A 144,179-nucleotide genomic window follows, 5' to 3' on the forward strand; every position below is an offset into this window, starting at 1 on the left:
AGTTGTCAAGTTTGTTGTTTGATCTATTCTTGAAGTGAATTTGGTTTCACACTAATATTTTTATGCCATGAGTGTCCTCTCTGTCTCTAGGTACAACAGTTGTTGAGTAACTCTCCAACAGTTACAGGTAACATGGATTGCAAGAGAGTTGCAACAAAGGGTAGTATTGAATGTATTACTGGGGATGTAGTTGAGCAGGTGTCAATGAATTTTCTAGTTTATGAAAATAGTCAGTTGTTCATTGAGAAGGGCATGAAGTTAACATGGTAGGAAATCAAGGATATCTTTGCAGGAGAATTAAAGGAATATCTAGAAGATTGGCAGGTGTATGTTAATATCCACCAGTCAGGCTTACATAAGGTTGCATGTAGGTACCCGACCTTCCCATGTGTGGACATCATCCACTGGATTGTCTCACACATAGATCCTGAGACTATGAAATTGAGCAGTGCAAGTGGAACACAACTTGCTACCTTCAGGACGAAGAATTATCATTAGATGTATCACTTACCTCAACTGGTGAACTGCGGGGATGAACTTTTCTATGCCACCCACATCTACGTGAACACCACGGATATTATAAAGTGTTGGGTGAAAGATCCATTGAAGTTCATATCAAAACCCAATCATGTTTACAAGACAAAGTCACTTAGGAAGGCCTATTAGTTCTTGATCATCTTTGCATGCAGATTGTATGGCCAAGAGAGCACGAAGGCCTTTCCGCATAATTGGGTGGTTGTGTTGGACTAGTTGCTGAATGATGGAAAACATTCAATTGGTTGGATCTGTTGGCTCGTCATTTGAAACTCCATGTAACTAATGCCTAGAATCCACCCAAGGATGAGCAAGAAAGATTCTACATGTCCACATATTTACATGATGCAATATGTGCCCAGCATCAGTTTCCTGGCATGGGTTGGATATGGACAACACAAGAGGATGACGCCAATATTTATTGTTGGTTGCTTTCCAAGTGTAGCTTCTGAGGAGTTATGGTGAGGCTAGTTGACCATTTCATCAACCCGATGCATAAGTTGATCTTTGAGCAGGATCCACTTTGCATGTCCCAAGAAGCGATGGAGGTAATACTTAGCATCGCAGATTGGTATGTCTCACCCGATGGCATCTTCATTATGATGTTTAGCAGAGAGAAGCCTCCACATGTTCTACCAAGGTATGCTATGGACAAGTTGGTCATGCAAGAGGTCGCATAACACATCTCCAGAGGGTTATGAACATGGCCGCATAAGAGGAAGAAGGCACCATGGCCTGCTCTTCCCTTGTGTATTGGATTGTACGAGATTACGAGCTTGAAGTACACAGAAGTCAAAGCCAAGGAGATAATGAAGTTTGAGAATGGCACCAAAGATTACAATCTGTATGATCCCCACGAGATTTGCAAGAACCACTATGCGAGGGTGTATTATCCATGGATCCACGGGGCATGCCATTGGGCAGAGGAGGATCCTTGGAGGTATTGTTACAACCACTCCAAGCACAACGAACTAGTTAGTATAGCCAAAGAATGGAAAGCTTCTATGCAAGCAGCAACACCACATGAATTGACAAAAAGAACAATAATAAGAAGAAAACTGGCACAGGACAAGGTTAAGAGGAAGATTGTCGAGAACCCAAAGGCTGAGAAAAACTACAAGTTCAAAGAATATCCTCTCATTGATAAAGAAGCTTTGGAAGTGGAGGCAAAGAGGAAACAACACATAAAGAGAGAATAATGAAGGAAGAGAGAAAAGAAAAGGTTGGAGGAAGCAAAAGGGAAGTTGCGGGAAACAAAGAATAAGTTCGAAGAAGAACAAGAGCTAAGGAGGAGAGAGAGGGAAGAGAAGAAGAAACAGGAAGAGGAAGAAGGGAAAGGCGCGATGATAGAGAAAACTACACCCATACAGGTTGAGGAATCAGAACAACCAAAAAATGAAGAAGGGGGTGATAAGAAGTAGAATCAGGAGCTTGCTTAGTAGATTGGGAAAATGGTTGAAGAAATAGACATGGAGTTGGGACAGGAGCCATAGGACCAAGATACCGACCTCATGCCGAGAGCATCTGAGGCAGACCCTCAGTCTCCACCACCTCCAGTATCAGAACCAATCCCGAGAGAGCAAGGAGAGGTTGTTCTCGTTGATGATGATCTGATGATGGATGTGTGTAATCCGTCATTTGATGAGTTGCAACAGAAGATTGTACAGGCACAGAGAAATATTTTATGAGATGATCACGCGTCACTGCATTTATGAAGGAAAGGGTGATAGTGCCAAATGTCATAAAGCATCCAGTCATGATGGTCGATGCCACTATGGCTTATGCAGAAGCCACAAGCTCAAATGTCAAGTTCTTGTTAGGAGAGAATGAATAGATGGCTAAGAACTTGCAAGCAAATACACAGAAAGCAGAAAAATCCACAGGATTCGCAATGGCAGAAATGAGGAAAAGATATTTGTTGAAGTATCAACTCTTAAGGCCACCATGCGGAAACTTTATGACATATTTGTCACCATGCATAAGGTGGTTGTACATCTATTTGGTTTCCAGCGACAGAGTAGAGAGATTTTCCAAACTCTCAGAGACATACACATTCTTATCACCGCTGTGCAAGAATGGACAATGAGATACAAGGGAGCCTCGCTTCACTTGCCCAAGATGATGAAGCTACAGGAAAAGCTAGACAAAGCAAATATCTGGATGCATATCTAGAACTATGAGTAGCTCACCCCATTTGTCAATAGCATACAAGCTTCATATGCATGGTTGTTTAAGAGTTTGGATGTCATCGCGAGAACACAAAGGATCTCGTCAATCAGTTCCCTCACTATAGCCAAGGAGAAGAACCAAGTCCAACTAGAGATGGACAGGTACATGGGGTAGCTAAGGCGAGAGGCCACCAGTGATGAATTGGAGATGAGCGCAAAAAACATGAAGAAGTACGTTGGTGGTCTTTCGTAGTCAAGACCATGTTTCACATGCTTCAGGATGAGTTAGACAAGGGTTCCAAGACCATACACCCACAAGCTATGGAGGCAAGAGTCTTCTATTAGAAGGAGACTATAAAGTAGTATGGGGACACCATAGCACAATAGCAAGCTTGGTATTAGTAAGTCATCGAGAGTCATCAAGTGGATGCTTCCGATTTGGCCTTTCCCCAAACTTATGAGTCATAGCGTTTTTCCTTTTTAAGATGTCTCTAGCCTATTTTGTCTCACATGGGTACATGTGGAAAATGTATATTATTTGTAAATATGTTGTAAGTGAAATTCTAATTGTAATTAGTGGAATGTGAACAATCACTATATATTGTAAAGATTTATTTGTATAGAAGTTGAAGAATCATGAGGGTAGTTAAAGATTCAAAAGGCAATGTCAAGGGTCACCCCACCCTTTGTTATAAATACAACCTCATAACTCATAGAACATGATTTTGGGAGCCAAGCTTCTGGCTAGGCTTAGGCTTAGAGAAGGCCTGGAAGAATTGTGACGAGCCTTGGCTTCTCCATAGTGTAGAGTGAGTATAATTCTTTGGAGGAGCAGGTGTTCCTGACTGTAATGTTACACTATTGGGGCTAGTGGTTGTCAATGGTTTATGTATGGATGGAACTTTCACTTATAATAATATAACTGAGCTAGCACGTTTTCATGCATACGTTGTTATTGTAGTTGGACTATTATGTTTGCTTTAGTAATGTTTGTTATTTAACTTACGAATTTTATTATGAACTACTTTGTATGCAATTGTATGAATCTGGTGGAAGGTGTTTTGTTGGATTAACCCATCACTTTGGTTTGTGGACTAATTTTCTTTCCTACTTGTGATGTCATTCCTCTTGTGTGCTCCTTTCAACTTGCATACTATTACATGCTTCTAAGGGAGACACCTCCTTTTCCCCTCTGTGTGTTAGAACCCCCATGCATCTCACGTGACTCACTGCAAGGTCGCACACTTGCTTCTGACCAAAGTCATCATACTTATCTCTACACGCTATGGCGATCAAGGCACTACATTACCACCCACTACTGGGACTCCTATTCCAAACAGTCTCAAGTCTAGTTGGGACTTCTTACCTGGGAGATCCCATTGAATGTTGGCGGGTCCAACATCATCAAGATTTTTGGTGCTAGAAGGAGGGCCAAATGACAATATGAGCCCTCAAAGTTTGTTCTGAATATTTGCACATCATTCATGACTTACATCACAATCTCAACCTCAACCAATTTTTTTGACGCTCATGATTTCGAAGTGTCAAAGGATGTTATAGATGCCTTGTCATGGCTTAAATATGATGGTGAAAGCGGAACAATACTGTTAATTCACAGGGTTTCCTTTCAGGCTTTCTCAGATAGGAATGAAGTCCCCTCGAACGACATTGTCTGTGGGTTGTTCGCTTACACATTCGAAGGGCACTTTAAGCAGTGGTGTCTCACATTGCATGCAACCTCTATATATTCTTTGAATCACATGATCAGAGACTTAGACTGTGCTTTGTTTCGTTTTGATCGTAAATCACTCAATCGAAAAATTCTAAATTTGCCAAAATCACCTGATGAATCTGTTGCACACTTCTATGAACACTTTTTTCATCTTGGTTTTGAATTACTAGAAGATGAAGTTGAATGGGAATTTCTCACTGAAATATTTTAGTATCTTCTTCACATCTTGAAGAATCCACACGAATTAGAATATTTCTATCCCCTCCCAGCATAACTTGATGTTAGAGCTTATAAATCTGGGATGGGAAAGGTTGTTGTCACAAGTGACTCTCAGTCCTCTTCTCATCCAAGAACTCTAGCTTCGTAGGAAAAGGTGGGAGAAGTTGCGAATCCACTTTTTGAATTGTCACCTCCTCCCACCCCACCTGCTCTGGATTTCTGTGCATATTTGGGCTGCAAGCCTAATGATTGTCATGTGGTCTCATCTACTCGACCTTCGTCCAATGGTTCATTTGTTCCTCTAGCTTTTGGTGTGATGTCTTCATCCATTTTGGACTCCACATGTGATGTTCACCAGGATTAAGTTATCAACGGAGTTGGTGTTAGTCAGCCAACCTGTGCTATCATTTTTTATGAGCATGTGTGTGGGAATCTAAAGAATAAGTCACGGTGAAGCATGAACTCCTTCTGTCTGCGCCTTGTCCACTTTATTCTGACATATTATTTGATTCTGCCATTTCTGATTTTTCTTGTGAAAATTTATCTCCAAATGTTTCCACTTCTAATCATTCACAGAACACGTAGGATGCCTGTCTACCATTTGATTGCGGAGAGGACAAATCTTTCTTCCCAAATCCACTTGACCTCTCATCTTTCATTTCTGGAAATTCAGAGAGTGATTTTTTTTTCTCATCAACCCCTCTCTATTATTCATTATATCATGGGGATGCTAATGTCCATCTTGAATTTTAGGATCGTGGCCATTGTTATCTTTTCACTCATTCATCTGATCACAATTCTGATTCACATGTTGTTGATCTTTCTAAGGGACCAGTCTTTGATGATTCATCTTCTGATGAAGTGGAAACCCCTCAAGTTGTCGAGGCACTTCAGCTCGAGCTGATGGCTATGTCAGGTTCTCATAGCCTTGAGGTCAGTTCCACTTCCAATGAGAAATATTTTGAATTACCCCAAGCTCCTCATCACTCTCTTGTTTACATTGAAAATCAATCTAGTTTATAATTTTCTCATCCTCCACTCAAATCACATGATCATATTACTCTTGCATTAGAGGAGTGATACATAATGAGCACTATTGCAAAACGAAATTTTCTTCTTTCTTCATGTTTTCGTGTTTGTCACGTTCTAAAGAACGCACATCCTTATCATCCACGCATAATGTGTCCCAACACCATGATACATCTGCAGGGTGCCTTTCATGTGATTTCAATATTTTCTTTTATGTAGACGCATTCTGACTTTGAACGTTTTGATTTTCATTTCTTTATCTTTCTTGCTTGTTGGTATGCTTGAATATATTTTTTGTTAACCATGCCATCCCTTACATGGGTCAACCAAAGCATCGGTGGCTGCATTGGAAATATCACTTCACATGAGTAATCCGATGCTCTAATTAGCTTAGGAGTAGGAGTAGTGTTTTCTTTCTGTTTTATTTTCTTAGTCTATTTTTCTTCTTTCCTTTGCTTGTTTGTTTTTTTTTGCACCTGTAGGATTAGTTTCCCCATGAAACCATGTTTGGATTCTTGAGACAAGCAAGGTGAAATACAAGAGGACTTGTACAAGTATCAACATTTGTTTATCTATCTATTCCCTCTCCTTATGAAGATTGTGTGTTTCTTTTAGTCAATGATACCCTCATGGAAAATATATTCCTTTCAGAGCGAGTCTTGGTGAAATCACAACGCTTGCACTTTTAAATAGTACCACCTACTCTAATTGATTTTATATATTTGACTAACCCTTGTCAGTTTAGTCAAGTAGAGTAAGGTGAGGGGGGAACCTTAAAAATTATTTCATAGGCATATATAAACATCCTTCTCTGAAGGGACAACCTCTTCTTCTCTCAATAAGTCGGAATCCCTATTACGCCTCATGAAATAAATAAGTGCCTATGCACAGTTCTTTGAAAAATGAAAAAAATACAATAAAGGAAAAAGAAGAAAAAGGCTTCATGTGCACAGAGGTGATGCAAGTAACTCTGTTGGGATACTTTCCAAGCTCTTTGGAAGCAGAGCAATGCTTGTGTTCCTGAAGTGACTCCGTCGGGGTACTGTGCAAGCCTACTAGTAGCGGAGCAACACCAAAGATGAAACTAAAACTCTGACAATCTATATTACTTGTGTATCAATATACCTCTCATCCCCAATCAAAACAACTCAGTTGAATTGGCTTGGTATGTGATATACTATTAAAGAGAATAGTAGGAACTACATATTTAACTCAAGCTATTGAAGAAGCCATGATGATTAAAGAATTGGAAAATACTTCTGGAAGAGTTAGACTTGCTTTACACGAGACAAGGTCCATGCAGAGAGCTGGAGTTCTACCAGTGTGTCGCCAATTTTGTAGCGGCTGCAACCACCCTCCAAAATTTTGCGTATGCTTTGTTTTGGAGCCTCCCTCCTAAAATCACAACAACTCATCTTACGTTGACCCAGGTACTTGTGCTTTGATTGGGCTTATCTTCTGCTTACGGCTTGTGGTTTCTAACTTTACTTTCTGTCTAACCCACATACCAATCTCTTCACTTGGTTTCAACCTAGTTTCAGGCTTGCCTTAATGAACTACGCAATCCTTGAGGGCGACCAACCTTGCTCTCGGAAATTGTGCAGTCCAACACAACAGTGAGCCTTCAACTCCAAAACTGTTCAGAGCCAACTAACAACTTGCCTTCAGATGGGGAATTACATAGAGCATGAGACGTAGCCAGAGCCACTCAACCCAGAAATTGCGTAGAGCATGACAGACAGCTAGAGCCACTCAGCTCAGAAATTGTGCAGAAGATTTTCCTCGGCAGCTGACTGATGCATGAGCTAGCGAGTTGTCCAGTTTCCCCGAGAACTGTGCAATCTCTCTGTACATGCATGGTGGTTTTTTAACGAAAAAGAAAAAATCAAAAAGAGAAAAATCATCCCTAAATAATAGGGACCTATTTTTAGCAGTCAAAGGTGGCACTTGAGTTATTTTTGGAAACTACTGCCAAGTGTAGCTTTTTCCTAGATTTTTGGCCTTCACATCATAAACCCTAAATTGACTAAGTCTGTTTAATGGACACCACCAGAGCTCATTTTCACATTCAATCTTGGAGTTATGGAATCCCCGAGGAGATCTAGGAACCTTCGGCACAATTGTCACAATTTTTCTGGGTAGGTCTTGCTTTTCTAGTCTTTTGCTGCTTTTTTTGTCACTTTTGTTTGTTTGGCTTGTGAGAGTGTTGTACCCATTTTATTGAATGACCATTAGCATTTTGATTTGTTTTATTTTGTAGAAGTGTTGTTTTAAGTTTTTCATTGCCTTTCCAAACTGTCGCATGCATTACCCAATTTTTTCACAAACAATCGTCATTGTGGCGACTACCGCCACATACTTCATTATTCATCAGTTTGATTGATATTTCACCAATATATATGCACCCACTTTGAATTCCACTTTCAGATTTTCACCCACCTTCACTTCCACTTTCAAATGTACCCATTTTCATGTTTCCATTGGGTAGACCTGGTCTTCCTTGTCCTGGATCTAGCTCTTCCTAGGCATGCACTGTGCATTTTTGGATCTCAAGGCTCTTCCTTGGCTCCAAGAATTGCATACAGGCTACCAAGGCCTAGATCAACTACGCACTATGCAGTTCGAGGAGCCAGTATTGAGCCTTGGTCATTGGGATTACGCAATGCACAATCCTGCCATCCTAAGCTAGACCGAACTATGCATTGCATAGTTTCATTCAGTAACACCCCCCCACTAGTAGCTGGGAATGCACAATGCGTAGAACCAGCTGGCAATCAGTTGCCTCTGAGAGCTAGTATTGTGCAATTCTTCCTAGCAGTTGCCCAAATTTTTCTTTGATCTATTCTTGAAGTGATTTTGGTTTCATGCTAATATTTGCATGCCATGAGTGTCGTCTCTATCTCCAGGTACAACAGTTGTTCAGAAACTCTCTAATGTTTATAGGTAATGTGGCTTTCGAAAGAGCTGCATCAAAGTATACTGTTGAAATTAGGACTGGGGATGTTGTTGCATAGGCGTTAATGGATTTTCTAGTTTATGCAGACAATCAGTTGTTCATTGAGAAGGGCATGAAGTTAACATGGCAGGAAATCAAGGAAATCTTTGAAGGGGAATTCAAGGAATATCTAGAAGATCGATAGGTGTATGTCAATATCCATCGATCAGGCTTACATAAGGTTGCATGCAAGTACCCCACCTTCCCATGTGCGAGCATAATCCACTAGTTTGTCTCAAAGACATATCCCAAGACTATGACATTGAGAAGTTCCAATGGAACACAACTTGCTACCTTCAGGGTGGAGAATTATCATCAAATGTATCATTTACCTCAATCGGTGAACCACATGGATGAACTTTTCTATGCCACCCACAACTATGTGAACACTAGGGATATTATAAAGTGTTTATTGAAAGAGCCCTCGAAGTTCAGATAAACACCCAATCATGTTAACAAGATGAAGTCACAAAGGAAGGACTACCAGTTCTTGATCATCTTTGTGTGCAGATTGTATGGTCAAGAGAGCACGGAGACCTTTTCACAGAATTGGGTGGTTGTGTTGGAACAGTTGGTGAATGATAGAAAACCATTCAACTAGTCGAATCTTTTGGCTCATCAATTGAAATTCCATGTGACTAATGCTTGGAATCCATCCAAGGATGAGCAAGAGAGATTCTACATGTCCTCATATTTACTTGATGAAATCTATGCCCAACATCAGTTTCCTGGCATGGGTTGGATACAGACCCCACAGGAGCATGTCGTCAATATTGATTGCAAGTTTATTTCCGAGTGTAGCTACCAAGGATTTATGACAAGGCTAGTTGACCATTTCACCACCCCAATGTACAAGTTGATCTTTGAGCAGGATCCACCTTGCATGTCCTAAGAAGCGATGGAGGCAATACTTAACATTGCATATTGGTATGCCTCACTAGGTGGCACCTTCATCAAGATGTTTGTTGGAGAGAAGCCTACACATATTCTACCAAGGTATGCCACATACAAGTTGGTCATGTAAGAGGTTGCATATCACATCTCCACAGGTTTATCAACAGGGCTGCATAGGAGGAAGAATGCACCATGTCCTAGTCTTCCTTTGTGGATTGGATTGTATGAAATTAGGAGCTTGAAGGATGCGGATGTCAAATCCAAGGAGATAGCAAAGTTTGAGTTCGACACCAGAGATTACAATCTGTATTATCCCCATGAGATTTTCAAGAACCACTATGTGAGGGTGTATTATCCATGGATCCATGGGGCATGTCATTGGGCAGAGGAGGACCCTTGGAGGTATTGTTACAACCACTCCAAGCTCAATGAACTAGTCAGTATAGCCACAGAATGGAAATTTTCTCTATAGGCAGAAACACCACACGAATCAACAACAACAACAACAATAAGCAGTAAACCGACACAAGAAAAGGGTAAGAGGAATATTTCTGAGAACCCAGAGGTTGAGAAAAGATACAAGTTCAAAGAAGATCCTCTCATTAAGAAATCAGCTTTGGCAGCGGAGGCAAAGAGGCAACAACGCATAAAGAGAACAAAACAAAGGAAGAGAGAAAATAAAAGGTTGGAGGAAGCAGAAAGGAAGTTGCAGGAAATGGAGAAGAAGTTGAAAGAAGAATAGGAGCTAAGAAGGAGAGAGAGGGAAGAGAAGAAGAAATAGGAAAAAGAAGAAGGGAAAGCCATGATGACAGAGAAAAATGTGCCCACACAGGTTGAGGAGTTAGAATAGCCAGCAGATGAAGAAGAGGGTGAGAATATGCAGGATCAGGAGCTTGCTTGGCAGATCAAGAAAATGGTTGAAGCAATGGACATGGAGTTGGGATAGGAGCCACAGGACCAAGATACTAACCTCATGCCGAGAGCATCCGAGGTCGCCCCTCAGTCTCCACCACCTCCAGTATCAAAACCAATCCCGAGCAAGAAAGGAGAGGCTTTTCTCCTTGATGATGATCTAGTGATGGATGTGTATAGTCTGTCATTTGATGAGTTCCAGAAGAAGATTGTAAAGGCACAGAGAAATCATTACCTATATGATCACGTGTCACCTGCATTTATGAAGGAATGGGTGATAGTGCTAGATGTCAGAAAGCATCTACTCGCCATGGTTGATGCCACTATGGCTTATGCAGGAGGCAAGATCAAATGTAAGGTTCTTGTTAGTAGAGAATGAACATATGGATAAGAACTTGCAAGATTTGCAATGACAAAAATGAGGAAAGCGATACTTGCAAAAGTATCAACTCTTGAGGCCACCATGTAGAAACTCTATGACGGATTTATCACCGTGCATAAGGCGGTTGTCATTCTATTTGGTTTCCAGCTGCGGAGCAGAAAGATTGTCCAAACTCTCAGAGACATACACACTATTATCGACCATGTGCAAGAATGGAAAATGAGATACAAAGGAGCTTCACTTCACTTTCCCAAGATGATGAAGTTGCAGGCAGAGCTAGACAAAGCAAAGATCTGAATGTAGATCCAGAACTATGAGCAACTCGCCCAGTTTGTCAGTAGCATATAGGATTCATATACATAGTTGTTCAAGATTTTGGATGTCATGTTGATAACGCACAGGATCCCATCAATTAGTTTCCTCACTATAGCCAAGGAGAAGAACCAAGTCCAACTAGAGATCTACAGGTACATGGAGTAGCTAAGGTGAGAGGCCACCAATGATGACTTCTAGATGGGTGCAAAAAACATGTAGAAGTACATTAGTGGCCTTGTCATTGTCAAGACCATGTTGCGCATGCTTTAGGATGAGTTGGAAAAGGGTTCCAAGACCATATACCCACAACCTATGGAGGAAAGAGTCTGTTATTAGAAGGACACTATCAAGCAGTATGCGGACACCATAGCACAATACTAAGCTTGGTACCAGTGCGTCACTGAGAGTCATCAAGTGGATGTTTCCAAATTAGTCTTTCCCCAAAATTCTGAGTCATAGTGTTTTGTCTTGTTAGGCTATCTCTAGCCCTTTTTCTCTAACATGGGTAAATGTGGAAAATGTATATTATTTGTAAATATGTTGCAAGTGAAATTCCAAGTGTCATTAGTGGAATGTGAATAGTTGCTATGTAATGTAATGAGTTATTTTTAAAGAAGTTGAAGAGTCATGAGGGTAGTCAAAGAGTCAAAGGGGAATGTCAAGGGTCACCCCACCCTTTTTTAATAAATTCTTGGCTTAAGGGAGCGTGACCCAGGTTTAGAGTTGTTCGTGCCAACCAACAAAACTCTAATTGTTGGCCCTTTTGGCAACAAGCTGCATAGCGCAGGCTGGAGTCTCACTCGAAGAAGTATTGGGGGATGCTAGAACCAGGTTTCCGCATCCAGGGACATGTGATAAATGATTCTTAGGCTCTGAGAGTTCAGATCTGCCTTCATGCAGATCGATATCCTACTAGGGCTCATCACTATAACTAAGTGAACATGGCTTTCAGATCTTTGTGAAGGTCTATGATCAATGTTTGTAGACCTTAAATAGATGATTTATCTATTTTCGTGCATCAATAAACAACCCTAGATCTGAGTTCACACAGATCTATCCAATTCATCAGAAACCATAACATAAATAGCTTTTAACTTCGCGAAAGTAGATAACTACTCATATCATGCATCATTAAGATAGATTTAGTGATTTCGCGCAACATTCATTCATTATTTCATAAAACCATATCATTAAGCAACAGAATATAACATAAACAGATTCGACAGAAATGCACAGTAATTCTTCAAAATCAGTGTTTTATTGATCTTCTATGTTCATATTACATACTCTTCTACCCTTCACACTTAGTTGCAAGGGTCTGTGCACTCAGCTACTAACTTACCAAGGCCTCCTGTGCACTCAGCTGTAGGATCCTTCCCCTTTGTACTATGTTGATCACAACATGATCCTCATTTGACTCTACACGGACTGACCCCTCCGCCACTGTGCTACTTCCCTATGTCAGGCTCACTTGTGCTCTGCTTGCTTTCCTAATGCCCGTTTGGATCCTGTTAGCCTGGATCTGCAGCTCACACTGATCCTTTTGGATGCTCCCCAACATCTACATATATTGTTTCTCAAACTACTGCAACACTTTAGTTGGTGTGTCTCCCACCTTGTCCCCAATATCATCGAGATCACCTTCCATCAACACCATTGGGTCAAGATGTTTCTGCCTATCATACTTGTGCTTTTTTTGTTGTCTAGCAATCTTCTCCTAACCACGTCGCTTCAAGGTGAATAGAGTGCTCTACTTCTCACCCCCTCCTCCTTCCTGTGTGAACAACTCTTGCTCGTCTATGTGCTTGGAAGCAGACTTTTCACCTTCATCTGTTTCTTGGCGATCTTTTTCAACCTGCTCTTTGGTAGCGCACTCTTTCTCCATTCGTTCCTTCTTCACAGCTGCCTTAACAACTTCCTTCTTCTTCTTCTTAGCCAAGGTGTGTACGACCTTTTGAGTTGCATCCTTTCGCTTCTGCATAACAGAGCTCTCTATGCCTTTTCTTGTTCCCACATCAAGCGTCGTGTGTTCGCGCCACTCTACTAGCCAATACCCCACAATTTCTTGCACATCCATCTCAGATACCAAATAAGGAAATTGATGCCATGTGTGTTATGGGTCCTTCCATGATCTGATTGACACACTGTGGAAATCGGCCTTGAACTCCACATAGGTCGTCAATTATTCAAATAAGGTTATGGACAACCTTGGGCTCTGATTAATCACCATTCGAAGGTCCATCTCCATCACGATCCAGAAAATATTCAACTCCTTGACTCGTGTATCCTTTATAGACCACAAGGAGGAGAACTGCGATGCCTTGGGTAAATATTCCTTGTGCGGGGGAAACTGACTGTCCTCCAGCAACCTCTAGCAACTAACACGATAGACAATAAAACTAAAGTATAATTAAATGGCTTAATTTCTTCTTGGGCTTCTCGGTAGTTCGCTAGGAACTTCTGGCTTAGATACTTTGCCCAATTGTATTGGACACCCTTAGTGCACTGTGTTGCAAGTGACAGTACTGGCACTGGAACATCATTTGCGTGGCACTTCCTCATGATTTTGGCCATAATAATCTAGGCAACGAACTGTATTGCCTGGTCTTGAATTGAGAGGATAGAGTATCCGTGCTACTTTTTAATAAGGTCATACTCTTTCTTCATTTTATCTGCCAAGTCCTTTTCCCCAGTTTTCCCTCCAAACTCCTTGGAAGGGTCCACTCCTTTGTAAGGCAACTTTGTTATCCTATGGATCAACATGTTTGTAATCAGGATGGGCTCCCCAAGCCATAGACACCCATCGTGCACCAGCATGAGGAGCTGGTGCACACACACTATGTTAATAGTTGAGCGATGATAATGCGGCATCTAGATCATGAGCAACAGCCCCGCTTGCTCAACATTGCAGACCCACTTCATGGGCTCCAACTGCATAACCCCCGTTTCTTCATAATATATCTTTGTCATATATTTTTTGGTTTCTAAATGCTGGAACCTCTCATGATTTGCAGGATCCCAGTCCTCCATTTTCAGTACTGGAATGCGCGCTAACCTAGGACCTTCAAATTCGACCTGCTCAAGTAGCAGGGGTGTCGAAACTGTGAATTTCCCAGAATCAGGATCCTTGGTTACTTTGGTTCTTCCCTTTCTAGGAGGGATATACTCAGGAAGCCTTGAGATAGGCTCGATCTCTTTGGCATCTACCTCTTTGACACCTTGGTATTCGCCCTCTACTAAATCCACCACTTGCTTCGGCTATTTGTCTTTTTTCTCCTTTTGTTGCAGCTTCGGATTCTTCCTCAATGACATTCTCACCAGCATCAGCTTCTTCTACTTCACCTTTGCATTTTATTTCTTCTCTTTTGAAGTTAGTTGCTTCTCTTTTGCGGCTAGTTACTTTGGCCTCAGCAACCTCGACATGGTAGGCACATAGGTTGTAGCTTCCATACTTGATATTTCAGGGCTCATCACGTTGGAAACAATGGCTTCAGAACTCATAGCTTCGATGGGGTTGGTGGAAGTCATTTGTTGAAGAATGACCTTCTGGTTCCATGTAGGTAAGGTAACAAATGCTGGGCTTGCCACAAAATCCTCCCAGAATTGACGACTCATAAACTTCAGATAGAAAATCACCCAGACAAGTCTCAGAATGCAAAGTGTTCTTCGGTGGTCCAACATGCAAGATTTATAGGTATTTTTGAATTCAAATCCGACCATTCCCCCCAAATTATGATAATAAATGCCTCTTTGGTGGCATAGCTTCAAGGATTTTTGCCATAAATAATGCCTACCTGCTCCTATTAACTGATTTTTGGCCATCAAATCATGAATAGTAAACTCAATGACTACTTTTGGACCCATCTGCATGACACCATCCTCCATGGTGCAGATCATCGAACACAGCTTCACTTGTCGCACCCTTGTCATCTGTCGTGCAACCTTTCTACCATGTTCTTTACCTCGTGGGGCAGCGTAGTTTATAGTCCCACAATCTCTTACAATTGCCTGTATTACTGAGACTGTCCTGCTACCATATATTCATCGCGCAGGGGCAAGATCACCTATGTACAGCTTCAGCCTACTTTCGTTCACTTTTCCAGGGAATGGTTCCCCATTCAACTTCACAAGCTGAAATGCACCACCATCTGTGATATCCTTAATAACATACAGCCCCAACCAGTGCATTTGAAATTTTCTTGGAAGCTTTGTGAACTTGTTGTTATATAACAACACGAAATCATCCACCTTGAATGTGCGTAGCTTAATTTGTTGATCATGCCATGCTTTCTCACATTCCTTTTGCACTTGCTGGTGAAATCTTGCAAGGAAGCGGTCTTCTTCTAAATCCATGATCTGTGCGAGTCGTTCTTCCGAGGTCTCACAGTCCTCCATCTCAGTCAAGGCTGCAATTCGTAAGCTTGGCACAATATATTCCATTGGCATTACCGCTTTAACTCCATAGACCAATCTGAATGATGTCTGTCTTGTCAACTTCTTGCAGGTCTTCCTATAAGCCCATAGTACAATAGGTTGTTGGAAATAATACTGAGAGGGGGGTGAATCAGTATTATCAGATCAATAATTTAATTTTCCAAACAGATTTGTATACGCTACTTCAGCTAAGTGAACTAGCGTGTATACACGACTGTACTTAAGGCAACTAGCGTATATGTAGAGAACTATTGATTTACCCAATTTATCATGCAGTGAACTTTACCCAGTATATCAGAGATTTATTACACCGTGCGGTAAAAACAGAATAAAGCATCACACATAAGCAACACACATGAACACCAAGATATAAGGTGGAAACCCAATGTGGGTGAAAACCACCTGCTGCTGTTGTCTCTGTCTTCTTTTAATAATAAGAAAATCTATTTACAATTTTGTACTGGTGCAGACTTATACCAGTATGCAGGCTTCTACCTACAAAAGGTTACAACCTTCTCTCATTCTCCAGCTTCTCCTAGAAGAGAGATACAACCCCCTAACTGTTGTACTAGCCGATATGTTTACTAGTACATAGGTTGCGACCCATAGTAGGCTATGACCTTCTTTCTCCCTCCAAGGACCATGTTTCATAAATTTTTAGTCTGGATCCATCAACAACATCATTACTATAATTCAATCATCAAATACATCCGCATCAACCAATCACTTTCTGAACCAACCACAACCGAATCAATCAATCACTTTGACAACTCATTAGCGTGATCATTCAGGATAATGTCACCATAATACAGTAACCAGAACCCAAACTAGAACCCAGAACACTACAACAGAAAACTGAAACAACTGAAACATATTTTATAAGCGATACGCCACTTCCATGTGTCGAACCTGTGTGTATATGTGCTTTTCTCAAATCCAACCAACGTATACATCTGCAAATATTAATTCATAATTCTGCAGCTATTCAAGACTTCAGTTATACCCAGATCATAATATTTACAGAACAACACATGCGTCAGTATACAGATCTAGAATAAACATGATCAAACCATATGAAGATAATTCATTCAAGCCTTAAGATCTTGATCCATCATCAGATCTTATCCTCCATCAACCGCTAAGGTTCATCCCTGGTTCATATCAAGCACAACACCATATGCCAATAACCTGCATACTAGATCTCACACTTCATCAGATATTCGATACTTGCACAATTTGGCGTAATGAGCTTCTCCTCCTTTTATAGTTTTAGGCCTTTCTCAATACCATGGACCAAAACCACATAGGACCAATACCTTGGACCAAATACCTAGGGTCAATACCTCGGACCAGATACCTTGGACCAATACCATGGATCAAAATACCACGGACCAAATACTTTGGGGCAAAAACTTAGTTTTCCAAGGTATATGCACTTTTCATTCTGTGAAAGTGTGTGTATACGTATACGCTACTTATGGTCAGTGAACCTGTGTGTATACACACCTTGGTCAAGGTGAACCTACGTATACCTCTCTTTCTTCATTCTGTGTAGATTGATCTGTAATTCTTTGCTATTAACCTGTTGTATTGTGATCTTTCATCTGAGTGAGTTTCCATCAAGGAAAATACATGTATCATAATGCCAACAATCTCCCCCTTTGGACTTGATGGAAACAACAACACCAAGTCACTCTCCCCCTTTGACATCAAGGGAAAAGTCTCATGCTCCCCTTTTGACATACATTATGCTAGTCATGCTCCTCCTGAGTACATGTTAAATTCTATGATATGCTGAAGTGTACTGATTGAGCTCCCATGATTGAGTCCATGCTCCCCCTGAGCACAAGAAAAGTATGCAAGCATGACTCTATACATACATCACCAATGACATTCCTATCACCAATGACTCATACATACATCCATCTCCCAACCAAGTGGCGATATACCAAATTTGACTCATCCACCCAAGCAAGTGGGGATATACCAATTGTTTATACGTGAAAAAAACAAAAAATATTACATCATCCATTCCATGCATACTGGGGTTACAAATTAGGTCTTTCCATGACCTTTACATTAAATGATATACATGACATTTATAATAAGGACAACCGATCTAAACAAGACCATGATAGTCATCAACAAATATCATACACAATATATGATCTGCACTGTTAGCAACATCAGGATCAACAACCTGTATATTTCCATCATCAAAAGAGTCACATGAATCAAAAAAATTATGCGGATATGTACCAAGATCTTCTAAGATAATGCCAACAATGCATTATTAGAAGCATATGCTCCCCCTGAACCTATTCTATATGTTCACTATTAGATCTTATTATTGCATATATCAGTAAGAAATATCAAGGCATCATCATCAATCAGATATATATCAATTTATCAACAACTTATGAGGACGAACATATTTCCACATGTTATCATTAGATTGTATCCATCATCAAACAGAGCAAATAATTGACAGAACCATATCAGACCCCTTTTTCTGAGTCTGGCCCACTGCTTTTCCTCAAACCAACATATACGCGATTGTGCCCATAGAAACCCACGTATGTACGTGACTATGCTTTATGAAACTCGCATATAACAACCTTTCTCTGAAAAATAGGATTTCACGGTAGGATGATGCAGAAACTACTCCCAACTTTTGTCTAAGATATTAAATGTCTCTCTGGGCAGTGGATTAGTGAATATATCAGTGACTTGTTCTTTGGAGGGAACATACTCCAATTTGACCTTTTGTTCAAGCACTTGTTCACATAGAAAATGATATTTGATGGGTATGTGCTTGGTCTTGGAGTGCATGACTAGATTATTTGAAATAATGATGGCACTTGTATTATCACATAGAATGGAGATGGGTGGAGTACATGTGATCTAAATGTCTTGCAAGGTTTGCATCATCCAAAGTAGTTGTGTGCAACAAGATGCAGTAGCCACATATTCTACATCAGCTGTAGATAATGCAATTGAACTTTGTTTCTTGCTAAACCAAGACACTAACCTAGAACCCATATAGAATGCACCACTGCTAGTGCTTTTTCTGTCATCAACACTTCTTGCCCAATCTGCCTCTGTATGTTCATGAAGAGTAAGATCTATATCTCTAGGATACCATAAACCAAAGTTCTGTGTTCCTTGAAGATATTTGAAAATCCTTTTGACTACCTAAAGGTGTGATTCCTTTGGATTTGCTTGGAATCTTCCAACTATTCCTACTGCATGCATGATGTCAGGTCGGGTACCTGTTAGATAAAGCAGACTGCCAATCATGGATCTATAAGTTGGTTGGTGTACTTCTGTTGATTCATCATTTGAGATGAGACTGCATCCTATTACCATTGGGGTGCATACTGGTTTAGAATCTTCCATGCTGTACTTTTTCAAGATCTATTTGAGATATTTGGTTTGTGAAAGATAAATACCATCTTTATTTTGTTGCACTTGTAGACCAAGAAAATAGTTAAGCTCACCAAGCAAGGACATTTCAAATTCTTGCTGCATTACTGAAGCAAAATTCTGACTCATGGATTCTTCATTGCTACCAAAAATGATGTCATCAACATAAGCAACAATTATTAGCAATTTATCAATGTCAATTTTTGTATATAGATTGCTATCTGCTGACCCCTTTGAAAAACCCTGTTGGTGGAGATATTTGTCAAGATGGTAATACTAGGCCCTTGGAGCCTGTTTTAGACCATAGAGAGCCTTTTTGAGTCTGCATACAAGTTTTGAACCATTTCCAAGAATGAATCCTTTTGGTTGTTCAATATAGACTTCTTCTTCTAAGTCTCCGTTAAGGAAGGCAGATTTTACATCCATTTGGTATACTTTGAATTTCTGAAAACTAGAAAGAGTAAGAAACATCCTTATGGCTTCAAGTTTAGCAACATGTGAAAAAGTTTCTTCAAAATCTATACCTTCTTGTTGAGCATATCCCTTACAAACAAGTCTGGCCTTGTTTCTAATAACTTCTCCATTTTCATTCAACTTGTTTTTGAATATCCATTTAATATATATGATATTCCTATCATGAGGTCTAGGAACTAATTCCCAAGTATTATTCTTTTCAATTTTCTCAAGTTCTTCATTCATGGACTTGACCCAACATTCATCTTTGCATGCTTCATTTACATTGTGAGGTTTGGTGGAGGATAGTAATGCTAGATAGCTTGAGGTTTTTATAATAGTTCTTCTTGTTTGTACACCTGCCTCTTTTTCCCCTAAAATTTGAGTTTCTGGATGATTTTTCTGAACATACCTGGACGGAGTCTTTTCTTCTACCATTATCTCTTCTTCTGGTACTTCATTGGTTTCTTCTTTAGAATTAGTGTGATTTGATGTGGGAAAATAATCCCCATCTTCTTCATTGTCATAATCTTCGGTTTTTATCTGTTTTGGATTTTTGCATGCTTCATCAACCACAACATCAATACTTTCAATAATTTTCCCAAGTCTTTTATTATAACATTTATATCCTTTACTTCGGGAAGAGTAACCAAGAAGAATACCTTCATCTGCTCTGGGTTCAAACTTACCAAGTTTTTCATCAATCCTTTTGATGTAACATTTGCTTCCAAAAACTTTAAAGTATTTTACAGTAGGAGTCTTACCATACCAAAGTTCATGTGGAGTTTGAGCACTGTTTACCCAAACATTTTCTTGGTTGAGAATAGTGACGACGGTGAATGCAGCTTCACCCCAAAAGGTTGCAGGAATTCCAAACTCATCTAGCATGGCTCGAGCCATTTGTTGAATAGTTATATTCATTCTTTCTACCACTCCATTTTGTTGAGGAGTCCTTGCGGTGGAGAATTGCCTTTTTATTCCATGTTGTTCACAAAAGTCAAAGAATTCATCGAAGGTAAATTCCCCTCCTTGATCAGACCTGAGGCATTTGATTTTGCAATCTGATTCATTTTCAACCAAAGTTTTGAAGGATTTGAACTTTTCAAATGCTTCATATTTATGCTTTAGAAGACCTATCCAACACATTCTGGAAAAATCATCAATGAACAATATAAATTATTCTTCTCTACGAGATGACTTTTTCCTTGATGGTCCACATAAATCAGTATGAACAAGTTCAAGAGGCTTACTAGTTGACCCTTCTTTTTGAATGAAGTGAGATATGGTTTTCTTACCAAAATGACATGGTTTGCATATTGTATTTTCAGGAATGCTGATATCTGGAAGATCACGAACAACTTGAAATCTGCATGCTTTTCTTATTTGAGAAAATCTTAGATGTCCCAATCTTTTGTGCCATAGCCAGTTTTCATCATTTTTGCTTAGATAGCATTGTTGTTGTCCTCCCTTGAGTGTGTATAAGTTGTTTGGAGTTCTTGTACCTTTGATCACGGTTTCTCCTATATCAAGCTCATGAAAAACACATCCGTTTGATTGAAACACCACTTCATTTCCTTGATCACACATTTGACTGACACTCAATAGGTTATGATTTAGACCATCTACATACATAACATTCCTAGCTTTAACCTTTTCTTTCAAGAAAACAGAGCCTTTACCTTTTATGACAGCAAGAGTGTCGTTTCGAAATGAGACATTCTTTTCCTTTTCTAAGGCTTTATATGAGTGAAATTTTTCTTTGTCACTTGTCATGTGTTTTGAGCATCCACTGTCAATGTACCACTGATTTTCTTGTCCTTCTGCATACAAGGCTATACCACATCTTTCTGTTTGCGGTTCTTTCTCTCTCCATATTTTGGGATTTAATGGAGTTTTCTCCTTTTGAGATATTTGTTGAAATTTACTCCTACATTCAGATCCTTCATGGCCAAAGTTGTTACAGATTGAGCATTCTATTTCATTTTCAAGAAGAGGAAAGTTATTATAGGAACTTTTCTTGATCCCTATCACATTCCTTTGATTTCGTGCTTCTCTAGTCATGATGGTTTTGTAAGCAACACATTGAGCAGCTTTGTGTCCAAAATTATGACATGAGAAACATTGACCATTAAAGAAGTTCCTGCGATTATCAAATCTATTGACCTGGTGAGTGCAGTTTCGGGTCATCCTTGAAGCAAATTGAGTATGATTTACCTGAGTTTGGTTGTGGCTTATGTTCGTTTTTGAAGCAAATTGAGTCTGATTTACCTGGTGATCTGTTTTATACCTTTGTTGATGATTGTCATACTATTCACTGTTCTTTGATGCATCAAGATAGATTTTAGTGGAGGTTGTCGTCTTTTGTGATTGAGATGCTTCTTCAGTATATCCAAGACCTGCCTTTATCAGAGGAGAACGTTTCACTTTGAAAATTTCATTTAAGGTTTCTGATCCTTTAGCAAATCTAAGATTGAAAGATTTTGTTTTCTCAAGATCCTTTCTTAGACCCACAATTTCACATTCTAGTTTTCATTATGTTTTTCTCTTTTCAACAAGTTGGTATGTCAAGGTATCTATAATCATGTTCTTTTCTTCTAAACAGATTTTGAGTTTAGATATTTCTTCATGAAGGTCATCTTCTTCTAAAGCATCCCAAAAATTATCATCTTCATAAGCCATTAGAAGTCTATAGTCATTACTATTTTCATCTTCATCACTATTTGATAAACCATCGCTATCTTCATGAGTATAGTAACTCTTTTTACTTACACTTTGTTTTCTATTCCATTTTGTAGATTCCTTCCCTTTATCATATTTATCTTTATGAGGACATTTGGCAGCATAATGACCGACTCTACCACAGGCAAAACATTTGAAAGGTAGTTTACCTCTAAATCTTCCGGAACCCCGTTGAAGCTTCTTGACAAAGTTTACTTCATCTTCTTCTTCTGAAATATGTCCTGATTCATTGAGTTCTTCCTTTCCTTTTGCTGAAGCTTTAAATGCGGCTTCTCTCATATCTGATGGGCCTCCTTTTCTCATCTCAAAGGCAGTTAATATTTCGTGAAGCTGTGTCATAGTGATAGTTTGTAGATCCTGTTTTTCTTCTATGGCAGATACTTTTGATTCAAATTTAGTAGACAAGGATCTTAAAACTTTCTCAACTAAGGTAACTTCCTTTATCTCTTCACCCAGATTCTTCATGCAATTAACAACCTCATCTATACGTAAGAAGTAACTAGCTATAATTTCATCATTGTGCATCTTAAGAGTTTCATATTGAATTCTGAGAGTTTGTAGTTTAGCATGTTTTACCTGAGAGTCTCCTTCGTAGCTTAGAACGATTTTGTCCCATATTTCTTTGGCTGATTTGAGCTGCATAACTTTGAAAAAATATGATTGTGATAGACTTCCCAATAATGTTTTGACAACCCTGGCATTGGTTTCATATTGCTTTTTACTTGTCGTATTTGTAGGAATTGCTGATGGAAATGTATATCCTCCTTTCACGATTTCCCAGACATCTATTCCAAGTGATTGTAGATAGGTTGTGGTTCTTATCTTCCAATAAGCAAAGTTTCTCCCATCAAAGATTGGCAGTCTGATGGATCCCACGCTTTCTTGATTACTCATGATGATGGATCTCCTTCAAGCGATCAAGCTTCTTTTGAAGGACCTGCTCTAATACTAATTGTTGGAAATAATACTGAGGGGGGGTGAATTAGTATTATCGGATCAATAATTTAATTTTCCAAACATATTTGTATTCGTTATTTCATCTAAGTGAACTAGCGTGTATAAGTGACTGTACTTAAGGCAACCAGTGTATATGTAGAGAAATATTGATTTACCTAATTTATCATGCAGTGAACTTTACCCAGTATATCAGAGATTTATTATACAGTGCAGTAAAAATGAAATAAAGCATCACACATAAGCAACGCACATGAATACCAACATATAAGGTGGAAACCCAATGTGTGTGAAAACCACCTGCTGCTATTGTCTCTGTCTTATTTTAATAATAAGAAAATCTATTAACAATTTTGTACTGGTGTAGACTTATACTAGTACGCAGCCTTCTACCTGTAGAAGGTTACAACCTTCTCTTGTTCTCCAGCTTCTCCTGGAAGGGAGCTACAACCCCCTAACTCTTGTACTAGCCGATATGTTTACTAGTACGTAGGTTGAGACCTACAATAGGCTACGAACTTCTTTATTCCTCCAAGGACCACGTTTCATAAATTTTCAGACTAGATCCATCAACAACATCATTACTGTAATTCAATCATCAAATACATCTACATCAACCAATCACTTTTTGAACCAACCACAACTGAATCAATCAATCACTTTGACAACCCATCAATCTGATCATTCAGAATACTGTCACCAGAATACAGTAACCAGAACCCAAACTAGAACCCAGAACTTTGCAACAACAAACTGAAACAACTAAAACATATTTTATAAGGGATACACTACTTCTATGTGTCGAACTTGCGTGTATACGCACTTTTCTCAAAGTCAACCAATGTATACATCTACACATATTAATTCATAATTCTGCAGCTATTCAAGACTTCAGTTATACCCAGATCATAATATTTACAGAACAACACATGCGTCAGTATACAGATCTAGAATAAACATGATCAAACCATATGAAGATAATTCATTTCAAGCCTTAAGATCTCGATCCATCATTAGATCTTATTCTCCATCAACCGCTAAGGTTCATCCCTGGTTCAAATCAAGCACAACACCATAAGCCAATAACTTGCATACTAGATCTCACACTTCATTAGATATTCGATACTTACACACTTTGGCCTAATGATCTTCTCCTCCTTTTATAGTTTTAGGCCTTTCTCAATACCATGGACCAAAACCACTTAGGACCAATACCTTGGACCAAATACCTAGGTTCGATACCTCGGACCAGATACCTTGGACTAATACCATGGATAAAAATACTATGGAACAGATACTTTGGGCCAAAAACTTAGTTTTCCAAGGTATACGTGCTTTTCCTTATGTGAAAGTGTGTGTGTATGTATACGATACTTGTGGTCAATGAACCTGCGTGTATACACACCTTGGTCAAGGTGAACCTACATATACCTCTCTTTCTTCATTTTGTGTAGACTGATCTGTAATTCTTTGTTGTTAACCTACTGTATTGTGATCTTTCATCTGAGTGAGTTGCCATCAAGGACAATACTTGTATCATAATGCCAACATAGGTATGCACATGTCCCAGTCATTCCTCTACGCGTTGCGTACTTTTGTCAATGCATGCTGCAAAATTTTATTAAAAGCTTCGACCATGCCATTCACCTGTGGCTAATAAGGTGTGCTATTTTGATGATATACCTGAAATTATTCCAACATTGCACTGATCGTTTCATTCAAGAAATGCGTACCCCTATCACTCATTAATATCTTCAAGAAGCCAAACCTTGTGAAGACATACTCGAATAGAAATTTAGCAGCAGTGGTTGCTATAAAATCCTTCACTGGCTATGCTTCCACTCACGGGGTTAAATACTCAGCCGCAGTAATGATATACCGCACGCCCATCTTCTTTCCTGGTGGTTGTATTGGACCTATAAATTCAATGGCCCATTTCTTAGATACATGCAATGGAATTTGGGGATTTAAAGGAAATTCATCCCTTCACAAAGGTTGTCCCGTTCTTTAGCAAGCATCGCATGCCTTGCAGTATGCCTTAGAATCCTTGTGTAATGTTGGCCACCATAACCCAACACGTAAAATCTTCTGCGCGGTCACTTTCCTTGCATCGTGACCTCCTGCCACACCTCCATGAGGTTCAGCTAAGATACTAGCACGTTCAAAATCTGGAACATACCTACACAATATCTTATCCACCCCCATCTTATATAAATGACCTGCAATTACCAAAAATTCTGCAGCGCGAACTACTAACTCCTTTTGTTGAGTGGAATAACCTTCACGAGTTGTTCCCATTGTTAAGAAATGTATAATATCGGAAAAATGATCGTTTGCAACGCACACCACAAAGCGTTGCGCGTCTGGTAGTCCTTCCTCCAAAATATTTGGTTCCTCCCCTGTTTCAATCCTTGATAAATGGTTGGGGCCTACAATCAGCCTTTCAAACTTCAAAATCACCTCGAAGTCATACTCCTGGAACAATAGCAACCATCGACATATATTCCCCCTAACACAAGCTTATTAACCAGGTACTTCAGCGCGGAGTGGTCTGTATACATTTTAAAATGTCCACTTAACAAATAATGTCTAAACTTCTGCAGCACATAGACCATCGCCATCGCTTCATGCTTTGTGGTGGAGTAATTCTTCTTAGCTTTGGATAACTTTCCACTCGAGAAAGATATCGGATGATCAATCTCTCCCTCCCCTGCCTATGTTAATACTGCTCCCAGTGCAATACATGAGGCATCAACATGCACATGAAATTCCTTTTTCCAGTTTGGAAAAACCAAAATAGGTGCGGTCACCATTTTTTCCTTCAAGACATCTAAGTTGTGATGTCAATATTCATCCTAGCAAAACATCGCATCCTTCTTTAACAATTTCTCCATTAGCGCGGTTATCTGGGCCTACTTCGTAATAAAATTTCTATAGTACCCAGTGTGTCCCAATGTCGTGTGCAATTGTTTCACATTCCTAGGAGGTTCCAAATTCACAATTATGGTTATCTTTGCAGGGTCTACCATCAATCCGTGCTTACATACAACGTGGCCGAGCAAAATCCCAAAAGGCACATAGAATATACACTATTTTAAGTTCAACGCGATTTGATATCTTTGACATGTATCCAACATTAGGTGCAGACATACAACATGTCGCTTTACCAACCCAAACACAGTCCAATCATCAAAATATACTTCCAGGAACTTAAGAATAAACTCTTTGAACGTTGTGATCACTACCCGGGAAACGATTGTAGGTGTGTTCTTCAATCCGAATGGCATAACTGTATATTGGAAGCACCCCCACATGGTCACGAAGGTTGTTTTTCTTCTATCCTTCGACATGATCTTTATTTGATGATAACCCAAAAATCCATCAGTGAAGAAATATGCCTCCTGTCCTCCAACATTTTCTAATACTTCGTCAGTAAATGGTGTCGGAAACGGGTCATGCACACATACATCATTCAACTTCTATAGATCTATGCATATCTGGATCTCGTTTTTCTGTTTCTTTTCTTGGACCATCATTGGGATTACCCAATCGGATTCTTCTACATGCTCAATAACACCAGCTTCCAACGTATTATCCAGTTCTAAGCGCGCCTTCTCCTTATACTTTGGATTCAATCGATAAGGTCGTTTCTTAATAGGCTTCGTATCTGGTTTCAAAGTAATCTTCATAACGCCTAAATATCTGACAATCCCTTTCAAATATGAAAACTTCGTGTGGAATAAATCCTGGTACTCACGCAATAGCTCAGCTACTTTATCAACCGAATCTTCGTCCCAATAGTCTCCAATCTTTGCAAAATTAGGTTCTTCTTCAGGTCTGATGTTTATCTGTTGAGTTTTCTAAGGCTATGATATATCCGGGTTCGCCATCTTTGGTCCTTTGACTTCGTTCTATCCTTCAGTTTTAGGAATGGTAATATTTCACGGATCATCTTCTTCATCAGCACTCACATTATATCATTCCAGTGTGTGGCACAGTTGTGTACTCCAATCTGGTTGAGTCCATTCGACTGGTTCCTTCAGTGTTCTAAATATAGTTGCTTTAATTTCTTGTAGTGCCTCATCAATGCTTTCAAAGCCATCTTCAAAGCTGAAGGTTAATAAAAAATCTCCGTTAAAACGTCCCATTCAACCGTTCCATGGTGAAGCTCCGTCTCCAAATACCAGTTCATTGGGATTGTATCTAGTGTATGACATAATATATGCACCCACTCTCGTTGTGGTTATGTTCCCCAAACCTTAGTTCATCATTCTAAATGATCGTGCAGATCATCTTTCCCTCTGTATTTTTCCATGTATAATTTTGTAGAATTTTTCCTACAAATTAGCTAGCTTTGATACCATTTAGAACTTTTTCTACAAATCAGCTAGCTTTGATACCATGTAGAAATTTCCCACCTGTAGATCACCTGGTGATGCAATGTACTAAAGCAAAACACTTGATCTACTTCTACAAACAATTTAGTGGAAGCTTAATCAAACATGAGCAACATTAATAAGAACACATATAGCTGATAAGAAGGAATCAATCACACATAACACAGAATATATCACTGGGGAAAGCACCAACATAAAACCCCAACATTGTATTATCAATCAAGTGGAAATCCTCAAACAACATACAAAAAGAATCAGCTCAAAAGCTATCCTACTCTCTCTGTACTCTGATGATCTTCAATCAGAAGATGAAAATCATGGACTACCTAGGCCTCGTTATATAGGCTGTAAGTTGGCCTGATCATACCTACTGTCACCTCAGGTCCAACTACATAGTAATAGAAGAAAATAGATTCCTTCCTCATGCAAGGAATACTTGTTAGAAATATCCTAGCATCTGATAGTACACTGTCCCACATCTGATCTCAACTGGGTCTCTGACAGAACTGACATGCAATAGTTATCCATGAGTGAATCCTTAGTTATCTAAAATAATAGTTGTCACATGCATGCAAGCATTAACAAACTATATTTTATTATTTTAACAACTTGTTAAAATAATCTAGCTCGACTTGACTAGTTAGAACTAAGTCAACTAATTATCTCATTATAGAACTCATACTTATTCCCTCAATCAGTGGAGGAAATTAAGGATAAATTCCTCAATCAGTGGGACAACTCATGTGCATGCTCACAAAGACTTCAAATTCGAATTTCCTTAACTAATTAAGTCAATTGAATTAATTAATTAATATTTCCAACTGCTGTTAAGACCAATATTAATTTTACTTCCTATAGATAGACTAGGGACTGCTATAAATAGGAAGGGACCCAGAAATGCTATTTTTAGAACTTTATATTTTTAGCAGTTTCACCTCTCACCCAATGTGGCCAATGACCTCACTAGCCAAACTGCTATTTTTAGACATGCTATTTTTAGCAGGTCTATTTTTAGTACATTCTAAATTTAACATTTCTTGTTGCACATTTTTCAACACTCCCTCTCAAAAATAAAGGCTTCCTCTCGAACCCGATCCTGTAACTCTGGAATGTTCTGCATGCAACACATCTACTCGGTCCACTTGCTCCAACAACACTTGGAACAAAAACAATCCCAACTGACCACTCTATTGGGCTAGGAACATACTCTGACGCTGAAGCTCTACCTGCTGCTAACAAGTGCTCCCTCTCTAACATTTGTGCTACTGCAACTTCTCCATGCATCTCGCACCATTTCACACCTCTCTGTGCCACCTAGTACTGTGCAAAACAATTGTGCCTGCACTGTCGCTCTCTCTGCCGCTCCATCCGCATCTATCTCTACCTAATCAGTCAGTTCCTGCTACTCCACATCGGGGCTCCTGTAGCAAGGTCTCATCCAAGAGGTTGGGTACCTCAAGGATCCTGCCCCTCCTCCTTGGGACGACCACTCTATATCGCCCCACCTCCTACTTGGAGGTATGGCTGCATGTGATCCCTCAGCCCACCTGGCTCGAAGTTTCCCCCTACTGGAGGTCTCTGCATGAATAGATGTCTCTACTCGATCTCCACTCAGCTTCTCCTGTTGTGGCTACTCCACAAACTTTTAAAGTTGCTGCACCAATCTTGGCTCCTCCACAATTGTCTGAGACTTCTTCTGGCTTTGCATGTTGAGAGGTAATTTACTCTCTCTCTCAACCACCAAGTATTTAACCTTTGCCTTGCTCCTCGAGGCTTTTCATGCATCTTGTACCTCAAGCACATACAGGTTCTTGGCTAGCACACCAATCTATTTCCACTTTCCTACCATCACAAAATTTTCTAGAAAAAGAGTTGATTTTAAATCAACAATATCTCCCTCATCCGAACTCCGATTCAACCAATTTTTTTTTTTTTTTGGGGTATTTTTCCACAAGGAATCCAAATCTGCTATTTATTTCTAAAAATTTTGTACAAAAATTTTCAGATCTTCTCTGCAAACTCTCGGCCCAAAACTCAAAACTTTGAAATCTCCTCTAGTATATTGTTTTTCCTTGATCACCTGTGCTCCGATACCATGTAGAATTTTGTAGAATTTTTCCTACAAATTAGCTAGCTTTGATACCATGTAGAAATTTTTCTACAAATCTGCTAGCTTTGATACCATGTAGAAATTTCCCACCTGTAAATCACCTGGTAATGCAATGTACTAAAGCAAAACACTTGATCTACTTCTACAAACAATTTAGCGGAAGCTTAATCAAACATGAGAAACATCAATAAGAACACATATAACTGATAAGAAGGAATCAATCACACATAACACAGAATATATCACTGGGGAAAGCACCAGCATAAAACCCCAACACTGTATTATCAATCAAGTGGAAATTCTCAAACAACATACAAAAAGAATCAACTCAAAAGCTATCCTGCTCTCTTTGTACTCTGATGATCTTCAATCAGAAGGTGAAAATCATGGACTACCTAGGCCTCATTATATAGGATGTAAGTTGGCCTGATCATACATGTTGTCACCTTAGGTCCAACTACATAGTCATAGAAGAAAATAGATTCCTTCCTCATGCAAGGAATACTAGTAGAAATATCCTAGCATCTGATAGTACATTGTCCCACATCTGATCTCAACTGGGTCTCTAACAGAACTGACATGCAACAGTTATCCATAAGTGAATCCTCAGTTATCTAAAATAATAGTTGTCACATGCATGCAAGCATTAACAAACTATATTTTATTATTTTAACAACTTGTTAAAATAATCTAACTGGACTTGACTAGTTAGAACTAAGTCAATTGATTGTCTCATTATAGAACTCATACTTATTCCCTCAATCAGTGGAGGAAATTAAGGATAAATTCCTCAATCAGTGGGACAACTCATATGCATGCTCACAAAGACTTCAAATTCGAATTTCCTTAACTAATTAACTCAACTGAATTAGTTAATTAACATTTCCAACTGCCATTAAGACTAAAATTAATTTTACTTCCTATAGATAGACTAGGGACTACTATAAATAGGAAGGGACCAAGAAATGCTATTTTTAGAACTTTCTATTTTTAGCAGTTTTACCTCTCACCCAATGTGGCCAATGACCTCACTGGCCAAACTGCTATTTTTAGACATGCTATTTTTAGCAAGTCTATTTTTAGCACATTCTAAATTTAACATTTCTTGTTGCACATTTTTTAACAGGTATTAGCATACCCAAACCTTAACTTCATCATTCTTATGTATTCTCTCCATCTGTAACAAACCTCCTTAGCCTACCCTGGAATTTAGCTCCTAAGCTCCCATTCTGTAAAGTTTCTTTTTTTTTTCTATATTTAATCGTTAAGATGCAATACTGGCAAGGGGTATCTTTAGCCTGCCCTTATATCATCATTAGTAATTCTATAATGGACTCCATAATCATTATCAATTTAATTATAGAGTGGTTCTAGTATGGTCTTTTAACCCTATTGTCAAGGCTTATGTGTCTGATTTCTAATAAACATGATTTAATAGATGAAGATAGAACTAACCATAGCATGCAACCTATACTAATTTCCTTACCTACATTAATGATCTTAATTAAACTCTACTATCATGATCATCCATCATGATTATAGGTCTTGCTTCCATCATGCATAACGAATTGGTTAATTAGATACAAATCTTAGATCAGGCATTATACAGGTAACCTATCTCATACAATTATAAATATTACAACTATTTACCGAGTTATGATGCAATACTAGAGATATTTTTCATTATAGGCACACTAGGTACCGTCAGCAACCTGGTGATATTCAAGTCAATTTCACTAGATATCTTACAGACCCATATATGCATAACTAAAATATGTACCATCAATTCCTTATATCGCATGCAGGAGAAACTAATTTCATTATGCACGACATAGACCATGGTGGACCTTTGATAATACTATGGAAGACATATAATTGTTCCACGTGCATGAACATCTGCAAAACACTAAGGCATGCTACTCTTTCTTACCAGTGTAAAGATAATCTTAATAACTTCGATATGCATATGAGAGAACATGACAATTACGTGCATTATTAAATCCATCATTTATGTAAAATAGGAAATTAAGCAATCCATATATATGAATTGTAGGATTTAACATCCTAATAAATCCATTAGTACACAAACACATGTAATTCATTCAAACATTCTCATGGCGAGGAAACTTAGGCAATCATCTCATAGAAAAACTAGAACAATAAGAGAGACTTAATAAAATATTCTCATAAACAAACTGGAACTATAAGAGAGGGAGAGAGTAAGAATCATCATACAAACATCCCACGCATCTGAAACCAACTAAAGCCTCACTTGGAGGGAGGAGTACCACCACCCAACCATGAATCACCTCTGATTCCCCATGAGATGAAGATCTTTCTAAGGATCAACTATCCTCAATTGATCAATTGATCAACTGTCCTTAATACAATAGTACTTCACCAATATTTTTTGTGATGGCGGGCCTAGATCAGAATTTGAGGGACTTGTATAAATTTGATGGCTCTCATCCAACTAGATGGCTAGCACAAATGGAGAAATATTTGGATCACGTCTATGATAATGAGACTCAGCTTATGGTGGGAAGCATGTACTTGGACAATGAAAGACGACAATGGTGGCAAGAGCATCAACATTCCAATGGAAGGATTATTGTATGAACATGCATATGGCTTGTGGAGTGTTCTCCTTCCTTAAGGAGTGAATGTATGGTGTTGCCCTACCTTAAGGGTTTGATATTAATAAAGAAACATTTCTATCTATTTTTATCTTGTTATTCTTGGGTTATTTCTATTATCATAATGTCTTTGGGTTATATCTATAACAAGTGGTATCAGAGCTACAACAAGTGGTATCAGAGTTATAACAAGTGGTATCAGAGCTATAACAAGAATGTTATATACCTAGGGGGGATAATATGGGGTACCAAGGGAGGTACCCAAGGTAATAATGGGATGGGCTATAGTAATAAATAAGGTGGTTAACCCATATCATGTAAGGGACCACAAGTAGTTAATAATAATGTAATGGGCCCATAGTATTAGTTTGATGGTATGAGGGAACCATGGTAATGATCCATGGTATTGTATGTATGAGGCTTATATAGAGGCTAGAGACTCCACATGGAGAAATAGTCAGGGATTATTGTATGAACATGCATATGGCTTGTGGAGTGTTCTCCTTCCTTAAGGAGTGAATGTATGGTGTTGCCCTACCTTAAGGGTTTGATCAATAAAGTGAATCATTTCTATCTATATTCAGATCTTGTTATTTCTTGGGTTTATTTCTATTTCTCATATATTTTCATATCAGATCTACAACAAATGGTATCAGAGCTACAACAAGTGGTATCAGAGCACTTTCTTGGGCACAAAAGTGGAGATTTTTTTTTTTGCAGGATTTCGGGGGCGGCGGGTTTGCAGATCAGATCTGTATGTTTTGGTGCAAGATCTACAAAATATAATTGCAAATATATATTCTTTGTGAAAAAATAGCCGATTTCAAAAAAACATCGGTTGAATCGGAGTCTGGATGAAGGAGATATCGCTGATCTAAAAATTAGTGGGGTTGCAGACAATTTTTCATGAGAGCGAGTTTGCGGCGCAGATCTGGACGTCTTGGTGCATGATCTACAAAATATAATTGTATATTTGGAATCTTTGTGAAAAAATACTTAATTTCAAAAAAAAAATCAGTCGAATTGGAGTCCGGATGAGGGAGATATCGCTGATTTAAAATCAGCTCTTTTTTGTAGAAATATTGGTGACGGCGGGAGAGTTGCAATGCAGATTTGAAATTTCATTGCATAGATCAAAATTTCTATCGCATGGGCAGATGCAGAATGGTTGTTCCATTTCCAAAAACAGGTCATAATAGGGATTCTAAGCAATATTGACTAAACTGTGACAATTTCCAATTTTCGCCAAGTAAGTGAATTTTTTTCAAAACTCTCTTCATGGCTTCTAGCAAGGTTCTATATTTTACAGGAAAAGTTGATGGTCCTACTATTGAAGAATTCATACAAAGATACAAGTCCACACATGGGACATATTGGAAGCTTCCAATGGTGCTTAATATGAGAGATGAGGCTCAAAAGTGACCAAACTTTCAGATGCAGAATTTGAAAAAATCTTTTTGGACAAATGGTCTCGGGCTAGAAAAAAGGAGAATGAGACACATAAGGGGTTAATTGCTACAGGTGTCTCCTTACTGTAGGTTCATGGATTGATTCAGAAAGAGAATATCATTGTTTCTATAAATCCTAGTTGCAAGCATAATTTCATCCATGTTAATTTGGTAAAAAAATTGCAAGTTCTTGCAAAAAACATTAAAAACACACAGGTGGAGGATGAGGATGTTCAAGTGTATAAGGATTTGAAGATTTCTATGGATAAGTATGTGTTGCATGGTGATTTTTATACTTCAGAGATGGATAATATGGATGTTGTTTTGGGATATCCTTGGATGGAATTTGTGGGTACTACCAATATTAATGTGAAGAAGAAATTCCTGAAGCTCTGGTATAAAAAGAAGAAAATTACATTACAGGATATTTCCATCAATAAACAAGTAGATTCCATGGAGGTTGACGCAGAAGATGTTCCAGGGACTGACATATCAGATGATGAGCAGTTGATGGTCGACAATCAAACACAAACAGAGGCTGAAGCCGAAAATGTAACAGGTGCTGACACATATGATGAGGGTTCAGTGGTTGAAGTCATATTGGAAAAGAAGACACCACAACGGGCACCACAGCAGGGTGAATTAAAGAAAAAGACATCGTGGGTTAAAACTTCAACATATCATCACCCACATCACCCCACAAGACAACCATCAAGATGGAAACCAAGTAGTCACAAGAACAACAACCCCCGTATGACGGATAGCGAGGAGAGAAGATCCACCTACTACACATCAACACAGAAGAGCTGCCATGGTCAACTTCCATCTCAAGCGAGCGAGGCATCAGCGAGATCGAGGGTTCACCTTTCTCTTGGATGGCTAGATGCACGTGCATGGTATCAGTGGACTACTCTTTTGAGTAGATCTTATTATTTGTGTTCTTCCCATGTTTCAGGGACGAAACATGCTTAGGGGGGTGGAATGTTATATGCCTAGGGGGGATAATATGGGGTACCAAGGGAGGTACCCAAGGTAATAATGTAATAATGGGATGGGCCATAGTAATAAATAAGGTGGTTAACTCATATCATGTAAGGGACCACAAGTAGTTAATAATAATGTAATGGGCCCATGGTATTAGTTTGATGGTATGAGGGAACCATGGTAATGATCCATGGTATTGTATGTATGAGGCCTATATAGAGGCTAGAGACTCCACATGGAGAAATAGTCAAGGATTATTGTATGAACATGCATATGGCTTGTGGAGTGTTCTCCTTCCTTAAGGAGTGAATGTATGGTGTTGCCCTACCTTAAGGGTTTGATCAATAAAGCGAATCATTTCTATCTATATTCAGATCTTGTTATTTCTTGGGTTTATTTCTATTTCTCATATATTTTCATATCAGATCTACAATAGTACCACCACCCAACCATGAATCACCTCTGATTCCCCCTGAGATGAAGATCTTTTTAAGGATCAACTGTCCTCAATTGATCAATGCATTGGGTATTTGATACCCTCTTTCATGCTTTAGTTACCATTAGCAGCTTCTCGCTTTTATGGATTTTTCCATTTTCCTAGATCTTTTCCGAAAAACCTCGTCTTTATCTACCACGATGCTTTTCATCATAAAATCTTGCCTTTATCTCCCACAAAGCTTTTTTGTTCGATGGATCTTTATCTCCCACCCATTTGATGGATCTGGGATCCATCCAAGCTTATCTAGAATCACATATAGAAGCTTTATCGTGAAAGATTCATCTCTATCCCATTCCTCATGGGATTTGGCAAGGATCTCCTCTCTCTTGGTGCTCCACCCTCCAAGTGATTTATTTTATTAATTTATTTAATAACACATTTGCTTTTAATATTACCTATCACCTAGCTTTGTTCATTTTAGGTTTAGAATAGTTTAACCCACAAAGGAGGATATCAAACCTAGCTTTCCTTAGCTTAGGTTTACAAACATTTAACACACAAGGGAGGATATCACAACTAGTTTTAACTTAGATTAGGTTTAAAATAATTTATTACACAAGAGAGGGGTGTTACATACTCCCCCCCTTAAATTTTATGCCATCCTTGGTGTATCAATGCATCATGTCCTCGTTCACAGGTAGTTGGTTTCCGAATCAATAGCTCTCATGGCTCTGCTATCTGCGGAAATTTTCTTGATGTACATCAGTCACAAGGAGTGCTCCCATTACCTATCCTTCTATAGCTACATCAGTCTCAAGGAGTGATCTCCTTTCATAGCTACCTGTAACATTTTTTCAAACCACTTGTGAGAATTTATAGATGAAAAAGTTTAACTATGATAAATATCATGATCTGTTACTTAATATTATTAAAGCAACTATTTCTTATCATTTATTTTATCTGAAGAATGCATGTTCTCTGCTTGCATTCTTTCAAGCCTTTGTGTTCTTGTTGAACACCTTCTTCTTGCAGTCTCTCTGCATATAATACATCAGTTAACATATTTTCCAGATTAATATGCTTGCAGTGTCATAATAGATTAGTTCACATAACAATATATATTCATTATATATATATTCATCATAATTGTATGTATGCGAAACTGCGATTAACCACATTTACTTATACCAAACTTACTTTCCTTATTTTGGGTAACCTCCAGGTTTTTATACCTGACTAGACATCTATCCAATGACTCTGTGCATACCTGCTCATAAGGTATGTTATACACACCAATACACATTTCATTTTTCAACCTTGTAGCATATGTAGTCATATGGTCCCATATGTATTGTTGTACATAGTCCATCTATGGTACAACCTATAATACCATCCTCATGGTATCACCTGCATGACATAAACTTTATCCACATATTTTTCCACCATGTTAGTATCATACCAACATTCCTTTATCTTTAACTGTGTTCAATTTTCAAGGAATTTTTATGATCATGGTTCATCTATGTAATTAAGAAAGTTTTATGTCAAGTGTAAATCAATTCTAGATATCAGTTACATAATATTATATTCATGCATATTTTCATCTTAATCATACCTTCTACTTAATGTTCTAAAGCAGACTATTAACTCATAACTTTTGAAGTTTAATATTCATCATATCATTAATTCATCTCGTATGTTTTACTATTGCCCTTTTTATGCCTCAACAACCTATTGGCCATGCATAATTCAGTGTAGTTATACATGAAAGTTTTTACTACTTTCAATCCTACACTCCTTTTAGTTGTAAGTGTTTATGATCTCAGGGTATTTACATGTTATCTCATCCTTAACATTAAATCACCCTTTACCAAAATATGAGTTATCTATTTTATGAATTCTTGTTTGAATTACACAACATTTCCTTATGTTGTCCAGACACCTTATCAATGCAATCCAATAAGAGATCCTCTCAAAATTGCTTGGTACAAATTATGATATCAATCTATTTAAATAGATTGTTAAATATCATTTAATTGACCTAGTGTTCCATACCATTTGTGCTACTTCATCAATTACTATGGTTTGTACTCAAGGATACTTATAGGTTCCATTATGCATATCCATCGAAGATGCATATGTCCTGGAAATATGTTTAAGTTAAGTTTCCCCTTAACCATGCTTTCTTCCAACTGAAGAACGAATCATATTGTAAGCAGATGCATTCATCACAGGATTAATTTGAACAACAATTTGTACAAGTTATTAAACATAATCATGAGTTATTCATGCATACTTTGCTTATTATTATTTTTTGGCACATAACAGCCCATGCATGTATGCTAGAAAAATATAACTTTAATATAGTTCAAGCAACTTAAATCCCCTGCATGGAGGAAAAAGCCACATTTCTACATGCTATGCATATTTGTAAGCATTGCTTAGCAGCATAAGATTGATTCTACAAGTCACAAACCATCAATCCTTACTCAACACAATTATTTCCAACATCTTTATGATTGTTGAGCAATGACTTTTACTTTCTTTCAACATGTAAGAGACCATAAGGTTGACTAACGAATCCAGAATTAATACCAGAATTCAACCCAACAACATAACCTAGAATTGTAGGTAGAAAATTGCCTCTGCTCATGTAAACAAAAATCAATACACATAAGGATTTAACTCTGCTACGCAATTCCAAATGAGCAGTTATTTTCTTAAGCTCATGCAACTACTTTTTCCATGTAAGATTTCCAAGTCTTGCCAAAAAAAAGTTTTCACATCTATGTTGCACGTACCTCAACAATTCTAATTTTCCATATATAATTAAACAATTAATGAATTCATTCATCATGCTTTATGCATAATTTTCCCTTACTCACAACGCAAACATTTTTAGAACAAATTCTTCATGTTTTACATGCTTGACCATACCTTGGTTAATGTTTTAACACCAAGGCCTTCTCTTTCAGATTGCACTCGCTTACTTCATAATTTTTTGTTTCTCTTTATTTCAACTTGATCTCGTGCTTCAAAAATTGAGATGTTCACGAACTTTCTTGTCACAGGCATGATCGCCTTCCTCACCCATCCACACATCCTCATATTGTAGAACATTGTAGCAGATAATCCACTGCAACAAGAAATCTCTTCAGAATGGTGATGGAAATTTGCATCGATGTAAGGTCATTCACATGCAACTCTGTAGAGAGGCACTATCATCTCGTGAAGATCAGAGACTTCTTTTGTATCATCACAAACACAAATATGTGAAGTGATTCAGATTGTCCAAAGATCGATGCTCTCTGCTGCACTGAAACAGTCTAATCAAATTTGCATTTTCTGAATCAACAAACAATTTTCAAATTACACATGCAATTATGAAAATCAGAGAAGGGAAATTACCTCCTAATTAATAACAGTTTCTGATGTTCTCTCTTTCTTGATGACCTACTGCTCTTGATGAACCTTTTGTTTGTTGTTTATCATGGCACTGTCACTTCCACAGTTTTCTTGGTCTGAGTGCGAGTCAATAAACATTTGTCGTGGAGTTCATTTAGTTGTGGAAACTATTGTAGAGATTCCAACGATATCAATCTATTGTGAGAGATCTCAAGCTCAAAATATCACTGGAAATATTTAAGGTAGAAGGGGTGCGATGGTATTTAACAGGGCCTCAACACCTTGAGAGCCACGAACTTTTGAAATCAATATCTCTTAACCAACTTTATAACTAACTTTCTCATCTTGGGGTCCAAGACCCTGAAATCAAATCAATCAATATAGGGGAAGGAGGTAGGGCTTCCATTGATGTGGCAGAAGCAGCAGAAGAGATCTTGAATTCCATGGAAACTGCCTTGGGAACCTCAGCTCCCCCTCCCTTGAAACGAAATACGACAGGACTGCATACACGCCATTGTTTTGAAAACGTGAAAAGGGTTGCAACTAATCCCAGAAACAATGACACAAGCATTGTCATTGCCAGAGGAAAAATCCATTTCCTCTCCATTTTTACCAACCATAAATGCATGTGCACCAGGTGCTTTATTCTCTTCTCCATTCCTTTTTTCGCTCAAATAGTCAATCAGGTACTTTCAGTTAGATTAGAACATGGAAATTGAATCAATTACTGCTAAAATTGAAACACAATAATGGTGGCTAACGACAACCTAACTACTTCTTGAACCCAACAATAGTGTAGTCGTTACAACAACCTTTTTCCTAATTTGATGACTCAAAATCCTGCAGCTTTTGCCATCACATCCTTACTCAACACTTTCCATTCGACGGACAATCGACAGAATGAAAACATGTCCAACTTCGGCTTTTCCTCAATCGTTCAGGGAAACAATATTATTGGCTTTGTTTCCAATCTTGCATGCCTCCGACTATGACATGGCACCCGAAAGGCAGCAAAAAAAACAATAATCTTATCCCATTACCCATACTCACATAAAGGGACACGTTGTTGTAACGTTCCTACCTTCGTAAGCCAAAAATTTGGCTTTCCTTACGAGATAAGGTAGACGTGAAATGCAGTATTTAAAAGGGAAACATCAATCTAAAGATTTTCTGGTGATGTTTCTAAAAGCTATGACCAAAGACAAGCTTTGAAGGTGTGTAATTTTTAGAAACAACGCAACCTTTTGTTAATTTCACAGATTGCTATTACTAGAAGGCTGCGGCTTTTTATAACAAAACCACCATCCCCACCCCATTAATATCACTGTGTGATCCCAATACGCCATAACCTCATAGGCATACATCCTTATCAATTCATTGAATGATACTTTATGCCATTTTGCAGATGATATTACCCACACCCTTGTTCCTTCATGCCTGTGGTAATGCAAACAGAATAGGAAACAACGTTTATCAAAAATATTACAAATAAGTTGTTTTAACAGGTATTTATTGTCCTTCTTTGCGTGAACTATCACTTGGATGGTTTCAATGGTTTGACTCGTCATAACAGATATGCCCGTCAAAGTTTTTATACAACTCCCATACTCAACATGTAATTGAGTGTCGAGGAAGTCCAAGAGAAGTGGGACTAAACCGGGGATCAAGTCACAGTGGTTGACGTTTGGACGGTGTTCTGATAAGAAAACCCTATGCACTTGTGAATCTCTCTGGACACCTGTTGACGTGTTATGCAAAAACATGCTTCTTCCATTGACTCCACCCACGACTGGCGATATGTATTTGGAGTGCTGGCTTGGTTTATGGCTTGGCTTAGTCGTTGTTTGGGACGCGTTGATATCTATCAATGTTCCAAGGAACCCCTTCAAGAACAGGAGTTTGAAGAGCAATGCTTTGGCTCTAATCGCTGATGTAGCCGGCGCAATATATTCATTGTCAAAAATAAGTTTGTTTTGAGCAGTCCATATGAATAGGTTTTTAGCTTCGTACTTTTGATGTGACTAGTGAGATTTTTACTACTTGAATTTTATCTTCACCTACTGAAGCATAACTTACTCAAATACTAACTACCTGACTTGTGGCTGTGGTGTGAAGATTGGCCCAAGGGAAATATTTATTTATATATAATTGCACTTAATTACCACAATAATCCTATTTACATGCTACATTTCACGCACAGTAAATAAATGCTCTTCTTCCCTTGGCGGTTTAAGTGTGAGCGCTCTCTCAATGCGCATGCGTTGTAATTGATCTCATTTGTATTTGATCTTGGTCTATCTCAGATATGGTTGTTTCTTGGTAATTTGACATTTGCAGAATATTACTCTCTTACATCAAGATAGGCCATACAGATAGACCATACGTGATGAAGCGGTGGTTGGTACAGAGTTTTGGTTAGCTTTAGGGTTAACAATGCACACACATATAATTACAGGTAGCCGTGTCCTTAAAACAATTCCCAAGAACATGGGTGCATTCTCTTAAGTTCCAAAGTGAAAGCAGAGATCGATTCAAATTCCAAAAAAAATACGCGGTCCCAACAGAAAAATATCAACCCTCAACCAATACAGATTGAGACTGGTCATATTCACATGGATGCACTTGTAGGCAGATATTGTAAATTGTTTTTTTTTTCCTATATCGATAAACTTACGATTCAAACCAATTTTGTATAGTTAAAACATCATCTGATTCAACAAGGCCTTAGGAAACAAACCCGTCGTAGCTTCATTTTCCCATTTTCTTTCTTTCGTTCAATTAGTGTTTGATTAGTATAGTGTTTAAGGGTTTCCTTTAAAATACTCTCGCCATTTCATAGACCCAAAGTGGACCATTATAATCAAACCCTTTAGCAGTCAACATATATATATATATCTATCTATCTATATATATATATGTATATGTATATATATATATATGTATATGTATATGTGTATATATATATATATATATATATATATATATATATATTGTTTCAACATCCCTTACGCATTCGTATTTATGACAGACATAAATATTTCATGCAACCAGAACTGTGCATATGGCTTTAACATTAATATTTAGATTAAATCTTAAGGAGTTCAGATTTAACACTTATACCAGAACCGCTTTGCAAAGTTTGTGGTAATGAGGCCAAATTTAGGCTTAGATTTTTCCATACCTTATGGAGGCGTATTGGTCCATAGGCCACAAGGTTTGAACTTGATTGCTCTAATACCATTTGTTACAAACCTTGTTAGCCTACCCTGGAATTTAGCTGCTAAGCTCCCATTCTGTAAAGTTTCTTTATTTTTTCTATATTTAATCGTTAAGATGCAATACTACCAAGGGTATCTTTAGCCTGCCCTTAGACCATCATTAGTAATTCTATAACGGACTCCACAATCATTATCAATTTAATAATAGAGTGGTTCTGGTATCGTCTTTTAACCTTATTGTCAAGGCTTATGTGTGAGATTTCTAGTAAACATGATTTAGTAGATGAAGATGGAACTAACCATAACATGCAACCTATAATAATTTCCTTACCTACATCAATGATATTAATTAAACTCTACTATCATGTTCATCGATCATTATTATAGGTCTTGTTTCCATCATGCATAAAGAATTGGTTAATTAAATACAAATCTTAGATCAGGCATTATACAAGTAACCTATCTCATACACTTATAAATATTACAATTATTTACCGAATTATGATGCAATACTAGAGATATTTTTCATTATAGACACACTAGGTACCGTCAGCAACCTGGTGATATTCAAGTCAATTTCACTAGATATCTTACAGACCCATATATGCATAACTAAAAGATGTACCATCAATTCCTTATACCGCATGTAGGAGCAACTAATTTCATTATGCACGACATAGACCATGGTGAACCTTTGATAATACTATGGAAGACATTCCTCCATAATTGTTCCACATGCATGAACATCTGCAAAACACTAAAGCATGCTACTCTTTCTTACCACTGTAAAGATAATCTTAATAACTTCGATATGCATATGAGAGCACACGATAGTTACATGCATTATTAAATCCATCATTTTTGTAAAAGAGGAAATTAAGCAATCCATATATCTGAATTGTAGGATTTAACATCCTAATAAATCTATTAGTACACAAACACATGTAATTCATTCAAACATTCTCATGGTGAGGAAACTTAGGCAATCATCTCATAGAAAAACTGGAACAATAACAGAGACTTAATAAAATCTTCTCATAAACAAACTGGAACTATAAGAGAGAGAGAGAGTAAGAATCATCATACAAACATCCCACGCATTTGACACCAACTAAAACCTCACTTGGAGGGAGGAGCACCACCACCCAACCATGAATCACCTCTGATTCCCCCCGAGCCGAAGATCTTGCCAAGGATCAACTGTCCTCAATTGATCAATGCACTAGGTATTTAATACCCTCTTTCATGATTTAGTTACCATTAGCAGCATCCCACTTTTATGGATTTTTCCATTTGCCTAGGTCTTTTCCAGAAAATCTCGTCTTTATCTCCCACAAATATTTTATGTTCGATGGATCTTTATCTCCCATCCATTTGATGGATCTACAATCCATCCATGCTTATCTAGAATCACATCTAGAAGCTTTATCATGAAAGATTCATCTCTATCCCATTCCTCATGGGATTTGGCAAGCATCTCCTCTCTCTTGGTGCTCCACCCTCCAAGTGATTTATTTTATTAATTTATTTAATAAAACTTTTACTTTTCATATTACATATCGCCTAGCTTTCCTCAGCTTAGGTTTAGAATAGTTTAACCCACAAAGGAGGGTATTAAACCTAGCTTTCCTCATCTTAGGTTTACAAACATTTAACACACAAGGGAGGATATCACACCTAGCTTTAACTTAGATTAGGTTTACAATAATTTAGTACACAAGGGAGGGGTGTTACACCATCCAACAAAGCTTTCCTTGTGCGTACCCCACCAATGAGCAGGTGTAGCGTGCAGTGCCAATTCTAGTGCCTGGAATAGATGTTCTTTCGGTACTTCCCTTTCAAATTCATCTAGAAATAGTTTCACATCATCCAAACCATCGTAATGGAGAATATTCCTTACCTCAGGTACTTGGTCATCATGTTGTAGCAGAGCGTAGATAATTCATGCAGCCTATTATGCTAATTCTCAAGCTCTTCATCTGAATATGAGGCGCAAGAGATATCCCTGTCCCATGTAATTTGTCCATTGGCTGTAGGGTTTATTCAATCCTCATCGCGCGTTGTTATCTTGTATATCTAGTCTAGATCATCATCACTTTCTATATAATCATGTAGAGGTTTAGGATAATGCGTTTCTTCAGCAGGGTCTAATGGCACTACTACCGTGAGCGACTTCTTCTCAAAGGACATATTTCGCTTCTTCAAGTTGATTACTTCGTTCATATCAATAGCCCAGTTAATTCTTAACACTACAGGGTATGGGTTACTATCATCCATTATCTCAATGACTTCAAAGTCATCCAACGCACTCGCACCCTCAATGTCCACCATTACACCATATATGCGTCCCATTGGAATAATATTCTGTTGATTTTCCATATGCAACTGAACAGGAGACCACTGCAGCGCAGGTCGCTCCATCATTTCCCATGTCTGCTTAGGCAATACATTTGCATCAAATCCTAGATCCAATATTACTTGGTCCATTTCATAGTCACCTATCTGCTCGGTTAGCCTCATATCGTACCCCATTTGGGCCTTATGCTTACTAATCTTCCTTACTATGCATTGTTCAATAGGAGTATTTTCCTTATTGGTGCATTTGTCTATTAAGTATTGCAATCCTTTGACGACTTTTTGATCACGCAATAACTTCATACAAGTCTTCAGAAAGGTAGCTAGTATTGAAGGATCGACTTCTAGCAATGCATTAGCCTCCAACATTTTCTCCTAATTTCTTGATGTGGAGGCCTCAACGAAGCTCTTCTTTGCTTCCAAGAAAGTTTATTTAGCACAATTCAGATCAAATTCAACTTCCTTCTCAGCAGCCTTGTGTACCCATCCGTCTTCCTCAGGCTGCTTACCTTTATCTGCGTCAGTCGTCATACCACTTCTCAACAAAATATTGATGCTATGATCCTCTTCGTCGGGCTCATCCCTCATCACATGAATGTTCTTCGTAGGCTGCTAGGGCTATGCCTTCTTTTCTTGCATCTTTTCCATAAGGACCCGACATTCCTTTATGACATGGTCAAACTGTCAACAATACTGACATGAGGGATGTGTGGGGTTCGTACAATCTCGTGTGAAGTGCTCTGCTTCGCCACAGCTATATAATATTTCCTACCCATGCCCTCATCCTGTTCCAGTGCCTCTTCCTCATCCTTGGCCTTGGAATCCTCCGCGCGCTGCTCCCTTGCCTTGATCCTAAGGTCGGTTTTCTGCCTACATCATGTAGGTAGGTTTCCTATCCATCATCAGCTCATAACTTCTAAACTGGCATTCATTGTGCGCTACTAACTTACAGAAATTGCAAATAACTCCTAAGGGGTTTGTACAAACTTCAGCAATAGATGGTAGTTATCAGTAGCATGATGTCTCGTAACCTAACAAATAGCGCACTAGAGCACAGCTCTTGCATTCGTCCCAACATTAGTCTATGGTTTCAAGGGTACATGCCCTCCCCTATAATATAATTCTTAAAGACCGGGCAATGATCCTTATCATGTCCATGGCTCTTACATTGTAGACACTATATCTCAGCGCAAACCTCTCGCTGAGCTTCCCTTCCTTTCTTCAGGCTTTGCAACTCCAAGTGCATAACTTCCAGCTGTGAATGAATATGTTGCACTCCAAGGTTTGTATCCTGAATAGGTGATGCATCTAGCCTCATCGTGATCTCCAAGGCTTCTGCTTGTGTTGCTATTTTCTGTTGTGATAGAGGTATTCTTAAATGTGGCAAGAGCGATGCTATAAACTAGTCGCGATGTTGGGTATCTGAGATTTGCATATTAGCCTACCTGATCAGGAATTTCAACCTCTAATCAAAGTCCCAAGGTGTCTCATCGACCTTTTGTCAGATTTCCTTAAATTCAATTATTGACTGCACCTCTGACTTAGGCTTACTGAACTCCTTGTTCAAAGCTAGCTGGGTATTTGCCAATGACGCGTTGGGGTTATCAGTGCAATACTTGATATACCATGTTAATGTGTGATCTTGTAAGGTTGTAACCAACTACGCTTTCTTAATATTATCGTCTGTGATCTGTTGTGCTATCCACATAGCATCCATGATAAACGAAAACTATTTGGGATCTTCGGTCTCCGTGCCTTTAAAAATCGACATCTTCATCGTGTTTTCCATGTTGAATGGTGGGGGTGGAGGCAGAGGCGTAGGTGAGGGTGTATGAGGCGAAGGTGGAGGTGTAGGTGAGGGTGTATGAGGTGGAGGTGGAGTGGATGGATGAGATATCCTCAGAATACCCTGATTTATTAACTGAACAACAATCCGCGGTGTAGTCAGAACCATCCCTTCGTCATCACTTGAAGGGGGTTCAATGAGTGAACTATATTATGGGCTAGATCCTCCATTTCTTCTAAAGAATCTCCCACTTTGCATAGCCCCAAACATCAAGGTAACAACATAACCCTATTTTCACATAACAACATTTTAATCCAAGTCTTCAGTGAGTTCAAATACTTACCTCATAGTCCTTTAAAGACCCTTTTCTCCACTTCGCTATAGTTGATGTTCCTATCAATTGTGAAATAAGTCACAAAACTGGCCAACATGATATCAACCCAGTGATCCAAATCCCGTGTGATATTGCTTCCAGATGCTTCCAGACGTCACACTAGTTCAAGATTCCACACTATAGGGCCTTCGAGCTTCCACATCCTTTTACTATCATCTAATTTAGACAACCACTCGTATAGTTCTCCAAGGAAGAAATAGAAGAACACTTAGTCTCGTCTATGTATAAAAATCTCTGCAACCACTACTCCTTGGATAATTTAGGGCTCTTGTTCTCCTGAGCCGCAAACACGTGCGATTTTAGATTAATCCGCTTATCAGTCTCTTTCTTCGTAGGAAACCATTTATCACACATCTCTCAAATAGATCCCGATCCCAGCAACAAAACCATTTGTTGGCTTAAGGGGACCTGACCCAAGTTCATATTTGTTCGCGCTAACCAACAAAACCAATAATTGATGGCCCTTTCGGAAACAAACTGCATAACGCATGTTGTAGTCTCACTCGAAGCAGTATTGGGGGATGTTAGAACCAGGTTTCCACATCGAGGGACATGTGATAAACGACTCTTAGGATCTGACAGTTCAGATTTTCCTTCGCACAAATCAGTATCCTTCTAGGGCTCATCACTATAACTAAGCTAACATGGCTGTCAGACCTTTACGAAGGTCTACAATCAGTCTTTGCAATCCTTAAACAGATTATTTATCTATTTTTGCACATCAATAAACAACCCTATATTTGATTTCACGCAGATCTATCCAATTCATTAGAAAACATAACAGAAATAGCTTTTAATTTCATGAGAATAGATAACTACTCATATCATGCATCATTAAAATAGATTCAGTGATTTCACGCAACATTCATTCATTATTTCATAAAACCATATCATTAAGCGACATAATATAACATAAAAAGATTCGATAGAAATGAAAATATTTCTTCAAAATCAGTCTTGATTGATCTTCAATGTTCAAATTACAGACTCTTCTACCCTGCACACTCAACCGCAGGGGTCTGTGCACTCAATTACGGACCTACCAAGGCCTCTTGTGCACTCAACTACAGGAGCCTTCCCCTTCTCGCCTAAATACAGGAAGCAAAGCCTTCCTGCCTTAGAACTCCCCCAAAAGAGTTCCTATCTTGACTTAACTTACATCTCTGCCATTAAGTTACCTCTAAGACTCACTATGACTCAAATATATAGACTTTTTCAATACAATACCATGGTCTGCGGACCGTGGGTGAGTCTCAAAACTGACTTAGCTATCTATCCAAACATGGGGCTAAGGCCCCTTTGACTTCTATCTATCTGCGCACTCTGCACCCACATTTTATGGAGACTTTACACTTTTACAAAAACTTATACAAAGTTTGGGTTAACTAACCCCAAAACCAACCCTAGCGACCCTATCTCAACATGAATAGAACCTCATAAATCATAGAACAGGGTTTTGGGAGCCAAGATTTTGGCTAGGCTTAGGCTTAGAGAAGGCTTGGGAATATTTTGATGAGCCTTGGTTTCTCCACATCATAGAGTGAGTATACTTCTTTGGAGGAGAAGGTGTTCTTGACTGTAACGTTCCACTATTGGGGCTAGTGGTTATCAATGGTGTATGTATGGATGGAACTTACAGTTATAATAATATACCTGAGCTAACACATTTTCATGCATACGTTGTTATTGTAGTTGGACTATTATGGTTGCTTTAGCAATGTATGTTATTTAACTTACGCATTTGCTTATGAACTACTTTGTATGTAATTGTATGGATCTGGTTGAAGGCATATTGTTGGATTAACCCGTGACTTTGGTTTGTGGACTATTCTACTTTCCATCTTATGATGTCATTCCGCTCGTGTGTTCCTTTCAGGATGCGTACTATTATAGGCTTCTAAGGGACACACTTCCTCTTCCCCTTTGTGTTAGAATCCCCAAGCATCTCACTTGACTCACTGTAAATTCACACACTTGATTCTAACCAAAGTCATCATACTTATCTCTGTGTGCTACTGTGATCAAGGCACTACATTACCATCCACTGTTGGGACTCCTACTCCAAATAGTCTTAAGTCTAGTTGGGACTTCTTACAAGGGAGATCCCCTTGAATGTGGGAAGGTCTAACATTGGCAACATTACCTAACGTTATTTGTGTGCTTTTAATATTTTTAAAATGTCAGGTACTATTGAGATAAAGTTCTTCAACATCTTCTTCTTAATCAGAGACATGGATCCACCTATGAAGAAAAGGTCATGCAAGGAAATTGCAAAGGGTAGTGAAGAAGGGGCAGTGGAAAGTCATGTTATCTCAACTCCCATATATGTAGACACATTTTTTTATGTGGAAAAATCAATACCAATGACATTGGTTGGGATCTATCAAGCATTTTTATGCAAAGAGGTCCCTCAAGATGAAGAGGACATTGAAGTGTATCGTAATGTAAAGAGCTCTTGGCTCCATAAAGTAGCAAAAAAATTTGTCATTTTACCATGTGTTGAAACCATTGAATGGATAATCAAGTGTATAGGCACAAATGATATGACTGTTTGGGATCACCCTGGTTTAGACATAACAACTTACAACTACCCTTGCATCACTGAATATTTTAAGCTACCATCCTGCAAGGTGTCACTTACAACTAAATGGATTTGTAATTTTCCTCTTCCCAGTAAGGATATCCTTATGACTTGGTGGTAAGAACCTATTAAGTTCCGGTTCCGATCTGATGGGGTATATAAAACCAAGTTATTGAGAAAATAATATGAGATGGTGGAAACAATGTGTTACATATTGTATGGTAGGAAAGATGCAAAATTATTTGAGGATAATTGGGTTCCAATGATGTACACTTGCACACAAGAAGGGAAAACATTTTTATGCGTAGGAATTCTAGTAGCATCCATTTCGGAAAATGTAAAACGAGCATAGAAGGCACCAGAGGGACAACAACTCAAATTGTATATGGATTCTTATATAATGGATGTCGTATGTGCCAGATGTCATTTTAAGCCATTATGATGGAGGTGGAGCTTTTCTCCAGACATACCACCTGTCCACATCTACTGCAGGAATCTATGGGACATAGGCTATAGGGGATATACCATGAAATTGCTGAAAACTTTATCTCAGCCCTATATCATATAATATTTGATATACAATCTCCATGTATGTCAGATAGAGTAAGGGAAACATTGCAAGACATCACATTTTCTATGTATATGAGGGTATTCATAGCATGTAATCATCCTCATCATCTTCCAATGTTTGTTACTGATAAAATAGTCTTACAGGAAGTTGTGTAGAAAACAACAACATGGTTTACATGAATGCTAGCTCACGCAAATAAGTCACCGTAGATTTCCTTTCCCATATATAAGGGGATATATTGTGTTAAAATTTTAAAACGGAAGAGGTAAAAGGAAAAGATCTAGAATGCTTTAAGTTCAGTGAGTTAAGCTTTCATAGATATGATGCCAGGGGTATCGCCACAAAGTACTATAAACAATTAAAATACAATCGACCTTATGCACCAAACATTGAGGCAAAATAAGAAAAGGCAAAGAACTTTTATAATGCTACACACACTATAGAGGCACTTGAAAAGGAGTTGGTACTTCTTAGCCCACAAATGTTGTTGAGACTACAAACTGGAAATCCTTCAATGAAAAAAATATGAAAGAGAAGAAAGTTGCCCATAAGAGAGAAAGGGAGGAAGTGAAAAAGAAAGAAATATTGAAAAGTTGAAGGCTAAGCAAGAAGCTAAAAAACAAGAGGAAAAAAATAAGAAACAAGAAGAATAAAATAGAAAAAGAGAATAGGATATACGAAAACATGAAGAAGAAAACAAGAGGCCAGAGGAAATTAGAAAAGGGAAATAGGAGGAGGAAAGAAGACAAGAAGAAGCAACAAAGAATCTTGAAGATGAAAGGCTTGCAAAAGAGCTAGTGCATAAGAAAATGCAGGAAGAACTTAGAAAAAGGAGAAAACTAAAAAAGAAGCAGAAGTGATATTTCCTCCCATGAATGTTGAACCTCCCATGCCACTTGGTCAAGTACATCTACTACTTAGGGAGATGGATATCTTAGCTGAAGAGGAAGATTGAGCACTATACCTTTCAAGTTTCATATTCAATCACAGATAAAAAAAGGTTATACAGGAAACAAGGAGGTACCCAACCTGAGAACTAGACACACCAATATTGGTAATTGTTGAAAAGGATATAGTTTTGGATACTACAATCGATACTATAGCGATATCCTTCAAGGGACCCACATTCACTGCTTCAACAAAGAAGAATATTAAACATCTGTTGAACAAGGTGAAGGAATTAGAAAAGAAGTTAGCCAATTCCCAACAAGAAAATGAAAGACTCCATATAGAAGATCAAGCTTTGACAACCACAAGTTCTCATGAAGAGGATTTCTATACAATTGCATTACAAGAGATAAGGCTTTTGGTAGACGTAATGAAACAACTATATAAGTAAATGATTATTCTTCAAAAGGAAACTTCCTTGTTAACAAATGTCCATAATGAGCTCAAGGAGAAAGGTACATTACTAAAGGAGGCATCAACGATGATAGATCTCATGTACTAATGGGGCACAAAGTACCCTGATGCATCGACTAACTTACCTTGATGCAATCCCATGAAAAGTTGGGGAGATATGTGGCTAGAACATTGAATGTTTACTGATAGCTTCATAATGCATTGGAATCCCTTGTTAGTTATCACAAAATACCCTCTATCAAAGCACAAGGAATGGTAGGATTGGAGAAAGAAATCTAGCAAGAAATTCAAGAATTGATGGATGCAAGAAAACATGTTGTCGCTAAAAATTACTTGAAACCTACAAAAGAAGCCATTGCAAAACATGTGGTAGAACCAATGTAGTTACTGTTGGGTTGTGTTATATTCTTTCCATGTAGTTAATAGGGGGTTTTAAGGGCACCCGTAACCCCACTTTATGGGGTCTGGGGCAGCGCCCCGAAAAATTTTGGTTTTGGACTATATGTTAGGTTGGGCGGACCCACCTATGGTTTTGTGCATGATTTTCGCACATGTTTTTTGGACGCGATGGTTTTCGGTCCATGGTATTGGACACGATGGTTTTTGGTCCATGGTATTGGATGCTTCGGCATGTATAAATATGTATTGTAACATTGAAAGGAACATAATGAAAAATCAAGCTGGTAGTCCCGGTTTTGGGATCCAGGGAAAAATCTCTGTGCATATGTGTTTTATGGGTTATGCTCTCGTATTGTTTATTTTCTTTGTTTAAGAATTCGTATGCAGGTAATTTCTGTACAGGGTTAAAACCTACATTTGGTATCAGAGTTGTTTTGGCTTCAAGGGGACGCCTTTGTTGCTAAGGGGTTTCGCTTGGGCCTGTGGTAGACCCTGTTCAGTGGGAGATCTGTGAGATCGATTCTGGTGGTGAAAGAAGATGGCGAGCAGTGGAAAGATAGAGATTGAGAAGTTCAATGGTCAGAATTTTGAGTTGTGGAAACTCAAGATGGAGGATCTGTTGGTGGATAAAGATCAGTGGATCGCGGTAGATCTGGGTACTAAACCATCGGGAGTAACAGATGAAGAATGGAAGAAGTTGAATCGGAAGGCAAAGAGCACAATACGATTGTGTGTCTCGGATTCAATATTGTTGAATGTATCAGGGGAAGCTACGACAAAGGCTTTGTGGGTCAAGTTAGGGACTTTGTACCAATCTAAGTCTCTGGTGAATAAACTGTTCCCGCGGAAAAAGCTTTATAACCTGAGGATGAAAGATGGAGACTCGGTGACAGAGCATCTGAATGCGTTTAATACTGTGGTAAGTCAGTTATTATCTATTGATATTAAAATTTCAGATGAAGATAAGTGCATCAGTCTGTTGTGTTCTCTACCAGATTCGTGGGATAGTCTGGTTATTGCAATAGGTAGCAATGCAACTGCTTTGCAGTTTGATGAAATAGTCTCAGCCTTGCTGACGGAGGAGATGAGACGGAAAAATATGGATAACCAGAATGGTGATGCCTTGTCTGTACGACGACGGTCCCAGAACAGAAACAAAAATAAGTCATCGAGTGGGAGATCTAAATCTAGAGGGAGATCTAAATCTCCAGGAAAACCTACAAAGGTGGTGTGTTGGAAATGCGGAAAGGAAGGGCACTTCAGAAGGGATTGTAAATCTAAAGCTCCTGATAAAGGAAAGGGATCTGATGATGCTCCTTCTGCAGAGGCGAAAACCACCTCAGATGAAGGTGGGGATGTGTACTTGGCTTCTTCAAGTACACATGTAGATCATGAGGCATGGTTGATTGACTCAGGTGCATCCTTTCACTTCACTCCCCATAGAGAGTGGTTCTGCGAGTATGAGAAATAAGATGGCGGTGATATCTTCTTAGGAGATGATAGGAAGGCTAGAATCATTGGTCGGGGAAAAGTAAAGTTGAAGTTGCAAGGTGGAAGGGTTAGAACACTTCCGGGTGTTCTACATATTCCTGCATTGGCCAAAAATCTGATTTCTGTAAGCAAGTTGGATGGTGTAGGTGTAAAGACGGTGTTCGAGAAAGATACCTGCAAGATGGTTCGAGGAACACTGATATTAATGCGGGGAGTTCGGATTGGAACTCTGTACAAGCTGCAAGGTAGCACTATTGTTGATGGGTGCAATAGTTCTATGGTTCCTGAAAATGGAGTAGAGAATCTAGTGGTCTCTGGAGAGAAGACCATGTTGTGGCATCAAAGGCTTGGACATATTGGAGAGAAGGGCCTTCGAATACTTCATGGTAAAGGTATGGTAGAAGGTATGAATAATAGCTCTCTGGATTTTGATTTCTGTGAAAATTGTGTATATGGGAAGCAGAATCGGGTGAGTTTCCCCTCTGGTGGTAAGAGGACGAAACAGATATTAGAGCTTGTACACAGTGATGTGTTTGGACCTGTGAAGGTTCCATCACTGGGTAAGTCTGTGTACTATGTATCATTCATAGATGACTTCTCAAGGAATACATGGATATATTTTCTTAAGAAGAAATCTGAATTCTTTGACAGGTTTAAAGAATTTAAGGCTTTGGTGGAAAATCAGACAGAGAAGAAGATAAAGGTGCTGAGGACAGATAATGGTGGAGAATTTTGCAGCAAGGAATTTGAAGAATTTTGTAAGAAGTGTGGTATAGCATGGCAGAAGACTACTCGATATACACCTCAGCAAAATGGAGTCGCAGAAAGAATGAACAAGACGTTGATGGAAAGGGCAAGAAGCATGCTTAGTGGTGTTGGGTTAGGACAGGAATTCTGGGCAGAGGCGGTGGATACTGCATGTTACCTGATCAACAGATCACCTTCATCAGTGTTGGAGGATAAGACTCCACAAGAAGTATGGACTGGTAAGAAACCCTCTCTTTCACATCTAAGGGTATTTGGATGTGATGCATATGTACATGTTCCAAAGGAGAAACGAACCAAGTTGGATAGTAAATCTGAAAAGTGCATCTTTATTGGGTATAAGGATGGTTTAAAGGGTTATAAGCTTTGGAACCCAGTCACACGGAAGGTTGTGTACAACTGAGATGTGTTGTTCAGAGAGGTAAAAGATGTTATTCAACATGAATTCCAACCAAAGGAACCTGAGAAGCTAGAGTTTGAGCCAAAGGAGGAAGAATCAGACTCTGCAGCAGAGGAGGAATCAGAAGATGAAGAGACACAAACTCCGGCTATGAGAAGATCAGTTCGAGAAAGAAGGCAGCCAGAAAGGTATAGTCCATCTGCTTTCAGTTCAAATTTTGCTTTGTCTGTTACTGATAATGATCCCAGAACTGTGAAGGAAGCAGTGGATTCAGAGGATGGAAAACTCTGGAAAGAGGCCGTGGTCGATGAAATGGCATCTTTGCACAAAAATGAGGCTTGGGATCTGGTGGAGTTGCCGGCTGGAAGGAAACCCATTGGCAGCAAATGGGTGTTCAAGAAGAAAAAAAATGCAGAAGGAAAGGTGGAGAAATACAAAGCCCGGTTGGTAGCAAAAGGTTATTCCCAGGTGCTGGGAATTGATTTTGGTGATATTTTTTCTCCTGTTGCCAAGGTAACTTCTATTAGATTACTTTTATCTGTTGCTGCTGCTTTTGATTTTGAGGTAGAATAGATGGATGTGAAGACAACATTTCTTCACGGGGATTTGGAAGAGGAAATCTACATGAAGCAACCTGAAGGCTTTGCGGTGAAGGGTAAGAAGGAACTGGTATGCAAGTTAAAGAAGTCCCTGTATGGGTTAAAACAGTCACCAAGGATGTGGTATCAGAAATTTGATACATTTATACAAAGACTTGGCTTCACCAGAAGAAAAGAAGATCATTGTGTGTATTTTAAATTAATTGGTGATCGTATTATTTATCTGGTCTTGTATGTGGATGATATGTTGCTGGTTGGAAATGACAAAGAAATTATCCAGGATTTGAAGACCCAATTGTCCTCCAAATTCGACATGAAAGATCTTGGTGCTGCAAACTATATTTTGGGCATGGAAATTAAAAGAGATCGGTCAAAGAGGAAGCTCTGGTTAAACCAGAGGAAGTATGTCGAGACAATACTCCAGAGGTTTAATATGCAGGATAGTAAACCGGTGAAGGTTCTTATTCCTGTAGGTGTGAGGTTATCTGTTGAACAGTGTCCCAAGACACAAGAAGAGGAAGAGGACATGTCCCGTGTTCCATATGCAAGTGCAGTGGGTAGCCTGATGTATGCAATGGTCTGTACTAGACCAGACATTGCACATGCAGTGGGAGTATTGAGCAGGTTTATGTCAAAACCTGGGAAGGAGCACTGGACAACAGTGAAGCGGGTTTTCAGGTATTTGCGTGGCACTAGTGATTATGGTTTGTGCTACCAAGGAAGACCAGGATTGGACAGAGTGTTGGATATTCATGGCTTTGTTGATGCAGACTGGGCTGGAGATCTGGATCAGAGAAGATCTACAAGTGGGTATGTGTTTAACCTATTTGGAGGTGCAGTCAGTTGGATGAGTAAGAAACAATCTGTAGTGGCACTATCAACTACAGAGGCAAAATACATGGCAGCCACTCATGTAAGCAAGGAAGCAGTTTGGTTGCAGAGATTGTGTTCAAGTATGGGGTTAGTACAGGGAGCTATAAGAATAGACTGTGACAGCCAAAGTGCAATTTTCTTGGCAAAGAACCCTGCTTATCATTCAAGGACAAAGCACATTGATGTTCAGTATCACTTTGTGAGGGATATGATAGAAGACGGAAAGGTGTTGCTGGTAAAGGTGGACACTTTGAAGAATACTGCAGATGCATTGACAAAATCTGTGAGCTCTGAGAAGTTCTCTTGGTGTAAAGAAGCAATGGGAATCTCAGGGCTGAAAAAATGACTAAGCTCTCCTGTGGCCCCCTGTGGAAAGAAAACAACAAATGGGAGATTGTTGGGTTGTGTTATATTCTTTCCACGTAGTTAATAAGGGGTTTGAAGGGCACCCGTAACCCCACTTTATGGGGTCTGGGGCAGCGCCCCGAAAATTTTTGGTTTTGGACCATATGTTAGGTTGGGCGGACCCACCTATGGTTTTGTGCATGATTTTCGCACATGTTTTTTGGACGCGATGGTTTTCGGTCCATGGTATTGGACGCGATGGTTTTCGGTCCATGGTATTGGATGCTTCGGCATGTATAAATATGTATTGTAACATTGAAAGGAACATAATGAAAAATCAAGCTGGTAGTCCTGGTTTTGGGATCCAGGGAAAAATCTCTATGCATATGTGTTTTATGGGTTATGCTCTCGCATTGTTTATTTTCTTTGTTTAAGAATTCGTATGCAGGTAATTTCTGTACAGGGTTAAAACCTACAGTTACACACAATGCTCTCTATACTTCTCATCTGAGAAAAAAGAAATATGCTAATTATGCTACCTGATGCCTTTGAATGTGAAATCATATTTGGAAACCTAATTTCCAACAAATTTAGATCCACTGCAGTCAATTACAAGGCATGACATGCCCACTTGACTCAAGAGTTGCAAGTTGAAGCACCACCCTTAGCTATTATGAGATTGGTACCATGAAGGAATATTATTTTTATTACTTTTTATTCTCATGTAATATGTAAATGAAATCTAGATTAGGATTAAAAATGGAATAGAAATTATAATATGGAGAGAAAATTAAAAGTCACATGGACATTGAAAACTCTCGAGGGAAGTTCAAAGGTTATGGGAGGTGAAAATTTACCAAACTTTGTATGAATATACCCTCATGGCTAGTTAGAAGGGACTTTTAATTTTGGACTCCTTTGAGCACCTTAGAAGATGAAAGCTTGTACATCCCTTTCGGAGATCAAGTAACAACTTAGCATTTCCATTTCCTATGAATGCTTTATGTAATGGTGCATTAGATATTCCAGCTTAATTTTGAGAAACGCTTTTGGGCCAAGGAAAGCAATTCACTCATGTGTTGTTGAGAATCAAAATACTATTTTTGTGGTAATTTAATGTTATTTTATTTTTATTTATGTGTTGATAATTTATGAACTATTTCATTAATTAGAAACTTGCATCTTATTCGAGATTGTTGGATGATTTATGCCATTACACTTGTTATTGACTGAGAGCTAATTGACAATTGATAACGAATCTATTATTTAATCCATCTATCTCAACTAAAGTTTGCTAACACTATTTTCTCTAAGATTCATGATCCATGTACTTAGTTGTGGTTATTCTTTGTATTTTTTTCTTAAATTGTTTCATAATGTTGTTCTAACTTGTATTCTATTGGAAATTTGATCCAGATTCCCTTTTTCTCACTCTTTCCATCCAAAACTAATTTTCAAACAAACATGGTAGAAACTTGGCCAACATAGAAGATGAGACTCCTATCCCAAATGATGTAAGGTTTAATTAGGACTTTGTATCGGGGACACCCCCTTACCGTCATCAATGCATTTTTTTCTTGTCAACAGTTTTTGACGCTAGAAGGAGGGCTTCCATTGTATGGTTGGTAGGTTCTATCACTCTCATAATCCAAAAATATCTAAGAAAGGTGGAAATCAACCGGGTTCCCCTAAACGAAACCCTCAAATATTTGAAAACATTTATTTTGAAGATTATACCCATCCCAAGTGTCCTAAGCAGTTGTATGAGGTGACTCGAGAGGAGATGAGAGCTCTTAGACCATTCACAAGGGAATACATGAAGAAACTTTGAATAGTTCTCATTTTTAATATCTTGACTGAGAATCATGAGGAGAAAAACAAATTATCATGGCATTTTAGTTTATTCCATTGAAGATTTGGTTTATGCTTCACTGACTAATTTATCTAAATATATGGAAATACATCATTTGTTTGGAACTTCTAATGAAGAGGACAAAGGGCCACGAACTCGTGAAAATTGAGGACGAACATGTTGATCCTAAAAGTGAAGAGTAGTTAAACAAAAATATGGGTGGTAACCAATTGGCATGGATGGCCCAAGGGGCATTAAACATTCCAGGTTCTCCACGTGACCTGCCTCGCCATCTGTAGAACTTTATGCTGAAATTGACCCAAAGAAAGCTACATCCACATAAGATCATATTGAAGCTTTCTATCTGGCTCTAAGGCTAATGAATGGCCAATACGAGGATGTGGTGTGTAGACATTTCCCTTACACCTTTGAGAACAAATATGCCACATGGTATTACAATCTCCAACCTAATTCTATCACCAATTGGGAACGATTTTAAAAGAAATTTATGAATAAATTTGGAGAATAAAGAATGCCTTCAACCCTATTAAGGGAGCTCAATGACTTATAGATGGGGAAAAATAAAAAGTGAAATATTTCAACCAATGCTTTACTAGAATTTTGAATAAATTTCTTGCCGATGTACCCCTCATGATTTAGTAACAATTGATTATTATACATCAACCCTATATTCCAAAATAGCAATGTTTGTGAAAACGACCAAGAAAGATACATTGACATAAAACTTTATAGAAGCCTTGGTAGTTGATAAATATATGATTCTTATAAATGTAAACAACACATAATATGATTCAAAGGCCATTGGAAAAAATCATCAGGAAACCCAAAGTAAAACTTCAGAGAAAGAGACAACTGATCTAGAGCATGTGGTAAAGATGATGAATAAACCAACCACTTAAGTTATTGATATGAAGAAGAGTGAGGGGGAAAGCTATTTAAGTAATTGGTCTCACAAGCCATTCTTCAAACACAATAACAATCCTCTAGTCAAATTGGCACAAAGCTCTAACGTGAATTTTAATGTTGATGAATTGGGCATGGACAACTTTTGTTCATATCATCAAGAAAACCATTCAGAATAGACCTTGCCTGCAACATATTAACACAATGAATATTTTGATTAATATAAAATTATGGACCAACAATATACTGAAGATCAATCTGAAGAGAGGGTAGAAGAAGAGTCCCCTTAGATAGACAATGATTCCATTATGGGGTTGTTGTAGGAGCCTCTTAGGCCTATGTAGGTAGTCATACATAATACACTAAGTAAATGTGAGTAGTAGTTGGTAAATGTGTAAAGTAAAGAGAATGGTTGGTGGAGAGTGGGTACAACTTCTCCAACCACATCATCCATATATAAGTACGCATAAAGTCTAATAAAAACTTGGTTGGAATTCCTTCCCAAATTTTGTTCTTCTTTGTGTATTATGTATGTTCTTCTTGTGTTATCATGATGTAGTATGTTTGGGCTCCATGTGAAGGCTCTACCTTCAACATCTTGGTTTCGTTGCGATTAGTACTGAATTTGGGACTGCAACAATATTAAATGAAGACAGAGAGAGCCTACAAGAAGAAAGAAAAATAAAGAGGATTTGTCTGCCTATAATGCCCCTAGTAAATCGATAATGTTTTAAGTAAGGCAGTAAAATTTAACTGTTGACTAAGGTTATGTTTGGTAAAATCAAAATAACTATGTTGCTATTGCTGTTAATTAATTATGTTAATTAATTGTTGCTACTACTGTTTAATTAAGTATGTTGATTAATTGTTGTTAGTAGCTATTGAGGTAGTTGGAAAAAGAAAAACCTAACTACCTTCATGAGATGGTTGAGACCCCATAGGAAAAGGGGAAAAAGGTTATGCCAAGTCTGGTAGAGATCAGATGGCAGAAAGAAAAAAAAGAGAGTTGCCCTTTGGAAACAGAAAATGCTATGTCTGGTAAAGATCAGATGGCATGTGTTTGGAAGGCGGAAGCTTCCTAAACCGCTACGTCTGGTAAGGACCAGATAGCGTGACTCTGGTATAGCCAGAGAGTTGCAGACAGTGAGGATCAGATAGTGAAAGAGGGGCCAAAAGAAAAGATAAGTCTGGTAAGGACCAGATAGCAGGGCTCAAAGAGTTGTATCTAGACAGCGAACGCTAAGTCTGGTTGTGACCAGATAGCGTATAACTGGGAAACAGAGAATTTCCTAGAGCTGCAATGTCTGGTAATGCCCAGATAGCTCAAGTCTAGCAACGCTAGAAGTCTTGCAGGCAACAGAAGACTTGCAGGAGCGCTTGGGGGTGGAAGGTCGAGCAGGACCCTCCTAAGGACGGGAGGAGGACAAGCATAATAAGATGATTTGCTTTCTGTCAGGTAAGCATTGATTAAGGAATTAATAGTTCTGGATTTTACCAGTTTAAAAGGACAGAATTCTGTGATTGTGAAAAGAAAAGAGAATAGATTTATGACTGTAAGCATTTATATGAAAGAATTATGAACTGAACAAGCAATGAATGATGGCATTTAATATAACCGTAGGGTAATCAAGATTAAGAGCGCTAGGTAATCATTATAAAATTGAGAAAGGAATCAAGCATGTTCTTCTATTTATAAATGTGATAAACTATTGTAATTAGCAGCAACTGAGTAAGCATAGAACAATTATGCTCGTTTATTGCTTACATATACATATAATAAGCAAACCAAATAGAGCAGGGTTATAATAGCACAAAATATATTAAACAATTCTTTGTGGCGTAATGAAAATAATACACAAAACAAATCCAAAGAGTGCATATGAGAAAGCAGTCCTGCAATTACAGTAATATATTGATGGAAGTTTGGGGAAAAACTCAAGGGTTTGACCCTCGGCCCCATATGGAAAAATACATTAAGAGCAAAGTCAATAACCGGTGCTAGTGCCCAGCACTTAAAATTTGTAACTGTTCTGGAAACAAAATTTATATTTTACACGCACCGGAATGGGCCGGAGACCCTATCAAAAGAATAAAACAAACGGCGACACCCTAACCAGAAAGAGAACCCCTCGTGGGCTTGCCCAGAGAAAGGGGTAGCTCCACCACCCATCTGAAATCATTGTTTTCTTCCCTAAAAACAATGAAGATAACCGCTTCTTACCCGGAGGGTGAAGTCCACATGGAAGATTTGGCTTGGTCGCCAACCCGGAAGCAGGTCACGACGCCATAAACATGCACCTGCGATAACAAAGATTTCCACCGTAAGAGTAAGGAAAAAGGCGGGGAAAAAACTAATAATGTTTTCCACAAACGAAAGTAAACTAATTATCAAAGCAATAAACATGTCGACTTACCTTGATAATTGGTAAACGACAAATCCAGGGTAGCCAGGGTGGTCTAGGTAGATGCCGAAGGGTGGAAAACTCAGATCGCCAAGGTTCTGTGGAAGCCGAGGCTTCTCCAAAAGATCAGCCGAGAAAGTTCGAATGACAGAGGAAACCTTTCCCAAAACCCTTTCTCTATCATCGGACCAAACGTGAACCGTAGATCTGGTAGAGCTCCTCCTCGCCATTGATTTACGGTATAGCAAACCCCGAGGAAGGTTTTGGCGGTAGGCACTAGTACTGCACAGAGGTGAGCTGAGCACACCAACTCGGCTCGCGGGAACAAAGACCACATGGTGGCCATGTGAAGACCCCGGCCGGACATCAGCTCCAAGTGCCAGGTGGAAACCAAATAAATACAAACCAAGTCATATAATCCCTGAGTTGACAGCCGGGAATGTAATGGCGTGAGAACCCAGCCGGCGCCAACGGTAAAGCATGGTTCATATATCTCATGCAATGTGTATACTTAATAACAATAAGGACCTCGAACTTCGAGAGCCAAACCATAGTTATTGCCAAGAACTTTACGGTCATGATATCAAAAAGAAAATAATCAAAGTTATTTCTTATGTATGTGTGAATGTAAAAAAAAAAAAAATTAACGAGAGATATCACAAGTGGTATCAGAGCCTAGGTTACAACACTGTGACCTCGGGATTAACTATAGCAGTAAGATGAAATATGAATAACTGAAAAAAATAATAATTAAGGTCTCTCAGACAGGGATGTCACATATCTGTTGAAATGTACTAATCTGCTAAATGCAGGTGACAACAAAATCATGAGGAGATCAAACAGTGCTCCACACAGAAATGAGGCCAGACCAGAGACCATCACTCAACCTCAGGGGAATCATGAAATTTGGGTGCAACTGGGGGAAGAGACTCGTAACACCAATTTGACCATATTGGAGACAGTCCAGGAGCTGAAGAACGAGATGGCCCGTCTGCGTGAGGATAACGCCAGATTAACTTTGGAACAGGAAAAGATCCTGAAAAGTTTGTCGGATAAACAAAACCAGCGTCAACCGAATCCCAGCCCAGAGCGAACGCATGTATCAGAGGAACAAGGCTATCACACTGAACAGGAAGAGACAGAAGGAAGGGAAGAGGTTCGGGGAGAGCGATCTGATAATGCTTCCGAACATCGAACTTCCAAAAGGCAGCGGATAGAGCTACAGGGTGAGTTCCGGAAAATCAAGCCACCACATTTTGATGGGGAATCGGAGGAATCAGTAGAAGCCTGGTTAATTAATATGAACAAGTATTTCCAATTTTACGAATATGATCACAACCTTAAGGCGTGGCTCACTATTTTCCAGTTGCAAGGAAAAGCCACTCTATGGTGGGAGGAAGTCAAGATAGTGCGGGGAATGAGTGAGCAAGACGTAACTTGGGAAACTTTTCAAAGATACTTCAAGGAGAAATACTTGACTGAACGTTTCTACGATGAAAAAGCACGGGAATTTCATGATCTGCGGCTTGGGCAGCAGACCATGGATGAATTCATTACTAAATTTACATCTTTTCTTCGCTATGTATTGTATATTCGGGAGGAAAAGGCAAAAGTGCAGCGGTTCGTTAGCAGCCTACCCCAGGCAATGCGGGAAAGGATCGAATTTGATAATCCAAAGATCATGGATGAAGCGATACGGAAAGCTAGAATATGTTATCAGCAGAATAAACAAAAAGGAGAAAATTCTGGGAAGCACTGGGCAGATAAAAAAGGCAGCAGAATGACTGTGGGAGTTAAGGGAGCTCGCAGCAATTTCAACAAGGGATTCTCCAAAGGGGCCAGCAATAGAAACCAGTCCAGAAATCAGCTCAGATTAAAGCCACCTGATGAATCTAAATACAGTGAGCAGTCGAGTAGAGCTGATAATGAGGGATCAGCTAGGCCACCAGTGTAGAGCTGGGGTTGTGGCGGGACACACTATATTAAAAATTGCCCTCACCGAAAGGAAAGTGATCAGGTGTCCCAGGTTTATGAAGCCTCCATAGTGGGAGATGTGGCTCGGTCCATACCCAGAATAAATGCTGCCCTCGAGAATCGTTAAGCTAATTACTAGCCAACGATGATAGAATTTGAAGGTAAGCTTTTTGATCGAACTGTTTCCATTTTAGTAAACCCAGGAGCTACCTTAAGCTATGTTAGTCCCAAAGTTGTGGAAAATTGTAGTTTGCAATCCATTAAGTTTAAGAATCCATGGTTATTACAGCTTGCAACCGGGGCAAAAAGACGAATGCTGGCTAAGGTCAGCAACTGCCCATTAAGGATAGCCGGTCAGACAGTGATGACAGAATTGAATGTAATCCCTCTCGATTCATATGATGTGCTGATAGGGATGGATTGGCTGGAAAGACGGTGGTCTATAATAAACTGCAAGACAAAAACAATTTCTTATTGGGACGAACTGGGAAATGAAAAGGAAATTCAGGGTATCCTGAAACCAGTGTAGATCCGGCCAATTACTGCCTCACAGCTAGCTAAAAGCATCAGGAAAAAATGTCAAATATATGCAGTACAAGTAGGTTATGCCAAATCTGAAGATAAAATTGCTACTATGGGAAGCATACCAGTAGTGCGAGAATTTACAGATGTATTTCCCAAAGAAGTACCAGGGCTGCCGCCCAAAAGAGATTTAGATTTTACCATAGAATTGATACCTGGTGCAGCCCCAGTGTCCCGAGCACCATACCGGATGAGTGTGCCGGAATTAACAGAATTAAAAATACAGCTGCAAGAGCTGTTAGACAAGAAGTATATCCGTCCCAGCGTATCCCCTTGGGGAGCCCCTGTACTGTTTGTTAGAAAAAAGGACGGAACCCTCCGTATGTGCATAGATTATAGACAGCTGAATAAATTGACAGTTAAAAATAAATATCCACTACCCCGCATCGATGAACTGTTTGATCAAGTGAAAGGGGCGACAATCTTTTCAAAGATCGATTTGAGGTCTGGTTATCATCAAATCAGAATTAAGGAGGAGGACATAGCCAAAACAGCCTTTCGAACCCGTTATGGGCATTACGAGTTTGTGGTACTGCCTTTCGGGTTGACCAATGCACCTGCGACATTTATGTGCCTGATGAATAGTGTATTTCATCAGTACTTGGACAAATTCGTATTAATTTTTATTGATGATATACTTATATACTCTCAGAATATTAAAGAGCATGAGGAGCACCTCAGACTCGTGTTACAGACACTACGGGAACATCAGCTATATGGTAAATTTAGCAAATGCGATTTTTATAAAGAGCAGATCCAGTATTTGGGGCATATCATCACCAAGGAAGGCATTGTTGTGGACCCTGAAAAGATCAAAACCATAATGGAATGGCCAACACCAACGGACGTGGCAGATATCAGGTCTTTCATGGGGCTGGCTAGATATTATAGACGGTTCGTGGAAGGTTTCTCCAGGGTTGCATACCCTATCACCTCCTTGCAGAAGAAAGGAAAAATATTTAAGTGGACAACAGAATGTCAACGGAGCTTTGAACAGCTCAAATACCTACTCACCACTGCACCTGTGCTGAGTATTGCAGACCCGGAAAAAGATTACGTAGTCTGCACAGATGCAAGCAAAGAGGGTGTAGGTGGGGTGCTGATGCAGGAAGGGAAAGTGATCGCGTACGAATCCAGAAAATTGAAAGAACATGAGCAAAAGTATTCTGCCAATGATCTGGAACTAACTGTTTTAGTACATGCACTAAAATGTGGCGCCATTATTTGGTGGGAAGAAAATTTTTATTGATGACAGATCACCATAGCTTAACTAGCTACTTTAGTCAACCAACTTTAAACGCTAGGCAAGCTAGGTGGGTGGACTTTTTGGGCGGTTTTGATTTTGAAATCAAACACCTAAAAGGAAAAGAAAACCGAGTGGCAGATGCACTGAGCCGAAAGGTGCATTGTCTTTATGAAATTGGCATTAGTGAAGGACAGTCTACCCTTGGCAAAGAAATTAAAGAGGTTGCTGAACAAGATCAAATCTACCAACAAAAGAAGCAATTGGTGCAGAACTTAAATATCCACATAATGCAACAAGGTTATGAATTGAATGCAGCAGGCATTTTATGCTACCAGAAAAGAATATATGTACCCAATCAGGGCGATATTAAGGAAAAGATTCTGGATGAATATCATAAAAGTCCTTATGCGGGACATCCGGGTTATCAAAAGTTAATCACTTCGCTTCGGAAGGAATATCACTGGCCAGGCATGAAAAGAGATGTAATAGAATATCTGGCACGATGCTTAGAATGTCAACAGGTTAAGGCTGAACATCAACACCCTACGGGTTTGCTACAACCATTACCTATACCAGAATGGAAGTGGGAGATTATCACCATGGACTTTATTACAGGGTTACCAAAGTCCAAGAGGAATAATGACTCTATTATGGTTGTAGTGGACAAACTCAGTAAGTCAGCCCACTTCATACCAGTTCAATCTACGTATCGTGCATCATAAATTGCAAATGTTTTTATGTAGAACATATTTAAACTCCATGGGCTGCCAAAAACTATAATATCTGATCGTGATGTTAAATTCACATCAGCCTTTTGGAAGACCTTGTTTGAAGGTCTGGGGACTCAATTGAATTTTAGCACCGCTTATCATCCGTAGACTGACGGACATACTGAGCGGGTGAATCAAGTGGTGGAGGACATGCTGAGGTCATATGTGATGCAACAACCCACTTGACGGGAAGAATATTTACACCTTGTAGAGTTTTCCTATAACAATGGATATCATGCATCCTTGCGGATGAGTCCATTCGAAGTACTTTACGGCCGAAAATGCCGCACGCCATCCAGTTGGGGTGGACCAGAAGACAGACTCATGCTGGGTCCTGAAATGTTAAAAGAGATGGAAGCAATGGTTAAGAGAGTGCGGGCTAATTTAAAAATAGCCCAGGACAGACAAAAAAGTTTTGCAGATCGGAAAAGGACCTTTAGAGAGTACCAAGTGGGTGAACATGTATATGTCAGAATTCGGGCAAGGAGAAGTACTCTACAATGGAATGGTTGTGCCAAATTGGCACCCCGCTTTTGTGGGCCCTTCCAGATCTTAGCACGAGTAGGGCCGGTAGCTTATCAGCTAGCCCTACCTAGCCACATCCGGGTCCATAATGTTTTCCACGTGTCCGTTTTAAAGAAATATGTTTATGACCCTAGACACATAATAAGTTGGCAGGACATTCAGGTAAGAAGATGTTGTAAGATAAACATAAACCAAAGATGGATTGTTAAAAAACTGTTAATCTGAATATTATGTGTTTCAGGTGGAACCGGAAGGAGAATTCCTGGTCGAGCCAGTGAACATACTAGATCGGAGAAGGGTCGAGCTGTGGAAAAGAGTCATCACCCAGGTTAAAGTGCAATGGCAGCACTTTGGGCCAGATGAGGCCACCTGGGAAGATGAGAAAAGCATGAAAGAAGCCTATCCCGAATTGTTTCTGGGCGAACAACAACATCGGAACGATGTTGAACTTCAGGAGGGGGAGATGTAATGCCCCTAGTAAATTGATAATGTTTTAAGTAAGGCAGTAAAATTTAACTGTTGACTAAGGTTATGTTTGGTAAAATTAAAATAACTATGTTGCTACTACTGTTAATTAATTATGTTAATTAATTGTTGCTACTACTGTTTAATTAAGTATGTTGATTAATTGTTGTTAGTAGCTATTGAGGTAGTTGGAAAAAGAAAAACCTAACTACCTTCATGAGACGGTTGAGACCCCATAGGAAAAGGGGAAAAAGGTTATGCCAAGTCTGGTAGAGATCAGATGGCAGAAAGAAAAAAAAGAGAGTTGCTCTTTGGAAACAGAAAATGCTATGTCTGGTAAAGATCAGATGGCATGTGTTTGGAAGGCGGAAGCTTCCTGAACCGCTACGTCTGGTAAGGACCAGATAGCGTGACTCTGGTATAGCCAGAGAGTTGCAGACAGTGAGGATCAGATAGTGAAAGAGGGGCCAAAAGAAAAGCTAAGTCTGGTAAGGACCAGATAGCAGGGCTCAGAGAGCTGTATCTAGACAGCGAACGCTAAGTCTGGTTGTGACCAGATAGCGTATAACTGGGAAACAGAGAATTTCCTAGAGCTGCTATGTCTGGTAATGACCAGATAGCTCAGGTCTAGCAACGCTAGAAGTCTTGCAGGCAACAGAAGACTTGCAGGAGCGCTTGGGGGTGGAAGGTCGAGCAGGACCCTCCTAAGGACGGGAGGAGGACAAGCATAATAAGGTGATTTGCTTTCTGTCAGGTAAGCATTGATTAACGAATTAACAGTTCTGGATTTTACCAGTTTAAAAGCACAGAATTCTGTGATTGTGAAAAGAAAAGAGAATAGAGTTATGACTGTAAGCATTTACATGAAAGAATTATGAACTGAACAAGCAATGAATGATGGCATTTAATATAAGCGTAGGGTAATCAAGATTAAGAGCGCTAGGTAATCATTATAAAATTGAGAAAGGAATCAAGACTATTCTTCTATTTATAAGTGTGATAAACTATTGTAATTAGCAGCAACCGAGTAAGCACAGAACAATTATGCTCGTTTACTGCTTACATATACATATAATAAGCAAACCAAATAGAGCAGGGTTATAATAGCACAAAATATATTAAACAATTCCTTGTGGCGTAATGAAAATAATACACAAAACAAATCCAAAGAGTGCATATGAGAAAGCAGTCCTGCAATTACAGTAATATATTGATGGCAGTTTGGGGAAAAACTCAAGGGTTTGACCCTCGGCCCCATATGGAAAAATACATTAAGAGCAAAGTCAATAACCGGTGCTAGTGCCCAGCACTTAAAATTTGTAACTGTTCTGGAAACAAAATTTATATTTTACACGCACCGAAATGGGCCGGAGACCCTATCAAAAGAATAAAACAAACGGCGACACCGTAACCAGAAAGAGAACCCCCCGTGGGCTCGCCCAGAGAAAGGGGCAGCTCCACCACCCATCTGAAATCACTGTGTTTTCTTCCCTAAAAACAATGAAGATAACCGCTTCTTACCCGGAGGGCGAAGTCCACATGGAAGATTTGGCTTGGTCGCCAACCCGGAAGCAGGTCACGACGCCATAAACATGCACCTGCGATAACAAAGAGTTCCACCGTAAGAGTAAGGAAAAAGATGGGGAAAAAACTAATAATGTTTTCCACAAACGAAAGTAAACTAATTATCAGAGCAATAAACATGTCGACTTACCTTGATAAGTGGTAAACGGCAAATCCAGGGTAGCCAGGGTGGTCTGGGTAGATGCCGAAGGGTGGAAAACTCAGATCGCCGAGGTTCTGTGGAAGCCGAGGCTTCTCCAAAAGATCAGCCGAGAAAGTTCGAATGACAGAGGAAACCTTTCCCAAAACCCTTTCTCTATCATCGGACCAAACATGAACCGTAGATCTGGTAGAGCTCCTCCTCGCCGTTGATTTACGGTATAGCAAACCCCGAGGAAGGTTTTGGTGGTAGGCACTAGTACTGCACAGAGGTGAGTTGAACACACCAACTCGGCTCGCGGGAACAAAGACCACATGGTGGCCATGTGAAGACCCCCGCTGGACATCAGCTCCAAGTGCCGGGTGGAAACCAAATAAATACAAACCAAGTCATATAATCCCTGAGTTGACAGCCGGGAATGTAATGGCGTGAGAACCCAACCGGCGCCAACGGTAAAGCATGGTTCATATATTTCATGCAATGTGTATACTTAATAATAATAAGGACCTCGAACTTCGAGAGCCAAACCATAGTTATTGCCAAGAACTTTACGATCATGATATAAAAAGAAAATAATCAAAGTTATTTCTTATGTATGTGTGAATGTAAAAAAAAAAAATTAACGAGAGATATCACACTGCCGATAAAGATATGTTCTACAAGATGCTTCCTTGAAAATTACTCGTGAATCCTATGCCTCATGGAAGATAAACAAAATCTCCAATTTTTTTTTAAGAAGATGCTCATGGAACGTGGATTTTGTGCGTAAAATACTAATTATGTATTGTAGTCCATTTTGATTTTGACTATGCACATTGGGAACCTAAAAAATACTATAAGTGTAAATAGGTAAGTTGGAATCATCAATCGTTAATTACCATTCATGGACGTTGTGCGTAGATATTGATGTTTATGCTACAATATTGAATATAAGATTTGCCTAATAAAATATGTGAAGAAAAAGTATGATAATATATGTAAAATTTGAAAGATGTTTTGATGGCTTCTAGTTTTTGCTTGAGATCAATAATGTGCATTAATACATTCGAAGACCATATCACTAACGTGAGAAGTTTGATAAAATGTGAAACGACTAATTTATTGAGGTAGTCAATAGTGGTGTTATTATTTCTTTGATGTTGTATCAATATATTTGGATGCACCTACAATAGGATATTTGAACGAGAACATACTTTCGTATTACATTGGGTGGGCTTAGTCGACTTGTCCATTGGTCGAATAGCCATATAACATACTTTCGAGTTGCCTTTTATGGTCAAGTCGACAATAACTATTTTGAGTATTGATCCAACTCGATGGAACTTGAAATTAATCCTTGATTAAATCTTTGTGTTGGTCAATGTCAATTAATTGGGAGTGAAGTTGACTCTTTCAAGGGTAGTCTTTCCAGGGTAGTTGAATAGTATATGTAGCCTTGGTACTCGCCTAGAGTGATTTTTACACAAAATGAGATGGAATGAAAAATGATGGAAATATTAATGCAATGTTGGAACTTATCAGTTTGCATCATAAATCGACCTACTCGTTGATCCATGATTATCATGTTTTATGTGGACAAAGTAGAGTTAACCAATTGATTTGATTATTTGTTGAGCTAGTCTACACAATCCACCTCTATTCTATCACGCCTCGCTTTTCCTTTATTCCTCACATACTATGTGTTACTTTTCCCATTGTAAAAGAATAACTCATTTATGTTGAACTTAGTAATTCACTTATGGTGTGATACTATAGATGAGTTATTGTCTTCTCTACATCGACTAAAGTAGGGACTGGTGGAAGAGAATAATTTGACCATTTATATCTAATTGTATCGACTGACTGAATGTAGGAATATTGGAGGCAATATTGATTATGTTGTGATGACTCACAAACTCACCAATGTGCTCATTTTGGAAATGGAAACTTTATTGGACCTTTCGACAATAATATCATAACTACAAAATTTATTTAGATTGAGATACATTCTCTCTCCTCAGGTCACTTACAATAATTTTTTCACATACTCTTCTATGGAGGAATCAGAATGCTTGAGATTTTTTTAACACTTTAGGGAGAAACAAGAATATTTTTTTAGAAACATGTCAGTTATGTGTTCATAAGTGGGACAACAAGGGTAGTGAGTTATCTTTCAAATAGTGTGAGCATCTTGTAAAGCATGAGTTCGATGTACTAATTTTTCACCTTGCTGATGATTATATTGAGTCTTCAACAATGATAACTTTGAATATAATAATGCAAAGTCGTCTCCAATTGGGCTGGTGAACAATCAATGGTGGAGGTCAACACAATACTTGACTAGTCAACTACTTACTTGTGTGATGGTTGGATGTTGCTTGGTTGTTGGTCAAACTAAAGTTGGCATAAGAAATTTGAAGAAATAGTGATTGTTGGTTAATGAAGATATTCATAAATTGGTAGTTGATGGAACGTGGGTATTTTTGGCAGAAAATAACAAATTGAAGGTGTATATTTATAAATAAAACATAAAAAAGTTCGATATACTTTTTTCATTTCAAAAATGCATGCACATACAATTTCTTAAGTGTTGATGTAGCTGCTACAACCCCCCTCCAAAATTTTTCCTTTGCTTTGATTTTGGAGCCTACCTTTGATCATAATAACTGTCATTTTACTGGTGTCAAGTTTTCTTATTGTTTATTAAGCATCGCAATGAATTATTCTTTGTGTTTAACTTGTGATTCAACTTGACTGTGCTTTCACGACAAAAATTAGGTCTTGTCAACAATAGTTCCTCACTTCTAGAGACGAGAAAAACATTTCTTAACACAAGCCAAGTCTTGCCTTGATCAACGCTGATTGCATGCCTTACCCTGAGGAACTGTGCAATCCTATGACATAGTGAACTGCACAACTCCTTGTCGGAGTGAACAACACAATCCTCTGATCCAGGCAACTGTGCAATCATCATGTGAAAGAAAATTGCACAAACACCTTGTCAGAGAAAATTTCACAATCCACTAAACATGAGAGTTGCGCAGTCCCTTTCCACAGTGAATTGTGCAGCCCCTTCAGCCAGTGAAATGCGTAGTCATCGAAAATTGTCAAATGCGCTCTCCTAGAAAATGGGAGGTGTACATTCCTATCCAAAAATGTGGCACAATTTTCCATTTTCGATCTTCAAACAAGTGTTAGTTAACTAGAGATCCCTCCTTGATTTTATGTATGCGAACTTGAAACCATAACCCTAATATCATGAGTGCTAATATATATAAGAAAGACTCATAGAGATCATTCTCACACTTGCCATTGGAGCTTTAGCCATCCTCACTAGCACAAGGAGCTTTGGATTCCATTTGCGCTTCTTTTCCAGATATTACAGATCCTGAACACATCAATCTTTTGTTACCAGGTAGCACCATGCCTCCCAAGAAAGCATCATCAAAGGAGGTCATAAAGAGCCATACCAAAGAGGTCATCGACAGTACTGTGATGGGAGTTCCTATCCTGTCAGATACAAAATTCTATATTGAAAAGGATTCTACTATCACATGGATCACTATCAAAGATGTATTCACCTCAACAGAGTTTGAATAAGATCTGAAGGATAGGGCAGTATATGTGAACATCCATTGATCAAGGTTCCATAAGGTTGCTTGCAGGTATCCAATACTACCATGTACAAATGTTATCAAGTGGATATTACAAGGTCTAAACACCAAGAGCATGGCATTGAACAATGTTAGTGGGAAACAACTTGCCTCTTATCAACCACATGATGTTCACTTGATTTACAACTTGCCCAAGCTTGAGGAGCACCTAGATTCTCGATTTTATGTAGCTTGTAGTTATCGAATCCTAAAGAAGTGATAAAGTCATGGTGGAAGGACAATATACTATTACTTGATGGCTATGTGTTTTTGAGTCTATGGACAAAGAAATACTTAATCCTTCCATGAAGGTGGACCTACATGTTGTATCTGATCATCACAGAAGGGAAGGTATTCAATTGGTCCCATTTATTGTCTCAACAAGTATATATCAATTTTAATAGGGAGAAAAATACAATGCAAGGAAGGCAACCACAATTTTATATGTTTTCCTACTTGCTAGATGGAATATGTTCTTGGCAAGAGTTCACGGGTCTAGGTTGGAGGTCGACCCCTAGAGAGCCCCCTATCCATATTTATTGCAAATTATTTTCAAGATATAGTTATAGGGGAGTGTATGAAAACATGTTGAGAACTTCAAGCTTTTGTATCAGATGATCTTTGAGGAAGAAGTTCCTTGCATGTCCCATAAGGCAATGAAGGTAGTTGAAAAAGTAGCATGTTGGGTTGACTTACCTGATGGAACATAGCTTAGGGTATTTAGTTCACAGAAACCTCCTCATATTTTGCCGAGGCATGTAACAAATAAGGTGGGGATGTGAGAGATTACCTATCATCTTAGCACATGTGTTTCTCAGATACTACAGATAAAGAAGAAGGCACCTTGGCCTTCCTTCCCTTTGGAAGTGGGATCCTATGAGCTCAAGAGCTTAAAGGTCTTAGAATAAGAAGTAGAGAAATCAAAATCCTTAATATCAGTGAGATGAGATTTCACATGTATGATCCCAGAGGAGTATGCAAAAGAAACTGTGCTAAGTTTCATTTTTCATAGGATTATCAGTCTTATTCCAGGAAAGAGGAAGAGAATATGAAGAATTGTTATAATTCTTCCTGACCACATGCACCAAGAAAAGAGGTAGGACCTTCCAGTGAAGTACCTAAGCAAAGTGTTATCGAGGAAGGAAAGTAGAAGGAAGTTCCCACTCCAGTTAGTCTCAAGTACAAGAGGAAAGTTGTGCATAATCTAGAAGAGGATAAGAGCTTCAAGTTAAAAGCAAATCCTATTATCCTGAGAGTGACCATTGCATCAAAGAAGAGGAGAAAGAAATAACAAGAACTAAAAAGAAAGAAACAAGAAGAAGAGAAGAGGAAGGAGGAGGAATGAACATAGAAATAAGAGAAAGAAAGGAAAGAAAGAGAAGATATGCAAACACATGAAGAATTGAGAAGGACGAAAAAAGAAGAAGCAAGACGAAAAGAAATTCAGGAAGAACAATAGAAACAATTGGAAGATGAAGAAAGCACGAAAAAGAAGGATGCATTTGCACAAGAAATTGAGAAGTTACAGGTCCCAGACATCGAGATTAAGCGAGAGGAGGAGAATCAAAAGGCCAACAATGTGCCCATTGTAAAACAATCCATTAGGCAACCTTCACCTCCTCTTGTAGGTGGTCACATCTCATTCAATGAAATGGGAATATCTCCTCTAGATGATGATATGGTCATGGATATTTCCAACTTGACTTTTGATCATAAAAAGAACAAAATAGTATAGGAGAGGCAGAAATATTTATCTAATGACCTAGTTCATCTTGTTTCCATTCATACAGAGAGAGTGATTGTGCTCAATACCAAAAGGAATCTAAGGAAAATTATGACAACAAATTTAGCCTTTGCAAAATTTGTAAAGGGGAACACAAATTTCTTGATGGAGGAAAACAAACAATTGGAAAAGGACTTAGCTGTTGTAAGACAATAGATTGATCATCTCCAAGTCGAGAACCAAAGATTGTCTTTCGCTAATTCTCACTTGAAGGAGCTACATGATCCAGGTGGATATTGGTGGCCACCCACCTATCCAACCTAGATCTCTAGTTAGTTTCTTTTGTTTCCTTGTTTATTTCAGCATTTACTATTCTTAGCAGTTTTTCGGGTCGTGAACTTTTGGAGCAGTTTTAACCCCTTAAACAACATTTTTTTGAGGTCTTTGCAGGCCTATGGCCATTAGCATGGGACTACGGTGAAACATGAAGTACTCAAAGAGACATTTCCAACAAGGTATCGTACATTCCAAACAAATATAATACCAAGTTATGACATCGGGAAGTTGGCTGCCCAACTGTTGGGATGGGGTCTCCTGGGTCAATTTTGGGGTTAAGATAATTGAAGTTTTGATGTAATTTTTGTAAATGATGTAAGTCTCTATGATTTGTGGATGCGGATCACATAGATGGTTAGGAGTCAAAGGGGTTTAACCCCTTGTTTATGTAAATTTTGAGTCGGCTTTGAGACCCACCAATGGTCCACGAACCATGGGATTGTATGTAAAAGGCTATAACTAGGTGTGTCTTAGAGATTCTAAGGCATAATCTGGGGAGTAATGGGTCGATAGAAGAAAATTCTTAGCATAGAGAAGTGGTTTAGATAAGATAGAAAGGCTCTACAACTGAGTGCACATAGGCCTAGGTAGAGTCTGCAATAGAGTGTGCAGACCCTTGCAACTGAGTGCGCAGGAAAGTTTTGAGTCTGTATTCTGAATTGGAAATCAATAAAGAACTTGTTTCTAGAGAAATCTTGTGTATTGTTGTTTACTTTTGTTTATGACTTATGCTGTTGATAAATAATATGTTTATGAAATATTGATCTAATGATGCGCGATTCTATTGAATAATTGTTAGATGATGTATGCAAGCATGTTTATGTAATTTCGCGAAGACGTTGATGAATTATCTAATGTTTATTAATAACACATGATTATCTACACGAGCCCTAATCTAGAGTTGTTCTTTGATGCGCATAAGTGGATAAATCAAATGATAAAGGTCCGCAAAAGCTGATCGTAGACCTTTGTGAAGGTCTAAAGACTGTTTGAACAGAGTTTCATTGTCGAGTCCTAAGGGCTTATAGATCTGCGTGAAGGCAGATCTAGGGCACTAAAAGACATAACACTGATCTTTGGATGCAGAAAATTGGTTCCAGCATCCCCCCATACTGCTTGGGGTGATATTGCAACCTGTACTCGCGGGTTGTTGCCGAAAGGGACAATAGTGTAGGGATTTGTTGGTTGGCACAACTAACTCTAAACCTGGGTCAGGACCCCCTAATACAAGAAATGGTTTTGTTTTCCACGGACACATCATCCATACACTCCACCTCCACCTCCGCCTCCACCGCATACACCTTCGTCCACACCTCCACCACCACCACCTCCATTCAACATGTCAAACACAATGAAGCTGCTGATTTTCAAGGGCATAGGGAGCGAAGATACATATCATTTTTTCTTTGTTGTGAATGTTGTGTTGACAATGCAACAGATTACTGGTGATAATATAAAGAAGGCTCAGTTGGTTACCGCTCTATAGGATCGCGTGCTGACCTGGTCTATTAAGTATTGTTCTAATAATCCTCTAGCAACACTAGCAGAGATTAAGACTGCTTTGAATAAAGAGTTTAGTAAGCCTAAGTCTGACTCATAGTTAGTAGTTGCATTTAAGGAAATCATGATGAGGGTTGATGAGATGCCTTGGGAGTTAGATCAAAGGCTGAAATGCATAATTTGAGAAGCTAATATGCATCTCACCGATGGTCAGCACTGCGAGTGGTTTATAGCTTCGCTTCTGGCCCACCTGAGGATTGCTTTGTCACCACATAAGGTAGGAACTCAAGCAAAAGACTTGGAAATTGCGATGAGGTTGCATGCAACACCTATTTAGGATGCAACCTTGGGGGTACAAAAAATTCGTTCTCAGTTACAGAGCCTATGCTTAGAGTTGCAGAGCTTGAAAAAAGACAAGGAAGCTAAGTCAGAGGTGTGTGTGGAAGTCTGGTGCCTAAAGTGTAAGAGCCATGGGCATAATAAAGATCACTTCCCTGTATTTGCGAACTATATCACAGGAGGGGGACCAATTCCCTTGAGGCCAGAAGTTCTAGCAGGACCGAGCATTGGGGTTGCACTATGGTGTGCTATCTGTTAGGTTGTTGGATAACACGTGACAGATAACTATCATTTGCTTCAAAAGTTCGTCTAGATAGCGCAATAGTTGTTATGTAACTTCTGCAAATTAGTGGGTCATGATGAGCGCCACTGTCGCAGTTATGAGTTGATGATGGAAAGAAAACCTACCTACCGAATGCAAGTAGAGACTCGGCCTCCAAAACATGGCACCGGAGGAGTGCACTGGGGATATCAAGGACAAGGATGAGGCCGAGGAGGAGGAGGGTCTGGTAGAGGTCAGGGATAGATTATCTATTACAACTGTGGAACATGAGGCACTACACGCGGGAGTGTTAGAATTAGACATGCTCGTCATGTCAATACTACAACCAGTTTTATCACATTATAAAAGAATGCCCAGTGTTGATAGATAAGATGCAGGGGAAGAAGGCGCAACCTCAGCATGCTACGCAGAACTTACAAATGATGAGAGATGAGCCCCACGAGGAGGATCAAAGTGTAAATATAGTGCTGAGAAACAAGATAATAACTGGTGATGATAAAGGGAAACATCTTGAAGAGGACGGATGGGTCCGCAAGGCCCTAGAAAAGGAAGTTGGTTTTGATTTGGCGGTTGCTATGAAATTTTTTATGGAAACCAATAAAAGCTTCACTGAGTCCTCCACCTCAAGAAGCCAGAACAAAGTGCAAGAACCCAGTGCACCTACAGAGCTTGATCCCTCTATCGTTACTACGTGCCTGGAGACCTGCATGAAACTGATGCGCGATAGCAAATATGTGAAAGGACTACAGGAGTTAATAAACAAATGCATCAGCAAAGAAGACACCCCTAATGGACACCACATAGTTAGAAAAATTGGCAAACATACGGCAATAACAGGGCAGGAGATGAGACTCACCACACAGATAAGAGATTATGAGATGGACCAGGTCATCTTGGACCTGGGGTCCAATGCAAACATTTTTCCAAAACAAACATGGGAAAGAATGGGGAGACCTACACTGCAGTGTTCTCCAATCCAACTCATAATGGAAAACCAGTAGAAGATCATTCTTATGGGAAGACTATATGGAGTAACAGTTGATATAGAAGGTGTAAGTGCGATGGATGACTTTGAAGTGATAGAGATTGTTGATGATAGTAATCCATACCCCACGCTCCTCGGAATTGACTGGGCCATTGACATGAATGGAGTCATCAACTTGAAGAAGAGGACAATGTCATTTGAGAAGAAATCACTTTGAGTTATAGTGTCATTGGACACTGCATAAGGGGCGCGCTACATTGAACCCGTCTGCGACTATGAGGAAAGTGAAGATGAGCTAGATCATATCTAGAAAATAAAAATGCGAGATTAAGATTGGATCAATCCAATAGCCAATGGATAGATTGCATGGGACTGGGAGAGTTCCTACACCTATGATTCAGATGAAGAATTGGAGCATTGGTAGAATCGGTTGCATGAAGTATCTACACTGCGCTGGAATATGATGACTAAATCATTGCGTTGCATTTCATTAGAGGTAAGGAATTTACCTTATTATGATGGTTTAACTGACATGGATAAGTTTTTGGATGTGTTTGAGAGTGAATTCCCTAAAAATCACCACTTCCAAGAATTAGATTTGGCACTGCGCGCTATGCCTGCGCGATGGTGGGGTACACACAAAGATAGCTTTATGGATGGCGGGATTATAGAAGAATGATGAGGTTATGGTTTGGGTGTCATAACATTTGATTGGACGAGAAATATGATGGGAGAGATGATTCGCATGATCATCAAGCGAAATGGACTAAATCTTATGGAACGGAGCTGCAGCTGGAATGGGTACACTTGTTTTGCCATACTTTAGGCACAATCCCTATGAATTGGTATTTGGAAACAGAGCTCTGGCATAGCACCATGGAGTGGGATATATTGAGGGAAGGATTGACCTTCAGTTTTGAAGATGGCTTCGCGAGCATCGATGAAGTGTTGGGATGGGATCCCCTAGGTCAGTTTTGGGGCAAAGGCCCAAGTTTTGATGTAAAAAGATATAAAGTCTTAGCAAGTTGTGGTCGCGGAGCACGTACTTAGTTAAAGAATAAAAAATGGTTTTACCCTTCCTTTTATGTAAATTGAGTCAGTTTTAAAGATCTACCCATGGTCTTCAGACCATGGGATTGTATAAATAGGTGTTTCTTAGGAATATCTAAAAAAAAAAGTAAGTAAGATGTCTATGGGTACAAGCGAAGAAGTCTAGCATAGAAGTAGAGGTCTTAGAGGAGGAAAAGGATCTACAACTGAGTGCACAGAGGCCTAGAGTAGTGTCTGCAACTCAGTGCATGGACCCCTATAGTTGAGTGCGCAGGGAAGTTTGAGTCTGTAATCTTAACTGAATATCAATAAAGAATATTTGTTGCAGAATTTCTTGTGTTTTATCTATTATCTTCAGGTATGTACGAATGCACTTTATGTTGTGATGAATAATGGGTTTATGAGATAATATTGTATTGATGCACGACTTTACTTGTTCTACATTGTTATCTAAACGCAATTAATGCTAAGTGAAGATTATAACGTTTTCTATTAAAGTTATCAAACACTTAAGTGAATCTAAGCAAATAATGGTCTAAAGGTGATCTAAAGTGCGCATAAGTAGCTAATTGACCTATTTAAGGTCCGCAAAAGATGATCGTAGACCTTCGTGGAGGTCTAGAGGTTGATTGGAGGAAGTTACAACAATAGGCTACAGGAGTATAGAGGTCCGCGTGAAGGAAGATCTAGTTCGCCAAAAAGACATCATACTAATCTCTGGGTGCGGAAACTTGGTTATAGCATCCCCCCATACTGCTTCAGGTGAGACTTCAGTCTGTGCACCGTGGATTGATGCCAAAAGAGCCAGTGGTGTAGGGATTTGTTTAGTGCAACTAACTCTGAACATGGGTCAGGACCCCCTAAGCCAACAAATGGTTCTGTTGCCGGGACTAGGATATGCATAAAGATATGTGTGATGTTGCATCACTGGAATTCGACCAAGAAAGAAATTGAGAAGTGGTTGGATAGAAAGATCCATGAATTTGCGGTGCAAGAAAACAGGAATCCACGCCTGACAAAACAATAGTGGTTGGACATGTATTTGTACACATAAGTACATGAGATCTTCTTCTGCACCTTCCTGACCAAACTATATGAGTGGATCACTAAATTGCTAGATGACCAAGGAAGGTAGAGGCTTGACAGTCCAATAGTGTGGACCCTGGAGCTTGTACGGAGGTTGGAAGCTTCTGAAGATAAGATCGCATGCGTAGTTGATCACTAGCTTGATTGAGTCATCAGAGGATTTGTTACAGAATTCATGGTTGATACCTCAGTCAGTTGTGGTGAAGCAGAGCGATGCTTCTTCAAGGGACCGTGAGGTAAGTATTTAAGATCTTTGAATAGTTGGATTAAGATGCTCTTGTGTGAAAAGCGGGTTATGCCATTACCTTGATGTTTGGATCTACGCGAAGTGGAAAAAGCTTTCCAAATCAAGGAAGTCATGAATATAGTCCATTGATTGGACCTCCTTCAAGTGACGACGAGGGAGAAACACAGGCTTCACCGCAGAGTGTTTTCCAGTTGATAAGGCAGGGTTTTCTATGGATACCTCATCTGCCCACACCACCTCCACCTTCACCTCCACAACATACACCTTCACCCACACTACCACCACCTCTGCCATTGGTCAACATGTCGAATACGATGAAGTTGTCGGTTGCTTATGAAGTGAGGGTCCGGATCAGTTTTGGTTTGTTGTGAAGACTGTATGAACAACACAAAAAATTATAGATGATAATATAAAGAAGGCACAGTTGATTACTACTCTGCAGGATCATGCACTGACATGGTACATTAAGTACTTCACCGGTAACCCACTGGCATCTTTAGCAGACACTCAGACCCCTCTAAACAAATAATTTAGTAGGCCTAAGTCTGAATCACGGTCAGTAATTCGATTTAAGGAAATCATTATGAGGCCCGGAGAAGCTCACTGGGAATAAGATTAAAGATTGAAGTGCCAGATTCGTGAAGCTAATATGAATCTCATGGATAGTCAGCACCGCGAATGGTTTATAGCCTCGCTTCTGCCCCACCTAAGGGTTTCTTTATCGCAGCAAAAGATAGGGACTTAGGCGGAAGCCCTAGAAATTGTGATGAGATTGCATGAAACACCTATTTAGGATGCTTCTTTGGGAGTTCAACATATTCACATGGAGTTGTAGAACCTTTTCTTGGAGTTGTAGAGCTTGAAAAAGGAAAAAGCGACTCGCTCGAAGGTGTGCGAAGAAGTTTGGTGTCTCAAGTGTAAAAACCAGGGGCATGATAAAGATCACTGCCCTATCTTCACGAATTATGTCACAAGAGGGGGGCCTATGCCCCTAAGGCTGGAATCTCCTGCAGGGCCAAGTGTGGGGCCCACGCTATGGTGTGCTATTTGTCAAGTAGCTAGAAAAAATGTAACAAACAATTTCCATTTGCTACAAAAGTTTGTACAGACACCACAATAATTGTTCTATGATTTTTTCAAATCGGTGGCCCACGATGAGCGCCATTGTCGGAGCTATGAATTAATTATGGAGAGAATGCCTAATATCAAATGCAAGCCGACACTCAGCCTCTGGATCAGGGCATTAGGGGAATGCGTGGAGGATATCAGGGGCATGAACGAGGCCGAAGAGGAGGAGGACCTGGTAGGGGTTTGGGGTAGGTCATTTGTTACAATTGCAAAATGCCAAGGCACTATGCGCAGGAGTGTACAAATCAGACATGCCTATCATGTCAATGTTGCACTTAGTTTGACCACACAATCGAGGAATTTCTTGTGCTGATGGCTAAGATGTAGGAGAAGAAGATTCAGCCTCATCCTCCTACCCAAAAATTATAGATGATGAGGGTCGAGCCCCGTGAAGAGGACCCAAATGTGAATATCATATTGTGAAGTGGGATCGTGACTGGTGATGATAAAGGAAAGCAACCTAAAGAAGGTGGATGGGTCCTCAAGGCTCTAGAAAAGGAGGTTGGGTTTGATCTAGAGCATGTGAAGGAAAAGTTCATGGAAGTGAAGAAAAGCTTTACTGAGGCCTCTACCTCAGGAAGTCAGAACAAACTGCTAGATACTAGTGTGCCTATAGAGGTTTAACCGTCTGTGCTTACCACATTCTTGGAGACTTGTATGAAACTACTGCGCGATAGCAAGGCTGTGAAAGGACTACAAAAGTTGATAAAAAAATTGTGTCGTTAAGGATAATACTTCTGTTGGATCCTGCGTAGTCAGAAAGATCGGTAGGCATAATGCATGAACAGGGTGCAAAATGAGGCTTACTGCACAAATAGGAGACTATGAGATGAACCAGGTTATTCTGGATTTGGGGTCTGACGTGAACATATTTCCTAAACAAACCTGGGAGAGAATAGGGAGACATGCACTGCAGTGGTATTCGATTCAACTGAGGACGGTGAACCAGCAAAATATTATCCCTATGGGACGATTGCAGGGAGTTACTGTTGATATAGAAGGTGTAAGTGCGTTGACCGATTTTGAAGTAATAGAAATTTTTGATGACAACAATCCATACCCTACGCTCCTGAGAATTGATTGGGCTATCAACATGAATGGGAACATCAACTTGAAGAAGTGGATAATGTCGTTTGAAAGGAAATTGCTCTGTGTTGTAGTACTATTGGACCTTGCAGAAGGACTGCGCTATACTGAACCGGTTTGCAACTATGAGGAGAGTAATGATGATTTGGATTAGATCTATAAAATAACAGTATGAGACCAAGACTGGGTTAATCTGACAATTTATGGATGAATTGCATGGGAACGTGAAAGTTCCTGTACCTCGGATTTAGATGAATAGTTGCAAAATTGGCAAAACAGACTACATGAAGTATCTACATTGCACTGCAATATGATGATCAAATAGATGTGTTGTGTGTCATTGGAGGTAACAAATTTTCCTTATTATGATGGTTTAACTGACGTGGATAAATTTTTGGATTCTTTTGAAAGAGAAGTTCTAGAGGATTACCGCTTCTAGGCATTGGACTGGGAACTGCGCGCTATGCCCGCTCAGTGGTGGGGTACGCACAAAGAAAACTTTGAAGAGTGGCACGATTACAGAAGGATGATGAGAAAATAGTTTGGTCGACCTAAAGTATGAGTAACCGAGAAGTATGATGGGAGGAATGATCTATGTGATCACCTGGCCAAATGGACTAAGGTATATGGAACGGAGCCGCAGCTAGCATGGGTGCATTTATTCTGTCACACTTTGGATGTAATCCCTATGAATTAGTATTTGGAGATGGAGCTCTGCCACGACACTGCAAAATGGGATGTCTTAAGAGAAGGGTTCGTGAGGACATTCAACTTTGAATACGGGTTCGAAAGCATTGATGAGGTGCTACAGGAGGTTAAGGCAGTGATCTTCAAAATATCACAAGATCCTTTGGAATTGATTCAACCATATTGGAGCACCCAGCTATGCCATGCGCTGGAATGCTATAATGTGACTACTGAAGGAGAGGATGAGGATCCAAGGAATATTAACATTCCAGAAACAAAAGGCCACCATGAGGTAGAGGGATCGCATACAGAGAATCCATATGTCGCTACACCATTGAAAACTAGGCAAGTAAACATTGGCACAGAGGTGGAGCCGATGTTTGCGAAGATTGGGGATTACTGGGATTTAAGTTGATCTTGCTTAAGAATTTTCCTTTCAAGTTCACCACGTGATGTTTTCTGAAATTCCTAGAATGCAACTAATATGATAAGCATTCTTTTCATTCAATTTGAACAATGAAAACCTTAGCTAATAGGGATAGAGCAATCAGATTCTTTTAATCAAAGAGCATAGAGCACATCTAATGCAATTTCCCTAAACTATTCCTACAAGCACACACAAAATTTTTAATGCACGATGCATGTTTTTCTTTTCAATTCCCTTAATGTTTAGATGAACAAAAGGAAACTAAATGCACAAACAAATCAATCAATACTTTTCTTCAAGAAATGAAGACTTTATGACAGTTTCTTTTGCAAAGAAATGAAGACTTTACGACACTTCCTTTTCAGAAAAGACTAATCGATATAAGAAACACTAAACAATCAAGGCCAAAGTAGGGCTAGGAAAGGAAACACAAATTGATTTCAGAGACACAACAAGCAAGCAAAAACAGAAGGAAATTTGGAGAAAACCAAACCAAAGGTAGGATTTTTGACCTAAGGAGGATCAATGCAACCCTGAATGGAAGACAGTGCACTTTAAAGCACTATCATCAAGGCAAGGGTGCTCTGTAATGCACTGTGTCTAGACCAAGCCTGCGCTGGTTCCAGAGAGGCCATTCAAGGGACATTCAAGCACAATTTTTGACCAAAAAACACTTCAAAAAGGCTTAAATAAGATCGATGGAGGTAATTAAAGTCTACTAGGGTGTACTAGGATGAAGGCAAACTACCCGAGACAATGATTTTTCCCTAGTGGTGTTGCCAATTTGTTATGTGGAATTTTGCATCTACGGATAAACACAACTTCCCTAAGTGAGTAGCTACACTTAGAACAACAGAATTAAAGAGTTCAACCCTTTCCTATAGAAGATAAATAAGACAAGGGACCTACTTTTTATCTTTCGCTTCCTTTTGTCTCCTTTGAATAACTGTCATCGCTCCTTCTCAAACTGAATCCACTTGATCAGTACCTGCAATCATAAACAGAGGACAAAAACTAATCAAAGCAAGAGATCTATCTACTATAAGCAAATGGAATCGAAAGCATTTGCACATATAATCATCATACATAAAGACAAGAATATGGGAAAAGGGAAGCCCCACGGGTTAGCTCAATCAGTCAAGTCGGGGCCTCGCTAGATGGGAGGTCACAGGGTCAATTCCTAAAAGCTCTTGGGGTCAGGTCTTGCAGTAAGCCACAGGGTGTCAGCCCAAATTTTTCCAGTGGACGTAGCACCACCCATTGACCAAGGTGTGCATGAACCACGCGCAAAAAAAAGAGAATATGGGAAAATGTATAAACAACTTTATTAAGTAGAAGGAAGAGTTACAACCAAAGAAGTCTGATCCCATGTCACTCATCCATCTTGAGTTCCATCCTTTATTGCACCAAAAGGACAAAACACCGGTAGCATAACAATACTTTCTTATGATCTCAAACCTCAAACAAATAGTATCTCACAATTCTTCAAAGTCCAGCCCCTAATCACTATGATGAGTGCTCAATTTTTAGAGAAATGGAGGTGGTTTTGTCATAAATTGGGCATTGAATGGCTTTCCAATTAGGGAGTTAGTTTCCATGGAGGCAAGGATGAGAGGACAGGAGTTTATTTGATTCATTCCCTATCCATTTTTGAGCTCATGGGAGAGGATAAGAGCTGCTCGAGAAAGGGTTCATAAGACCTAGCACATCGCCTTGTGGGTCTCCAATTGTCTTGGTGAGAAAGAAAGATGGCTCATGGAGAATATGCATTGATTACCGAGCACTGAATAAGATAACGATAAAAAATCATTATCCCCTTCCTCACATAGATGATCTATTAGATCAGTTGAAAGAAGTTGTTTATTTTTCCAAGTTGGACTTGCATAGTGGCTATCATCAGGTCAAAGTTGCAGAGCAAGATGCATGGAAGACTGCTTTCAAAACAAAGCAGGGATTGTTTGAGTGGTTGGTTATGGCTTTTGGCTTAACTAATGCCCCTGCTACTTTCATGAGAATAATGAATGATATACTTAGACCTTTTATTGATGATTTTTTCATTGTATATTTGGATGACATTCTTACATTTAGTAAAACATGGGAAGAACATTTAAAGCATGTCAAGCAGACTCTAGATGTTTTGAAAAAAGAGAATCTTTATGTTAAGCTCTCAAAATGTGAATTTGGAAAAACATCTTTGAATTATTTGGGTCATATTGTAGAGGTTGGTGAATTGAAGATAGATCCCTCTAAGGTCGCAGTCATTGTAAACTGGCCTAAACCCAAATCTGCTACTCCCTTACATTGCAACTTTTCCTTGATTGCAACTCCCTTACATGCTTTAATAGGATTGAACAAAGTGTTTCAGTGGGGAGGCAAACGACAAAAAGCCTTCGACACCTTAAAGGAAAAGATTAGTACAGCACCAGTACTAGCACTGCCCGATCTTCAAAGACCATTCGAGATTGAAACCGATGCCAGTGACTATGCCATGGGAGCAGTGTTGATGCAGCACGATAAACCCATATGTTATCATTCTGAGACATTTAATTCTGCAGTAGTTAACTATCCCACATATGATAAAGAATTGTATGCATTAGTACAGAGTGTGAAAAAGTGGAAACATTATTTAATGGGCAAAGAGATAGTTATACATACTGATCATCAACCACTTCAATATTTTCACTCACAAACTAAGTTGCAACAATCAAGACACTATAGGTGGATGGGTTTTCTACAACAGTTTCATCTTGTCATCAGATTTAAAAAGGGCATACACAATAAATTAGCAGATGTCCAGACCAATCATAAATGCATCCACTATACTTAAGCATAATTCAGTATTGCATGAAAGCTACATTGAACAGTATGCTCAAGATATAGATTTTAAAGATGTATATGCAACTTTAAGTCATGGCAAAAAAGTAGAAGAATTGGATTATCATGTTAAGGACCAGCTCTTGTATCATTTGGGAAAGTTATCATTCTTCAAATAGAAAGAGTAAAGATAATTCGAGAAGCACACACTTCTCTAATATCAGGTCACTTTGGTGTAAATAAAATAGTTTCACAGCTGCAAAGATTTTGTTATTGGCCAAAAATGCATGAGACAGTTTCTAGATATGTAAGAGGGTGTACCATGTGTGCTAAAAGCAAGCCCAACAATAGAAAACTAGGCTTGTACACTCCATTACCAGTTCCTTCTCACCCCTGGGAAAGTATTTCCATGGACTTTGTTGGGGGACTGCCTAAATCTAGAAAGGGTCATGACTATTTATATGTTATTGTGGATAGGTTCAGCAAAATGTGTATTTTAATACCTTGTAACAAACAAATTACAGCTGAACAAACTGCAAAGTTGTTCTTTCAACATGTATGGGTTCATTTTGGATTACCCACTTCCATTATATCTGATCGAGATACTCGATTTGTTGGGAAATTTTGGTCGAGTTTGTGGGAATTGATGGACACCAGACTGAAGAAGAGCACAACTTTTCATCTGCAAACAGATGGCCAAACAGAGGTAGTCAACAGGACAGTGATCTAGTTGCTTAGAGGCTATTGCAGCAAGCATCCCAAGCTTTGGGATGAACATTTATGTTATGTGCAACATGCTTACAACTGAGCTAAACATTCTTCTACACAAAGATCTCCTTTTGAGACCTGTTTTGGTTTCACACCAAAATCTCCCTTGGATTTTGTCTTTGGTAAAGACATCGCGGTTGATGAACACAATGATGTGGACAAGGCAACCAAGTTCATTGAACAAATCCAAGAGATTCACCGGATAGTACAGGAACAGCTGGAGAAGAGCCAAGCCAAGTACAAGGCAAGGCATGATAAGCATCGGACTGAGCATAGTTTCCAAGTTGCTGATCAAGTCTGGCTATATATCAGCAAAGATAGAATGCAAGGTGAAGGTAAGAAGGTGAAGCCAATAAGGTATGGACCTTTCAAGATACTTGAGAAAATTGGTGAGAATGTTTTTCACCTTGATTTACCAGATTACATGCACATCTACTCAGTTGTTAATGCAGACAGTTTGAGACTATTTGAACCTTCATTGATTGAAGATCCTGAAGAGCAGAGTCAATTGCTTTCTATTGATGATCTGTTGCTTGAATATCTCAATGAATTACAAGAAGATACAATTTTGGATAGGAAGGTGAGAACCATGCGCAGAGGGGATGTTGAGTACCTCCGGATTGGGCTCAAAGGTTCAAAACCAAGCAGTGCAAAATGGATAGAAATTGGACAAGCAAGGAATTTATACCCTCACTTGATTGATGCTTAAAAACCAACTTTTGGTGGTCCAAAAGATTTTTCAGTGGGAAGGTCGTGATCTGAATTGGATCCTAAAGAACTCTCTAATTTTTCATAACTCTGTAAAATTCATGCCAAAGTTTCAAAGTCTTACAAAGGTTGAGCTTATCAGAAATATCCTCGAACAGTTGTAATTTGTGAGCAGCGCCAAGTAGTGAGGACCCTCGGTCAAGCGCGCAGATCGTTGGGCCATGGTAACACGTGCTGCCATGAAACAACAAAATGGGAAGTCTTTTTGAAAAATGGGGGAGGTTTTTGATATGTGAGTCACTAATCACATATTGCTGGGCAAATCCCTTAGAGAAGAAAAACCTCGAGTGACCTAGACCTGAAAAGTCATAAAACCATATGAAATTCATTGATCCTGTGAGAGGCGGGTCCCACACAAAAACCGGTAGGATATCGGAAGGGCTTCAAGCGATAAGCGGTTTCGAATGAGTCTCGCTTGATGCCACACATTGGGTGCCACGCATCCAGTGGAAGAGAGAGAAAACCGCTCACATCAGATGGGTAAACTTCATGCTACTTACCCACCCGATATGGATGGAGACAATAAGATCTGGAGGCCCCAGTTCGACGGCAAAAATGCAATCCGATGGATGACTAGATTCAACGGGGTAAACAGGCCGAGTTGTATAAAGGTTTGAAGTCCGGCATGAATGATGAGTTGGCAGAGGAATCATGTTCGTGGGCATTCTGGGAGTTAAACGGAAATAACGGCAGTTCAAACATTTCCAAGAGAACTGACACTCAGTTTGTTATGAAACAGGTGGCCACCTCCCTGTAAGGTGTTACATAGTGATGATGACGCAGAACAGAGGAATTCAAATGGACAGAGGTAGGAGAACCAGAAAGTCGGGAAGCAGAAATGAACAGTCAGAAAGCAGATTGGCTTTAAAGCCATGAACTGACAGAAACAAAGCAAGCAGTGAGAAAAGTGAGTTAAGAAAGCTAAGAGCAGAGAACAGAGGGAAGAAGTCGAGCTGACTTGAAGGTAGCATCGAGCCAGACAGAGCCAGAGAGAGTCAGAGAGTCTGTGTACTCTAGAGAAGGCTTGAGAGGTTCAAGCGAACTCCTCTATACATGCCTGTCATGTATGAGTCTCAGATTGGGCTCATACTACTGTGACCAATAGAGGTCGAGTTTCAATAAGGAGAGTCTGTGTACTCCAGAGACTTGGGGGATCCAAGTCCAGTCCTACTGATTTATATCTATTGAGTGAGACTCAATTGAGCTCACTGCTGTAAAAAAAACCCTGCTTTGAAAACATAATAGAGAGGCCACCACTGAAGTCTGGACCAGGAGACGTAGCCCAAGAGCATTGGGTGAACTCCTTATTAAACTTGTCGTGTTTACATGTTTGCCTATTATATTTTCTCTAACTGCTTTAGTGTATATGTATTTCACAATATTATCGATCCATTGCATAATGTAACATAGGCACATCCATGCACATGAATCTGTAATACCTTTAATTCTTTGTCCTGGATAAATTCCAGATCACCTGACCAAGGCTGCGCTGGTCCCTTAAGGAGTCATTTCAGGATGTCTTCAGGCCAGGAAACTCTCAAGAATGATGGCATTCAATGTGATGACTTGTCTAGGGCATGTAGCAACTGAATTAGGTTTTGATATAGTATTGATCTGAATGTTGGGAGTGATGTTCCCAAATAGACCTATAACATCTTGTTGCATTGCATAATGATTGATCATGATTGTAGTAAGGTTGTCATGATGAACTTGATGTTGATTTTGTGGAATACATTGTTAGAAGTATATGACTGGTTACATGTTGATTATATGTGGCTTGATTACATCCTTGTATGTTAGGTTGCATTCTTGTATGTTTTATTACATGTATTAGCCTTGTAGGTTGGTTACAATAATTGCTCGCTTATGCTTGACTACATGCGTTCATGCGTATGTGTAGTTGATTAGGCATTGCTTATGCATGTGGAAATATGTACAATGGAGTAATGGTTATTGTCATGCATGAGATCATGGTTTGTGAAGTTGATATGATCATGCATCGATGACTGGACTCTATCTAGAATGATGTGAATATAGTTTGGTACTCATGTGTTATATTTCTATATGATTTTTTCATGCATGTATGGTATTGATTATAGTTATGCATGAATAGTAGGTCAAACATGCCTTGTGAAGTCATGGTATGTAATTTAGGTCATCATGGTGATATTGGTATGCTATGATGCTAATGTGTTGGATGAGTAGAGCAGGAGGTGCAGATCATCATAATGAGGTTGCTCCATTGGACTTTGGGGTAAGAGAAAACCATCATACATGTGTTGTATGCTTGACATGCAGGTATGTAAGTCAAGGATTGTTATATGCATTAGGCTTATATACATTAGGTTTATGTACATGTATTTTGATGTTATGGTTACATTCACGATAGATGTTCGCTACTTAGTGTAGCTATATGCACGTGTTAGATAGTCAAGAATGATAGTAACCTATAGTTGTATGTATTGCTATTGTTGTTATATATTTGATAACCTAATGACTATGTTATATGTTGTTGATGAGCATGATATATATCTTATTGTTGTTATATACTAGTAAATTGATGATTAGGGTTATTACATTAAGACCTTGATGTTATATGTATTATACTAAGTTGGATTTCCCTACGCACATGGTTATGGTTACGATATTAAGGTATGAGCTAACATATTTGTGATATTGTGTTGTGCTAATCTAGACTGATTGTACATATGTGATTGATTATGCATGAACGATAATTATTTATGAGTTAATGATGTGAGCATGTTAGCTAGTTAATGTTATGGATATTATGACCATAATTATGCTTGAGTTGATATATTGTGAAGTTATATCATGCTAATATAGATTGATTGTGCAAACAAGATAGCCTCCCCTAAGATACATTAAGGTATGAGCTTGCATATTTCGTCTATTTTGTGCTTGAATGTTTGATTATGTCATATAGTTTATTAATTTAACATGGTATGTTTGAAAGTTGGTTGAATGTTTGATGCATTGAATAATATGACTATGTGTATGTAAGAATGCATGAATACATGATCTTGTTTTAGGATGATTGTGCTAACACATATGTTTTGAGACAATTGGTATATACTTGAGTGTAAGTAGGTGATAGTTGTAGCATTATGTATTATGATTAATGAATGTGATTTGACTATGGATTATGACATGATTGTTAGTCTTGGTAAAGGTTTATTTCAAATTGATAGATATGATTGTATTTCTATTGGGAACATGTGGTTGACATGTGTTAGTAGTTGCAAGAAATATGCTTGGTATTAGTGTGACAAGGTAATAGTTGATGTGTTTACATAACTAACAGTTGGGTGATGTGATAGTGCATAGTAAGCCTCGATTGAAACAAGGTGAAAAGGTAAAGGAAAGGAATTGAGCAAGAATCCCATTGGTTATGTTTGGAAACCCTAATTCCAAATGAATGAGTGCTTTGCATACAGGAAGTCTTCTTAACCTTAATATTTTCTAACATTATGTGGATATGTGCTAGATTCATGAACATGTACTTGACATATATGTTAGCTAGTCTCTAGTTACAGGTGGATCTGTTAAGGAATTGGAGTTCCATGAGAGATGGTATGGATGTGTTCAGTTGCAAGGCAGCATACTTGGCAGAACAAGGTAAGGTAACTGGTGTATTGTTATGTTTAGTTATGCATTAACATTATGTGTTTATGGAAGTATGATGGAGGGAGTTGCATGGCAAGAGAGATTTCCATGAATCTTGAAGAAGGCTCAGGTTAGGCTTTCCTTGGGAACCACGGGGACTGAGTCATGGTGTCTGTTGTTAGTCTGGTGCTTTTGGTATTTGGTGATTATTGTGCTTGATTTACGATTTTGTGTTTCTAGTGCATAGCTGTGCCACTTTGTTGCAGCGTCGTATCGTTATTGGCTGTCATGGTTTTCTTCTTGTTTGTTTCTTGGCTTGCATTTTATTTTTCGAGTCTTGGGAATTAGTTTGGGGAAGAGGAAGAGTTGATGGAGCTCGGGGAAAGTTTTGTGGTATCCAATAGGTGATGTAAGACTTAGATGAAGCATGGTGCATAAGTAAGCACGACAGAAGGTAAGACTATGACGGTTGGTTGGACTGGTTGGGTCCATTGTGGTAAGTGGACAATGACAGGACATACATGAGAAAGGTAACCAGAAAAGGTAAAGTAAATGGATCTAAGGTGTCGGATGTCTTGGCTATGTTGGGAACAATTGTTCTCAATGTTGTGCATGTTGTGCACAAATAAGGAAGTTTTCTAACCTAGACTTTATAATATCTGGCAATTTTGTTGTAATCATGATTATACTGATGTTTATATGTATGTATGTATATCGTTGTCTAACAGGACTATGATTGTTTTATGTTAATGAATATATATGTATGTATGTATGTATCTATGTCATTATTTAACAGGGTCATCGGGAATCGTCCTTATGGAGGAATGATTTCTTACGCAAGCAAATGTCATGAAGAGGTTTCTGGTCTTACGAGGAATCAATTGAGAAGAGTATTCATGAAAAATATACAAGGTCACACTATCATATGGTTATGAGTTGATATTGTGTGATTATATTATGTCTATTTTATGGACAAGTTATACTGAGGGATACAATAGCGAAATGAAAGCATTATGGTCTGTGACATGTTGGAACAAACATGGATAAGAAATTAGAAGCAAGGTTGCTTGGTAAAGGTACTGTGGTTTTGGATGTGTGGTAATATTTCTGTGCACATGTTGAATGTGACGTTATGTGCATGTAGTGTTGTGAAAATATTTCATATGTTGTGATGTGTATAGATGATGCTATGTACATGTTGGATATGCAGTGATATGTATAGGTGGTGTTACATGCATGTTGTACATGTGGTGCTATGTACATATGGTGTTGTGTGCATGATTCTACAAGTGGTGTTGTGTGCATGTCGTATAAGTGGGTTTATGTGCATGTGCTGTTGTGTACATGTCATGCATGTGGCGCTGTGTACATATGTTGTTGGGTACATATCATGTGTGTGGTACTGTGTGCATGTGGTATTGCATACACATTGTACAATGGTGCAGTGTACATGTGGCATTGTGTACATGATTGCGCAAGTGGTGCCGTGTACATGTGATGTTGTGCACACATTGTGCAGGTGGCATTAGGGTCCTATAATAATAGGATTCATAATTTTGAATTGGCTATGGTTAGTCTTGTAATATTGTACATACTTTTGCTTTCTGAAAAATGTTTTCCCATATTAAAATTAAAAAATGCAAAGAGGGTATGCCCTAAAAGAATAATCAAAGGACAAAAAGAAAGAAAAAGATAAAAAAGTAAAAAATATGAATCCCAAAAAAGAGATAAAATATAGATCATGAAAGTGTGCAAATTCAAATGGAACTCCTTTTATTTTACTTTGCAAAATAACATTGTGTGTAACTTGTCAAAAATGCCAGAATCCATGATGGTCAAATAGTTTAATCTTGACTCATTCATGCTTTAAATTTCATGTTGATAGATAAAGAATAAAGATCTAGCCAAACTGTTTAATCTTGGCAGATTAGTAATTAGGTAGAGAATAAAAATGAGCTCATCATTTTAATCTGAGACATTGGAAGTTATAAGGTTAGAATTAGATAGTTTGCTTATCAAAAGAAAAAGGAATGAAGGGTCAACAAGTTCAAATGCACCCATTGAATGAAGAGAAAATGTTAGGGTAAATAAAGGGTAGGTAGAAGAGTTTTTGCAAGTGCACAAGGTTGCTAAGTCAAAAATCACTTTCATCATGCTTAATCCTATGTTTCATGTGTAGGACGAATTGTGAAAGAGAAAATATATTCACTAAAGCTTATTTACTAATTTCCCCTCCTTATCCCTTCATTACTTGTAAAAACCCTTTCCCTTCATTTTGACCTTTTATTCCCTTGGTTTCACACATTTCCCTAGACATTACCCTTCAAAAATCATCCCCCCTTCCCAAAAACCCTTTCCTTAAGTGTGAAACCCATTCCCATTACAAATACTACATTCCCCCCTTATTAATTTCCCCTTTTACCTTAATAAAAAAAAAGCCCACAAAACCCCTTTTATCCTAAGTTATTTGCTATACCCTTGCATTATATAATTAAACTCCCCCACGTTAATATTCCCTGACATCCTTTTAACTCACCAAACCTTGGTGTATAGTTAAAACCCCTACCATATAACTCATGGTCCCACCTTTATTAACCAACAACTTATATTAATAATTCTGTCATTACCTTTTAATTAAATACAATTAATTGTAATTAAACCCTGGGCCCCGCCAACCACTTTCTCAACTTCGTCCATGCAACTCAACTGCGTGATATCCCTCCAATCTCCCACCCCCAGATCCAACGGCGCACAACCATATTGCACGGATTCAACGTCCGATAGTTAACAGCCCGAGAGCACACGAGATTCGTGGTTCTGGCTAGGCACTGTTCTACTACGTGGCGGCACCAGGTTATATCGCATTCTCACAAAAAATATCCCCCTATCCAAAAGCGGCGCAATATCACAAAAAACCACCTCCCCACCTAAAACCAAAATTTCCCACTGTTCATTCAATAATACTCGGACCAAAATCTAACCATTATTGGTTAAAAGGCCGGAAAAGCCTCAATTTGTTCTTTTCGCTCGTTTTCACTACAAACCTCTGCTAAACCAATTCTGACACCATGAACCTCTGAGAAACCAATTTAGCCACCTTTTACCACCTAAAGACGTTTTGGACACCAAATTGAAGCAGAAAATAGCCAACTCAAGCCTTAGTACCCTCTGCAGCTACCACATAACCCCGTCTGAACACTAAAAACCGTCAAATTCCAGGTATTCTTGAAATAACCAGAACTGCTTTGTAAATTTGAATTATAAATAGTAATTCTCAAAGGTTAATTGATTAAATTAATAAAAAAAACCTTCCTAAAATGAAGAGAAACCTACTGTGCACCCAAACCCCTTTTTACAGACTGTTATTACCCTCCCCAATGTTCCAGAGTTTCTGAACTCACTCCCAAAGCCACAGAAAGACTAATTTAGTTCAATATACCAAATTATGGGTTCCCAAACTTCTTTGGATGTAAGACCCCTGCAAACCCCTCACTTGTATATTGACCACCTTTCATTAGCCGACAGAGAATTTCAAATCAAGGGCACTGCTTCCCCTGCCTACCTACTGAAACTCCACTGCTGGAGTAAAGGCAAATTTTTGAACCACAATGATGACATTCACCAATGGGAGTCCAATTTTCCCAAGTATTTGTTCCCAGAAGTACACCCATTCCCAGAAATCATCCACTTCCGCCAAGCTTGTTATGTTCCCAGTCAAAGAGCCATAGTCACCCCTAACCAATAGGTTTTATTCACTATTACAACATAATTAATAAATTAAATGCTATAGATCCATCTAGGCCCCAATCAGACCCCTCTTTCCAATGAAGGTTTACTTGAACTCTAAATAAACCTAGACCTTCCCAAGAAGGCTGAGATTTTTCAAGCTTTCATCATAGATGAATCTCATACTCCAACAGATAGTCCTCCATATGCTACCACCATTTTTTCTGAGAGAGGCAGACAAATTATAACCATGCTCTCTTGCATTCTAGGGTACACATTGATGAACATGTCGATGAGGTTGTTCTTGCTTTCATTTCTATCTTTTGCCCAGGAAAGCCTCCTACTACAATTTAAAACTATGCTCAGTTCATAGAAGATAGAATCCATGAATAGTTTATCAGATTACCAACTGAGAGAGTCTTTAAATATTCATCAGTGTTATTAAATATGTCCTTGTACTTCCAGTCAGACAAATTTCCTATCAGCATCCAAAAGTTAGACACCAAAGGCAATCCAAGATCTGTCATCTATTGGACACCATTGATCCAAAAATACTCCACTATTTTTTCCTATAAAGAGTTCATTGACTCATTTGTTCATCCAGTTATAAACATGCTGACCAGTAGCTATTAGCCCAGGATCAGTCAGGAGATTAAAAGAGTTTTATAGTTGACAAAGAATAGTAGAGTGGGAGACTAGTATCTATACCAGGACCACACATAAATCAAAATATATGGATGCCAACTAGCTCCCTACAAGTTTCCAAAATACCTCCCCATGAGGATATTTGCATTAGAGTACTTTAGGCAGATTATAAACTCTGATGAAGTTAATTTCCTATCAGCTAGGAAGAAGACCCAATTTAAAATGAAAAACCAATTGGTCCCATTTATTTGTAATAATAAGGAATCTGGACCAGAGGCAGATAAAATTTTGCAGCAGATCAATTTCAAGATCAATTTTATGTGGCAGTATGACCCTCATGGACTCATAAATAAACTAAGGCTCAAAGTCAAATTGGGTCCTTTCATACATGATCCTAGGCTAGACATTGAGAGATTTTCCAACCAGTCAGAATGGTTGGAAAACACTTTGATAGATGTGGAGAATATTGTAGTAGATGTGGAGAATACTTTGATAGATGTGGAAAAGTAGATTGATACTAGTTCCTTTCTATAGGTTCCAGCCCTAGAAGAATAGATGAATATTCCTCCTATTTTGTAGACTCCAGCCAATGAAGACAGAAATGAAAAAAGAACCAGGGAAGAAGGTTCTAGCTCAGCAATAGACACTATAGATGACCAATTTGAGATCAATTACAGGAAGATGCTCAAGCTTAATCCTGTAACTGAACAAGAAGAAACCATTGATACAATGGAAATCAATAACACTGAAACATTGGTTGGAAGGAATAAAGGCCCAATAGCTTTAGAAGAAACACATCATCCCTCCACTTCAAACACTCAACTTATTGAGAAACAACTTAGCGTTGAAGTCTCTTCATCGAGCAAGCTTGTGGATAAAGAGAAAGATATTAAAGAGAAATACAAGGAAATTAAGTTGAGGAATGAGGCATTGAAGGCTGAGACTTATGCCCAGTACTTCAAGAAAACACTTGCCAATCAAAATAGGTTAATGTCAGCCTTTGACATTAAGACTGGGACGCCGCAAATGGCTTTCATGCAACCTATAGTCCAGCAGCCCAAATCATCAACTGACCACAAGAAAACAGATTTTGAAGTTTTGGATAGGGATGTTCACCCTATTGACCAAATCGAATTCCATGAGCAGGCAGGTGAGAATCTATTCCAGCATGACAAACAAAGCTATGATTGTGCACAAACTCCAAAGCTCACTCAATAATATCATAGCCCAATATAAGCTGGAAAAGGAATTCTCACAGGCCAAGGACAACAGAATCAAGTCACTGGAAGACTTGGTGATTGAGCTTGGGTATAATCCCAATGATGTCAAAGCTGCAAAGAAATTGATAAAGAAGAAGAATGAGGATATTGCTGCCTTAAAGAAACAATTGAAGCTTCCTCATTCGGAGCATCCACAGACCAAGGAGGTCTTAGAAAGCTAAACACAACAAGAGGGGATGATGGACCTCATTCTCCAACTAAATGATCATTTGAAAGAAATGGAGAAGGAGTTGGATAGCCTAATGCCGCTGAAATAAGACAGCCTTGAGACAACCACATCCACTACCATTCCAATAGTAGCTACACTAGTACCATCAAACTTGGTAGCTTCATTGGCCCCCACAGCTCCACTAGCTACAACACTTCCAGCTGCAACAACATCTACATCAGCAACAGGTTCAACAATAGCAGCAACTCAGCCAAATGTTGAGGCAAGAAAATTGGTCAAAGCAATGGAGGACATATCCATTCAGACCACAGAAATAAACAGACTAAAAGAACAAATGACAAGTCTGGAGGATGAGAAGAAACTGACACAGATAATGCATAAAAATGAATTTCAGAAGTCAACCAGGTTGACTGAGAGGATAAAGAACCTAGAGAAAGAGTTAACATTGAATGAGCCACTTAGCTAAGCTAAAGAACAACTTTGGGCCAATATCATTGACTCTGTCAATGATATGTGGCCATCTATACAATTCATCTTTGAAAAAAATGATTTAGTCAAAGAGGCTACAGAGGCAATTCAGAGTTAAAGCTGAACTTGGAGACATGCCAAAAGAAGCCACCAAAATAATCCACTTCCTTAACTTTAAAAATAAATATGAATTGCAGGAGTTGGACATAGCTGACAGGACTGGCACCATACTAGAGGTGGAAAAGGTTCTCACCAAAAGAAGTTTAATGATGAACATTGAGGACAAATGCCAAACCATGCAGCTCGCTATAGATAGGTTCATGGTTAGGTTTGATGCTTTGAGGTAGAAAGGTCTGCCAAATACCTTGGTGATAAATGACAGATTAATGCCTCATGAGGACTACAACAGGAAGATCAAAGAAGTGGCTAGAGATAAAACCAATAATTCATCCATGAAAGGGATGCCTACAGAAAAGGTTTTGTACTAGACATTTGAGAACTTGTTTTACCTCCAGCATGAGGTAAAACACCTTTTTGTGAACAGACCCACCTTTGCGAAGTACATAGAAGCAAATGAAATCTATAGAAAAATGGTAAATATCAAATTACTAGATGTAGATATTTGGGAGAAATTAAATGACTTATTATAAAAGGGCAAGGTAAAAGTCAAAATAGAGTTGTAAAAGAAAAGAAGATGGCCAACTCATATGGAAGAGTATCAGATGAAAGAGTATCAGTTAAAAGCCAAAGTAAAAAGAACATTCAGCGTGGAAAACCAACAGGAAAAGAGAATAAACAACAAAAGATCAAAGAATAAGACAGCACAACCAAATAAACAGGGACAAATTGCAACAGTTGAATATCTGTCTTTATCTTCTTGCATGAAGATATTTCTTTTTCCTAGATCAATTCCCAAGACAATTTGGGATATTTTGTAAACTATTTTTGTATAAATACTTCATAATTCGAAGTATTGAGTGTGGATTGCTAGACATTTCTATAGTTGTATTGATATGAAACCTGAGGGTTCATCGTACCAATTTTTCAAGTCAGCAGACTGTACTGAGTAATAAAGAGATTGCATTATAGGATTCATGTGTTGAGCTACTTCAGTGAAGAATTTTCCTTTTTCAAATTGTTATTTTCGTAAGTGTTTCACAAACTTGCATATTATCTAAATTGAATGAATTAAATGGAATTATATTACATAATTTGTTTAAGTACACTATGTCTTGAACAGTTAATCATTTTAATGTTTTCTTCTGATATCCAGATTAGGGAATCCTTCATTGCTCCCTAGTTTCGATTGACCCCTACCATTTCCTTCATTATTCAGTTTAAGGAATCCTTAATTGCTCCTTGGATCCTTTTGGGTTGCGTTATATTCTTTCCACGTAGTTAACAAGGGGTCTAAGGGGCACCCGTAACCCCACTTTATGGGCTCCAGGGCAGCGCCCCAGAAAATTCTGGCTTTGGACCCTATGTTAGGTTGGGTGGACCCACCTATGATTTTGTGCATGATTTTCGCACATGTTTTTTGGACACGATGGTTTTTTGGTCCATGGTATTGGACGCAATGGTTTTCGGTCCATGGTGTTGGATGCTTCGGCATGTATAAATATGTATTATAACATTGAAAGGAACATAATGAAAAATCAAGTTGGTAGTCCCAGTTTTGGAATCCAGGGGAAAATATTTGTGTATATGTGTTTTGTGTTCTGCTCTCGCATTATTTATTTTCTGTGTTCTAGAATTCGTATGCAGGTAATTTCTGTACGAGATTAAAACCTACAGATTCGATTGAAAACCACTTCACCATCCAGCCTTAAGATCTGAATTTACTCAGATACCTTGCCCTGTAAACACTATCTTTAGAAGTTGATCCAGTCCTGTTTGCTTTAACACTTGACCCCATAGCCCAATGGTACAAGACATCCCTCTATCCATCTAAGTCAGTGATCCCACCACCAAATCAAAATCAAAAGCCAAGTACAATCATAACTAGCATAAAATAAATTAACTAAACAAAGTTAAATCATAAAGAGAGAGCCCTCTCTGAGCAATAGGAAGGGTAGATCCTAATCTCCAAAGTAGGTTTGTGGTTACCTCTATCATTTCTTTCATAACAACTCTAGAGAAATTTTGGAGTGCTAACATATTGGCGACCATACTGGGGACCAGTCCTCAGTGTAATAAAACTTTAAGGAAAATCTTAAATCTTACCTTTTGCACCTTAAGGTCATTTTAGAGTTGTTAAAAAGTTTCATAAAACAATTAAAAAATTAAAATTTTGGCTTCCAGGAGAACACACTATACCAGGGCAAATCCAGATCCAAACCCTGCTACAATAGTTGATGACCTTGACAGAATTTTAAGAAAACCAAAAAAGGTAGAAACTCAAGGAAGTAGTAGTTAATTAATTAAAGCAAATTCACTCCCTAAGGAGTTGTCAAGTTTGGAGGATATTCAGTTTGATTTATCATTTGAGCTTTCTTTGTTTAGAACCAAATTTGAAAATTCAATTCATGATACTGTAATAGACCCCAATTTTATTCAATTTATTGAGTCAAAAAAGGTGCCTATACATCCTGATTTAGATCAACTTGTTTTGGATACTTTTGATAAACTAGAAGCTTTAACCTCAACCTTGATAAACCATATAGACGATGCCTATCTTCAACAATCAGTTGAATTAGCTGCCCTCACTGCTGCTGCCTCTGAACTTTCTACAGAGTCTTCAAAAATTGTAAATACAGTTTCATTTACTACCACCTCACCTATAATATCCACCACAATTCATTCCCCTAAACCATTCATACCTCAGCTTCCTCTCCAACCAAACATTTCAAATCCATCTAGTTCATCTACAGCCATCTCAAGTCCTTCTTCAAGCACCACTACTTTGCCCCATAGTCAAACCAAAATCTCAACCATGGCAGACAGATATGCACCTTTGGTTTTACCAGCTCAACTACATGCGATGCCCCAAGATTACCAAGAAAAATATTTTTTTTTTTTATGTTATTGATCAGTATATTGCCCAACAACATGTGAATAAAATGACTGGCTATTTTGAGTTACATGAGATTGATGAGTCTGATGTCCAAATGAGGTTATTTTCCCAAACATTGACAGGGGATGTTAAAAAATGGTTCAAAGGTTTACCTGCTAATCATATTGCAGATTTAGTTGCTTTTCATAGATTGTTTATTGATAGATGGGAAAGAAAGAAAAATCCTGTGCAAATATTATCTGAATATGACAACATTAGAAGAGCTCCTAATGAGTTTGTTCAGGACTATTGTACTAGGTTCAATAGTATCTACAATGAAATCCCTGCTAATATTAAACCTCCACCATACCTAGCATTAATCAAATTTCCTGATGGTTTTGACACTGACATGTCTTACCAGTTGAGGGAAAGAAACCCTGAAACATTGGAACAAATGAAAAGTAATGTTGTTAGTGTAGAAGAAAATTTATTAGCTAAGAAAGCTAGGATTAGAAATGAGAAAAGAGTTGTGATTAAAGAGGAAATATCCACTTCAGATGGTAAAATAGATACTTTAGCTAAGAGTGTAGAAAGGATAATGGATAGATTAAAAACAATGGAGAGAAAGACTCAATGGGAGAATCAACAACCACCCCCAATAAGAAACCCCAACTTTAGGAAAAATCCTAACACTGGAGAAAATGCTATACAAGATCAGCAGATGAGACCTCCTTTCCAAAAAAACTATGTTGAGGGTTCACAAGTCCATGAAGAAAAGGAGGATACCCAGATAAATCTATTAGGAGTTAAAAATGAAGATGTTTTTTTTCTTACTCAGGAAGAACGGGAAATGTACATGTTACAACAATTAAAATTAGAATCTGGGGAGTCCTTTGAATATAAACAAGGCTATGAATCTGCTACCTATGAAGCTCACAAGCAGTATAGCCTTAGAAGCAAAAACAATACTGAAATTACCACTAAGAAATCAATCCAAACCCAAACTAAAAAGATGAAAAAAGCTTCTATGACCAAATTTCTACAAATTCTCCCTAGAGGAACTCAAGGGACTTCCACTGCAAAAGTTGTAGATATAACTTCAACTGAAACTCAAACTGAAATTGTCACTCAAACTATTCCAAATAAGAGAATTCAAAACGAAACTGCTGGATCACAAACTGAATTTCCAGATGCTGAAAAAGAAGATAAAGGTACACATACAACATTTTCTAAGGAATATCTCATACAATTAGGCAAAACTCAATTTCCATTCAACATTAAGACTGAGATAACCAAGTTGAAAATATCAGTTCCTTTGACTGAGCTAGTGGAAAATGAATCATACAGAACACAAATCACTGAAACATTAAACATAGGTGAAGGAGAATATGGTTTAAACCTTAATGATGATCAACCTGAGTTATTATTTGGTCCAGAAGTAAATGGCTAACATCAACAAGGGGGTATCCCTCCGTTCTACATTAGCTTAAATGTTCATGATAAAATCTTACATAATACTATGCTAGACTTAGGGGCATCCCATAACCTAATGCCTAAAGCAATCATGGAGAGATTGAACTTAGATATCACCAGGCCATACAAGGACCTATTTTACTTTGATTCTAGCCAAGTCAAATGCCTTGGCTTGATTAAATATTTGTGTGTGACTCTAGTCTAGTGCCCAACAAAGAGTATTGTAATGGACATAATAGTTGTTGATATCCCACCTAAGTATGGAATGCTATTATCTCGCTCATGGGGAGAAAATTGTAGGGATCTCTACAATTGGACATGTCATATGCCACCATATCTGTGTTTGGTCAGTAAAGAACAGAGAAACATTGATGAAATACATGGTAAGTAGTTCAGAAAAACCACATAATCACCCCATATACTCCATGCATTCTGATATGGACTCATTTATCTTGTGCAATTCAGACAATGACAAAAATGAAATCACAGCTGTAGAAGAAAAATACAAAGCACTTGATAGTGAAAACATATTCCATGAGTCTCTATGGCATTTAGATTTTGATGGCTCTATGAATAGATTAGGAGTAGGTGTAGGAGTTTGGATTCACAACATGGAAAATAATCATTCTGAAGGCCTTGCCTTTAGATTAAACTTTAAATGCACAAACAACATGGCAGAGTATGAAGCTTTAATATTAGGACTAAAAATTGTAAGAAAACTTAGAGCCGAGAGAGTTTCTGTCATGGGAGACTCAGAATTTATTATAAAGAAAATTAAAGGAGAATACTCTGTGAATAATCCCAGACTTAGCTAATACAGAGAGACTGTTTTAGATCTGATTAAGGGTCTTCTTGAAACTGATTTTGCTGCTATTCCTAGGAAACAGAACTTGCAAGCTCATAGTTTGGTTACTTTCGCTAGCACTTGCAAATTGCCTTTTCAACCCAACCACATGTACACAGAAGAAGTAAGACACAGACCTGTTATACCTGACAATTTGAGATATTGGCAGATTTTTTCACAAGATTCTCAAATCTATGATTTCATGAATGCTGAAGGAGAGTTTCAAAAATATAACATATATACTGACTGTACAACAGATAACATCATAGATAGTAAATTAGATATAAATGCTTTAGATGTAGATAAACCCTCTAGATTCACTAAAGAAGAGATAGATAACTTAGAAAAAGTAGAAATAGAAGAAATAATCAATGATGATTATGATATTTTAAACCTCAAAAATAAATTTTTGCCTAAGGGATTAGTCCCATTAGAAGATTTATTTGATTCAAATGATGTGGCTAGGAAACCAAAAAAGGAGCCTTTAAGAGCATAAATTGAAGAATGTAACATAGGAATAGAAGAAAAACCTAAGCTTATCAAAATATCCAAAGCATTACCTTCAAATGAAAGGATGAAATACATAAGCTTGTTCAAAGAGTTTCAAGATGTCTTTGCCTGGAGTTATGAAGACCTTAAGTCTTATGATACCATCATTATTCAACATAAGATACCCATCAAAGAGGATCAAAAACCCTTTAAACAGAATCTTAGGAGAATTAATCCAGTTCTTATGCCATTAATTGAAAAAGAATTAAAAATGTTGTATGATGCACAAATCATAGCACCGATTAGATATTCAGATTGGGTCTCTAATTTGGTTACTACTAGAAAGAAAATAGGAGAAATCAAACTCTGTTTTGATTTCAGGAACTTGAACAAAGTGTCATTAGAAGATAACTATCCTCTTCCAAAAATGGATCACATTCTTCAGAGGGTAGTAGGGTCATCCATAATTTCATTGCTTGATGGATTCTCTAGATACAACCAAATCTTAGTTCAACCAAGGGATCAAGCAAAGACTGCATTTACCACTCCCTGGGGTACTTTCATGTATTTAAAGATGCATTTTGGATTGATGAATGTTGGAGCAACATTCCAAAGAGCTGGACATAGCCTTTGCAAAATAAATCCATGAATTTCTAGTGGTTTACCAAGATGACATCACAGTGTTTTCCAAATCAGATAATGAACATCTAGATCACCTAAGAAGAGTTTTTATTAAATGTAGAAAATTTGGCATTTCATTGGATCCCAAAAAGACACTCTTTGGTGTAGAAGAAGGTAAACTCTTGGGACACATAATATCAAAAGATGGAATTAGAATAGATCCAGATAGAATAGAAGCAATCCTAACCATCACTCATCCTAGAAACATCAAGGAATTACAATCATTTTTAGGAAAAATAATTTTTCTTAGGAGATTCATTTCTAACTTAGCAGAATTAATCAGAGAATTAAGTAACATATTAAATAAAGATTCAACATTTAAGTGGATAGTAGAGGCTAAACAATCTTTTGAGACAATTAAAGAAGCCCTTACTAAAACACCCGTCCTCATAAGTCCTCATTTCAAAAAATATTTTATAATTTTTTCTTTTGCTTCAGAACATATTATTGCAACAGTGTTGTTGCAAAAGAATGATCAAGTTTATGAGTAGCCTATTGTATTTTTCAGCAAATCTTTAAGAGATTCTACACTAAAGTACAACATAATGGAAAAACAAGCAGTTGCTTTAGTGAAAGCTATTAAAGATTTTAGAGTGTACGTTTTGTATTCACGCATCATTACTTTTGTTCCAAATTCAGTAGTAAAGGACATTTTGACACAAAATGGGCCTGAAGGGAAGAGAGGCAAATGGATTGCCACTATTTTGGAATATGACATAGAAATAAAGCCTACGAAACTTATCAAAGGCCAAGGTTTAGCTAAACCCATGGCTAAGTTGAACTTTCGGGCCTTAGATATAAATTTCATTGGTGCCCTAAATGATCAGGAAGAGATGGCGACTCCATAGATCAGTGAACCTTTCATAGATTCACCTTGGTATGCAGATATCATATTTGTTTTACTAAATTTACAAGCTCCTCTTGGTTTATCTAGAACTAAAAGTAGATTTTTGAAAATGAAATCAATGAAATATTGTATCATAGACAATGCTTTATTTTGGAAAGATAATGGTGGCATTCTATTGAATTGTTTATTAAAAGATGAAGCTAACAAAGTTATGAAAGAATTTCATGCAGGAGATTGTGGAGGACACTTATATTGGAAAACAACTACTGATAAAATTTTAAGGGCAAGTTTTTACTGGCCCACCCTTTTTATAGATGTCATGAAATATGTGACCTCCTGTCACAAGTGCCAAATATTTGAGGGTAAAAGGAAGTTGTTACCATTACCTCTCAAATCCATTTCCACATAAATAACTTTTCAACAATGGGGTTTAGACTTCATTGGGAAAATTCACCCATCCTTCTCAGCTCAACATAAACAGATTTTGACAGCCATCGATTACTTTACTAAATGGATAGAAGCCATCCCTTCTAGATAAGACACAAACTCTGTCATCATTTCATTCCTTGAGAGCAGCATCGTTTCTAGATTTGGATGCCCCCAAAAGCTCATTATTGATAATGCAGCTGCTTTCAAATCCAAGAAAATAGTAGACTTTTGTAACAGATATCACATTACCCTTGGCCATTCCACTGCATATTACCCTCAAGGTAATGGACTTGCGAGAATCTTCAAACAAAATCCTTGTCAATATCATCAAGAAACTGCTAGAAGACAACAAGAATACTTGGAACAAAAAGTTGGTTAATGCCTTATGTGTAGAAAGATTATCTACCAAAAAGTCCATTGGTACATCTCCTTACCAGCTTGTATATGGAATGGATGTTGTTTTTCCATCCTCCTTAGGAGTACTAGTGAGGAAAATGATTCAAGATTTTCAAGTATAACTGAATGATATCCAAAGGAGGATAAATCAGACAATACACTTGTAGCAAACCAGAGAAGAAGTCTATGTCAAATCACAAGTGATCCAGGATAAAATAAAAACGATTTTTGACAAGAAGACCAAAGCCGATGATTTTTACATAGGTGACAAAGTACTCAAATGGGATTCTAGAAGAGAAGAGAAGGGTAAACATGGTAAATTTGATTTCCGATGGCAGTGTCCTTATATCATTTATGGTTATAGAGGTAACAATGCATTTTTCTTGAGACAGATGGAATAGATCTACCATGAGGACCAGTCAATGGTAGAATGATGAAGCATTAATTATCCACAGACTAACACTAATTCATTTTACTTTTCTCATTGTATATAACATTGCAGAGTTTAGATTGGATTGGATGGTAATATTTTGAGGTTGAATCCTGGAGAGAAGGCCCCGAGCTTTGCAAGGTGTAACATCATAAGTATGAATAAAGCAGATTACATAGGAGCAGTTACAAGGCAACCATAGTCAAAGTTTTAAAGGATACTGATCTTAAAGTTCTTGACATTTCACTAGGAAATGTCATGCCCATGTGGAGCCACTATTAGGGTCCTATAATAATAGGATTCATAATTTTGAATTAGCTATGGTTAGTATTGTAATATTGTACATACTTTTGATTTTTGAAAAATGTTTTCCCATATTAAAATTAAAATATGTAAAGAGGGTATGTCCTAAAAGAATAATCAAAGGACAAAACGAAAGAAAAAGATCAAAAAAGTAAAAAAATATGAACCCCAAAAAAGAGATAAAAAATAGATCATGAAAGTGTGCAAATTCAAATGCCACTCCTTTTATTTTACTTTGCAAAATAACATCTTGTTCAGCTTGTCAAAAATTCAACAATCCATGATGGTCAAATAGTTTAATCTTGACTCATTCATGCTTTAAATTTTGTGTTGATAGAAAGAGAATAAAGATCTAGCCAAACTGTTTAATCTTGGTAGATCAGTAGTTAGGTAGAGAATAAAAATGAGCTCATCAGTTTAATCTGAGCCATTGGAAGTTATAAGGTTAGAATTAGATAGTTTTCTTATCAAAATAAAAAGGAATGAAGGGTCAACAAGCTCAAATGCACCCATTGAATGAAGAGAAAATGCTAGGGTAAATAAAGGGTAGGTAGAAGAAGTTTTGCAAGTGCACAAGGTTGCTAAGTCAAAAAGCACTTTCATCATGCTTAATCCTATGTTTCATGTGCACGAGGAATTGTGAAAGAGAAAGGATATTCACTAAAGCTTATCTAGTAATTTCCCCTCATTTCACTAGAGCCCCACATACTTATTTGCTAATTTCCCTTCATTACTTGTAAAAACCCTTTCCCTTCATTTTGACCTTTACCACCAAATTGAAGCATCAAATAGCCAGTTCAAGCCTCAGTACCCTCTACAACTACCATAGAACCCCGTATGCACACTAAAAACCGTCAAATTCCATGTATTCTTGAAAGAACCAGAACAAATATGTAAATTTGAAATATAAACAGTAATTCTCAAATGTTAATTGATTAAATTAATTAAAAAAACCTTCCTAAACTGAAGAGAAACCTAGTGTGCACCCAAACCCGTTTTTACAGACTGATATTACCCTCCCCACTATTCCATAGTTTCTGACCTCACTCCCAAAGCTACAAAAAGACCAATTCAATTCAATATACCAAATTATGGCTTCCCAAACTTCTCTGGATGTAAGACCCCTGCAAACCCCTCACCTGGATATTTTCAACCTTGCATTAGCCGACAGAGAATTTCAAATCAAGGACACTACTTCCCCTACCTACCTACTGAAATTCCACTGCTGGAGTAAAGATAAGTTTTTGAACCAGAATGATGAAATTCACCTATGGGAGTCCAATTTTCCCAAGTACTTGTTCCCAGAAGTACACCCATTCTCAGAAATCATCCACTTCCACCAAGATTGTTATGTTCCTAGTCAAAGAGCCATAGTCACCCTTGACCAGTAGGTTTTATTCACTATTACAGCAGAATCAATAAATTAAATGTTACAGATAAAGCTAGGTCCCAATCAGACCCCTCTTTCCATTGAAGGTTTACTTGAACCGACATAAACCTGGACCTTCCTAAGAAGGCTCAGATTTTTCAAACTTTCATCATAGATGAGTTTCATACTCCAACAGATAGTCCTCAATATGCTGCAACCATTTTTTCTAAGAGAGGAAGACAAATTATAAACATGCTCTCTTGCATTCTAGGGTACACCATTGATGAACATGTGGATGAGGTTGTTCTTACTTTCCTTTCTATCTTTTGCCCAGGCAAGCCTCCTACTACAATTTACAACTATGCTCAGTTCATAGCAAACAGAATCCATGAACACTTTATCAAATTACCAACTCAAAGAGTATTTAAATAATCATCAGTGTTATTTCATATGTTTGTGTACTTCCAGTCAGACAAATTTCTTGTCGGCATCCAAAAGTTAGACACCAAAGGCAATCTAAGATCTGTCATCTATTGGACACCATTGACCCAAAAGTACTCCACTATTTTTTCCTATAAAGAGTTCATTGACTCATTTGTTCATCCAGTTATAAACATGCTAACTAGTAGCTATCAACTCAACATTAGTCAAGAGATTAAAATAGTTTTACAATTGCAAAAGAACAATAGAGTGGGAGACTAGTATCTATACCAGGACAACACAGAAATCAGAATATATGGATACCAACTAGCTCCCTACAAGTTGCCCAAATACCTCCCCATGAGGATATTTGCATTAGAGTACTTTAGGCAGATTATAAACTATGATGAAGTTAATTTCCTATCAGCTAGGAAGAAGACCCAATTTAAAATGAAAAACCAATTGGGCCCATTTATTTGTAATAATAGGGAAGTTGGACCAGAGGCAGATAAAATTTTGCAGCAGATGAATTTCAAGAACAATTTTATGTGGCAGTATGACCCTCATGGAGTCATAAATAAACTAAGGCTCAAAGTCAAATTGGGTCCTTTCATACATGATCCTAGGCTAGACATTGAGAGATTTTCCAACCAGTCAGAATGGTTGGAAAACACTTTGATAGATGTGGAGAATATTGTAGTAGATGTGGATAATACTTTGATAGATGTGGAAAATCATATTGATTCTAGTTCCTTTCTATAGGTTCCAACCCTAAAATAACAGATGAATATTCCTCCTATTTTGCAGACTCTAGCCAATGAAGACAGAAATGCAAAAGGAACCAGGGAAGAAGGTTCTAGCTCAGCAATGGACACTATAGATGACCAATTTGAGATCAACTACAGGGAGAGGCCTAAGCTTAATCCTATAGAACAAGAAGACACCATTGATACAGTGGAAATAACTGACACTAAAACAATGGTTGGAAGGAATAAAGGCCTAGCAGCTTCAGAAGAAACACATCATCCCTCCACTTCAAACACTCAACTTATTGAGAAATAGTTTAGCATTGAAGTCTCTTGATCCAGCAAGCCTGTGGATAAACAAAAATTCAAGGAAATTAAGTTAAGGAATGAGGCATTGAAGGCTGAGACTTATGCCTAGTACTTCAAGCAAACACCTGCCAATCAAAATAAGTTAATGTCAGCCTTTGACATTAAGACTGGGAAGATGCAAATGGCATTCATGCAATCTACAATCCAGTAGCCCAAATCATCAGCTGACTACAAGAAAACAGATTTTGAAGTTTTGTCTAGGGATGTTCACCCTATTGACCCAACCCAGTATAAGCTGGAAAAGGCATCCTCACAGGCCAAGCACAAAAAAATCAAGTCACTGGAAGACTTGGTGATAGAGCTTGGGTATAATCCCAATGATGTCAAAGCTGCAGATAAATTGATAAAGAAGAAGAATGAGGATATTGTTGCTTTAAAGAAATAATTGACGCTGCCTCATTTAGATCATCCACAGACCAAGGAGGTCTTAGAAAGCCAAACATAGAAAGAGGAGATGATGGACCTCATTCTCCAACTAAATGATCAATTGAAAGAAATGGAGAAGGAGTTGGACAGCTTAATACAGCTGAAACAGGCTAGCCTTGAGACAACCACTACCACTGCCATTCCAACAGTCACTACAACAGTACCATCAACCTTGGCAGCTTCATTGGCCCCCACAGCTCCACTGGCTACAACACTTCCAGCTGCAACAACATCTACATCAGCAACAGGTTCAACAACAGCAACAGCTTAGCCAAATGATGAGGCAAGAAAATTGGTCAAAGCAATGGAGGACATGTCCATTCAGACCACAGAAATAAACAGACTAAAAGAACAAATGAAATGTTTGGAGGATGAGAAGAAGCTGGCACAGATAATGCACAAAAATGAAGTTCAAAAGTCAACCAGGTTGACTAAGAGGATAAAGAACTGAGAGAAAGAGTTAACATTGAATGAGGTACTTAGCCAAGCTAAAGAACAACTACGGGCCAATATCATTGACTCTGTCAATGATATGTGGCCATCTATACAAGTCATCTTTGAACAAAATGATTTAGTTAAAGAGGCTACAAAAGCAATTCAAAGAGTTAAAGCTGAACTTGGAGACATGCCAGAAGATGCCACCAGAATAATCCACTTCCTTAATTCTAAAAATAAATATGAATTGCAGGAGCTGGACATAGCTGATAGGACTGGCACCATACTAGAGGTGAAAAAGGTGCTCACCAAAAGAAATTTAATGATGAACCTTGAAGACAAATGCCAAACCATGCAGCTGGCTATAGACAAGTTCATGGTTAAGTTTGATGCTTTAAGGCAGAAAGGTCTTCCAAATCCCTTGGTGATAAATGACAGATTAATGCCTCATGAGGACTACAACAAGAAGATCAGAGAAGCGGCTAGAGATCAAGCCAATAATTCATCCATGAAAGGGATGCCTACAGGAAAGGTTCTGTACCAGACATTTGAGAACCTGTTTTACCTCCAGCATGACGTAAAACACCTTTTTGTGAATAAACCCACCTTTGCCAAGTATACGGATGCAAATGAAATCTACAGAAAAATAGTAAATATCAAATTACCAGATGCATATATTTGGGAGAAATTAAATTACTTACTGTAAAATGGCAAAGTAAAAGTCAAAACAGAGCAGTAAAAGAAAAGCAGATGGCCAGCTTAAATGAAAGAGTATTAGTTAAAAGCCAAAGTAAAAAGAACATTCAATGTGGAAGACCAACAACAAAAGAGAATAAACAACAAAATATCAAAGAATAAGACAACATACCCAAATAAACCGGGACAGATTGCAGCAGTTGAATATCTGTCTCTATCTTCTTACATGAAGATATTTCTTTTTCCTAGATTAATTCCCAAGACAGTTTGGGATATTTGTAAAATATTTTTGTATAAATACTTCATAATTCGAAGTATTGAGTGTGGATTGCTAGACATTTTTATAGTTGTATTGATCTAAAACCTGAGGGTTCATTGTACCAATTTTTCAAGTCAGTGGACTGGATTGAGTAATAAAGAGATTTCATTATAGGATTCATGTGTTGAGCTACTTCAGTGAAGTATTTTCTTTTGTCAAATTGTTATTTTCTTAAGTGTTTCACAAACTTGCATGTTATCTAAATTGAATGAATTAACTGGAATTATATTACAAAATTTGTTTAAGTACACTCTGCCTTGAACAGTTAATCATTTTAATGTTTTCTTCTGATATCCAAATTAGGGAATCCTTCATTTCTCCCTATTTTCGATTGAACCCTACCATTTCCTTCATTATCCGGTTTAAGGAATCCTTAATTACTCCTTGGATCTGATTGAAAACAACTTCACCATCCAGCCTTAAGATCTGAATTCAGCTACCTTGCCCTGTAAACACTATCTTTAGAACTTGATCCAATCCTATTTTCTTTAACACTTGACCCTATAGCCCAATGGTAAAATACATCCCTCTATCCATCTAAGTCAGTGATCCCACCACCAAATCAAAATCAAAACCCAATTACAATCATAACTAGCCTAAAATCAATTAACTAAACAAAGTTAAATCATAAAGAGAGAGCCCTCTCTGAGCATTAGGAAGGCTAGATCCTAATCTCTAAAGTAGGTTTGTGGTTACCTCTATCATTTCTTTCATAACAACTCTAAAGAAATTTTGGAGTGCTAACAGGTGGTTACAGTGTACAGGTGGTATTGCGTACATGTGGTACATATGGTACTATTGTAGATGCATATATTGCATGTTGTTGTATGACATGTCACAGCTGTATGTTTGTGAACACTATGTGTATGTGCACATGATTGAGGAGAAGCCATTGGGTGTTTGTTGTGTGTGGAAAGCAATCCAAAGTGTGTACGAAATAAAGACAAAGGTAGAAGCTAAGGACTAATTAAAGGATAAGTATTAATATTTTATTCTAGTTTTATTATGTATGTGAGTTATGATTCTGATCTATGATGATTGCATGTGATTTATGATTCTGGTTTATGATGGTTACATGTGATTTATGATGTTGGCCTATGATGGTTGTGTTTTGAGTTAACCTAATGTGATATGTTTATACATGATGATTTGGTCAAAGATGCTAGTTTAACTTGTTGTGAGAGAAAGTAAACATGATTGTAAGTATACCTTTTTGACACGCTACCAATGAGGTATGATTTGAGGTTATTTCAATTTATTTGAATCTAATGGAAGTTATGTTCTTGGAACAGGAATGCATGAACATTTCCAGTTTGGTGGTTGAAATCAAATGCAAGAATTGGTAGCAACAGCAAAATAAATTGAAACATGCGGCAGTATGTTGGTAGAGTACTTCAGGAGTAGGGCCATTGTGGGATACTGGTACCCAATAGTGTCCATTGATTTCCCTGCACATGTTATGACTGGTATAATGGTTTTGAGGTAGGTATATGCATTGGTTGTTGATCATCCGATGTGAGGAATCCTTGCCAAGGGATGGATCGCCCGGGTGTTACCGGGAAAAGTGTCAATTTAGAACTACTCTATCCCACTAAGGTGTGACAGCTGCCTTAGAAACAAACAGAGAAAGCTACTTTTGTATTTCCTTTATGAACTATAGATAGAGAGGAATAGAAAGAACCAACCTGTGTCTTGCGCTAATCCTTTGATCCGATCCCTCTCTTCTTTGACAGCTTCCAGCTACCTGCTCCCTTACTTGCCCAGCTTCACCAAGTATCTGTAAGATCACAGAAGAAGAAAACTACACAAAGACATGGATCTATATTCATAAACAACTTAGGATCAGATTTAAGTTAACCATACAAATGTAACAAGCATCAATGATACAAAAGCATGGAGGAAAAAACTCAAATAGTTTTTATTGATAAACAAGAAGATCCAAGAGGAGTTACAACCGATGGTTCCTGACCCAGCATCAACCTCCCAGCAAAGAAGCCCCTCTTCACCTCCAACAAAGCATAAATCACCCAATACTCTGATGTTTGTCTCAAAACCAACAGCAATTCCTTACAATGTGCAAAATTCCAGCCTTTGGATCTCTGGGATGAGGGATCCATATATAGATGTGTGTAAGGAGGATGAGTTAGCTTGTGATTTGATTAGTGTCTTCTCTCTGTCAGTTCTTGCTTCCACTTGGAGACTGAAGGCCTCTTACTCATCCTTGGTCGAATTCAGTGAGGCAAGTGTCATAGGAGAAGATTCTGGAAGCTTCCATTGTCTCTCCACCTCGCGGAATGACACTGCCATTTGTCATTTCTCGCCCAACGCACCCTCATAGTGCATTTAGGTGCATTGCAATGCACCTAGCCAGTGTATTTAGGTGCTATGCAACGCACCTAGCCAGTGGAGCAGCTGAAATGATCCTGTTTTGACTTATTCTGAGCATTTTCTGGTGGAGAACTTCTGGGAGAAGCTGTAATTTGTTGACCTTGCTCCTTTAGGGGTTAGAACAACACTTTTAATGGAGTTGTAAGGCACAAAAATGTCTATAACACCGGGATAGGGGATTCTGGGGAACATGGAAGGCGAGTGACTACACGGAAGGGGGTGAATGGATTTCCCAAGGGATTGTGTAGCAAAGAAGGGAAGGTCATGGATATATTAGTTTTGGTCATTATGGCACAGGGTTACATCACCGGACATTGGATGCAACTTTCACTGTGGCAGTAGATTCTGGATTTCCTCCGAAGGAGGTGAATCCTGGTACTACTTTGAGGGTGGAGGTGTGATCCTATGGATTCCCTTGTTGATTGATATGGGCATCATATCCTTTTATTTGCTAGTTTAGAAAATGTGCATATGTCTATATGTGGTTATTGTAAATATCATATTGAGCTATGTTATAAAGATCCAGTCTGCAGTATGTTGTCATGTTATCATGATGTTTTTCTTTTAAGAAGGTCATTAATTGTAAATACTGCAACAAGCTAAGTTATAAAGCTCATTGGGAAGTATGTTTTTTTTAGTGGTTTTGTTGGGGTCTTGGTGTGGTTTAACGCTGTGGATGGTGTTCCCCAAGGGGGAGGGTTCTGTAACAACCCTGGTGAAAATTTCATGTAATATTTAAGTTAATAAACAAAAAATAAGACCATGGTTAAGGGACACGTATTCCAAGTTGAATGTTGGGTAAAGATATCCTAGTGGTCATCACTAGATGTGTGTTTTGGCTAAGGAAAATTGGAAAAGGGAAAGGAAAAGGCATTAAAAGGAAAAAAGGAATTTTTGGCACATTTATTTATGAAAATAAAGGAAATTAGGAGAAAAGTAAGGTTAAAGGTCACATGTTGCATGTGAAGAATAAAATGAAGGAAAATAATGGAAAATAAAGAAAATAGAGGCCTCACTCATAAAACGGCTTCTTAGGATCAATCGATAACTTTTTGTCATTTTAAGTTTGGAACTCTCTCATTATTCTCTCTCTCTCTCTCACTCACACAGTCTTGGTCACTTAGACTTTTCTTGGAGCACTCTATCTTTGGAGCAAGGAAGGAAAAGTAAGATCAAGTAGCTTCAACAAGAATACTTATAGGTAACCTTTTTCATGTTTGATTTCCTAGTTGGTTTGGACATGCATGGATTTGCATGTTGGTGTATGGTTCTCTTGTTGTTGGTGGCATGGTTTTGTTGGGTTATGACAATGGTTTTTAACCTAGCCTTGACTTTTTCTAGATGCTATGGTGTTGGGATGCTTATTTCAGATTTTGAGATTTGGTTGCTGGATGGATTTCAAGGGGTGGAGGTGGTCTCAAGTTTCATTTCCAAAGGCCTAGGAATCCCTTGACTGGTTTTGGCTGCCTACACAGTAAATCCTGAGGGAGAAGTATAGGTTTAGAGCCTAATGATCCAAGTTTGGATTGTGGTAAATCCTAATAGACTCGTCTCAGTTTAGGGCCTAATGATCCAGGATTGGATTGCGATAAAGCCTGAGAGAGAAGGAGACAAAAAATTCCTTAAGGATAATGATGGATTCCGGATGGCATTCCAAGTTCAGTTTGGTTGTGATCGAAGCACCGATTTTTGTGTGATCATGGTTCGATGAGGGTGGAGGATGTTTAACCTCTAGATTCCCTTTATTGTTCTTAGATTGGTTGGTCTATGAGATCCCACATTCATGCTTGGAATATGGTACAAGGGTGACTAGCTAAAAGAAAGATTTGGTTTAGCCATGTTTATGGTTGGGTGGTACGTGGAAGTCCCAAACCTAGTCGGATTTGCTTATGATTAATAAGTTCTCTTACTTTTGAACTTGTTTATATGTGGATTTAATGGTTGTTATATCTTTGATATTTATATGGTTTTATGCTGGTTGTAAGCATGGTTATAGGATTGGTTCTTATCATGGTTATCTCATGTATTTACTCATAATTGTTAAAATGATGGATGGAAGACCTAATTCATGTTATAACAGTTCAATGGAGAAGGTAGTGATCCTTCTGGTTATGTTTCAGAAGTTCTTTCATTCATTCATGCTTTGTCTTGTATCCTATACCTCTAGGTTGCATTGATGCCAAGTGTTTGAAAAAATGTCAGTCCCAATTGGGGATGCTCAGGCCTAATCCTGAGGTTGATTTTGATTTAATAGTATTTTCATCATGTATTTGATGGATTATAGAGGTTGTAACAAGTTATGGGCATAGGTCAGGATTCTGGGATGGAAACATGGCTCAAATCAAATCCCGTGGACGCTAGCACAATTATGTTGAGAAGATTCCATGGACACTGGCACATAGGCCTGTGAGAGAAACTTTTGGTTTTTGGATGATGTCATGGCTATAGCATGAGAGCGATCATGGGTTAAAAGGCTTAAAACAATAGTGGGACCCAAGGGCAGGATGTATGAGTGGTTAACATGTCTCTTGAGGGTGTTGTTGCTAATGTCGATGGGTTTGATTGATGTGTTCTATTGATTCCATTTCCTTGAGGTCACCAAGGAGGTTGAATACCTTATAGTGGCCTCCCTCCAAGAAAAATTTTAAGGGTGGAAGATTTTCTTGAAGTTTAAAAACATTGGCGATTCTCACTAATCCCTAATATGAAAATTATAAAATGTTTATTGATATATTTGTAAAATTATTCAAATTTATAATGATTTTATATATAGTCTCTATATAATGTTGGCGATTTTAAAGGTAAACTAATTTTATATTCTAAAATTTGGGTGAATCGTCTCTTATAAAATTGGAAATCGGCGAATCTTTTTTGTGGAAAAATCATGGAAAATTAGCCCAGTCGGCGAAAATTAGCCCCTAAAATTTTCCATGCCTCTCTCGTCACATGTTTACCCCGGCTAGCCAGTTTCGTGGGTAGACTTGGGAGGAGGGGGTGTTACAGGGACACTTATTCCAAGGTAGATATTGGGCAAGACATCCCAGGGGTGTTCATTTGGTTTATTATGGCTAAGGAAATTAGCAAAGGCAATGGCTAAGGCTTTGGAAAGGTAAAATGGCATTTTTGGCACATTTATTTATGAGAATAATGGAAATTAGGAGAAAAGGGAGGTGAAATGTCACAAGGTGGATGTGAGGAGGAAATTGATGGAAAATAATGGAAAATAATGGAAAATGAAGAAAATAGAGGCCTCATTAATAAAAAGGCTTATGAGGATCAGTTAGTAACCTTTTGTAAGTTCAGTTTTGGAGCTCTCTCATTATTTTCTCTCTCTCACTCACTCTTGGACACTTAGAGTTTTATTGGAGCACTTGGACATTGGATCAAGAAATAAAAAGGAGGCAAGAGGAAGCGAAGATCAAGCAAGGGAATGTGGGATCGAGAATCTATAACATGTTTCTTTGTAGGTATTTATTTGCATGTGTAATTTCCTTGCTAGATTTGGCATGCATGGTATTGCAAGTGGTTATTTTGTTGTTATGGCATGGGTTTGAATACAACAAAAAGGTCATTGGTGAGGGTCAAAAAATGTCACCATAAGCTCATTGGTGATGGTCAAAAGAGCCTTTGTCACCAAAAACTGAATGTCACCAAAGGTGGCGTCACCAAAAGTATAGGTGTTATGGTGACATTCAAGGTCTGTCACCAATAATGATTTATAATGATAGACAGTGACTATCACCATTTCATATGAGTAATGGTAGCAAACCTTAGCCTCCGTCACTAAAAAATTGAACATCACCAATGGTGGCATCGCCAAAAGTATAGGTGTTGTGGTGACATTCAAGGTCCATCACGAATAATGATTATAATGATGGATAGTGACCATCACCATTTCATATGAACAACAATGATTTATTATGATGGAACTTTCATGACCATCATTATATATATATATATATATATATATATATATATATATATATGGTGATGTTCATTGATCTCCACCATTTCATATGAACATCAGTGATTTATGGTGATGGACCTTTCATGGCTGTCACTATTGATCCATATATATGGTGGCGTTCATTGACCATCACCATTTCATATTTTGGTGAGGGTCGAAAATTGTTGCCATAAGCTCATTGGTGATAGTCAAAAGAGACGTCGTCACCAAAAACCAATCTTCATTCCATCTAAATATCAGGGCACGACGAAATCGAACCACCAACCTCTTGCTTGTAAAGCAGATGCTCTTCTATTGAGCTAGCACCCTTTAAAGAATTATACTTGCAAGAATAGATCTAGAGGAATAACAAAGAGATCCATAAAGAATAGGCTTAGAGTGGGAAAAATAAATATGATAAGAAAAATAATAACCAGCAATGAAATCTACTAATTTGAACATGTTTGAAGTACATTAAACAAAGATTGAATCCATAGTACATTAAAGTGACATTGGTCAATGTTTGGATTGGTCAATTGCTGACTATCCATAGTGCCAACAATCTAATGAACTATGACAAGAGATGTTTACATTAATGGAGAAGCATGTTTAAAGATAATTGTTTCCTGATAACCACACTCTCTAACTAACAACCATGCATAGTTATAGCAACTACAAAACATGGACAGAAAAGTGAGCATGAAGACCAAAATCATAGTACCACCAAGCTAATGAATTGTGACATGAGATGTTCCCATTAATGGAGCAACATGTTTAAATCTCACTATGTTTCTTGACAACCATTAACTCCAACTAAAAACCATTCATAGTTCTAGTGCATCACTGCAAAACATGGACACAAAGTGAGAATAAAGACCAAAATCCCAATCTAGCTTAATGGAAAAAACAAGAAATCAAAACTTAATTACAATATACCAACCATTGAGGATAAAAACATGAAAGAAAACGTTTTGATACTTCTCATCAAGGACAAAAAAATTCATATCACCTTCAATGATGAATTTAGAAACCTTTTAATTTCATAAAATGAGGTTAATAACCTTAACTTTAGTTCGTTGGTGATCTGAAATGATCATAAACTAAAACTGATGTAGAAGTGATTAGCCATTTATGATTTGAATGTTAACTAAAAGTGCGGAAATCGAGGAAAAATGATTGAAAAGAGGACTTTACAATAGTTGATTAAACACAATTAGGAAGCATAAGAAATGAAGCAATATACTGAAAAACACAGCTATACCAGACAATGAGATTGATAATAGAGTTTGTCCCTGATGGACTATGTCTTCGGGTCCGCTTTCAAGATGGGCGACCGTTTTTATTAGAAATGAAAAGAAGGAGTTTATTACACAGAGATTTTATGAGTCTGAATGTGCCATGCAAGCACTTCTAATCACTATCATCAAATAGCCCTCTGAACCATCTTTCCAATGCCTATCACGGTTCCCAATTCTGACTCCGAGTGCTCCTGTAACACTGAAACAGAAAACTTCCCATGACCTCCAGAATCTATAAGCAAAAGTCAAAACTACTCTCTCCCATCAATGAAGGCAAATCTACCTCTTATAGTCCTGCAGATACATGAAAACCACCTTGGGATGATTTCAAGATGAATTGGTTGCAAACTGGTTGGTTTAAGAGCTCGGTCTTGTTGGTAACTGACACCTAGGCTGGTTGCATGGTGGTCGAATTAGTTTGTTGTAGCAAAACTTCAACAAAAACCCAAAAATACCATAGGATAAGACTGAAACCGTTTACGATCAGCTAACCAGGTGGAGTTTGGACAGCTCATGTGAGAGGTGACTGAACCCGCGGTTTGAGTGCCAGCGGTTCCGCTATTGGTTTGCTAACCTTGATGGTTTAAAACTCCGTGGTTAACACACATAACACGTTCACATGGCAACTTCCGATGTGGTGAGAACTCCATGGTCATTGTTTGTTAACCCGATGGCTTACCTGCAGGCGTTCACATGGCAACTAACTTTCGACGCAGTTGCGGTTCTGATGGTTAACTTTGATGGTTTACAATACACGTTCACATGTTGGCCTTCTCCGATGTGGTTTACCTCCGTGGTTAGCACTGTGTATTGTTATTTGTATTGTTTTGTATGTCATAACATATGCCGAGAGTTAATAGGTTAGGGTTTTAGGCTTAGGAATTAGGTTTTGATCGTAGCATTTTTTAATGTATTTTGATTTCAATACATTTTTACATGATGTCTTTAGGTTCTAGGTTTAGGTTTACATCAAAATAGAGAAACCCATTTGTCCCAAATGTCACAAAGTGACATTAGCGACATTTGTCACATGAAGACAAACCTATCGACATCAAAACTTGAGAGTGGCGAAAAAACCCATGTTGACCCAAATCCTGCGAGGCGAAGACAAACACGTCGATGACCAATCTTGACATAACTATCGATGAACACAAGTGGATAGCCAGGTACAAACCCATATCAACTGAGTTCCATGAAACCATAAACATTACCTGAACAACCTGATCCATAACCAACATTGTCAAAGCTGAACTGAATTGACAATGACACTGAAAACTGACGATGACACTTGAACACTTGTGCAATGATCTGACAAGATAATCCTGAATCATTCCTCTCCACTTGAAATCTTTTGGACCACAAAAGTTTGACTAAACAAATAGTCGATGAGGGTAGAACTCCCTCTCTTTCCACCTTGACTTGATGATGTACCAATACATTAGATCAATCGCTCGCAAGTGATGACCCTGATAATGTTGACCATGGCACATTCTGAGTCGGTGACCTATTCCATCCATCTACAGTATGAACAACTTGTGACAATGGGAAACCAACCTATTATAAACATGGCAATTGAATTCTTTCCATGAAGAACCATGAGTTAGTGATTCATAATCTTTGAAAACAGTCTCTACTAAATGTTGTTTAATACCATCAACTGTTGGCATTATGGCTAAAGTGTTGTCCTTGATGGCAACCCATTCAGGTGACAGATCACTGTACTTCAAGTCAGCAGCAGAGGTTGATGATCAGCTATCAAATATTGAAGGAAATAAGGGGTACGCAGGTACACCTTACAGAAAGTGTGTACCCGCAGGTAAACGATGCAGCAGCCGCGTCCAGAGACGCAGTCCAGCCATTCAGGAGGTGCGTCCACCCAGTGCACACATTTCAAGGCAGAGAAAAGCACACGTGGGGGTTTCTTGTGTTTTACTCCTGGTATCTAGCCGACGGTATTGTGTTATTATGGTGTCGGCTCGTGGTATTGTTCCATGATTTGAGGAGGAGCTTGCCTATATAAAGCAAAGGAGATCACTTGGCTAAGTATCTTTTGCAATTGAATATCTTTAGATCTGAAATATTGGGTTATGGTCTTAAAAGCTTGATCTATATGAAAAGGAAGTTGAAGGTGAATCTATGAAGGGTGATCTTTCGAGCGCATGATCAGATCTGAGTATCTGTGCCTCTCTAGTGAACTGTATATTCAGCCCTAATCAGAAGGTCGCAGGTGTTTATCAGAAAAGCTGCGTGGGGATGCAGCGCAGTAACAGGAGACCTGCGTGGGGACGCAGGGCAGACCAAGTTCAGGTGCGTCCGGGACGCAGTGCAGTAACTGGAGATCTGCGTGGGGACGCAGAGCGACTAAGGTTCAGGTGTGTCCCTGAAGCAAAAGGATGCGACGCGATAGCATCTCTGGGTGCGTCCATGAAGCAAAAGGACACGGCGCGATAGCATTTCTGGGTGCGACCCTGCAGCAACAGGATGCAGTGCAGTTCAAGGAACAGTGCGTGGGCACGCAGTACAGCAAAAGGATACCTTCGGGTGTACGCAGGAAAGCAGAAGGTGAATTGCGTCGCGACGCAGGCCACAGAAGGGAAAACTGCGTCTCTGTCTTAAGATGTTCTGTTGATTGAATTTCTCTGTTGATAAGGTGTTTTGGGTTAGTTCTGTTATTGCTGATCTGATAACTGTAGTGGACTGTAACTGTTATATACTTGATGATCATTTGATGCTTTATGAAAGGAAGTAGGGGGTTGTAGCTCCCTTCCAGGAGAAGACTGGAAAACGAGAGAGAGTTGTAGCTCTCTGCAGGTTGCAGCCTGCGTACTGGCAAAGGACTGCACCAGTACAAAATCATTGTAAAAGGAGTTTCTAATTTGAAAGAAGATAGAGACATATTGCAGCAGGTGGTTTTCACCCACATTGGGTTTCCACCTTACATCTTGTGTTCTTTGGTGTGACTATCTGTTTTCTTTGTTCATGCTCATTATTTTATGATACTGACATGCAAAAATAATTCAAAGAACAAGTAAGGAAGATTTATTAATAGAATTAGATAATACTGATTCACCCCCCCTCTCAGTATTATTTTCAACAATTGGTATCAGAGCAGGTCCTTTAGAGAAGCTTGATCGCTTGAAGGTAGATCGTTCATCATGAGCAACTACGAGAGAGAAGCATCAATCAGGCCACCGGTTTTTGATGGGACAAACTTCAATTATTGGAAGGTAAGAGTTACTGCCTATATTCAATCTCTTGGTACAGAAGTTTGGGACATCGTAGAGACAGGCTATGCTTTTCCTTCAGTTACTCCTATAGATGCAGCCGAGAAAAAGAAGTATGAAACAAATGCGAAAGCAGTCAGTACTCTATTAGGATGTATATCTCAATCAGAATTCATGAAGGTAATGCACTATAAATCCGCAAAAGAGATATGGGACAAAATTGTCACGAGCTATGAAGGAGACGAACAGGTAAAGCGTGCTAAACTTCAAACTCTCAGAATTCAGTATGAGACTCTCAAAATGTATAATGATGAAAGTGTGGCTAACTATTTTCTTCGGGTAGATGAGGTTGTTAATTTTATGAAAAATTTGGGTGAAGAAATAAAAGAGGCTATTGTGGTTGAAAAGGTCCTAAGCTCATTGTCCCCCAAGTTTGAATCTAAAGTATCTGCAATAGAAGAAAAGGAAAATCTACGAATTCTTACTATGTCTCAGCTACATGGAATTCTAACTGCTTATGAAATGAGAAAGGGAGGTCCATCAGACAGAAGAGAAGCTGCTTTCAAGGCATCAGGCAAAGGAGATTATTATGAAGCAAGCCACGTCCCAGAAGAAGAGGAAGAAGAATCAAATTTTGTCAGAAATCTTCAAAGGGGTTCTGGAAGGTTCAGAGGTAAGTTACCTTTTAAATGCTTTGCTTGTGGAAGAGTAGGTCATTATGCTGCAAAATGTCCTTATAAGGATAAAGGAAAAGAACCTGCTAGATGGAACAAGAAACAGAACGCAAATAAGAAAAGCTAATACACTCATGAAGATAGTGATGGTCTATCAAACAGTGATGAAGATGAACAAGGTAATGAATATAAGTTGTTAATGGCATTTGAAGATGATGATTATATGGATGCTGTAGATGTGGATAACCTTTATGATGAAATTACTAGACTCAAGAGATGTATAGAAGAAAAGAACATGATCATTGATACTCTACAATTTCAAATTGATGAAAAGGAAAAACATTTGAAAAATTAGAAGGTGAAATTGTTGGTCTTAGAAAAGAGATTGAGAAAACAAAAGCTATTAATCTCAAGTTTGTCAAAGGATCTGAAACTTTGGATGAGATTATCAATGTGCAGCGGTCTCCTCTAAACAAGACAGGTCTGGGCTATAATGGAGAAACCTCTCAAGCATCCACCTCAAAAAGTTATCTTGATGCAGCAAGAAGAAATGAGCAAAAGAACAATGAAGATCAACAGGTAAAGCAGGGACGAATTACAAACAGAAACTATCAAGGGCAATCCATCTTAAGGGAGAACAAAAGCTACAACAAGCCACAGGTAAAATCTTCTCAATTTGGTTCAAGAATAGATGAAAATAGAAATTACAATCAGTTGGCTGGTAGATTCAATAACCGCAGAAGTTTCTTCAATGGACAATGCTTTTCTTGCCATAACTTTGGTCACAAAGCAGCTCAATGTGTTGCATATAAAACGATCATGACTAGGGAAGCTCAAAAACAAAGAAGTATGACAGGGATTACAAAAAGGACCTATAACAACTTTTCGGTTCTTGAAAATGAAGTTGAATGTTCTATTTGCAATAACTTTGGTCATGAAGACGCTGAATGCAGGAGCAGGTTTCAGCAGAAAAAGGAACAAGCCTCAAGCACCAAAACATGGAGAATAAAGGAACCTCAAACAGAAAGATGTGGGATAGCATTTTATGCAGAGGGACAGGAAAATCTATGGTACATTGACAGTGGATGTTCGAAGCATATGACAGGTGATAAAGAAAAACTTGAGTCTTATTCTGCTCTAGAAAAGGGAAAGAAAGTCTCTTTTGGAAATGATACTCCTGCAACTATAAAAGGAAAGGGCATTGCTCAGTTAAAAGAAAAGGTCAAGGCTGGAAATGTTTTGTATGTTGATGGATTGAAGCATAATCTTCTAAGTGTCAGCCAGATGTGTGATCAAAGAACCGAGGTTATATTCAGATCAAATGGATGTCTTGTTCGTGATCTTGATACAGGTAAAACAGTGATCAAAGGCAAAAGAACTCCAAATAATCTGTACATATTTGAAGAAGGACAACAACAATGCTATCTGAGCAAGAATGATGAGCACTGGTTATGGCATCGGAGGTTGGGACATCTAAGCTTTTCACAAATAAGGAAAGCATGCAAATATCAGGCAGTTCGCGATCTTCCAGATATCAAAATTCCTGACAACACCATATGCAAATCATGTCAGTTTGGAAAACAAACCAGAACTAACTTTCCAGAGAAGGAAGGATCAGCTAGCATGCCTCTTGAGCTAGTACATACAGATACATGCTGTCCATTCAGGAAAAGAACACCTAGAGGAGAAGAATACTTGATATTATTCATTGACGATTTCTCCAGGTTTGTCTGGCTAGGACTTATGAAGCACAAAGATGAAGCATTTGAAAAATTCAAATCCTTCAAAGCCTTGGTTGAAAATGAATCAGGTCACAAAATTAAGTGCCTCAGATCCAACAGAGGTGGGGAGTTTACTTCAAACGAATTTTTCGATTTCTATGAAGAACATGGGATAAGAAGAGAATTCTCTACAGCTAGAACTCCTCAGCAAAATGGAGTTGTGGAAAGAATGAACAGAACAGTCCAACAAATGGCTCGTGCTATGCTTGATGAATCAGGAACTCCCGCAACTTTCTGGGGTGAAGCTGCACATGCTGCGGTTGTTATTCTCAACAAAACAAATGTCCGGGTGAACAACACTCAAACTCCTCATGAGCTCTGGAGTGGTAAGACTCCTTCGGTAAAGCACTTCAAAATCTTTGGGAGCAAATGCTATATCAAGAATACTGATGAGCAGCTTGGCAAACTTGAACCTAGAGCAGATGAAGGCATTCTTCTTGGTTACTCTCCACATAGCAAAGCATACAAATGCTACAATAAAAGACTTGGCAGAATTGTTGACAGCATTGATGTAGTGGTTGATGAGAAGGGATACATTCCTAGGCAAGTACATCATGAAGACATCGAAGAAGATGAAGGCTACCCTCAAAGACAGAATGATGAAGAAGAAGAACCTCAAGAAGAACCTCAAGAAGAACCAGAGGAGCAGACAAGAATAGAAGAGAAAACCCCATCCAGATATGTTCAGAAGAATCATCCAGAATCTCAGATTGTGGGGCAAAAAGAAGCAGGTGTACAAACAAGAAGAACAGTTGCAGAAGCCTCAAGCTATTTGGCATTACTCTCCTCCACCGAACCACAAAATGTGAAAGAGGCATGCAAAGATGAATGTTGGGTGAAAGCAATGGATGAAGAACTTGAGCAAATCGAAAAGAACAACACTTGGGAGCTGGTTCCTAGACCAAAGGATAAGAATGTTATTGGAACAAAATGGGTCTTCAAAAATAAATTGAATGAAAATGGAGAAGTAATTAGAAACAAAGCCAGACTTGTTTGTAAAGGGTACGTGCAGCAAGAAGGAATAGACTTTGAAGAAACCTTTGCTCCTGTTGCAAGACTTGAGGCCATCCGAATGTTCCTTGCTCTCTCAAGTTTTCAAAACTTCAAAGTATTTCAAATGGACGTGAAATCAGCCTTTCTGAATGGAGACTTGGAAGAAGAAGTGTACATTGAACAGCCAGATGGGTTCATTCTTGGAAATGATCCAAATCTTGTATGCAGATTGAAAAAGGCTCTCTATGGTCTCAAACAAGCTCCAAGGGCTTGGTACTACCGTTTGGACAAATATCTTCATCAACAAGGTTTTTCAAAAGGATCAGCAGATAGCAATCTTTATATAAAAGTTGAAAATGACAAATTGCTAATACTTGTTGTGTATGTAGATGACATTATTTTTGGGAGCAATGAAGAAGCTATGAGTCAAAGCTTTGCCTCGGTCATGCAGAAAGAATTTGAAATGTCTTTGCTAGGAGAACTGACATATTTCCTTGGTTTGCAAATCCAACAAAAAGAAGGAGGAATCTTTTTATCTCAAACCAAGTATCTCAAACAGATTTTGAAGAAATATGGTATGGAAGATGCAAAACCAGTATGTACACCCATGGTCACAGGATGTAGCCTCAGTGCAAATGATGAATCTGCAGCAGTACATCAACCAACCTACAGATCTATGATTGGAAGTTTACTTTATTTGACAGGTACCCGACCGGATATCATGCATGCAGTTGGAATAGTTGGAAGATTTCAGGCAAATCCGAAGGAGACTCATCTTCAGGCAGTGAAGAGAATTTTCAAATATCTTCAAGGGACTCAAAATTATGGCTTATGGTATCCTAGAGATACAGATCTTACTCTTCATGCTTATACAGATGCAGATTGGGCCGGAAGCATGGATGACAGGAAAAGCACAAGTGATGGTGCGTTCTTTATGGGTTCCAAACTGGTATCTTGGTTCAGCAAGAAACAGAGTTCAATTGCCTTGTCTACAGCTGAAGCGGAATATGTTGCTGCTGCATCTTGGTGCACTCAACTCCTTTGGATGATGCAGACTTTACAGGATTTTCAAATCACGTGTACACCACCTATCCCCATCTTATGTGATAACACAAGTGCAATCAGCATCTCAAAGAATCCTGTTATGCATTCGAAAACCAAGCACATACCAATCAAGTACCATTTTCTCCGGGAACAAGTACTTGAACAGAAGGTCAAGTTGGAGTATGTTCCTTCTAAGGAACAAGTTGCTGATATTCTCACCAAACCATTGCCCAGGGACACTTTTGAATACCTCAGGCAAAAGCTGGGGGTTGTTGATGCATCATCTTATTGTTGAACCTTTCTGATTGATAGTACAGGTTCAGGGGGAGCATATAATGCATTGTTGGCATTATGGAGGATGTTCAGAAGGAGATCTTGGAAATAGCTGCAATATGTCTCTATCTCTTTCATGGTGGATTATGGCTCCTTGTTGCAGATCTGGTTCTCTTTCAGGGGGAGCATGACCTTAGGGGGAGCATACCCCTTTGCCCTTGATGTCAAAGGGGGAGATTGTTGGCATTATGGCTAAAGTGTTGTCCTTGATGGCAACCCATTCAGGTGACAGATCACTGTACTTCAAGTCAGTAGCAGAGGTTGATGATCAGCTATCAAATATTGAAGGAAATAAGGGGTACGCAGGTACACCTTACAGAAAGTGCGTACCCGCAGGTAAACGATGCAGCAGCCGCGTCCAGAGACGCAGTCCAGCCGTTCAGGAGGTGCGTCCACCCGGTGCACACATTTCAAGGCAGAGAAAAGCACACATGGGGGTTTCTTGTGTTTTACTCCTGGTATCTAGCAGACGGTATTGTGTTATTATGGTGTCGGCTCGTGGTATTGTTCCATGATTTGAGAAGGAGCTTGCCTATATAAAGCAAAGGAGATCACTTGGCTAAGTATCTTTTGCAATTGAATATCTTTAGATCTGAAATATTGGGTTATGGTCTTAAAAGCTTGATCTATATGAAAAGGAAGTTGAAGGTGAATCTGTGAAGGGTGATCTTTCGAGCGCATGATCAGATCTGAGTATCTGTGCCTCTCTAGTGAACTGTCTATTCAACCCTAATCAGAAGGTCGCAGGTGTTTATCAGAAAAGCTGCGTGGGGACGCAGCACAGTAACAGGAGACCTGCGTGGGGACGCAGGGCAGACCAAGTTCAGGTGCGTCCGGGACGTAGTGCAGTAACTGGAGATCTGCGTGGGGACGCAGAGCGACTAAGGTTCAGGTGCGTCCCTGAAGCAAAAGGACGCGGCGCGATAGCATCTCTGGGTGCGTCCCTGAAGCAAAAGGACGCGACGCGATAGCATTTCTGGGTGCGACCCTGCAGCAACAGGACGCAGTGCAGTTCAAGGAACAGTGCGTGGGCACGCAGTACAGCAGAAGGATACCTGCGGGTGTACGCAGGAAAGCAGAAGGTGAATTGCGTTGCGACGCAGGCCACAGAAGGGAAAACTGCGTCTCTGTCTTAAGATGTTATGTTGATTGAATTTCTCTGTTGATAAGGTGTTCTGGGTTAGTTCTGTTATTGCTAATCTGATAACTGTAGTGGACTGTAACTGTTATATACTTGATGATCATTTGATGCTTTATGAAAGGAAGTAGGGGGTTGTAGCTCCCTTCCAGGAGAAGACTGGAAAACGAGAGAGAGTTGTAGCTCTCTGCAGGTTGCAGCCTGCGTACTGGCAAAGGACTGCACCAGTACAGAATCATTGTAAAAGGAGTTTCTAATTTGAAAGAAGATAGAGACATATTGCAGCAGGTGGTTTTCACCCACATTGGGTTTCCACCTTACATCTTGTGTTCTTTGGTGTGACTATCTGTTTTCTTTGTTCATGCTCATTATTTTATGATACTGACATGCAAAAATAATTCAAAGAACAAGTAAGGAAGATTTATTAAAAGAATTAGATAATACTGATTCACCCCCCCTCTCAGTATTATTTTCAACAATATGTATCAACAATGTATTTTGCAGAATAACAGAGACCATCAAAGATACTCTTGACATCAAACCGGCTATTTGACTTAACATGCTTTCTTGATGCCTGATTACTAAGTGAACTTGTTGCAATGAACCTATCCAACTGTAAGGTGAAATTTGCTGCAACTTAGTTTGTCTTTGAAAGTATTGAGTTAGCTGTTGATTTGTTTGAATCACTTTTTCTTCATTCATTAAATGATGTTTCCATTGATTAACACTTTCCTCTAATGCATAAGTTCCCATTACACACTTTGACACTCCTTTAGAAAAGGCTTTGATACGAAAACAAATAGGTTTCCTCTCCACTTGAAAAGAGGTTTGAAAACTGTTTGAAGCATGAAATGGCGACACAATACAAGAAAAATCAAACACTGATTTTCCCCAATACTGACCTGTATGCCTACCACTGTTAAGTTCCAAACTGAAACTGAATTGATTCATTCTGACATTAGGAAGAGGAGCTTTAGTCACACACTGTAATTAATGTTGTAATCTCTTCTTATGAATAAGATGTTTGGTTTTACATAGAACTGGAATAGTTTCTATCTCTTTAATCAAACCATATTTAAGCCGAGTTGCATAACATAAACAAGAATCATGTTGATTGTTATGTTGATCCTTTACACACATGATTACAAACCTCTTGTTTGAACTTATTAATCGCTTCATCTTATTAACATTAACTAAATTCAAGTGATTTTTGTTTTTATGTGTCTTGACAGTAAATTCAACCCCGTCTTTCTTAAGGTGATATTTATGTTCTCTCCTATAAAATATTGCATCATGATCATAAAGATAAGGACTTCCTAAGACAACTCCACATATGTCTACTGGAACCAAATCTAATTCCACTTCATTAATGTAATTAGTTGTTATGGAAAATTTTAATTGATCTGGACATAAACACGAACGCAACAAATTACAGAGATAACCATAAACACATATATTTAGCGGAAATAATACTTCTTTTCATCAATGTAAAATACTGAAATATGCTTACAAACAGTAATGGAAATAAACTAGCTAGGGCGATGGTAGCTTATCTCTGAGAAGAGATTTGTGGTGGCTGCGTGCCTCTGAACTGTGTTATAATGAGGCTCGAAGGCCTATTTATTGTTGAGAAACAATGGAAAACCCTTAACATTCCAAAACCTAACCCTAGAAGATGAAACGCCAAACTGTGGGCCCCGTTTAGGTAAATTGGTACATCAAATTCCTGAGGTTGTAACTTTGGCATACGATCTTCGTTTTACGTGTAAAATAGCTTGTTAGAAAGATCTGTCTGAGTACTACCACTTTGGGAAGGGAAACATCAGTCCATGAACCCATGTTGCCCCTAGATTTCCCAAAAAACGTCGTTTAGGGCCTCAAAACGGCTCCGGAAGTTCAGGACCCGAAAAACTGCTAAAAATAGTAAGTTGTGCTACAATTAAGGAAACTTAAAATGTTGAGAGAAACAATGGTGGGGGTCCAGGTGGACTTGGCAGGTGGCCACCAATATCCACCTGGATCATTAATCAACAATGTTTGGTGACTTTTATCTGAGTTGATTTATTTAGCCATTCTAATGGGTAAGGTCTTGGATGATTCTGTGTTTCCAAACCCAAACTTTTAACTAAATATTTAGATATTAAATTTTCCTGTGATCCACTGTCAAACATTGTATCTATCTTTGTATGCTTAGAAGTTATCCTTATGTTAAACAATTCAACTCTTTTATCCTCATGTGGAGGATTTATGTTTGAAGAAGATGCAATAGTTTTTGAACTTGAACCAGTGTCAGAAGTTTTACCTGTCGTAACCATGGTGGTTATCCTCCTTTCATCACCTGAATATGAACCTAGATCTTGCTGGACTACTACAATGGCCTTCTTTTCATCCTTCTCCTTAAGGAACTTTTTGGGCTTAAGTTCTGGATGAAGTTTCCAACACTTAGATTCATCATGACCGATTCTTTGGCAATGAGAACAAGTAGGTCTTTCCTTTTGAACGATCGCTGATTTCTTTCTCTTCGAAATGTTCTTCCCTTTACTGTCATTGGAATCTTTGACTTCCAACTCTTTGGATGATTGTGATGAAAACTTGAATGGTCTGCCACCTGATTCAATATGTATGGCCTGAACACACACTTCATCAAAATCATCAGGATTAAACATCAATAATGTATGTTGCAAATATGAATGTAAACTTCTGATGTATTTTAATAAAGTTTCATGTGTATCCAATGAAATACCAAGTGCCAATGCTTTGTTTCTGAACTCCTAAGTAAAATCCTGAACACTTTTCCCTTTACCTTGCCTCAGATCCTGCCAATCAATAACAACTTTCTGCATGTATCCTAAAGGATAGAATTGTTTCCTAAGAGCTTTTAAAAACTTAGACCATGAAGAGATGACTTTTCCTTTACGATTTACATCTATCTGAGTTTTACTTTCCCACCAGATTAAAGTTGTTCCCCCCATTCTAAGTGTAGCTAACTTAATTTTAGTTTTATCGCTAGAAATGTTCTAAATGTGAAAATACACTTCTAACTGCTTAATCCAGTTATCTAACTTTTCAGGATTCACTTCGCCATCATAAACAGGTAACTCAAATTTCACATCAAGTTTCAAAAAAGATGTTTTCTTAGGCTTATTTTTCGTTTCATATTCTGCACTAGAAGAAGAAGAAGAAGAAGAAGAAGAAGAAGATGATGGAGATGATGGAGGTGAAGGTTGTTTATCAGTCTTCCCTTGTCCTCCTTCGATGCCTTTGAAGAAGAAGTTGCATCTCTCGCCTTCTTGTCTTCATACAATTCTCCCAACATCTGTTGCATAGTTCAGAATGCTTGCTGAAACTGTTCCTCACTCATATTAGTTTTAGTATTTTCATCTGCATCAGGTCCTAACATGGTCGATTTAGGATTGACTTGTCACTTTTCAATTTCTGGATTGATCTACTCAAGGATTCCTTCTCCTGATTGTGACTTTGACCTGGTAAACATTCAATGGAAAATTATACAAACGCAACCTACTCTGATACCAAATTATATGATCTGAAATGATCATAAACTAAAATTGATGTAGAAGTGATTAGCCATTTATGATTTGAATGTTAAGTGAAAGTACAGAAATCGAGGAAAACTGCTTGAAAAGAAGACTTTACGACAACTGATTAAACACAATTAGGATGCATAAGAAATGAAGCAATATACTGAAAAGACACAGTTATACCAGACAACGAGATTGATGAAGGACTTCATCCCTGATAGACTTCGTCTCCAGGTCTGCTTTGTTGGCTTGTTGGGCTTGACCCAGGTTTGAAGTTAATTAGCCAAACAAATCCCTATACTATTGGCCATTTCGGCAACAGTCTGTGGAGCACAGACTGAGGTCTGACCCGAAGTAGTATGGGAGGGTGCTAGAACCAGGTTTCTGCACCCTTGAGATTTTTGAGAGGTTCGACTGGTCCACTATTTGTTCCTAGGCACAGGTTGCTTCATGGACTTTCCCATTCCTCGCAGCCTGATACACTGCCTTCGCACATCCCTAACCAGGGGCTATGGAGCTGCACTTTATGCTATTACCCGAGATCTTACTTATCTTCTAGTACTAGTTAATTACCATCACCTACTTGAATGTCTTAAGTTATAATTAGTTATACAAAACATTCATACATGTTCGTGCAGTGAATAAACAATATACTTGCAAATTATATCTAATCATGCATTAAGCCAGGAAAAGATACATATAAATATAGTAAAACTTTTCTTTATTGATTCTCCCAATGGTTACAGACTTGACCGGCCCTGCGCACTCAGTTGTAGGGGTCCACGCACTCAGCTGCGGACTACTAGGCCTATGTGCACTCATTTGTAGAGCCTTCTCCTACTTTATGACCCACAGACACACTTTCCACTTCGACTCAATCACTTAGACCTCTCATCTTCCTCTATTAGTTATCTTATACACTTAGAGCCTCACTCTATTTATACAATCCCATGGTCTACAGACCATGGGTAGGTCTATCCAGCTAACAATACATTACAAAAACTAGGGTGGACAACCTTGTGACTCGATTATAATTTTGCACCCCGCGCCCATAATTCACGGAGCTTTTACAAGAATATTTGGTCAAAACTTGGGCTTTAAGCCCCAAAACATGCCTTGGGGGCATTCCATGCCTAACAGGCCCCCAACACAAACATCGTGACTCACCCTCGAGTCACTCTGTTGGCGCAAAGTCCCTCCAATTGTGTACGAACTATTGCAAGGTCGGCAGCACACTGAGCTGTTGCTTGCTGGATTTGCTGCATGCGTTGTTCCGAGACCACTGTGTCCGAAGTGCTTCTCTGCATTAGTGCATGTATCCCCTGCATGTGTGCGAGCTTGCCTTCAATTTCTATTGTGATGGTGAAGGCCTTATCGATCCAAGGCTGAATGCGCACCTTCGGTACTGCTTCCTTGTGTCGTACCATGTCCACCTGTTCTTTTAGCTCTTTGTTCTATTGCATCTGTGCGAGCCTTTGAGTGAGGGCCACCGTCTGTGCAATTCCTTTAACGCTATCATACTGCTGTTGGAGTTCTCGTGCCTCTATCTCTAAGTGTTGGATGTTGGGGTCCTCCTGCATATTTTTGAGGACCTCAAATGATTCTTCCAACATGTTGGTGCAGTCTCGCACTGCACTGCCAATTTCATCCAGTCCCACTATGATAGTGCTAGCACACTATTCTATGACTTTTGGAGGGGTGGTCGGATTCGCCTTTAACCATAGCTCGGCGATCTGAAGGTTCAGCTCTAGCTGAACCTTTGTCATTTCCTCCTGCGCCTCACACACCCCTACTACTAACCTGTAGATGCATGCCTCTGCTTGTATGTCTGCTAGGATGGCCAGCTCTAGGATGCTTTGGAAAGCTTCGTCCATTACCTGGACCAGTTGTTGATTCTACGACACCACTTTGTTGTGTTGCAAGCTCAATTATTACATATTGATTTTTTGCTTGTTGAGGACTTCCAGTGCGCGGCTCTCCCTAGCTCGCAGCTCTGTAGTTATCATATCCTGCAAAACATATAAGGTTTCTCACAGGAGTGCAGGCATATTGATACCGAGGCCCTTTAGTGTGCTAACCGTAGGCCTATCGGCCTCATTTGTTGTCACTAGTGCCCCTTCTAGTAGCACTATGGTATTTGTCACCCGATCGTACAACATCTATTCTGCTGCCGTTGTTCTGACTATGAGGTTGGTCGAAAGGGGACTAGCCTGAGGAGGGTGCACTTGTAACTCCTACAGTTGCACTCTTAGGGCCCCCAACATAATCTAGTTGTCCTGCATGAAATTTTGGAGGGCCTCGGAGGTGACATCGCGCACTGTCTTGGCAATGTCGGGTAGATAACCCTCGGTTAGGGTGATCGGCTCATGAGATAACTTTGATGCCTTGATCTTCTTGCACGACCTTGTCCGCTTAGTTGGGTGTTGGCGCTTCAACTGTGTTGATGCAGTTTGTAGGTCCACGCCTCCCTCTTCTTCCTGCCCATGCGAAGGCGACATTTGGACCTCGCATGCCTTCATGGCTGCCTCCTGTGCTGCTGTTGTTGCTACTGCTACTGCCTTTTCCTCCTCAATTGCTATTTGTGCAGTGTCCTGCATCGCCTGCACTTCTACTGCCACTGCCTCCTTCCTTCTCTTTTTTGCCAGTTGTGTGATGCGTAGCTTGGCCTCGTCTTTCTTCTTTTGTGCTGCCAACTTCTCTATCTCCGTGATGTCCAGAGCATGTCACTCAGGCAGCCATGTCTCCAGGACGTTAAAGATGACATTGTCTATGGCTACAAAGGGTAGCTTCCTCCATTGTTTGGCCAAGTCCTTGTGCGCTCTAATGTAAATGCTATGGATGTCAGCTTTAAATTTCGTAAAACTCTAAAGGCTGTTGTAGACAGTGGGTGACAGCCATGGCTTGTGGTTGATTCCCATTCTGAGGTTCATCTCCATGAACAACCAGAATATTTTACTGTTACGGAACCTAGTGGCATCCTTTGTGGCCCAGAGCAAAGCGTACTTTGCGGCCTCCGGCAGATCCCTGTCAATTGTGGGGAATTGACTATCCTACGGTAATTCCCCTGCCATGAGCACTATGGACAACAAAAGCCATGCATAGTGGAATGTTTTTCCCTGTTCCTGAGATTCACATAAATTATCCAAAAACTCCTTGCAGAGGAACTCAGACCGGTTAAACTGGACCCCCTTTGCGCACTGCTCAGCCAGTGTGACCACTGGTGTGGCTACCTCATCTGCACAGCACTTGCACATAACCTTACCGACCAATATTTGGGTTGCCACTTTCACTGCTTTGTCATTGATGTTGGATATGGCATAGCCCCTTTTCTTCTTTTCCAGCTTGTACTTCTTCTTCATGGCCTTCGCGATGGCCAAGTCACTACTCTTCCCTTCCGAGATGTCTGCGAGGTCCTCTCCTTTGCATGGAAGCCAAGAAATGTGGTGAATCAAGTCTGTCGTGATGGGGATGGGCTCCTCTAGCCACAAACACCCATCATGCACCCCCCTGATGACAAAAATGGTTATTGGGGCACGGTGGAAAGGCGGCACCCAAAGGAGGTTAAGTAGCTCGACCTTTTCCACTCTACACAACCACTTTCGTGGCTCTAATTCTATAACCCCCGCTACAATGTTTTGCTTGGGCTTCATGAGGTGCAAGGTCTCAAGGTGAGGGAACTTCTCGTGGTCAACGAGGTCCCAATCTTCGAATTTTAAGCTCGGCACCCATCCTACATGGTGCCCTCAAAAATAATGTTGTATGGGAGGAGTGGGGTCTGGAGTGAGCTCTTGGTCTTGTCAAGCTCCTTGGGCACTTTAGCCTTCCCTTTTTGTGGGGGGACATAGGCGGGCAACTTTGTCGAAGGGTGCACAGGTTCAGTTTCCTCCTCCATGCCTTCGTCCTCATCTTCTGCGATTATTAGGTACTCTTGGTCTTCTTATTCTTCATTGGTCTCTATGGTGACGACTTTCCCCTTCTCCTCCATTGACAGCTTGGTGTGCAGCGGGTTCCACGGGGACACACGTATGAGAACCATCGCTTGTTTTTCCTTCTTGGCTCTTGGTGTGTGAGATGATTTCGGGATTTCTGCCACAATCCCGAAACCTTTCAGAGCATCCCCCACAGTCAAGGCCTACGCCACCTCTGCGGCAGTCATTTTTGTTATCTCCATAACTTCCTTAGCTGTTGTCATCGTGTCCGTCTAGAAATCTAGCACTCGCAAACTCAGGGGCTCAATCAATACTTGGCACACATCAATCAGGGCTCTGCTAAATAGTTCAATTCGAAAATGACCAAGTGTTGTTTGCTGGATAGCCCCTTGTAATTTATAGCACTTTTTGAATTTGAATTCGACCATTCCCCCCAAATCTAGTTCATTACTGCTCCTTTGGCGGAAGACTTTCCCAAATCTTGCCCATAAATCGCGTCTTAAATGCCTACCGTCTGCTCCATTTGGTCTTAATTTGAGCATCCCATCATGAAAAGTGACTTCAATGGTCACTTTCTAGCCAACCCGCATGGTAGCGCAGCCCCCCGTGCGCAGTCACGGACCTTGTGACTCTTTGCTTCTACGCGCAGCTACAACATCACGCAGCTCGCCGGCAGAATAATTTATAGTCCCGTGCTTCCTTTCAACTCCCTAGAGCGCTAAGACTGTACTTCCTTGGCTAGTTAGGGGGTCGCACCACCCATGTAAAGTTTCATCCTGCCATCCATCATGTCTCTTGAAAAATACCCACCTTTTATTGTTATGGTCGGCATCGTGCACTTTACCATCTGCAATGTGCTACCCTGGTCAATTCACTTAGTAATGTGTGGTCCAAGCCAAGGAATCAGACAGATCAATTCATGGTGATAGGCCTTAAACCTGTCATCGTGATTGTATGCATCCTGCCTTATCACCTTGGTATTTTTGCCGAGAAAATATTCCTTTATCTTGCCATCTAGCTTCTTGACTTCCGCATCCACCAGAGTGCCTTTCTTCCTTAATCGTACCCTTTCTTCTTCAAGTTCTTGGAGCCTAAAATTTCCCTGTTAGATTTCTACTTGCAAGGTTCTACGAACCGTCGTATCTACTGGTGCTATCATGTGCAGTCTAAGCTCTCTAGGTACTATAGGGCTTAAAGTAGTTGCTTCATACTCCAGCCTTGGCAGTGCTTGCACGGTTAGGTTCTTGCATGCAGTCCTATAAGCCCATAGAACCACTAGTACGCACAGGCCCCAGTCAGCCCGCTTCACATTGTGGACTTTGTTCAGCGCTTTGCGTACTTTTTTAAAAGCTTCTACGTGGATATTCTTCTTCATGCTTGGTCTTTCCATACTTCGTGGTCCCAACCGGAGGGATTGTTTGTGTCATTGCCTTACCCGCACCTACTTACTGATCGTGTCTACTATTGCGAGGTCGGTGTGCATTCGTGTAGGTTTCGCACCATATGTCTGTATCCACCTGGATAGGTGGGTGCACGGCCGGTTCATCTGACAATCTTGTCTGTTAATTGCATCAGAGGCTTCCCAAACTACATGTGCATCATCCTTCTGTGTTCGTGCCAGTCCTCAAAACTTCTCTGGTGGATCCCCCACCATCTTGCGGGCGTAGCGCACAGTACCCATTTTAGAGCATCAAAATGCCGTTGTTCTGGTACTTATCTTTCAAATTTGTTCCGGAAGTCATCCACCTCACTTAACCCGTCATATGTACGCAGATCTCTTACGTATGTTGCTACGCAGCGCAGTGACCTTGTCATCATGTTACAGTTGAGCATGGTTACCTCATGTAACCGATTCTGCCATCATTCTATCTCCTCATCAGAATCTGATGTGCAGGAGCATTCGCATTCCCATGAGATTCGGCCATCCATGGTTGGATTTACCCAATCTTGCTTGCATGTGGTTATCTTGTAGATGCAGTCCAAGTAATCGTTGTCGCTGCCGTAGACATACACTAGCTCTGTGTAGCGCAATCCTTCTGCAGGATCTAAAGATACCACTACGTGCAAAGACTTTTTCTCAAAGATCATCTTGCACTTCTTTAGATTTATCACTCCATTCATGTCAGTGGCCCAATATATTCCCAATAGCGTGAGGTAGGGATTGATGTCATCAACAATCTCTATTACTTCGAAATCTGCTAGCGCGCTTGCTCCTTCAATATCTACCATGATTCGCTGCAATCTCCCCATAGGTAGAATCTTTTGTTGGTTCCCCATTCATAGTTCGATAGGAGACCATTGCAATGCAGGCCTGCCCATGTGCTCCGAGGTTTGTTTTGGTAGGGCATTCATGTCTGACCCTAGATCTAGAATCACTTGGTCCATCTCATATTCCCCAATCTACATGGTCAATCTCATTTCCCTTCCTATTCATGTCGTGTGTTTCTCGAGCTTTCGGATTATGCGTGGTTCTCCTGGCGTGGTCCCAGCGCATCTAGTTATGAGTTCTTGCAACAACTATACAGCCTTGTTGTCACACAGTAGCTTCATGCATGTCTCCAAGAACCTAGTGAGCATCAATGGGTCCATTTCTGACTCCATTTTGTCTTTACTTCCTGAAGTGGAGGCATCAATGAAGCTCCTCTTAGCTTTCATGAAGGTCTCCTTAATGTGCTCCAAATTAAATTTTGGTTCCTTCATTGGAGCCTTGCAAACCTAGGTACTTTCTTCAGGTTACTTGCCTTTGTCATCTCCCCGTCGTAATTCCACTCTGGAGCATGATATTTACATTAGGGTCTTCCTCACATGGCTTAGACCTCATCATTTGTAGGTCCTGATTCGAGGGAGGTTGGAGTGCTCCTTTATCACGCAACCTCGCTATAAGTGTGGGATAATCCTCCATCTCATGATCAAACAACGTACAATACAAGCATGATGGTCATGTTGGATTCGTACAATCATGGGCATAATGCCCTAGCCCTCCACAATTGTAACAGATCAGCTATCTGCGACCTCTTCCTGGTTCCCCTCCACCTCGGCCTCATTCGTGCCCCTGAAATCCAGCGTGAGCCATTCCTATGTTTTGATCGAGGGGTTGTGTTTCATCCTGAACTTTGTAGGTAGGAGTTCAATCCATCATCAGCTCATAACTTCTATAGGCATGCTCATCATGTCCTACTGGCCTGTAGAAATTACAGAACAACTGCTATGAATTCTGTGTATACTTCTGTAATAGATCGAAGTTATCTTTAGCATGCTTTCCTCCTATCTGACAAATCGTGCACCATAATGCAGGCATCGCGCTTGGTCCTGCTTGTGCCTCTAGTCTTAGTGGCATTAGCCCTCCTCCTACAAGGTCATTCACGAACACCGGGCAGTGGTCTTAGTCATGCCCCTAGCCCTTACATTTTACGCCCCATACCTCATCGCGCATCTCTGGGTGGGTTGTCTTATCTTGTTTCAAACTCTGCATCTCTAGGCACAAGTTTTTGAACTGTGCGTGAATCTACTGAACTCCCAAGTTAGGATCTTGTATCGGAGTCTCGTACAATCTCATCGTGACCTCCAAAGCCTCAGCCTTAGTGGTTAGCCTTTGTTGCGACAACACATTCTGTAGATGCGGCATTAACGATGCTACAAACCATTCGCGGCGTTGGCCATCTGTTAATTTCATGTTTGCTTCGCGAATTGTGCACTTTAGTCTTTGATCCAACTCCCACGGGGCCTCTCTCGGTAGCATTATGATTTCCTTGAATCCAATGATCAATTGCGCCTCTAACTTTGGCCTGCTAAATTATTTATTTAGCGCAACTTGGATATCCTTGATCCCCGCATTTGGATTGTCATTGGAAGGTTTAATGTACCAGGTTTGTGCATGATCCTACAGAGTGCTGACCAACGTTTTCTTCTTTATATTGTCATCCATGATACCTTGTGCTTCCCATACAACTTTTATCACGAACCAAAACTGTTATGAAACCAACTCAAAAAAGATAGAAAAGATAGATCAACGCCTTAGAATTTAGCCTCTTCAAGGGGGCAACCTCCTTTACATTACATGAATGAACAATTCTTGGATGATACAAATGAAAATACCTCCTTTCTATATATAGGAGTCTAAGGGGTCATAATATAATCAGAGCCGACATAACAATAATAATGTAATGGCACAATAATAACAATAGTGGGCTTCTATGGGGCGCAATAGTAACAATATGGGCACTACATGGGTACATCAATATAATAAGGGGGTTGTACTAATAACAATAAGGGGTTACCCAAGTAGTATAGGGGCCTAACATGCCCCTCTCCTTCAAAAAGTGTTGTCCTCAATGCTTGAGTAGTTCTTGATGCTTCTGTATAAAATTCTTGTCCTCCCATGTGGAATCTTCAGTGGGTAAGTTCTTCCACTTGATGAGACACTCTGAAATTGTTAGGTTCTTGTTTCTGTGACTGCTCCAGGTTCCAATATGATTTTTCCTTCCTCTTCAATTTCTGGCAATATTGTTTGAATTGGGATCTTTTGCAACTTTTGAATAAGTGGCCATGCTTCTTAGTCCTTCTTCCATTCATCCCTTGCTTCATTTATCCAATCTAGTTGGATAATAGAAATAGCACAAAACAATGCTTCCACATCCTCATCCTTTCTTGAGAGTGCATCTGCAACAAAATTTTTCTTCCATTCTATAGATGATGTCAAATTCATAACCCATCATATTTGTGACACATTTTTTCTGTTCTTCTAAAGATAATAGTTGCTTTAAAAAGTATTTAAGACTATCATGATCCATTTTTACCTTGAAGTGTCTTCCCATTCGATAAGGTCACCATTTCTTAAGTGCATGTAGTATTGCCAACATTTCCTTCTCATAAATAGCTTGCTTGAGATGTAGCAGTAAAAATACCCAATCACCTACATCAAAACATTTTTCACTACGATGTTGATCTACCTGTTGTTTCATTCGATTTTGCACCAAAGTGGTGTTATCCTTTAAAAGTTGGAGAACTTGTTGTTGATGCTCGATGTGATCTTTCACTACTTGAACCTTTTTCTTCTTGATATGTCCTTCTATCTTTAGAGTTTGAGGAGTGGTAATTTCTTCCAATCCTTTACAAGATATGGTCGGATTCATTTCTTGATGCTCGATGTGATCTTTCACTTCTTGAACATTTTTCTTCTTGATATGTCCTTCTATCTTGATAGTTTGAGGAGTGGTAATTCCGACCAATGAATTACAAGATATGGTTGGATTCATTTCTTCTTTCTCGATGTGATCTTTCACTTCTTGCACCTTTTTCTTCTTGATATGTCCTTCTATCTTGAGAGTTTGAGGAATGGTAATTCTTGCCAATGCTTTACAAGATATGGTCTGATTCATTTCCTTTTTCTCTGGGGTTAGGTCCTAGCGTATATCCTCTTCTTTTGATGTTTCTTGATCCTTTTCTTCCTCCTCTTCATACTCTATGTAAAATAATTTCTTTTCAGCACACTTATGACCTTTAGTGCATTTGCTATCACAATTGCAACAAAGCCCTTTTTCTCTTTTTTCTTCCAATTGTTGTAGTGTAACCCTTGTAGGTTGTGGAAGGCTAGGAGAAACAACACTTCCATCTTTATAGTTGTCAGGGGTAGAATTCCTTGTTGCCATAATTTTACTTTCCAATATGTAACAAAACCATTTTACTCTTTCCAATTTTTGTGGTGTTGCTCTAAAGAAGGCATTGCTCTTTGTATCCTCATAATGTACTATCATTTCCTCCATGAAAATTGACCACGTGACAAGTTGTTTACGAGAACAAAGCCCTTTATACCATAAAAATTGATCCAGTTCTAAATATGGAGATGCACGACATACCTTTTGTAGCAGTGGTACACCATGTAGATCAAAATATTGCTCCATCTGAAGTATCGAATTTACCAGATCCTTGCCATCAAACTTCCTCATATCGCCTTTCTTGATTTTAGGAGATCGATATTGAAATGACTATAACTCTGTAATTTTGGTTCTTCCAGTTCTGAAATTGTGACTTGCAGTAGCCCTATGCATCCTCTTTCCAATGCCATTAGTCTGATCCAAATTGGATTCTCCAAGGAAGAGTTATTCCAAATCTCCCACAGTGACCTGATTATAGACTAGTTCAGTAGAGCGAACTTGTACGACGTGCCACATGTCACTATTTTGACCTTTGGCTCTAAAAAATATATACAAGAAACTAGAATCCATCCTCTTTCTATACCTTCTTACGAAATTTCAAACTGATGCTCAGAGAGAAATTTATGATGATTTTCCCCAGGTCACCTATTTGGAATGTAATTCAGGAGTCTGTAAAGAGACCAATTTCCTCAGATCATATCTCCGCAAATATAGCGCAAAAAGCTCTGAAATTTAGATTCGAGATTCAGTGCAATTTCATGTCAAATGGGTTTTTTTTTGCTTCTGAAAAATCGCAGAAAAAAAAGTTATAGTGAAAATGCCACGATGATTTATTTGGAGCAGTGAAACCCTGGAATCCAAAGCTCTAATACCAAATGTTATGAAACCAGCTCAAAAAAGATAGAAAAGATAGATCAATGCCTTAGAATTTAGCCTCTTCGAGGGGGAAACCTCCTTTACATTACACGAATGAACAATTCTTGGATGATACAAATGAAAATACCTCCTTTCTATATATAGGAGTCTAAGGGGTCATAATATAATCAAAGCTGACATAACAATAATAATGTAAGGGCATAATAATAACAATAGTGGGCTTCTATGGGGCAAAATAGTAACAATATGGGCACTACATGGGTACATCAATATAATAAGGGGGTTGTACTAATAACAATAAGGGGTTACCCTAGTAGTATAGGGGCCTAACAAAAACTGGTTCGGATCTTCATTCCCTACTCCCTTGAACACTAGTAGCTTTATTGCGCTTTCCATACTACTTTGCAGTGGTGGTGGAGGTGGTATGGGCAAAGATGGGGGTGAAGACGATGAAACTGGTGGTGGTGTGGGTGGGGGTGTTATGCATGGAATTCTCTGCTTTATCAGATTGATCGCACTTCTTGGCAAGACCTTCGCGTGCTCTTTGTCACCCCCTCACAGAGGTGAAATCAAGGGGCTAGTTTCTAGTTCTATGCTACCTTCGTTTCTGTATATTCTCCCACTCTGCATAGCCCCAAACATCAATTTATTCGCATAACCCTCTTTTCAGACAGTAGAATTTTAATCCAAGTGTTCAAAGATTTAATGTACTTACCTCGGGGTCCCTTGAGGAAGCATCGTTTTGCCTCGCTATAGCTGACTGAAGTGTCTACAGCGAATTCGATGATGAATCCTCCTATGATTCGATCGAGCTAGTGATCGATAATGCACACGATCTTATCTTCCGATTCTTCCTGTCTGTGCACCAATTCTGGAGTCCACACAATAGGTTTGTTGAGTTTACACCTTCCTTGGCTATCTGCTAGCTTCGCGATCCACTCATACAACGTAGTGGGAAAGAATGCAAAGAAGCTGTATATAAGTAGCAGTCTAACCAGTCTTCCTTTGATAGTCGCGGATTCCTGTTTTCCTTCACCGTGAACTCGTGAATCTTTCTATCTAACCAATATTCAATTCCTTTCTTTGTCAGATTCCAGTGATATGACATCAGACATCTGTATGTAGATCTTGGTCCTGGCAACGAAACCATTTGCTGGCTGGTTGGGGCTTGACCCAAGTTTAGAGTTAATTAGCCAAACAAATCCTTGTATTGCTGGCTCTTTTAGCAACAGTCCGCAGAGCGCAGACTGAGGTCTCACCCGAAGTAGTATGGGAGGGTGCTAGAACTAATGCACCCTTGAGATGTCTGAGAGGTTCGACTGGTCCATTGTTTGTTCCTATTCATAGGTTGCTTTATGCACTTTCCCGTTTCTCATGGCCTGATACACTGCCTTCACGCAGCCCTAACTAGGGGTTGTGGAACTGCACTTTGTGCTATTACCCGAGATCTTACTTATCTTCCAGTACTAGTTAATTACATTCGCTTACTTAAATGTCTTAAGTAATAATTAGTTATACAAAACATTCATACAGATTCGCACAGTAAATAAATAGTATACTTGCAAATTATATCCAATCATGCATTAAAATAAGAAAAGGTACACAGAATTATAGTAAAACTTCTATTTATTGATTCTCCCAATAGTTATAGACTCGACCTGCCCTGCGCACTCAGCTATAGGGGTCTGCGCACTCAGCTGCGAACTACTAGGCCTCTACGCACTCAGCTGCAGAGCCTTCTCCTACTCTATGACCCACAAACACACTTTCCACTTCGACTCAATCACTTAGACTTCTCATCTTCTTCTATTCTCTCTTCTATTAGTTATCTTATACACTTAGAGCCTCACTCTATTTATATAATCCCATGGTCCGCAAACCATGGGTAGGTCTATCTAGTCGACATTACATTACAAAAACTAGGGTGGACAACCCTGTGACTCAATTATAGTTTTGAACCCCGCACCCGCAATTCATAGAGCTTTTACAAGAAGATTCAGTCAAAACTTGGGCTTTAAGCCCCAAACCATACCTTGGGGGAATTCCATGCCCAACATGCTTTCAAGATGGGCGACCATTTTTATTAGGAATGAAAAGAAAGAGTTGATTACACAAATATTTTCTTAGTCTGAATGTGCATGCAAGAACTTCTAATCATTGTCATCAGATAGCCCTCTAAACCATCTTTCCAACGCCTATCATGGTTCCCAATTCCGACTCTAGATGCTCCTGTAACATTGAAAACAAAACTGCCTATGACCTCTAGAATCTGCAAGCAAAAGTCAAAACTACTCTCTCTTATCAATGAAGGAAAATCTACCTCTTATAGGCCTGTAGACAGATGAAAACTACCTTGGGCTGATTTCAGGATGAACTGGTTGCAAACTAGTTGGTTTAAGAGCTTGGTCTTGTTGGCAACTGACACCTAGGTTGGTTACATAGTGGTCGAATTAGTTTGTTGTAACAAAACTTCAACAAAACCCCAAAAATACCATAGGATAAGGCTGAAACCATTTACGGTCATCTAACCAGGGGAAGTTCGGATAGCTCATGTGAGCGATGACCAAACCTGCGGTTTGAGTGCCAGTGGTTCTGCTGTTGGTTCGCTAACCCTGATGGTTTAAAACTCTGGTGGTTAACACACATAACACATTCACATGGGAACTTCCGATGTGGTGAGAACTTTGCGGTCACTTTCTGTTAACCCGATGGCTTACCTG

The sequence above is a fragment of the Pinus tabuliformis genome, chromosome 9 (assembly GCF_031772625.1).
Source record: "Pinus tabuliformis cultivar Carrire ecotype Pingquan chromosome 9, CPIR1, whole genome shotgun sequence".
NCBI lineage: Eukaryota > Viridiplantae > Streptophyta > Pinopsida > Pinales > Pinaceae > Pinus > Pinus tabuliformis.